Raw genomic sequence first — 144179 nt, forward strand, 5'->3', positions numbered from 1 at the left:
TTTATAACCCTTTCACAATTTTAATAGATGGAAACGCTGATTCCACCCCCCACCCCCCATGACCGAATAATGATAAGCTGTATTTCAACTAGGATGTTGCTGTAAACTTTTGTTCCCTTGATGCTCTTAGCAACATATCTAAAGTTTCAGATTTCAACAATATTCAAACCTCTATTCTATTTTCCGGTTAAGTAATAGAAACACTTGATTTATGCAAAATTATGAAACTCAGAATATTCAGCAATTTTATCACATTCCCAGGATGAAACACATTAATTCAGTGTAAACTATGTGATTCATGAATCATCTAAATAACTTTGCACTACACTATAAACATTTTGTAACATTTACTACAATTGTCTCTCCTAGATTCTTCTCTTTATAATATTTTTAAGCAGAGTTCCCCATTGAAACTCTTAACATTCAATATTGTTTGCAAAAAATTAAAAAGTCCCCATCAAAAAAAACCAGATTATAAACCAAAATCTGATTTATAAGATATATATCCTCACCAAGCCTAGTCCTTACTCTTAGTCATTTTGGTTGAAAATGACCAGTCACATCTAAGGCAAGCAATGCATGCTGAAAAACTCTCCCCAGCAGCAAGGACAGCCTCAATTTCCAACTCAGAATAGAGCTGGAAGCTACCTTGGAGGTCTTCTAGTGACTAGTCCAATCTTCTGCTCAAGAAGAGCCGAGGTGGCGCAGTGGTTAGAGTGCAGTACTGCAGCTACTTCAGCTGACTGCTAGTTCAGCAGATCAACGGATCAAATCTCACCAGCTCAAGGTTGATTCAGCCTTCCATCCTTCTGAGGTGGGTAAAATGAGGACCCAAATTGTTGGGGGCAATATGCTATTTAGTATACTGTCTTTGGTGTAAGCTGCCCAGAATCCTCGGAGAGTGGGCAGTATAGAAATATTAAATAATAATAATAGTAAAAAAATAAGGAGACCCTATACCTTTTCAGACAAGTGGCTGTCCAATTTCTTCTTTAAAAAATACCCTCCAGTGATAAAGCACCCACAACTTCTGAAGGCAATCTGTTCTTTTTATTTATTTATTTATTTATTTAATTTGTCAAACATGTACAAGATACCAGGTATAGGTATAAGCATACACATAAACAAAGGAAGTAAGTACAGATAAACGGGGACAGTAGGACAGGGAATGGTGCGCTTATGCATGCCCCCTTCTACTGGTTAATTGTTCTCACTGTTAGGAACTTTAACCTGAAATTAAGGAGAAACTTCCTAACAGTGAGAACAATAGAATTCTGTATTTGTTCCAGACAATTCCAATTAGGCTGGGAAAAGAATATTTTGAGAATTTAAATAAAATAGTGTTGAAATATCACTGGAGGTTTTTTTTTGTATTTTAATATTTGTACTTGATGTTTTTACTTGGCTGTTCACCGCCCTGAGTCCTCAGGGAGAAGGGCGGTATACAAATTCAAAATAAAATAAAAAAATAAATAAATAAGAAGAGACTGGCCGGCCAGTGTGTATCCAAACCAAGTGGTTAGTATATGGATCCACTGTGTCATGTCCATCCAGACATGTGAATAAATCATGATTATGTTTATTAAAGATAAACATGAGGTGTGAAAATAGCTCCCTCTCTATCCGGGGATAAAAGCAGGAGAGACACCCTCCTGGAAGACTAGGAACCACCCAAAGCAGCTGCTGGGGACCCCTATGGTGGCGGTCATTCCTTCTCCCAGCTAAGCTTTAATTTTCTACAGATGTCAACGGATCCTATTGCTGTGCAGAGCCGGTCACGTCCCTCCCAAGATATAAAGTCCATTCAATTCCAACGTCGCTCGTTCTCAGCATCGCAGACGGATGCTAAGGCTGAAGCGACACGGCTGGCTTCGCCGACCGAGGAGACGATTTCGCGAGACTTTGGAAATCTCGGGGCCAGGCCGGAGAGCGTTCCCGTTTCCTAGCGACCGTCGCGGGGCTCATGGCGCGCCGGCAAACTTACACGGGGAAGGAACGGCCATCGGAGCCGGATCGACGGTTTTCTATCATGGATCTCAAACAGCAGGCTGCGGAGTATTACCGGAGCAACGAAGTACCGCAGCGTTTGGAGGAAGTACTCAACACCATGTTCTACCAGCGTCCCGGGGATCTCTACGGTTATCTGGTAAGCGGCGCTTGGCCGGTTGGCGCGGATCAAAACGCGCAGGCGCACTAAATGGAGGCAATAGCACTAGCAGAGAGGGTTTTGGGAACTGGCCATATAATATAGGTAATCCCCCACTTACAACAATTCATTTAGTGACCATTCAAAGAGTTCAACGGCTCTGAAAACAGTGGCTTGGACCGTTTTTTACACTTAACGACCGTTGCAGCATCCCCATGGTCACATGATCAAAATTCAGATGCTGGGCAACTGTTTTGTATTTATGACGGCTGCAGTGTCCAGGGGTCATGTGATCCGCTTTTGACCTTCTGACAAACAAAGTCAATGGGGAATCTAGATTTACTTAACAACCTTACTTAACAAATGCAATGATTCACTTAACGGTGCAAGAAAAGTCGTTAAGTGGGGCAAACTGCACTTAACAAATTTTTCACTTAGCAACATAAATTTTGGGCTCAATTGCGGTTGTAACTCAAGGACTACCTGTAACTGAAATCTGTTTCTCAACCTCAGCAACTTTAAGAGGTAGGGACTTCAAACTCCCGGAATTCCCCAGATGGAATGCTGCTGGCTGGCTGGCTGGGATATTCTGGGAGTTTGAAGTCCATACCACTTAAACTTGCTGAGGTTGAGAAACACTGAACTAATGGATTAGCTAACAGCCTGGATTTTATTGGATTCTTAGTGCTTCCTGGAAATGAAATAACTCATTGGTTTGTTACACTTTTATGATTTAAAGCAGGCATATTCAACCCACGGCCCAGGGGCCACATGCAAGTTGGTAAAAAAGCAAGTTTTTTATTTATACATATTAATTATGTTATATATTTTACATGCATCCCAAGACAATTCCTCTTTACCCAACGTGGCTAAAGCAAGCCAAAAAGTTGGACACACATGATTTAATGTAGTAATACATTTATTACAATGTAAGCTCAAATGTAATAGTGTCAAGTAGAGACTCATCTTGATGTTCTCTATGTGAAGGCAGCCTAAAGTATAACAAATGTGAAGCCTTTAGCTTTCTTAATCTGGTGCCCTTTTTATGTCCTCGGACTGCTGTAGAAGATATAATAGTTTTGTTGCAATAGATAATAAGTGATTTACTTATAAATTGTTTCTAGAAAGTAAATACAATTGCTAATTTAACAAGACTGGCATCCAGTATTTGTTAACAATAGCGCATCTGAGTTCAGAAGTAGACAAACTGATAGGTTACCATAGACGGCCTTTGCAGAAGCATACTGGAATATAAATCAAGTTAATGATAGCTTTATAAATACAACATTCAGTTCTAAACATATTGTGCCATTCATAACAAACTGAGTATATGTCAAAATGACATGCATATTGTGATTTCATAATACAAATGCCACTGTTGCATAATATCCCAATATCTGCCACAATATGTAAGTTGTGATATTTGCATCATGATATGAATTTTGTCACTTCATACACATACCCCACTTTCTCAGGAATGCCTGTGCACAACAGCTTTAATTATAGTGAGTTCCTATTTTTTTTTAATAAAAGCTTAATTAAGCAGTTACTTGATAGGTTTGGAGTTGTAGAGTTTGGGAACTAGTTCTGTATCTTTTTAGTTTTCTTTAAAACATATATAATTTCAGTACTTTTATTTAAAGAATTTCCAGAATTCTGGCAATGAACAGTATTCTATCTTTTTTTTTAAACAAATTAATCTAGATTGCAAATGAAGGTCAACCTAGATTTTTCAACATTGCCAGTTTGGGATCCTCATTCTAGGTCTTCAGACTTGGGATAGGGTGAAGATCACATATTTTGTTTTGGGTTACAGCTCACCTCCTGTAATTTTATTTTTTTACTGTAACATCTTTCACTGTAGCATAATAAAGCATGATTATACATTGAACATCTTCATTCTTATTGCCAGAAAAAATCTGTCGACTGTTCTCTCCAAGCTAAGATATGAATTCTTTTTTTTTGTACACTTATCTATTATCCTTCATTCTCTCTCTTTTTCTCTGTGTATCTACGTGTATTCTCCCACAGTAACCAATATTGTTAAACTGAGAAAGGAAACCCATCTGAGAATAAACTGCTGCTCTGTGTGCATCATTAAGGAAGAAATATATTAGAATCATCTTTTATATAGTAATAAACTAATTTTGGATGGAACAATAACAAGCATAAAAACAAATAGCAAGTATTCACTCTAGACATCTAGATATTTTTCAATGACTGCTCTTACTTGAGCATGTTTATCTACATGCTGGAAAATGCTGCTTTGTTTCTGCATTTCACCAATGAAAACAAAATTATGATTGACATACCACAATTGTATACCAAAGAGCACTTTGGTATACCCATTTACACATTACTCAAGACTCTTTTATTATATTATAATGTCTACTACTGATTGAAAACTAAAGAGGATATCAGCTCTAGGTGCCATGATGATGAAGTATACTGCTACAGCCACAGGGTAAAAACTGCTTTGCAAACCATGCTATGAAGACTGCCTGATCCTACCATTGGTGTATTTCAGTCCACTAATGCTGAGCCTCAAGGTAACAAATGTTCTGCTATCTTGTTTTCTCTGGCCTTTTTTTTTTAAAAAAGAAACTTGTTTTCTAGAACTGAAAAGAGGAAAATTAGTCTATGGTAGCATATGTCAGAAGAGCCATCAGATCCACGATGTGGCCTGGATGCCCGTGTGTATCACCTCAACACTCCTATTTCCTTCCTTCCTTTCCAACTTCAAAAGAAGCAGAACCTGGAATCTAGCACATTGGTGATCATGATAAAACAATACTTAGCTTAAATATCTTCATCCAAGATTGTGGTTCTCTTCCGGACCCTGGACTTCCAATCCAAATGTTACCCTATGGTCTTTTTAGGAAGCTTTCTGGAGGCATGAAGTTATATAAAACACTGCCATGATAAGCTGTGCCTTGACATCTGTCAGGTAGTTTGTATCACCCAGGCACATCTTTTGAGTTTTTCCATGACCTCCAAAAAGAAAGGATTAAGAAGTAAAAAAAATCTCAGGTGTAAGTACCCTAAGTGAGCAAGCTTTTTTTCAATTTTGAGACGCTTTTCTGAAAAGACTTAGAGTTCATCCTTAAGTCTAATGAAAAAGAATTGGCAATTACTATAGTGGTGTTGAAATAAAAAAAAGAAATCAATAGAAGGAAAAGAGCCATTAGGTCCAAAAGAACTGAAGGTAAAGAAACAGCTAAAGAAACACCAATTGAAAGGAAAACGGACAGGAATAAAAAGGTGCAAGAAAAAGAAACCATATCCTAAAGAAAATATTGACAGTTAAAATCTGAAGCCAGTGTGTAATCTGCTGGGTGCCCAGATCAGCCTGGTTTCCTACATCATTAAACAGTTTGGCAGAAAAGAAAACAAGAAGAGTAACAGTTTGACTCTCGAGTGACATTAGGAGCCAATCACCATTAAAACAAATTCTTTGTCTCCTATCTTAAACAAAGCGAAAGTAAATCCTTTCTCCAGGCCTCCGTTCTTCCAGCTCTGCATATCTCCAGATTCTTTTCTCCTCTATTCCCTCTGCCTGCCACGTACTTCAGCTGCTCTTCCACCACAGTCCTGCACCAACCTTGCAAAGACCTTGCATTGCCAGACCACCTCCTGGTATTGCAAAGCACCTTTCTCTTCAATAATGACTTATTTTGTAATAACTTCTGGGTAGGCAAAGACTGCTCTGGCATCAGTATATTCCTACTCTCAGGCTTGGACACTATGTTCTATCTTCAGTGGTATGATGGCTTAGAGCAGGACAGAAGACAGAATGGCAGGAAAATAGATGTGGGAGACCTAAACTGGTAAGAATTGTGGTGACTTGGATTTGGACTCTTGATCGTAGAACCGCTATCTCAGTGGCTGGAAATAGGCTTACAAATGAGTTTTTTAATAGGGTTAGAAATGGTGGGGACAGGACGCTGCTTTAAAGTGATTCTGCTTCCTCCATGGCTAGTTATAATTGGTGTTGGTGATGAGGAGAGGTCCATTCAGACTTCTTTTATTCAGGGGCCTCAGGTTTCTGGTTTCCCCCTTGTTCCTTCTCCTTCTTAACAACTACATGAGGCCATTGGATAAGGTTATTTGATATTATGAATGAAGTATCATCAATATATTATAAATCTCCACTCCTGTTCCAGGAAGGTGATGCTGTTCAGGTGCCTATCCAGTGTCTGGAGCCTGGATGGGGAGCAAAGTGCTTTTAGTGTTTGTGTCTTCCAGTCAAAGGTGACTGCTGGCAACTGTCTGGACAAGACCTTGCATTTTTCTTGGCAAGATTTTGGAAGTAGTTTGCTATTGCCTGCTTTCTAGGACTGACAGAGTGACTGGCCTAAGGTCACACAGTTGTCTTTGGCCCTAAGATGGGTCTAGTTTCCCAGTTCCTAGCCTGGTGGCTTAACCACTTCACCAAACAGATTGTCTCACAAGTTGAATCGGTTTGGATTTCCCACTCTGGTGGGGCTTTGGTGACTTGTCATCCTTGATACTCAGTGGGATAATACACCATCAGACAGAGTTGGTGCACAATTTGGGGGTCCTCCTGGATTCGCAACTCCTGGTAAAGCAGGAGATAGCAGCAGCTGTGGTTGGAGGAGGGCTCCTCTGTTCAAGTTGTGATCTTTCCTAGACTGGGAGACCTTGCTCACTGACACTCACATTTTAGTTATCTTTTAGCTGGATTAATGCAGTGTGATCTACATTGGTCTGTCCTTGAAAACGATTTGGTTCAGTTCGTCCAACATGCAGCAGCTTGTTCTGGGTTCTTCATGTTTTGCCTTTGTTACACGGCTGATGTATGAGTTGCATTAGCTTCCAGGTGTCTTCTGGGTACAGTTCAAAGTGCTGGCTATTATCTTTAAAATTCTAAATTGCATGGGTCAAGGTCACTTGCAGGATCACCTTTGCTTGAGGGTATCGATCTGTCCTAACAAGTTCCATACCTTAAATGTTGCCATCTGGTAGGATCTCAGCTACATGCCTTTTCTGTGGCTGTACCCAAAAAATGTTCAGAATATGATGTTGTGATTACCTGATTGTTCATCACAAGGAATCAGTCTGAAGGAATTATCAGGTAGAAACAAGGTTACGCATACTAATCAAACACAGAAACTTAGCTTGAGTATTTTAGATAGGCTGGACTTCACAGCAGAATCTGTCACAAACTGATTGAAAAGAGTACAGACAATCTGCTTCAACTAGGGTTGAAGCAGATCATACACCATTCAAGATTTTTTTCTCCCCAGTCTATGGCTACAAGAATTAGTAACTAAATGAACCACCCAAGAACTTTAAGGTAAAAAACAAATTGTAATTGTATCTTTTAAAGCCTTTGAATCTAATTGCACTAATTACTGGTCTTCTAGGCAAACTTCTTCTCTGAATTATCAAAACCTCCAGTGATATGCAAATTAGATGCTAAAAGTGTGCTGGATGGAACTGGCCGACCAACATTAGAAGTTGAAGTCTTTTGCCGAGTTAGAGACTATGATAAGGTATGAGTTGTGTTGCAGTTAATTCTCTATTTGTTTATACAATTTCAAGGGTGACCAACTCCACCAGAACTCTATACAGCTTGTAATTAAATCATTAAAATGAAAATATATGTGAAAGAAAAGCAATACAACTGACTGGAAGACAGAATCAAAAAGCAAAGAGGCTCAGCCACCATCTTAGCCCAAATCATTCATTACAATGAACACTTCTGACCTAGCTTGATTATCAATTGGATGAGGAAACGATATAGCAGGTCAGATTATTACCTTCCTGTTCAGTATGATCCTGATCTTACTTCCACCTTACTCCTATCACCTTTGTATGATTGTTGTTTAAAAAAAATATACAGTTTAAATACATTCCTGTTGTATGTGATTTCTGTGCCTAAAGTTTTGATTTCCTGTAGTTCGATTAATTTAGTTGAAATTCTATTCTCTCATTTTGCAACTGGGAAAATGTCCTTTTATATTATTTTATAACGCCATCTAATATTGTGGAGAAATTATAAAAATTAGTCAAGTTTTCAAATTTTCATTTGAAAATATATTTCATTCATTACATATGCATTACATAGTTCATTAGTTAGAAGAATTAAGATTACTCTCTTTAATTTTTCTTTCGCTTCTTGAAAAATGGCATTACGTTTTGTTCAAGATATGTATTAGGGCAACATTATAAAATATATTCTCAGAGCATTGATGAATCAAAACTTCACATAAAAACTGTTGTTTGTGTTAAAAAGAACTACATTAAAACTATATAGAATAAGTACAAGTGAAATAAAATGCTTTGAATAAAATTTTACAAGAATTAAAATCTATGAATTACCTTGGATAAATACTTGAAGTGAGATAAGTTTATGATATTTGTCAGTGGAAGTCTCTGGAAAAAAACATACATCAATAATAAAAAAAGCTTTTAGTAGAAAGTAATTTCAATGTCATGTTTTCTATTTGAAATTTCAGTAATAAACATCTTTAAATATTGTTGCACAGATTATTTGTTCCAGCATGATCTCATGTCATGCTGAAATTCTTGAAAGTGCTTCAGCAGAAGCAATTGATGCAGATGAAAAGGAAAGATACGAATCTTTGAATACAGCAATTGAATGGATAAATGAATCACTGAATGAAATGCTCAGAGGCCTTCAACCTAGTGACCAACAAAAGATTGATGAGTTATTAGGGTAAGTGCCTCATATTTATTTTGTTTGCTAGGAAGTTTTTTTTTAAAATTTAAAATTCCATTATGTTGTAATTCAGCATTTGCACACAATACACTTGCGAACTTGAAGCAGTATTCTTTAATAGTTATTAGGACATGTTGTTACATAAGTCAGTGTTCACTAGTCAGTAAATCCTGCTATCATAAATGCTCATTATCTAAAAAGTTCCATCCACTAATAGCAATACTGAATGAATAAAATAAATCCGTGATATAGGTACCAAGAAGAAGGAGGGAGGATGGCAGCAATATGAGTGGCTAGATTTCAGGGGCTGCAGTAATACAAGAGAATACAATGCTCTCCATGGATTTGGGAATACAGCTCCCATTATCTGTCACTGGACGTGCTGATGGGGGCCCATGAGAAATATAGATCAAAACAGTCAGACTCTACCTGTATAAATTTTATTTTAAAAATTACATAAGTAAATGATAAATATGAAAATATATAAAGAAAAGTTAGAAAGAAATGAAAAAGATAACAGAAAAGTGTAAAAAGCAATTTAAGTAGAAAAGAAAAAGAAAAAATTGAACACACAACTTCCAATTTTCTCTACAGTAATTATAAACAATGGATGTTATCCATCCTCCCTCTTTCATTACAAGGTTCTGTCTCTTCTATGCATGCAGTGTGCTGCAGCCACCAAAAAAGCCAACACAATCCTAGGCTGCATTAAGAGAGGGATAGGACCAAGATCACATGAAGTATTAATACCATGTTATGATGCCTTTAATTAAAAGAAGGTCTAGGGCTGAGATGATAGTTGTGTTCCAATATTTGAGGGGCTGCCACAAAGAAGAGGATGTCTTTGCTATATTCCAAAGCACATGAAGGCAGGACAAGAAGTACATAGTAATTTTTTAAATCTACATTATTCTTAACTTTATTATACCATAAAAACCCAAAACCTCAGACTCTATCTAGTTGTTTCCTTCTCCAATTAATACTTTAAAAATGAATACAGTATAGGATGCTATATATTTACTATTCACAAACTGATTATAAAAACGCATACAGGCATAAATTCAGTTGTAGATAACTAAAAATATAGAATTATTCCTTTTTATATAGGAACTGAGATAAGGTTGCTATAGTTTTGTACTGGTTAATAGACAATGCGGCAATAAAGGTTACAATTATTTTTTTAGACTTTTCACAATATATTTAAATAATAGACTGATCATAACTTTTTTTTTGCATTTTATAGTACTACTGTAAGATTGACATAAAATACAGCTGTAACATATAGGTGACTAAACAATACAGCTTCCTGGAATGCAAATTTGATTTGTATCTATTGTTGCATATCTTTTCTTTAACTTTCCCCTTTATTTGTATGTGTAATACTAAGCTCAGTTTCCCTTCCATTTCAAATTTAAACAGATCAAGACTTTCCCTAATAATCACAGGTTTCCTTATAATAAATAAACCGGCTAAAATGAACATCAAAGATGTTGATTTGAGGAATTGTTCAATTACTAATGATCTTTAAATCAGTTCCCACATGGAATAATTTTAAATACTGAATTAACTAAATGTCTTCTCTCAATGATTTCTACCCTATATGTTCTTCCTCTTCCAAGAGGACAGTTGTGCCAGTCAAAAGCCAGCTGATGAAATCTCTGAAGTGGCATAAAACAATAATGTTCCCACTTTAATCATGTGGATGATAGATTGTCGTAGTTGGCATTGCAGTTGCAGAACTATATTTCTTTCCTACACTATCCTACACTTTTCCAGTAGCAGCACCGAAAGGAAACTACCGTATTTTTTGGAGTATAAGACGAACCTTAAAAGGGGGTGAAAACTTAGGTGCATCTTATACACCAAATGTAGCCCCGCCCACCCACTGGCCCCCACCATTTGGCCTCTGCCTCGCAGCAGTTATCTCCTTGCAAGCAAACAGCAAGAAAAAACAGCTCCTTTCAGCTTCAGCACAGCCTAATTAGCACAAGTTGATTGGATCGGCCTCCCGACTCTCAGCTGATTTGTTTTCAGCTGTTTTGCGTTCTGCTGCTTGCTGCAAAGAGGTAAATTTGCTGGAGGAGATTTTTTTTTCCCCTTGTGCTAATCAAGCTATTCTGAAAACGAAAATGAAAGTAAAGCAGGCTGTTTGCTGTTTGCTGCAATGAGGCAAAATTGCTCAGAGGCAGAGAGAGATTTCTTTTTCTTCTTTTCCTCACCAAAGGTGTGTCTTATACTTCAGTGTGTCTTATACTCCGAAAAATATGATAATAAGCTACCTGCATTTTAATGAAATGTACTTTAATGATATTATATCATTTTCACAACTCTACTTGAAACTTCCTCAAGGATGCAGTCCAGTGTGTGTTTGCTCAAAAGGGACACAGAATAGAGCAAAAGTTCAAGCAGCGTGAACAAGGAATGTAGGATGTTTTGCCCCAGACATCTGGAAGGTACCAGGTACTAATCATTAAAAAGACTACAATTTCAAAAGAAGATGATTTTCAATCCTGAAGCATATGATTATGGACACTGTGCTATGAGTGGTATCTCAAAGCACTGATACCTACCATCCAAATATTAGAGAATTCCAAGAAGAAGAAGGCAACCATATAAGTATGATGGTTTCAAATCATTTTCAGTTCTGAAGGTAAAAAACACTATTTGAAAAGAGATAAAATTATGCATTTTGTGCACCAATTCTAGACAATAATCTGGAAGAAACATTTTGGGCCAATTCTCAAGGCCTGTTTGATGTACATAAAGAATTTATGAATTTTGGTTCCTCCAATTGGTGTGTATAATCACAAGGATTAAGAAGCAACATCAGAGTAGGAAAGTTTTAACTTCCGAAAGGTGACAGACATGCAGTAAATGTGTACATACCCTGTTTTCCCTCAAATAAGACATCCCCTAATAATAAGCCCAATTGGGCTTTTGAGTGCATGGCAATAAGGCCAAGCACTTATTTCAGGGGTTCAAAAAAATTTAAGACAGGGTCTTATTTTCAGGGAAACACGGTACAAAGGTGTAAATATTTATAAAGCTAAAAATTGCAATATTTATCATTCACAACACTTTCCCATTAATTTTATTTTAATTGTTTATTTTAGCATTTTGCAGGATTTCTTGTTCCTAAGGAAAGGGAAATTCAAAACTAATAACAATACCTTGAGCAACAGACATTCAAATTCAGGCTCAAAATATATGTGGAGTATGTTTTTGTGTGTCAGAACCCTTCCAGCTTATGACATTGTAAGCTTTGTATTTGCAAAATATCAAACAATGATTAGTCATGCTATTTCCTTTTATTGCAGTGATTATTTTACAAGGAAATATGAACAAGACAAAGAAAAAAGAGAACCTGCAAAAGAAAAAGAAAGTCAGGAAATGATGGCCCCTGCTTCTCCAATGGCCATCGTACCTCCTGGAAAAAAGAAACCAAACAAAACAGGTTAGAAAATGAAATTAGAATAAATGAAATGGTCTTATACAATCATTCAGTTACTTCTGGTTCTTCATGACCTGCTGGACACTAATTTTCCTGGATTGTTCTCTCAGTAACTCATTTTTTAGTTCTTGAAAACTCCTGCTTGCATCATGAATGATGGTAACTAGCTACCTTGTCTTCTATAGGTCTATTTTTTGAGTCTCTTTAATTTTTCTAAGCATGAGGGGCTTTCCATGATTTTGTGTCCTCAATATTTAAGCTTTAGTTTCATTGTTAGTGTTATCTGCACATTGTAATTGGGGTAATGAGGGAATATCACACACCTGGCCATGGAACAGCTGAGAAGCCAATTGTCCCATTACCTTTGGTCCCTTAACAAGTGGGAGGCACATATGCAACTGCTGTAAGTCCTACACCGTTCACCTGAGTTGGATGTACATACCCTCAACTTAAAGCTGACAGTCTGCAGTTAAAGCACATTGTGTTTGTTTCATTCCAATTCCATTGTGGTGGTGTATAGAGCCAAAGATGTTAGAATTGTGTCGATGTCCCAATATTTCTGGACCTGACTGTATTTCATGACCACAGTCACCATCCTTATACATTCCCTGCAAAAGGAAACAGTTTAGGATCCAGTGGTTCAAAAATTGGCTTTACCTCCCTGTTTTGTGCCTTGTATATTTTGATATATTTTGTATATCAAATATATGTATTTTGACATATATTTTGACATATGTTTTGTGTCTTGTGTATTTTGACAACATAGGTTATGTAGACAGTAACACAGGGTCAATCAAAATGGAGTCAAATGTCTATACACCAATGCACAGAGTATGAGGAATAAACAGGTGAATTAGAAATTCAAGTAAATGGGGGCAGGTATGATATTCTTGCCATTATGGAAACTTGGTGGGCTGAAACCCACAAATGGAACATACAGCTAGAGGGATATAAATTATTTAGAAGAAATAGACCAAATAAAAGAGGAGGTGGAGTTGCACTATACGTAAGAAATAACTACATCTCTACACAAATAGAGCACAACAATGATGAAAATTATCTTGAATGCATTTGGGTCAATATTAAAGGGGGGGGGGAATGACATTGCCATAGGTCTATACTATAGGCTACTCAACCAAACAGAGGAAGTAGATGAACTTTTTGCTAGTCAGCTAACTAAGGTATGTAGGAAGCACATCACAATACTAATGGGGGATTTTAACTACCCTGACATCACCTGGGAGACAAACTCTGCACCAAGTGGAAGATCCAACAGGTTCCTAACAAACCTAGCAGACAACTTTGTTTCCCAAAAAGTAGATAAGGGAATAAGGGGATCAGTCATATTGGACTTAATTCTCACTAACAGAGATGAAATGATAGAAGGTGTTGAAGCTACAGGAACCTTGGGGGCAAGTGATCATGTAATATTGGAATTCAACATTATGCAAACACATGTAGTAGAACAAAGTCAAACTAGAGTCTTGGACTTTAAGAGAGCTAATTTCAATAAACTTAAAGAGAGCTTGGGAAGGATTCCATGGATGAGAATCCTCAAGGAGAAAACAACTCATAAAAGCCCAGTCTAGCACAATACCAATGAAGAAGAAAAATAATAGCTCTCAAAAGAAACCAGCATGGGTGCATAAAGAACTCTCTGACAAATTGAAAGACAAAAAGGACAAGTATAAAAAGTAGAAATAGGGGCAAAAAACTAAGGCAGAATATCAGCAGATAGCCCGAGCCTGTGAAGATGAAGTGAGGAAAGCTAAGGCTCACAATGAACAAAGGATTGCTACAAAAGTAAAAAAAATAACAAAAAAAGTTTCTTCCAACATGTTAAGAACAAGAAAAAAGCCAAGGAAACAATTGGTCCATTGCTGGGAGAAAGTGGCAAGAAGGTGACAAGCAACAGGGAGAAAGCAGAACTACTTAACTCATTTTTTGCATCTGTCTTTACACAAAAGGAGAAAACAGTCCAACCTATCAAAAACACCACCACAAAAAACAGATTAGGAACACAAGTTAAAATAGGGAAGAAAATGGTAAGTGAACATCTGTCTACTCTAGACGAGTTCAAATCACCAGGACCAGATGGATTACACCCCAAGGTTCTGAAGGAACTGGCAGACGAGATCTCAGAACTGCTGAACTATATCTTTCAAAGATCCTGGAGCACAGGGGAACTGCCAGAGGACTGGAAAAGAGCTGATATAGTTCCCATCTTCAAAAAAGGAACCAAATAGATCCAGCAAACTACAGACCAATCAGCTGGACCTCAATACCAGGGAAGATTCTGGAAAAGATAATCAAGCAATGAATCACCGAACACCTAGAAGCAAACAAAATAATAACCAAAAGCCAACATGGGTTTGTCAAAAACAGATAATGGCAGACTAATCTTATTGCATTCTTTGACAAAGTATCAAAATTAGTGGATCAGAGGAATACTGTCAATATAATTTACTTGGACTTCAGTAAAGCATTTGATAAAGTAGACCATAACTTACCACTAGATAAAGTAGAAAAATGTGGGTTAGACAGCATCACCACCAGATGGATTCGTAACTGGCTGACCAACCACACTCAACGTGTAGTCCTCAATGGAACTGAATCTAGATGGAGGGAAGTATGCAATAGGGTGCCCCAAGGCTCTGTTTTAGGCCCAGTACTCTTCAACATCTTCATCAATGACTTGGACAAGGGGATGGGTGGGGAACTCATCAAATTTGCAGATGACACCAAGCTGGCAGGAATAGCCAACACTCCAGAAGATAGGCTCAAGATACAGAAGGATCTTGACAGACTTGAACATTGGGCGCTATCTAACAAAATGAAATTCAACAGTGAAAAAAGTAAGGTTCTACATTTAGGCAAGAAAAACAAAATGCACAGGTACAGTATATGTGGTACCTTGCTCAATAGTAGTAACTGTGAGAGGAATCTTGGAGTCCTAGTGGACAACCGTTTAGATATGAGCCAGCAGTAAGCAGCAGCTGCCAAAAAAGTGAACATAGTTCTGGGCTGCATAAACAGAGGGATAAAATCAAGATCACATGAAGTGTTAATACCACTTTATAATGCCTTGGTAAGGCCACACTTGGAATACTGCATTCAGTTTTGGTTGCCACGATGTAAAAAAGATGTTGAGATTCTAGAAAGAGTGCAGAGAAGAGCAACAAAGATGATTAGGGGACTGGGGGCTAAAACATATGAAGAACAGTTGCAGGAACTTGGGTATGTCTAGTTTAATGAAAAGAAGGACTGTGTTCTGATATCTCAGTGCTCTGATATCTGCCACAAAGAAGAAGGAGTCAAACTATTCTCCAAAGCATCTGAGGGTAGAACAAGAAGCAATGGGTGGAAACTAATCAAGGAGAGAAGCAACTTAGAACTAAGGAGAAATTTCCTGAGAGTTAAAACAATTAATCAGTGGAATAACTTGCCTCCAGAAGTTGTGAATGCTCCAACAATGGACATTTTTAAGAAGATGTTGGATAATCATTTGTCTGAAGTGGTGTAGGGTTTCCTGCCTAAACAGGGGTTGGACTAGAAAACCTCCAAGGTCCCTTCCAACTCTGTTATTCTATTCTATTCTATTCTATTCTATTCTATTCTATTCTATTCTATTCTATTCTATTCTATTCTATTCTATTCTATTCTATTCTATTCTATTCTATATATTCTTAATTTACTGCAGACACCAGTGAATACCATATCTGAAGATGAGGAAATAATGTTAGTAAATACATATTTTAAAAAACTCTTTATAAATCTCTGAGGAAATATTTAGTTTTTAGACTCTTAATAGTCTCCATGAAAAAGAAAAGATATTTGAACATAACAAAAGTAGAACTTGGCATTTTATGGAATATTTAATTGATTGTTGAGAATCTATGGAGAATATGTCCTGTTCAGACTTGTTGCTTCATACCATGACAATTCATCTATAATTTTCATTAGATGAGCTTTTTGATCATAATCAGGATCAAATTTGTGGTGTGCTTCAAATTAATGTATCAAGTACAGTGTTCTCAGTGTTCTTGAGAATGTTTATGTTCTACTGCTTAAAGAAGTTGTTAAATGATTGGATCAAAAGTCAGATTTTCCATAGCATCCACACTGATAACTAGTGTCAGATTTTCAAACAATGCAGGCTTTTCTTTAACATTTGAGGACATAAATGTCACAGTGGGAAATGATGGTTGCTATGTTCTGTGCTACAAAATTCAGCTATTGTTAAGGTACCCAAATGGGAGCTATATAACTTTCCATATGTACCTTGGAGTCTGATTTTTTAAACATAAATATTATTTTGAAAATCTGTATGAAGTTAAAAAAATGAACATGATGAAAAAGTCAGTAAAGAGAAAATAACATAACATTTTTGTCTAAGAAATAAAATTTCAGCAAAGAGTTTGTAATATCTACCATTAAAACTTTCAGATGATATAAAATTAATGTTAGAAGGCTAAATGGATACATAGGAAAAGTTTAAAATGCACTTAGAATTATATTTCTTCAAATTCTTATTTTTGGATGAGAGTGCCTGTGATTCCAGTTAAATTGTAGATTAAGGAACCTGAAGGTTTCTTTCTTCATTTGTTTGACTTTCAAAGCTTTAATGCAAAAACTGTCATTTTTTTTATTGTGGTCTTGATAACATTAAGCAGAAACATTAAGCAGAAACTGACTACTTCCCTTTTCTCCCTATGTTTATAGGCAAAAAAATGTCTGTGATAGAAAAGCCAATAGTCCCAGCAGAACTCCCTGAACCTGTACTTATGGGCAGTTTGGCTATTGGATGTACATCACTTGCTATTGCAAAGAGTGCTGCAACTGTTCGTGACATACCTTTGTACTCATATATTGCTTTGCTGAAACATGATCAGGTACAATCTGTGCGGTTGCAGAATGCTCGGTTGAAATGGGAACAAGAGATATGACAGCCATATACACAAAACTAAGTCTCATGCTATGTATAGTGAAAGTACTTAATCAATTGTAGCACCCTAGACAATATGGCAGATGTAATTAGCTCCAGTTTGCTAATTTTTTTTCAGTTTGATGAATGCTGCATCTACATTTATGGTCAGCTGAAACTTCTTGCTTTTCAAAAAGTTAAGTGATGAAGCAGAATTTTCAGACTACCATGTTTCACTATAAAAGTAAAACATGGTGGCCTGATCAAGAAGATGATCACTATAAACAATGTATTGTAGGGAATACTTCCCTGTCCCTGTAATGACTTTCTTTATTATGGATAATTATTATGGTTATTATTATGGTAATTATTATGAGGTAATAATTATTTAATAATTATTATAAGAGGTAATAATAACTATGAGGTAATAATAATTTAATTATTATTACTTCATAATTATTACCTCATATAATAATTAATTAAATAAATATTATCACCTCATATAATTATCTCATATAATAATAATTACATGGGATTTACTGTCATCAGATATGATGATGCCACCAGTTTAATATAGAATATATATAGAAACAGAGCAAATTCATTCTGGATGCTGGCTGTTACCTACAGGCATTGATAGCAGTTGATCTTATCTGAGGTTCAAAAATTAAATAGTTAGACATGGTTATTATAGGGAGAGTGCCAAAATTGTTGGCAAATCAAAAAGCAATCTGGGAAGATGGCCTTGGTAAAAACAGTTTTGTGAATGAAAATAAAGTCTTCCTAACTTTCAAGCTCCCAGAATGAGCCTGAAAGCTAACGATAAATCTTTGGTCCCAGTGACTGACTCAGATTGCAACCTGCCAAACCTGTTTGTACTGTTGCTGGGACAACTACATGGTTATTCCTGTGTTTATCAAGAGTTGAGTTCAATTAAGGGAAATGTACATCACTTGGTGTTTCGTTAATTTTGATGTCTGTTATGAAGCAAAAATATAAAACAGCAACTACGATACCTGTTTGTGAATTTCTTGAAAACATTTGGTTGCTTTCTGTGTGTAACTGGGCCAAATGGGCAACTGGAGTGATTGAGCAGAATTTTCTTAACATTGTGTTCTAATGGTATTTAAGCCTTTTCATGACTGATGTGTGTGAACATGATAGAAGAGATAAGAGTAATATATATATCAGGTAGCCATTCCTATCTTCCATCTCTTGGTTTCAGGGCCAGAAGAGTATACTAATCAATTAACCCATTGGTCTTAATTTGATTCATGTATGAATAAACCCATTACAAAACCTAAGCTATAAACTATAATTAACAAGTTCTTCCTTAACCACAATTTAAAGTCTAGATTTGAACACCATATTTGGCCTAACTATATTTTGACTTAGTTTATTGTGCATGTCAGTTCTAAAAGTCAGTGGAATAAACAGGAATCATATTCTAATGTCTGTTTACTCTTGTTTCCTGATTCTGCTGTCAATATATAGGAATATTCCTACATCTGAGTGATATTGAATTGAGGCAAATCCTAATCCTAAACTTGCTTACTAATTTGTGCTGTCTATCCATGGCATACAGAGAATGCCAGAATGAAATAAGGGATTTTTGTATATTGATTTATTATTATATATTTTATTTTTCTGGTAGCTAAACTAGTCTTATTTGAACATTCCTGTCTAAAATTGGATATTTATGATCTTTCATGAAATTAAGTTTTGTCTTGCTAGTCAATCATAGATACAAACAGTACATATACATATGCAAATACAATCAACTTTCCTTTATGATCCAAATAATGTACAAGATAGTTTATAGTAAAACATAATATATGATTAAAGCAAACTAAGAGAGCCAGGCTTTTATTTTTAATATAACCAATGAAATGCTACATTCTTCCCCATTTAGAAGAAGCCAAAAGAACTGGTCATGCCACTGCCAATGATAACAGTTTTGAATTGTGGAAAATCATCACCTGGAAAACTGAATTTAATGAAAGAAGTGATGTTGATCCCTCCTGCCTGGTTAACAGTTAAACAAGTACAGTATGCTGTTGCTCTATGTTGAGAATGATAAATGTTGAAAATCACTCAACATTTTCATTGTATTCACCTTTCAGGATGGAAATGCTGTTTTATCTATATCATTGTTATTTATTAAAACTGTTGACTTGGAGCTAAATTCAAAATCTGTGTATGCGCAAGACATCTCAGAAAAATAACTGAAAATACTGTTATGTTGATAGACTATACAAAATATATATTCAGTAAATAAATATGCAGCATTTCATCTGCATGAAACATTGTAGTTATAGATATAGCTGTAGACATAAGTATAGATAGTTAAAGTAGCCCATCATTTTTCTGGCATTTATTTGAGAATTTCCAATGCCTCTTATAATGAAGGAAAGCAAGCAATAAAACATTAGAAAGATTTAACACAGTTTGCTGTAGAATAAAGAGGATTTTTCTTTTACCAAGTTTCACATTCCAAGATGATCAGTGTTAACCTGGTACAGCGGAAGCATTAGTTTAATGAAAAATTATTAAAAACGTAGTTACAATGGTTCTAAAATGGATTTGAGAAATAGCTTTGACAGATAACTCTTGATCTCCCAGATAACCTTTGAATAAGTTTAACGACAAGATATATGATGATACAGTCCTGCATTGTGGCTGAAACCACAAGTAAAAGAAATGTAATAGTAGGCTATGCAGAAAGTGAGACTACTTAGATATGGTTATCAGTTTTTAATTGGATAGACTATTAGTTAACAAATACATAATTTCTGCTAAAGGAAAACATCACTTAAGTACGTGTAAATGAAATTAACTCTATTGTCTTAGAAGTTACAGGCTGACACAATTGTTGATTAATTTTGTTCATTTCACAGTGTTATATAATAATAAGTAAACCTTTAATAAAACTGAAATGTAATCATATTGAGAGACATAAAATTAAATTAATCATCATTAAAGTATAATTAAATCTCTACATTCCGGTACTAAACATGGGTAAGAATTAGTTAAAATTAATGGCAAACGAGATTTTACAAAGCGCCTTCTCTGATTATCTTAAAGCATGAACCAGCTGATTCAGGAAGATAGTCCTCCTTGACATAATGTTTTATTATTATGCAGGCCCTAAGAAGATGTATGGATATTCAGAAACAGATGTTGAAATTGATAGAAAAAATGAATAAAGAAGTAAGTCAAAAATAATAACATTTATTTAGGACATTCAAGAATGAATGCTATTGAATAAATGAATAAATAAATAAAAAAATAATAAATAGATAAATAAATAAATAAACAACTTAAAAATAAATTAAAAAATAGCCCATTTGGAATTTGAATTTTGAGAAGGAGTGGGGATGGATGGGGGTGATCCTGACAGGACCATCATGGTTTCCCAGGGAGGAGGCAGTACATTCCAAAAAGAATCCCAAATTAAGAGATTGCACAGTCCTGAGTTGGATGGAGGAGAAAAGAAGAGGTTCAGGGTGATATCTCACGTGGCTATATCTGTTAGGTTAGAAGGTTATAGCTTTAGTCTGGAAGATTCTGTCTACTAGTTGTAAACTAATAGAGAATTGGACTCGACTGGATTTCACAGTATCATCTTTGGGCTTAGGTCTAACATGCCCACACTCATAGAAAGGAAAGAAATATCAGCAAGATGGCAAACCTCATAATCTGTAAAACAAATATAATTGCTCAGACAGGCGGCAAAAACAATCCACCAAAGAGCTACTGTTTGGGCGGGGAAACGGAAGCTCACCTGAGAAATGGGATGGAATGAAGAGATGTGGCTGATTGCACAAGAACCTTCTTTTCATTTAATTGCAAGTTGCTATTTTAAACTAATAGGTATTCATTATTTATAATGCTGAGTCAGATAATTGTTGGCAAGGTACAGTTTAATAATGCATTTCTACTTCAGATTAGTGTGGTATCACATACAGTTTATATTCATTTTACCTACATACAGGTAGTCCTTGACTTACAATAGTTCATTTAGTGACCGTTCAAAGTTACAATGGCACTGAAAAATGTGGCTCATGACCATTTTTCATAGTTATGGCCTTTGTAGCATCCCCATGGTCATGTGATCCAAATTAAGATGCTTGGCAACTGGTTCATATTTATGACCTTTGCTGGGTCCCAGGGTCATGTGATCACCTTTTGCAACGTTCTGAACAAGCAAAGCCAACGTGGAAGTCAAATTCATTTAACACTCTTGTTACTAACTTAACAATTGCAGTGATTCACTTAAACAACTATGCCAAGAAAACTTGTAAAATGGGGCAAATCTCCCTTAACAAATGTCTCACTTAATAGCAGAAATTTTGGGCTTGGTTGTGGTCGTAAGTCAAGGACTACCTGTATTTTGCCATGTTGACTCACGTGCTATAATGGTTGACAGTTTGTTACATTTTTCTGCATACTATGTTTTCCTAAACACTTTGTTCTTGAAAAATCCTTTGCAACAGTCTGGTTCTGCAATAGATGGCAAAAAAGCTGCTTCACGAGATGCAGAGAAAAAGATGCTGGTAAGGAGAAAAATAAAGTGGTCCTAAGGTTAAGCGTGATGAAAGATTAAGATTAAAGTTATAAGGGAAAAAGATTAGTAGCTATCCCTGACATACTGTATAATACAACTTATTTGCTGTAAGACTGCATCCTTGCAAATGATATGAACAAACTTAGTACTTGTTTTCATGTCCATCTGGTTATAGAAATTGGAAATAATAACTAGGAAGTTACCTGGTTGGTTTCTTGTAAGTAATGATAAATTATATATAGCTGAAATATTACCATAATATTACCATGGTTTGACCTATGAAATGACCATACATAGAAAGAGCCTTAAAGGAGTTTAAAACAATATCACCTATATAGTTTTGATGGAAAGGTTCAAGAAGGGCAGGCATTCAGAAGTTAGCAGACTATTTTTTGTAAGTTAATATTTGTTTTTTATATATTATTTATTCACAGCTTCCTGTTCCTAAAAAAATATCCCATTTAGGCTGTCTGGTAATGGGATACGACAGTCTGGAACAACCACTAACCTTGATCCAATCAGCATGCACACATCTTTCCTTGGAATTAGGAACAGATATATACTTGGGGATAAATTGTGCTGCTCATGAAGTAATGGACTATGTAAGTTTTATTTTCAATGTTTTCAATAATTTATCATTGGTTTTCCTCTTTTGGCGGAATGTGTTATAATAATGGAGGTGTTGGTATGAGATAAATGTGTAAAACAAATTGTTCATCTAAAATACTAGACTGTTGTAAAAGCTCAGTATATATAATTCCACAATTAGGCTTGACCTTAACTTGTTTTGTTTTTAAATGGATAGCTTCATATTTAATAGGTTTTGTCAATATTTTACACTCTAGAATAAAGGAAAATATGAAGTAATTGTTGGAACATATAAATCTGCTGATGAAATGGTGGATATGTATCTAGATCTGGTTAAGAAATTCCCTTCTATTTTAACATTAATAGATCCATTGAGAAAAGAGGTAAGTTCCTTTTACTTATACATAGATATATTTAAATTTGTATTACTTTTTTAAAACAGCATCTAAAAATGAAAGAAACATGTAGATGATGATGTTTTAACAATCATGCACTTTAAAGAAAAGAATAATACATCGATGAAGGAAATTACACTGAGGTTCTTTCTCCAACAGCATTATTGTGGTCCAGTAATACTGGACTAGTCTTGTTTAAATCCAGTTCAGTGACTTCAAGGGGGTTGTAATTAATTTCCATTGATTTAAAAAGAATTTAAATGACTCATTTATCTAGTTTAGTATTACTGTTTCCTAATTTATGTAAACTGGATTTAAGCATCTTTTTCTAATCATTTACCCATACAATTACAGTTGTTAAAAGGAGCTTTTTGAATCTTGGTTACCTGGTATTTTAGGACACATAAGAAGCCATAAGATATGTACGTATTGCTCTGCTCATATCTCACAATGATTCTGATCAATATTGTAAGACCTAATAACGTTACTCATAACTCTAGGATTTTTTACATCTCATTATTTCACAATGTGAAATATTTATTAATTTGATTTTATTTCACTTTTATTACTTTATTACTTATTAATATCATTATTAAGGTATTATTACTTTACAAGTAACTCGAGGTGGCAAACATACATAATACTTCCTCTTCCTATTTTTCCCATAACAGCCCTGTAAGATGGGTTGGGTTTAGACAGATTGATTGGCACAATATCTCCCAGCTGGCTTTCATGCCTAGGGTGGAACTAGAACTCAGTCTCCTGGTTTCTAGGTCACCACCTTAACTAACTTTGCTTCTGATCCATGCCTTTTAAACACAACACAATGTTTAGTTTTATATTTGATTAATGGTAAGCTTCTCTAACAAAATTATCTCTGATTCCTTCTTAATGTAAACTGCTGGAATCTAGAGAAAACTAACTTTGGAGAAAAAAAATGAAATTGTAGAGTAACTGTAATAGTACGTGGGAATGACCTTGGAAGATGGAGCAAAGAGATGCTGCCTAATGAATGGTCAAAAAAGAGAGAGCGTAGGCCACAACTGCTTAGTGGGACAGAGCAAGAGGTTCACAAGGGACTCTCTGTACATTCTAGGGTTGCAAAGGTGATTGCAGAAGAATTGAACTTTCACACTTGCAAGATTCTGTTAATGTAGCTTAACTATAAAGTGGAATTGGCTTTTCTGCTTGTGTTTCCTGTGTGGTATACCTGAGCTGACAATAATCATCAACAAAATATAAGCTTTTATAGGATACAAATAGTTTGTTGAAGAAACATTATTCTTAGCAATGAGTGTCAAAACAGAGACGCTGAAATGAGCTGATTACTTCCATAATATTATTTACAAAATATGGGGAAAATGTAAGAAATTTGGTTAAGGGAAATTTGCCAAATAACATACGTGTTTGTGTGTTTTGAGGGATGGAGCACAGAGGTATGAATGAGGGAGAAGTCGTTCTATATTTCAGAATGGGAAGATGAGGAAAAGGAGAATAAGAGAAGGATACTGCTGACTCCTCCTTCCATCCACACAATTATCAGTTTCTTGTAAATCTCAAAGTGAAAAGGCTTTTCCATCGCTGCTAAAGATCTTCCACTTAGAGAAAAATAATATATGTGTCTAAAGACCATTGTCTCTCTGTGTGTAGCAATTAATTCTATAGTCAGTGGCAACTGAACCATGTAAGTTACAAATATTAGTTTAAAAAGAACTACAGAGGACAGTGAGGAACTGATACGCTGTGCTCCTAAAATATTGCTAGTCTTAGTAGCTTGCCATAGCTTCATGTTCCATAGCAGTAAAGCATTTAGGATCACAGCTGGTATCAATTCTACTATGAAGTTATTTAGCAGTATACAGAAACACATGTACTGTACATATACATATACCTCCACACTCTACATATATCCTAGCTATTCTCCTTGCCTTACACGTATGTGTTTATACATACTTTTTCTTCTTTCATGTGTGTTTGTGTGTGCATCTTTGTGTTTGTGTGTGACTGTGTGTGGGGATAAGATGTTCTTCCTGTGTATAACAGGCAAGTGTGTGTGTGTGTGTGTGTGTATGTGTGGGGAATGCTATTAATATAGCTTTTGTAAAATTGCAGCACTTTTGCTCTTGCTGACTTGCAACTCTGGATTTCAGTTCTTCTGTTAGGGCTTTTAGATAAATTGAAAGATGGTTTTATTGTGTCCCTTCATTCACTCTAGTACTGAATTTACTGATGTTAAATGTTAAGTGTCTCATTAAAAAAAATTTTTTTTTGGGCAGTACTTTGCCTTCTTGTCTAGAGCTAATACTTGAAACAAATTCCATGTGCAACCACACTTGCCCAATAAAAACTATTCTATTCTGTTCTGTTCCATTCCATTCTGTTATATTGTATTCTTTTTGCTATCTTTACAGGATAGCCAACAGTGGATCCATCTGTGCAATGTTTTGGGTTCTAAATGTTATTTAATTGCAGAAGACTCATGTACGAATTTGACTAAACTTCTGGGTTCTAAAAAAAGCAATATGCCAAAATGCAGTGGCCTTGTCATAAAACATATCAATGAAGCTAAAATTTTGGACCTTATACAAATGACCCAGCGATTAGATGGTGAGGAAAGAACTCTATTTCGAAATTCAATAGTAGCTGTAAAACTATAGAGCTTTTTATGTTTAGTAAACTATTTAATAATTAAACATTCTTACTCATCAAAATTTGCTTTCATTATGGATTGACAGTATCGGGACTCATTTTAAAATACATAAGTTGAATGTTTAGATATAATTCAGCTTTAAGTGCTATAGAAAATTTTATGTATCTCTTTGTGTCACATATTTCTCATCATTCTTTATGGACCTCAAAATGTAACAGATTTAAAAATGTTAATATTCAGATTTTTATTTGTATCAGCTAGAATTGTTCGTTTAAAGAAAACAAAAATCTGTATTCAATAGGAAAAGATTCACTATGTTTATTTTAAATATACTTTTAATCTGATTATCTCTACTATAACAGTTGTGGGGACTGTTAAAAGCAAGTAATACTTTACAAATACAATACAAATACAAATACTTTAGCTTTTCTAGAGTTTTTCCACAATCCAATGCAGAATAAATAAATTTAAATAGATATAAACGTTCAACACTGCTTGGCTGTGGGCAGATGATTTTGTACACTATAAATAAGTCATAATAAAACAAAACTAGATTGCAATAAAATAAAAAAAAATGCTAAATAATAATTGTGTATTTCCAGGACAGCTGTATTAGTTTGCTACCGCAAAACTAATATAAATTTAATGTATTTAAGGAATTATCTATTTAATGAAACTGAAACTTTTCTGGACTAGAGTTTATTTTATTAGTCCATAAAATTTAAATTTATAATAAATTACTAACTCTGGAAGATGCCATAAGACTTTCCAGTAATTTTACAATTAAGACAATGATTTGCAAACTATAGATGTTTTATGAAATTAAAAGCCCTTGCATTCAATACAGGTTGGAGGCACCTTTCCATCTTAGGAAGTCCAGATGGAGAATCTTCTGATGATAGCCTTGCAGACCTGGTATGTATGAAAAATTCCTCAATTGCCCAAAGCTTTTTATCTTGAGTTGCTTCCTAGGAGAAATGTTATCTAGTGAAGAGACATATAACCTTTGAGGAAATTGGCTTTTTGAAGAAAGTTGCCTTTTAAAGCGAGGTAATCTTTGAACATTCAAGGGGAAAACAGCAGAGTAGGCAAGCGAAGCAAACAGAAAATATGTAGTGTCTCTTGCTGACATTTTTAAGGAAAAGTTGAGTAAATTATTCAAACATAGGGCAGTAACATTATTTCCTTGTCTTAATGGACTCCAGTTGATTTTTTTTGTATTAAAGTATAATTACATAGAGGATGTCACTTGAAATGATGACTTACTTAATGTGTCTATTTCCTTTCACCAGTCCTTCATTTATTTTCTTCTCACTCCTGCAATCTCCCAGGTCCCTCCTACTCCCCTTCCTTTCAATAATGTAATCATCTTGGATTCCTTTACATCTGCTTCAGCTTCCTATCTCTTCTCCTAACTTACTACACCAATGCTGACCCCTTTGTTTGAAATATCTGAACAATTTTCTCCTCAAAATTGGACTGCCTAGTAATATTCAGACTTTTAAATTGCAACACTGTTTTTTCCTCCCCTTGTTCTGTGTCCTCCTGATAGTTAGTTGATAACTTCTCCTTATGTGTAAGAAACAGATAAATTATCTACTAGAAGCCAGGTTTTAATTCATTATACTTATTAGATTTACTGTAATGTTGCAATTTAAGAGTTATCTGTATATGAGTTTAAGGATTAAACTGCAGCTCACAATTCAACTGAAATTTTTGCTGCTTTAAGAAACAAATATGCAAATCTTGTATTAATTTTTTTAAAAAGTCCTTTAATACAATTAAACCGTGAAAGGAAAAACCCAGTAAGAACAAAACACACACACATACGTGCAGTAGAGAGAAAAAGGAAGCAATAGATAAAAATATATGAAATATATATTTTTAAACAAAACATTGATCACACAGAATAATATTGGTACTGGCAGTTACAAATTCAGCTCTTTAATTATGAGCTTTCATGTAGGGTTGAAATATATATGGCTGTAATTAAAGCCTCAATTTAATCGCCAAATTAGGTTACTCAGAATAAACTATCAAAGTTTTCAGCTATGGGTTTTTTTTAAAAGAAATTTATTTGTCTTAGGCTGTTGGACTGGGAACCAAATTCATCAAACTGGGAGGTCTTTCCCGTGGAGAGAGGATAGTCAAGTACAATCGACTTCTTGCAATAGAGGAAGAACTAAACAAGAATGGGAGGCTTTGTAAGAACCTCTTTCTTACTTTGTTTTCAGTGCTTAATGAATAAGAACCCAGAGATTGGAGAAAGTGACTGAAATCACTCTGTAGGAGGGAAAGGGAATCAAAAGACTGTAAATAAGCAGTTGCAGAAAACAGGATGACATTTGCCATGAGTTATATTGTCCCGATGATGAGTTATCTATTTATCTGAATGTTAAAGTAAAATTTCTTGGAGGGAGTAGGCCATAACAGTTCAATGCATTTAATTGGCTGAAATCATCACCAAGGGAGAGCATTTTCTGAAAATTCTTAATCAATGAATATTCACATGTTGTGGAGGAAGTTTTAAAATGCGATTCATCGTTTTCCGTATAAAGATTCAAAGAATGAATTGAATTGCAATTACTATGAATTGCATGTACTATGAATTGCATGTACTATGAGCAGTACATGGATAGATAGTAAAAATGGGGATGTGACATAAGCTGCATAAAAAGGTTCGGCCCCTGCAAAATTCAATTAAAACCATTAGTTTGAATTGTTCTTAAACACATGCTGCTTCTTTGAAGCCTATTTTAATTGATCCACAACAATGGGTTAATGATAAAAATAAAGCCAGAACATAGAAAACTGCCTCAAGCCAGATATGGCAATTTGTCCGTAAAAAAACAAACTGCTAACTAGCTGTGGTTTGTAGGGAAACATTCTCCAATCTGGTATTGTTTAGATGCATTTGGACGACACATTTCAGTGTGACCAATAACAGGCTAGGTTAGGGTTCTGGGAGAAGCAGTCTCAATGCATTTGCTGGGTCCCATGTTGAAAAATCATCTCTGGAATCTCAGAGAAAAAGCTTCCAGAACCCTCATTTAGTCTGTTATTGGTCATACTGAAATGTGTAGTCCCCGAATGCATCTAGACCAGGGGTTCTCAACCTGGTCCCAGCATGCCAGAAACTGGGCCACACAAACAAGGAAAGCCCCATCTATGGAATGCAGGCAGTACGCAAAACCACATTCCCTTCGGTCCATGGAAAAGTCTCTCTCCACCGAACTGGTGCTCAAAAGGGGCCGCTGATCTAGATAACACCAGATTGCCCTATGAACCACAACCAGTTAGCAACTTGTTCTTCATAAGAGAAATTGCCAGGTCTGGCTTGAGCCAATTTTCTCTCTTCTGGCTTTATTTTTTTGTCATTAATCCATTGTTCTGTATCTATTAAAACAGGCTTTAAAGAAACAGCATGTGTTTTTGTAATTTTATTTCAAATATTTGGGGTTTTTTCTTCAAATGATTTTGCAACTTTTCCATAAAAGATCATTGGAATGATCAGTGCTTGTTTGCACTGTACAAACCTCTGGGTGTAATTGTTCCCTTTGCTTACTTTTTATACATGGCAGGATCCACAAAGGGACAGAACTCTTTTAACTTGCAAATACAAGTAAATAAGCAGACATTTCATTAAATTGTTCCCAAAATTAGAACATGTTTGTGTTTCCCATGTGTTAATATTGGAGACCTGTGCACATTTGTACTGTACTCTATATTCGTATTTTCCTCTTGTAAGAAATGAGCTGAAATTTACATTCCTTGATAAATGGAGCAGGAATGAATGCAGATATACGTGTCAGTATACCTTCCATTTACTATTGCAGTCTAGTTTAGATTACAGGATGGGCAGGAACAAAAGCAAAATTTTCTGTAATGTGGCATATACCTGATCAGAAGTAAAGGAAAAATGATTGATATTTAAAGTTATGCAAAAACACTTTCTCCCTTCAAACATGAGCATGCATTTAAAACACGGTGCAATTTTCTTTTTTACTATAGTTATTATGTGGCTGTGTATTCCGTTCCAGGTGAAAGAGATGAGTATGAATTTATTGACTTTACTGAAGAGGAGGAGGAAGAAGGAGAAGAGGAGGAAGAAGAAGAGGAAGAAGAATTTGACCACACTGATTCTCTTTCCGGGAGTAGACAAGCTGTAGTCTAGACATTAATGTTTCAGATTTTGCATTGGTTGATTCAAGCTGACCCTGGAATTCTTTTGGGAATGCATTGTGTCTTTCCCAAGACAGCATATGTGATAAAAATGTAAATTTATTTCTCTTATTGTCATTAAAAATATTTTATTTTGGGTTTTATTTTGTCTTCCTGTTGCAGTGTGCAGTGTCCAACACAATGACTGAGTATTTCCTCCTTTCAATTCTACTTGTTCCTATGTTTAGTTCTAAATTTTTGGTAAATTTTCTTTCAGTGGGAGAAACTAACAATATATATTATAGATGATTATAAAATCAATGATTCATTAAATTCCACTAATGCAAATATTTGTTTGAATAGTAACCAGTATTGATGCGGGGTTTATCATAAAATTCTTTATTCCAAATATGCATCATCCTAATAATTGACAATTTAAAAAACCCCAAAACATCTTTGGTTTGTTGTTATTTCAATTAACAAGTAACCATCTGAAAAATAAACTGAAAGTATTTTTATTAGACTATTAAAATTATATGAACAATTAAGATCAGGAATAATGTTTATGGGCCAGTACTATGATTACCAATTAGAGGTTTGCAGAATTAGTGTAGATTCCTAGTGCAATATAATGTAATTTATGGTAAATTTTTATGTGAAGAATGAAAACAACGGCAACATAATACTCCAGAAACAACAAATCACAATATTTGGGAAATAACCCGGGCATTTTTAATAAGCAGCATCAAAGAATAATTAATTTCATACTATAACAGTTTAAGAAGAAATGTGCCTTTTTAAAATGTTCGTATTTTCGATAATTCCAAAAATATAGAAATAATATCAAATTCAATATAATTAAACTAATATAAATGCATAATCAGGAAAAACATTTTTCCACTTTTACAAATTATTAATTCACCATTCAAATCATAGAATTCTTTATTGGTCAAGTGTGATTGGACACACAAGGAATTTGTCTCTGGTGCATAAGCTTTCAATGTACATATAAACAACAAAGTGACATGTCATAAATCATAGTTATAATTGTTAATCATAAGGTATAAACAACAAGTGATGCAACAACAAAAAAAGGAAAAGGAAAAGAAAGGAAACTTAAAGCTACCCCATTAATAATGCCATCCAATGAATTATGCATTTTTCCTGAAGAATGTATTCAGGAAAAAGCCCATCTGATTTTCATGGAATTTAATTCCAAATGGAAGTCTATACATAACTTTATGATTTACTTTTTAAGACAAGCATTAAACACGTACTGATCAAGTCAAACTAATAAATTAGATTCAATCTTAGTCCTCACTACTAATTGTGATTTCCTATCAGAAAGTTCATAACAGTGCACTCAAACCAATATTAAACTGCAAACTGCTGAGGTTTCATCACAATTGTCACCTATATTGGAAATGTATAGTTTAGAAACATGAGTAAACTGTAAATTTGTACTCAAGGTAGCCCATTGCATATTTATTGATGTTTCTTTTAAAAAATTAATGATGACCAAATGTAGTAAATCAGCTATTTTGTCTTTTTCCTGAATTCACTGCATTCTATATGGTGCCATATTTAATGCATCTCCTGAGCTAGAAGATTGACTGTTCTCAGAGAGCTTGCTGATGACCAGGTAAACATCATTTGGCCAATATTCCATAGCCTCCATATCATATCCTGAAATAGTACTATAAGTAGAAATTCATGTGGAGGTGTATTACTGATATATTTTAATATTATATTGTAGAAACAGAGCAAGGCACACATACATACACGCATATGCATATGCAAACATACAACACATATACAAAGCTACACAGGATGGTGTTATCTAACTATAAATTCAATCCCAAGTAACAGTATTTGGCCATGTACAAGGATTGAAATCAAACATCACTGTCCAAGCAAGCCATTTAAAATAGCATCTCATATTGCTGGGAAGTACTTGACAAAATCAACAAGACATAACCGGGAGTCTGTTTAGTCAAAAACAGTAACCACAAACACATAAGGAATAAATGCCATGTAATTTTCTCAAGTTATCTCAAAATTGCAAAACAAGTTTATTTACTGATTGCAAAAAATTGCTGAACACCACGGAGCATAGCATTCGTATAAAAACCCCTAGATTTTAGCCTCAGTTCAATACCAACCAAAAAGTACTAATGAATAGAGTCCGATATTAAATATGCATTTATAGCATTTTTTTTTCTGCAACTAGATATAAGGTTTAAAGCAGGGATACCCAATCCTGGCAGCTTTAAGACTTGTGGACTTTAAATCCCAGAGTTCCTCAACCAGCATGACTGGCTGGAGAATTCTGAGAGTTGAAGTCCACAGGTCTTAAAATTGCCAAGGTTGGACATTTCTGCTCTAGACTGTATAAAAGGTGGGAAAACAAATGTGCAAGAAACTGTATACCGTATTCCCTTCCTCATGCCATTTTCCCAGATGAGCAATCAGAGCCACTTTTTCTAATATGAGAAATATTTCAGCTACTCTGAAATGCCATATAAATTGCGTAGTTCTATGATTCCTGCTGCTTTTCTTAGAAGAGGCCTTCTCTGGTGAAAGTTAAGGATTGAGTAACTCAAAAACTAAGTCTAAATTCTTAACGGAAGTCTATTATAGAAGATGACTATCTTGTATATAAAAAGCTCTAAAGGTTTCCCAGTTTGATTAAGTGCCTCACCTCATCCCATTTATTCTTTCCCAGTGGGCTAATATAAAGCCTAATTCATAGTTATAAAACTATGATTCAAGATTTCATGCTGTCCTTCAACCCCCACATTCAGTTGCTGTCCCTTTGCTGCCATTTTCCTGTATCACATCCTGTTGTTTCCTATAGAAGACTCATATTTTGTTTTGTACTCACATACTTAATCTATTTTAGAGATACACAGTATTTGGATCTGAAATGCTTCCATTTCATTCTGCCTATAATATATAGCCTGAAATCCTATACCAGTTTAGAATGAGGATTCATTGAAGTCCGTACCTATTTCTGTAAACCAGTTAACTGGATATGTTAATTATTGTTATGTAAAAGATGCCATAATGTAAAAATTCAGGTAGAAAGTAGGCACTTCTTAGACATGGCATTTTCTTCTGTCTTTCATACAAGATAATGTCTCCTTTATTGGGCTCCCTGTTACAACATATTTATATATAAAGATCACAGAAATATGTTTCTTCTTCAAAGTACTGTTGTTCCTAAATGCCACAATGCATTTATTAAAATGCTTGCAATAATTCGGTGGGCTCTGGAACAGTCCTTTTTGCATGGCTTGGAAATCCAACAATTAGCATGCCTTCCCAGAAAAGACTTCATGTGGTTAAGTAGGGGATATTTAGGAAGAGCTTTAGATACAAAGGTTATAAGGGCCAGTTTCATCTAGTGCTTAAGGCACCAGGCTAGAACACCTGCTTCTAAGCAGGTAGCTGCTAAGGCACCTACTTAGGCATGAAAAACTGGCTGGGTCACCTTGGGTCAATCATTCTCTCTCAGCCCAACACACCTAATGAGATTTATGTTGTGGTGAAAATACGAGGAAGAAGAAGCGTTATGTATGTTCACTGCTTTATTTACAAAGTAATAAAGGTGGAATCATAATCATAATCTAATTTTAAAAAATCTAATATAAACCCTCTGCCCCAAACTGGTAAAAAAAAATAGGATTGTTTTCGAACTGACTACTCATCTACTACTATTGCTTTCAGAGGAAAAAGTTAATAATAATCACACTCCAAATTTAATAACTGTTGATAACTGTTGATGGCTTAGGACCTGGGTACTTGTGGGACCGCCTACTACCACCAATAGCCTCCCACCAGCCGGTACGCTCCCATAGAGAGGGGCTCCTCCGGGTGCCGTCAGCCAAACAATGCCGACTGGCGGCCCCCAGGGGGAGAGCCTTCTCTGTGGGGGCACCTACTATCTGGAACAAGCTCCCCCCAGAGATACGGAGGATCCCGGATCTGCGCACCTTCCGCTGCGCTTTAAAGACCTTACTATTTCACCAGGCGGGCCTGGCCTAATTTTCTCCCTCTTTTATAAAAGATTTTTAATTTTTAAATATCTTTTAGTATTTTATACATTCAATTTTAAATTGGTTTTAAAAGTTTGGGGTTTTAAATTTGTCAGGGCCAAAATTATTTAATTTGATTTTATCCTACTTTTACATTTTGTATGTATGTGTTTTATTGTTTGGCTGTGCACCGCCCTGAGTCCTTCGGGAATAGGGCGGTATAGAAATCAAATAAAATAAATAAATAAAATAAATAATAAAAACAAAATAGTCTGGATAGTGGATGTGGCAGTACTTGCAGACATGTAGAATAGAAGAGAAATAACTGGGAGAAGATAACAAAATAGAAATACCTGAAAATAAAACATCTGCAGCCCAAGAAAGCAATGGTAGTACCAACAGTAATGCTTTTTGGGTGCAATCTCAAAACAACTGGAACATCATTTGAACACCACTGGCATTAACAAAATCACCATCGGTTAAAAGGCAGCTTCACTCGGAACAGCTTACATCCTACAACAATATCTTTAACACCATCAAATAACAGCTCCCTATCCCAGGTCCTTGAGAAGGACTCGATACATAGGTAAAAATGCCAAATCCAATCTAAACATCTGGTGGGCTGTGCAACGAACAATAATAATTTAATATACTATGTTATTATATTTATAATAATAAAGACCTGATACTGATTCCACATTGTTGTGTATATAATAATATACCCTTAATATTATTAAACAATATCTTCTATTCCAGGTCCTTGGGAAGAATTCACTAGATGAACAAAAATGCCAAATCCACTCTAAACATCTGAATGACTGTGTGACCAACCATAACAATAAGATACAAATTCCAATGGCCATTATTTTCCTGGAAAACTGTGCCAGGCAGAGGGTATTTATTTTAACTTTTATGCAGTTAAAATATTGTTTACTCAAAAATTCCTTCAACTTCAGTAGAATCTATTACCATTACTATTCCAGATTACACAATTATCATTTTTACTTTGTAGTGGCAGGCCACAAGTTTTAATAAGATTTTAAAGAATGGCTCTGAAAAATTGTATCTTCCATTAACTAAAAAATGATTTCTGGCTGTCAGTCATATAAGAGCATGTCATGTATTTCTTAATTAAGGCTTGTTTTATTTATTTAAATTATATTAAATTAAATTAGCAGGCTTTTTGGTCAAACTATAAACAAAGTACTTATATAAAATAATATTATTCAAATAAATCTTAACATTTTGCATAATCTAGTAAGTGAACACCATATAATAATTTAGAAGAAAAAACAGGGGAAAGAGGTGTAAAGACTTTGGATTCGATATAAACACATTATGAGTAAAAAATATAGCCCTTTCCCATATTCATAAACAAAACAACTGACAATCATTGAAAACAGAGTTCCAGAAATAGTCAATGCCTTTCAGCACATCAATTAACAGAGAGAGCTGTCGCTCTCTTTTGTTTTCTCAGTACTAGTGTCTTTATGAAGCTGTTGACCCTTGTTTTCAGTTATCTTGCCTTGATCCATAACTTTAGGCATTTGTTCTTTGATTTTCTCTGGATTGAATAGTACCATGAATTCAGCTTGCTTGTCTGCGTCAACAATCTTGTTTTTAAATCCTGCATTGCTGGATGACCTAAAAGGCAAATTAAAAAAACAAAGGGAATACTACATGATTTTAAAAATATATAAACAACAATCAACCAGTTAGTTACAGTTTTAGCACGTGCTTGATATTCTACCACAGTTTATGAGCCTGACTTTCATACTGCACACCAGTAGTGGATTTCTACCCGTTCGCCTCGGTTCAGGTGAACCAGTTGTGGCAGCGGCGGGAGGCTCCGCCCATCCGCCCAGACATCATCACAGACGCTCTGCGCATGCGCAGAAAGGTTCTGTGCGTGTGCAGAAGCGCCACCCGCGAGTTCACAGTCCCAAACCAGTAGCGAAGGTAAGTGAAAACCACTACTGCCGCACACCCATAATAATTGCCTTCTCACACAATTTTGATCTAAGCTGAAAAACTGAACATAATGTCGGCACCATCTCAAACATTTATTAACACAGTATAAGAAATGATAGTTTACTGTGAGGATGCAAAATTACAACAAACTTCAACCATTCAATAGCTATCGCTACTTCCTGTAAATGAAATCAGTGAATACAACCAACCGTCTAAGATCATTTTTTCCTAGCACCTAACAAAGATAGTACTGCCTATGAATTTCCTCTTAGTAAAAGCCAAGTCGGTAAAATGCAAATATATAGTAAACCATCCATGAGTTGGCAGGAGTACTGGTTATAATGTTAACTTAAAAATAGCTGGACTAAAATTGGAAGTATTCGGTTAGTCTTTTTTTTTTCCCAGAAGAAACATCTCACTTTAAGTATCATCTTAAATAAAAAGATGGTTTAATGACAGTTGAACACTTTAGCATATTAAACACTGTCATTGACATGCCCTTCTATAATTGACATTCTTCTATTGACAGAATTAAGTAGTCACCATATCAGGGAGATGGCAGCATATAAATTTAATAAATAAATCAATGCATCAGGTGCAAATGTGTTTATTAACTTACTTTCTATAGTTTGAACATTATCTGCTTTGAAGTCATGGTTGTGAGTTTTAAATGGATTGATTGATTGATTTTAATTATTTATTACATTTATATGCCACTCACCTTGCTATCCAAAGTGACTCAGGAAGGCTTACAGTGGTATAAAAGGATCAAAACTAGCAACAATTTAATAAAGGGTGAAAACCAAGGTTACAAGTGGGTTTTTGTCTCTCTACTAGCCATCTCTAGCATAGCGCACTCCCATCGGGGCCCCAAGCCAAGCAGCAGAGTCAGGTTTTAAGACCCTTCCAGAAGGCAGAAGGATGGAGGCAGATTTCACCTCTCATGGCAAAGTATTTATTATCTATTATGCCTTGGAAGGTGGTCTGAGGATTCTTTCTTAAACAGAATACTGAACAGCCAAGTATGTTCTGGATTACAGACATCTATGCATTATTTACCAATTCCAATGGCAACATTCTAAATATTTTAAGAACCATTTAAAGACCAGCTAATTTGCAATTTTATTTTGAAGATCTAGGCAGAGATTATTACATGGCATAATGCAATAGTAAATGTGTAAGGATTTTTGGCATTGGTTCCACAAGCCAGGTAGAATAAAGTGATGTGTTTTTATTCACTTAGAACAATAAAATCTTGCAGTGTGTCATGCTAAGTGAAGTCCTGCTGATTTCCATGATGAATTCTGTATTACAGGAGCAAGTTTCTTCAATAAAAATGAGAATTTCATGAACAGCAAAAATGTTATTTCTCTTCAGTTAATATTCATGATTCACACTATACACCCTGCCATCTAACACTAGAGTGTGAGACTAATTAGTTCAGGAACTGGCCTCTGACAGGTCCAGTTAGCATTTCCAATCTGCAATTGTTCAGACCCAAATTGTGCAGAGCATTTAGCCTTGTTTTTTGTTTCTCCTGAAAGTGGAAAGAGAAATATGTTTAACGTTATAGTGAATGAAAGTTTGGAAATGACATGACGACAAGGCAGTTATTTTAGAAAATGCTACCTCCAAAATGCTGATTGCCACAACACTATCAAAATGGACAAAGCCATAAATGCCAAGGTCCTTTTTATTTCACTTTGGAGGTAACTATCTTTCAAATCTCAACAGCTGGACTATTTAACACAATCAAGTGAATCAGAGTCTAATTCTTCACTGGGCTCTCCATGGGAGGCCTGCATTAGTGGATGGCAGTCATCCAACAGCTGACACACAGCCAAAGTCTGTGAAGCCTCTGTCATTCAAAATAAAAATGGATAACGGAGCAATCATATTTATCACCTTCAAGGACAGGAAAACGGGAGATGAAAGTCTGTCAATAGAACACAGTTTAATGGCAAACTCCAGTGATTAATAAGTTGTTTGTTCCAGCACAAAATCAGAAATTGCCACTTAGGGTTTCTCCGTTCTTCTTCCTCACAAATACATATATTTTACGCAACTGCTGTTATTTATTGAGGTAATAATATTGTTAAAAATCATAAAATCTGTCCAAGGACTTCACTGCTGATTTATTATACTATATCTCGAACTGAAATTTGGCACAGTTATTGTTGTGCAAAACAGATTTCCAAATTCTATAACAGAGCAACAAAGCACAACTACCCTATGAAGCCTTGTTACAATGAATAGGATTTGAACAAGACTGGATCAGGGCGAGTTTCAGTCAGTTCTTAATTCTTTCCATAATAGTCTCAGTGGTGTTAAACTGCACTGTGCCGCTCCAGATTAACTCTTGGTCCAAATTAAATGATTGTTTTTATGTTAAAAAAGCTACTTCTTATAAGCTATTTTTATTGAAAAACCAGGGGAAGGGAAATGACAAATTCTCTTTCAATCTGCTGCCCTCTATTGCTATGAATTATCACACAAGCAGCTCTACCTACCATGTATTCACTCTTGTGATCACTAAAAGCCTGCTGCCTTTAATTTTACCTCTTTAACAGTTAACTAAGTACTATACTCCTTTTTGGCAATAGTAGAATTTGTGGTTCCCCTGCTTTTGTCTTGACTCTGGGAGTGTCAAAACAGGGATTTTTAGATTCCAGCAGGATAGAAGGTACTAGGGTACACAGATTCCCTCATGAAGATAGCACTGGAATTAAATCTTATTTCAGTCATCGCCAATACCCCAAATCCAACAGCATATTACTACCATAACTGTACATTCTGGGTTATTCAAATAATGACTAGACAGCCACAAATAAAAGACTCCTTTCTGCCATCCCAGGGATGCCATTTTTGTTCTAAGTAACTACATCTGCATATCATTGATGCATCACTTTATATAAATCACTGAGCAGCCATGTCAATCGTTCCTATCGTGCTAAGAACTGGATGACAATCCATCTCTAGTGCTAGAAAGGACATCGGCATCAAAATGCTTGTTTGATATTTTAGCTTGAGGGAATAGTCTTGTGAATTCTTATTCCAAATTCACTTGACCAAGAAAACGTAGAGGTATAACTCTGACTTGCCCAATTTTAAAGCATTTTTCTGCAGAAGCCATATGCATTCACTTATTTTGCAGTGCAAAGGGCAGGATTTTTTTTAAAGGAAGATTCTAAACTTCCAGTTCATCCTGTTGTATCTTTCTAATATGTTGTTAAGTCTAATGGTCCATGTGGAGACTACAGATGGAAAACCTTTGTAGTTGTGTCTCTTAGACTGGGCTGTTTCCTGCAGTGTCAGTAGATAATTCAGTAGTGCTAAGGTTACAGCTGAGGGAAGGAGAGAAAATCCTTTAATTGTATAAAATCATCAGATTAAGTCTTACTCTGTATGTAGTTTGCTCTGTTAACTGGAATTGTTTACTAAAAGAAAAAAGGAAGGAGAGAAATATACCCTTCTTCCATTTTTGAAAAATGCTGTGAACTGTCTTAATTTATTCCAATAGTTAATTGATTTAAAATAATCAATTAATTATTAATATTATTTATTGTGTCTAATTTTTCCCCAATAACAACACTGTGTGATAGGCTGGGCAGAGATAAGGTGCAGTCCAAAAGACCCACGGAGCTTTCGTGGCTGAGGATGGATTTCAGACATCAAATTCCTTTATTAAATATTTCAACTTAGTCTCCATTCACTCCTTTTTCATTTTTTTCCCCATCTTTCTGTCCCAAACCTCCTCCCCTGCAGATTGGAACCATAACTGAAATCAAGTTCAATAGCATGGCTATTTTCATGAATCAATGGAGCTATGATTACTTTTTTAAGAAGTTTGAGACACATTCCTAATTACACATTTGGTACATGAGTGAAATTTTAAGTGGGTTCCTTATTCTCTTCAAAGGGGAAGCACTTTAGAATATGCTTTAGAGAAATAAAAATGATCACAGTGTCCTTCAAAGCCACTAAAACGGTACAGAGCATTGGCAGGAAGAACGGATGATATGGCAAAAGATCTCTTCAATGCCTGTTGCTTACAAAGCAGCAGACCATTGTTGTCTCATAGTTCTATTAAGAAGGAAGACAACTTAATTACCAGATCTGGTAGACACCTGGGTTTGTAAACACGAACAATTCCTCCATGGTCTCTTTAGAGATTTCCACAAAGTAAGAATGTTTATTTCAATTCAAATCAGTGCTTATTTCAATTCAACACTGCAACACTTTTTCAATCCTTTATGTGACCCCACGCACTGTAGGGCAAAATCTGGTGGAATTTCAACACTCTGGTTTAGTTATCCTTTATGATTCTATCTTGCACCAATACACAGAGACACACCCTCTCTCTCCCAAAGGAACCAAATTGGCAAGGTAGTCATTCAGTCTTTCTTTTAAAACCCCAAACATTTCCACAGTTTCATGGTTTTTGGAACAAGTCTTACCTCTTGTCCTTTCTATTGGCAGCAAATAACTTATTACCATAGGAATAATAAAGAAGGATGTTTATCATCAGCCTTTCTGGAATAACAGCATGTTGCTATTTAATCCCATGCTCCAACACAGTAATCCTATCACTTTTATTGGATTTAAGTCTGCATAAGGGCAAAAGACTGCCATTAAATCTGACTAGTCCTTGCATTAGCTTTTGCTATACATTGCATATTTTAATCCAAATTGGAATTAATTGGAAAAGCCCTATATATTCTATGTTTCTACATGTTTTAGTAAATGCATACAAATAGACCACAGTTTACAATCACAATTGGGACTGAAATTTGCTATCCAATGTGGTCAGCAACATAATGTGACTCCCTTGCTTAGCAACAGCAATCCTGGAAGTCCCAGTTACTATCAAAATTCCAAATTCATCGGCAGGAAGTGGGAGGAATTCCAAGTAAGGAACATGGGAGCGCTATTGGGGATGGGGGAGGCCCCAGGAGACCTGGGACAGTATGTGTGCATTTTGGGAGGGATTGAAGTCTGGACCAATTTAGGGAGGCTGGGGAGAGCTTATCCTTGACTCAGGGATTACTTGGTATGCTGGGAGTCTGTAGAGATTCTCAGTCATCCAGTCATGGTTGTCTCAAAGGTGCTTTTTTTCCAAGAGGCAACTGGACTTTGTTTTTTCTTTTGAAGACGTTTTGCTCCTCACAAGATAGTGAGGAATGGAAGGATTTATATTTACTATCCTGCCAGAGCTGAAGAAGCTTCTTGGATGAGAAGCGAAACGTTTTCAAAAGAAAAAACAAGAAAGTTCAGTTGCCTCTTGGAAAAAAAGCATCTTTGGGATGCTGGGGTTATAGGGCTGCAAGAACTGCAACTATCCAAGTCTGATCCAGAAATCCAGTGGAAAACCACCACGTTCTGGGAAAGCACAGTCTTCCAAACTCAGATCTAGCCACCCTCATACCTTGCACTCCTAGGCCATGTTGCCCTGCACTCCACCATCCCATCTGACCTTAGCTGTCTTCTTCCTCCCACTGCCAATGAGATGTACCCAGTCTGGCTCTTTGGGAGGCAGTTGTTAGCCACATAAAGCCATCTTTCCCAGGTTTCATATGGCAACGGCCATGTCTGACCTGAAGAAGAAAGCTTTGAGTGGCCAGTAGCTATCTTGCAAACAGCCAGCCAGGCATGCTTGGTCAGCAGTGGGAGAAAGAAGACAGCAAAGGTTAGCTGGAGCATCAGGGTTGCAGAATTTAAAATAGGAGGCCAAAAGGATATACGTGTGTGTGTGGGGGGGGGAGTTGACATGCCTCTGTGGTCAGAAATGCAGATGGGCTGCCATGCGCCTGAATTTTGATCACATGATCGTGGGGGCACAGCAACATCCATAACTTTGAGAACCAGTCATACGTCCTTTCTTTCGGCACTACTGTGATTTCAGTCACAGTCCTAAATCAAGGACTATTTTTGTTGGTTGTTTGGTTTAAAGAGCAGCCGTTGTAATGTTGAATGGGACTCAGGCTCATGAGGTGGGGTACTTCTTTCCATCTGCCAACACCTCATCTTTCATGTAAAACAACCACACACACAAAAGGAATCATATAACATAAAAACCTCACTGGAGGGCAAAGCTTTGTTGAACAATCTGCTGCAAAGCCCGACTCAAGTTTTGTTAAAAAGGAAATTCTATCCTATTGTGGGAAAGGGCTTGCTTATTGCTCTTATACATTATAACATTTTGAAGTGCCACATATTTATTGCACATCGGCTATGCCAAAAGGAGACATCATAGTTTAATGGAACACCCCCGCCCATTTGTATAATGAATAGTTCACAAAAACAACCTCCTCTATTTAACCAACCACAAAACAGGTTAAAGTGATCATTTCTCTTTTTTTCTCATGTCCATTTTGTGAAACATCTCTGCCCTAAGCAGCTTGAACATTGAGTCAGCCACCTTGCTTCAGGGAACACCACTGACTTTCAGATGCAAACAGTAACAGGTCCTGAGGTGATTTGAAAACAGATAAAGCTTATATTTTAAAATGGAACTCCCTGATTTAAAGACAATGACCATGGGATTCTTAATTTTAAGCTACTTAATTTTAAATGTCATTATATTTAAACCAAATTATTATTAATACTAATACTTAATACATTAAAATAAAATTTATTTCATTAGTAATATTAATTAATATCACTAATATTTAAATTGTTTACTTAAAAAGTTAACATGCAATTTCTATAATGTTGCAGAGATACTTGCTAGTGCTTGCTTTAAATCAAATTGGCATAAATCCACAACTTGTTGCAAGTAAAGGAAATGTACTAATGACTCACCATTCCTTATCAACAATTACACTGCATGAGTTAAAAAGAATACTTTTCTTAGCCCTGTGACCTGAAATGCTTTCACTGGAAATGTAGGAACTTGGGAATTTTTTACATACAAAATAAATGTTGTCCCATTCAAGTGGAAATTATATATATATATGTATAAATATTCATTACATTAACATTAATTCTATAATCTTAAAATGATATTAAACATAATAATCATAATATTTGCTTCTTTCTCTTAACATATCTTCTTTATTTCTCTAATCTTTTTCTTTTGTTTCCCTGTTTCTAACTTCCATTTTTGTTATCTAACCATTGATAGAATAAGTCCCATGTCATATAATATTCAGTTTGTTCTTTCTCCCTAATTGCTAGCATTAGTCTATTCATTTCTGCACATTCTAATATTTTCCTGATCACATTCTTATCTGTGGGGATCTCTTTACTTTTCCAATTTTGTGCAAATACAATTCTAGCTACTCATTCCTGAACAGCATAGCCGATTGCCTTAGAAGTAGGGAACTGATGCAGCACATTCTCGTTTTATCCATCCAAAGGAGATTATGGATTTTTGGCGAGCTGCTTGCTTTGCTTCTTGTAAAAAGCATCACACTAAAGAGAGACTAAACTGACCCCTTACAGTTATTAAGAAAGAAAGTCTGCAAGAAACTTGCTTTACTCAAACCCCCCCCCCCATAATGAAATAATAGAGCCTATTAGGCGGACTTTGGAACTAGGCAGCTTAAGAGCAGAACATCCAGGTGTTATTTATTGTCCAAAGGAATAAGAGCTACAAGTTCTTATATAAAGAAATGCTCTCAATCCAAAATAGCAGTGCAACTTCACTAGATTCAAAGCTCGCATCCTTTCTGCCCTTTAAGAACCAATTTCTCCCTCTCCTTCCCTCTCTATCTCTTCCATGTCTCTTGTATCATGCATATTTAGATTATGATCCTAAAGGCCAGCCTTTCTTTTGTTCTTAATTTAAGTGGTTGGCTTTAGTACAGGAGTGAAGGAGGCAAGTAGTTCACAAAATAAAAAACAGCGAAAATCAGTTTGGATAGACATTACCTAATGGATCTTTTTGCCATACTAATTTCATTTTAATCAATCCTGAACAAATGTTCAGTGTTCAGATAATATGTCAGAAATCACTACAGGATCAGGTATATACTTAGGTGTTTATACAATACTTGAATATGATTAGGCAACCCCTACATTATTACATGTAATCTCAAAGGATATGGGTTATGACATTTTTTTTTTAATTTTTGGAAAGCAGATAAACCCCAAAGATTCTTTTTGGCTCTTGCTGAATAGGCAGTCTGTATGCTAAACAAAACATCATGTCTGCTTTTACTGCATCTAACAGCTATGATAGTCAACACAAGATCCTTTTCACAGTCAATTCACCACGCATTCTGGGAGACCTTGGGTCTACAATTATTTCATTTCCTCTCTTGCAAATGTAATTTCCACTTAGTTTCTTAGAATAAAAGGTGGACAAAAAAGGTAGCAGGGGTAGCAGAATATACTGATTAACATTATCCATTCAAAGAGGTGGAAATCTATAGATGAACAATGCTGTAGTTTATAGGAAACAAAAATCAACTCGGATCAGAACTAAATTGCCCTTTATATGGTTCAAAAGTGGTTAAAAATGCAACCATGTCAAATTGAAGAAATTTAATCAGAAAAGTAAAAAAAAAAAAAGTACAGGAAATTTTTTATCAGACAGTGGTGGAGATCAGGAAGGGAGATTTTCTTTTAACACCCAAATTCAGAAGCAAATAAAATAAAACCATAAAGGCAAGTGACAGAGGAAATTCTCCCTTTTCTTTTCTACAAATGATAAAAGCATTAGTATAGAATAAAGCAGTGTGCGTAAATAGAAGTGAATTGAATTTCCACTTCATTTGTTTAGGTTTACCCCTTTGAACTATGAGATGCAGGCCTTGGAGAATGGGTGTTCCTTTTTCCACTGATAGAGCAGGAAATCAGAGGTTTAATTAACCATTATTATAACATTTGTCTCACCTATTTTTTTTTTCTTTCAGTAATAAACTGCCTGACATCCTGGAAAAAGGACCAAATGAAAACCTGAGAAGAGTTTCTTAAAAGCTGTGAATTGTTATAAAACAAACTGACCCTCGACCGGATCTACCTGAAGTATGTATTTCTGAAGAGGGATTAACTCTTTGATGATAAATCAGCACTTTGAAAGAAAATGTACAGTCAGGTAATACTTTGTCCAACCATACTAGGGATTTATTCAGCTAAACAGATGGAGGCTTCAAAGTGTTGGATCCCCACAACTTCAACTAGCTCAACAGCCTGAATCCCACTGATTAAGAGTTGTTTCCACAGCTGCGCTTTGAGCTGAGAAAATATTCATCTTCTTGGCAAATGTATGCTGTGTTGCCACCAATAAGATAATATTGCTACTAAATGTCTAATTTCAATTAGAGTCCTTGCATTATTTGAGTTAAGCAACTAACATGGCTGGGGATCAGTATCCTGGTAGCTGAAGTTGCAGTTGTTCTTTCAAAGTTCTATGTCTTTCTTAATGTCAAAAATGAGGAATGTATCTCAAAGCTGAAAAGCTGGCACAAATAGAAGATTCAATGATGATTTGGGGTGATTCCAATGTCCCATTTCTGGGGTTGGAGACAGTTCAGGAATTCATGGCTGCCATGATGACCATGGCCATGTGCCAGATCATTACCAACCCAATCTAGATATCTGGTCACATACTGGATTTGGTCTTCATATTGGGGCAGATAAGTTTGGTTTGTCAAACTCTTGAGGTCTTGATACACCCATACCTGAAGCCCTTATAAATAGAAGAATACTGACACTGACATCCCCTAAACTCCACTAAAGATGTTACCTAGACTGGTAATGAAACATTTGGAAACCAACCGACAAGCTTGGAGAACGAACCTCACAAATAAAATAGTTCATAAACTCTGAAGTATGTAGCATTTGGAGACAACAACCAGTTATTACTTACTGAGTGACAACTGCAGAACTTGTGCTTTTGACCATTTTATGAGTCTCTTCGTCCAGCCCTGAAGATTTGGAACTGAAGTTTGCTGCTAAATATTTTTTAGTAAATTCCGATTCTGTTTCAATGGAACCCAAAACTGGCATAGATTTAGATTCAGATGTAGCCAAAGTTCCAGTTGGATCTGAAATGTATAAGAGTCCGGCATTTATGTTACATGTTATTCACATAGCTCAAATCTCTAAATATCTTTAAATAATGTTTATTTGGGCATAAAACTGTGGATCATTTATATCATTTCTTGTGTTCAGATCTCCTGATAATATATTCCCAGTTAAGCACTGGGAATTTATCCTTGGGAATAAGATAATTAATTGAACTACATAATTCACTATTTTTGCTACACTATATAATTCACTATTTTAGATACACTATATAAGTACTGTGAACAACGGAACATGCTTGTAATCAAACAGAACTTTCCCCCCAAAGTTAGAGTCTTGACCATAGAGTCTTAGAGACTAGTTAAGCAGGTTCTTTGAGGTTTACCTGCAGCCGTATCCTTTGACCCCCTTTGACCATTCCTACTCTTATCAATAGATACTGCTTTACAAGAGTAGCTAATGAAAATCAAACCAATGGGCCACAGAGGCCATGTTTTCTATAACATTTTATCAATCTGAACTACATATTCCAAGAAAAATTATCTGTTATTTCTATTAAAAAAAGTGTCACTATTTTTAAAAAGTTAATATTTGAAAGAAGTTTTGTTTGCTCTCTTGTATACCAATGTTCATCCAACAACATGCAGTTTTCACTTTCTCTCTTCATGCTTGCATTATTTGGATATGCATGATAATAGACCAGAAAAATGAGGGAGGAGACATGTTTGAATTTATACCTATAATCAGAAAAAAATCAAAAACTTATTTCCTGGCTACTTATTTTTTTATTTGCCATTTTTCAGGACAACGCCTTCCTAAAACGGCTTATAGAAAGAGCAAAAACCTATAGAATGCAACAGTTCTGCATAGCAATTTGCATAAAACAAAGTTGAAGATGGTGTGGAATGTGGTCACCAAGTTGCTGAATGGGACACCTGGCCCTGAAGATGATATCGTTTAACAATTGGCTACTAAACCTGGTTCAATATTTTGATTATGATACATAGTGGGACCAGGACATCAACAGATTGCCTATCCCATTAGATTTATAGTCTTGGTTGATTGCTGAGGTATTGCGGAAGATCCTGCTAAACATGCTGAGAAATTCTGAATGCTATTTGATGGCTTGTTATTCAGCAGCCCTTTTCTGGAGCAGTGCTCTTTTCTTCTTACTGAAATTTAAGAAGTGTTTTCTATATTACATTTAGGCAGCTGCTGAAAACTTAACCTCTCTCCAGGTTTCTCCATATTTTTCCTTTTTTCCCTCTACATTTTAATGAATATGTTCAGTTGAATATTGGTTTCACATTGCATTAATTACCATTCTATTATTTATTTTACTTTATAATTAAAAACTGCTTCAAGATGTTTCAGCATAAAGATTTACTAATTAAATAATGCAGGCATAGTAAAGATTCATGAGAAGGAATTTTACCTATCATTGAAAAGACCTTCTATCCAACTATAGACAGACTATGCCAAATTTTTAAAAAAAGGCTTTTGAAGAGTATCTCAATGGGAGACACATTTGTATAGCTGCAAGTAGCCCTTTAATTTACCAATCTCAAATGATTTCGGACTATGTTGTTTTAGAAATGTTCTTATCAAATGTCACAAATATATTGATGTTCTAGGCCATCTGACATCCCTGTGTTATTATTAATATGATATCCAACTGTTAATGTATCTGCTCATCTTATGAACCGAAAAAGTTCCTATTAGTTGAAAAAATCACAGCAGCTTTTATCTCAATGTCCAAAGGAGTAGAAGTTTACTTAATCCAATAGTTTACTAAGAAATACTGTGATATTAAGAGCGCAACTATTATGAGAACACGAATTACCGTATTTTTCGCACTATAAGATATACTGGACCATAGGACGTACATTAGCTTTAGAGGAAGAAAACAAGAAAAAAATTTTCTGCCTCTGCCTCCCAGCATCCAGCCAGTATTCATCTGGCTAGCATCCTTGCAGCAAACAGCATGGTCAGCTTCAGCACATTATCGCAGCTCCAGCAGGTGGCTCGTCAGGGCTCCGCTCCGTTGCACCCACCACTGGTCAACTGAGCTGAGCTGCTGCTGCCGCCGGGGAATGCTGGAGCCTTCACTGCTGATTGGTGGTTGGATTGGCCTCCCGGAATACTGCCGATTAGCTGTTCTATCGCCATCACTCTCTGCCATTTGGTGACTGCAATCGGCAGCGATTGGCAGCGGCAAACAGCAGTGGTGATTGGCAGCGATCCCCGCAGTCTAGAACAGCTGATCAGTGGTATTCCAGGAGGCTGATCCAACCCCTGATCATCTGCTCATCAGCGAAGGCTCCAGTGTTCCCCAGTGGTGGCAAGCGGCAGCAGTGGTGACAGGCAGCAGCGGTGACAGCCAGCAGCAGTGACAGCCGCACTAACCCCCCTTCCCACCACCACAATATTTGCTCTATAAGATGCAGAGATATTTTCACCAACTTTTTTGGGGGGGGGAGTGCATCTTATAGTGTGAAAAATATGGTCGCTGGAAATGTGATCAGAGCTCTGCCAAGTAATGAGAATTTGCATATTATAGTTTCGTAAGAAAAACATGATCACGGGACTCATTACGCACGGTCACTCATGTCCTTGTCACCTCCCACCTGGACTATTGCAACGTCTCTACATGGGGCTCCCCTTGAGGAGCACCCGGAGGCTCCAACTGGCGCAGAGTGCGGCCGCGCGGGTGGTAATGGGAGCGACATGGCGTTCCCATGTAACACCCCTCCTGCGCGAGCTGCACTGGCTCCCGGTGGTCTTCCGGGTGCGCTTCAAGGTTTTGGTTACCACCTTTAAAGCGCTCCATGGCTCAGGACCTGGGTACTTGCGGGACCGCCTACTACCACCAATAGCCTCCCACCAGCCGGTACGCTCCCATAGAGAGGGGCTCCTCCGAGTGCTGACAGCCAAACAATGCCGACTGGCGGCCCCCAGGGGGAGAGCCTTCTCTGTGGGGGCACCTACTATCTGGAACGAGCTCCCCCCGGAGATACGGAGGATCCCGGATCTGCGCACCTTCCGCCGCGCTCTAAAGACCTTATTATTTCACCAGGCAGGCCTGGCCTAATTTTCTCCCTCTTTTATAAAAGATTTTTAATTTTTAAATATCTTTTAGTATTTTATATATTCAAATTTTAAAATTGGTTTTAAATAGTTTGGGGTTTTAATTTGTCTGGGCCAAAACTATTTAATTTGATTTTAATTCTACTTTTAAATTTTGTATGTATGTGTTTTATTGTTTGGCTGTGCACCGCCCTGAGTCCTTCGGGAGTAGGGCGGTATAGAAATCAAATCAAATAAATAAATAAATAAATGATCAGTGGAGTACTATTGAAAATGTAACATAATCCAGTTTCAGATTCTGAAAACATTACTTACTGCTACTATCTTGATCAGTTGTCACTTTTCTGAGCCTCAGAATTCTTTCTAATTCTGTTTCATTACCGTATGTATCCAGGGATTTTAAACTTCTGGAACTTGCAGATGTACTCAAAGTCTCCTGCAATAAAATATGTCAGTGAAAAATGACCAGTATAAAAATCAAGATAACTTAATGGTAATTGTAAATAAACTCCATACCATCTGTTTCTAAGGTTTCTTTTAAAATTATAGACCAAGTTATGGTGGCAGTACAAAACAAAACATCTTACACATTCAGTATGCAGTCTGGATTATGCCTACATTCTCTTGAAAATGACTATGGAAAAAAAAATGAAAACACATAATTTTTAAACTTGGCACATCTTTAAAGATTTAAGCAAAACAGCATTTAATTCCCAATGTTTCCTCCAATTAAGTTAAATCTTGCATTTTGTTAGTTCTTTGAATTTAACAGAGCAGTCATATTATTAGCAAATCAGTCCTTGCTATTGTGCTCGGGCTACAGATCTAGTAGCAAAGCAAATAGCATAAGCTGTTTTACATCACGCTTGAAATGGAACAAATTAATATCACTTTGTTTACCACAATTATACAGAGGCCAACATAAAATGCATAATTAGCACAGTAACAATATACATATAAGTATTTTGCTTTATGTCCCCCGATCCTATTCTTCCCATCTCACTGTGCTAATGACTAGGCTTGTGAACGTATTAGAAGTTGGTTTTATAAAGTGCTCTATTTAGTTCCAGTACAGAAAAGATGTACCACTAGCAGATTAGATCTTATTATAGCTAGTACTAAGATCTTATTCAGTCTACAGGCTGAAGAATTTAGATGGAAAAGGGGTACCCACATTCCAGGGGTGGGTTTCAGCAGGTTCTGACCAGTTCTGGAGAGAACCAGTAGCAGAATTTTTGAGTAGCTCGGAGAACCGGTAGTAAAAATTCTGACTGGCCCTGCCCCCATCTATTCTCTGCCTCCCAAATCCCAGCTGATTGGGAAGAAATGGGCATTTTGCAGTAACCTTCCCCTGGAGTGGGGAGGGAATGGGGATTTTACAGTATCCTTCCCCTGCCACACCCACCAAGCCACGCCCACAGAACTGGTAGTATAAAATTTTGAAACCCACCACTGCCACATTCTTTCTGTAAAAGCCCCACAGAAACTGATGAAATTAAAAGAGTCACCCACAGATCTTATGATAGCTGTCTGCATCTTTTTTTTTAACATATGCCAAATATCACCAAAGTTTTGCCAGGAAAAAAAAAATCATAGTTGGCTTCCCTGCCTCTTTCCATCCCATTTCCACCCCTACCCTGGCAGATCCCAGTCCAATTTACCAGTATTCCTTTTAGTTCTTTCACTGCACTCTCGCTCGGTTTGGCCACCTCTGGCTGTAATTAAAAACAAAACATTCATCTAGATAATCTGATTTTGCGGATGATAAATAAAATATTCAAGAGTCAGAAATAAATAAGTAAACCACATCTACAGAAAGAAAAATAAAAGTAGGATTCCACAAGAAAGTATCTATTTTGAAGGATAAGGTTTTGGAATGTAGCAGTTATATCTTAAATGAATCTTAATAGAATAAAGTTGGGCAGGAAGGCAGGAAGAAGAAAAGCAGGCAGAAAGTTGGGCAGGGTTTTTTTTTTTATTGTGTGTTTGGAATATTTTTGATTTTTAAAAAAGAATGTTCTAATAGCTCATTCAAGTATGATTATATTTAATTGTAATAATACAGAATGAATTACAATGCTGGTGATTTTCATTCTCCCCTGAAACTTAACAAAATGAGCTTCTTTTCTTCAGAGTCAGCCTAAGAGCAGTTGAAGAGGCTCTGAGACAGGTGACTGACAGAATCCAATTCTTTTTTTTTTTTTAATATCATCTATAAGGTTTCGAGTTAAATAACCGAAGTCATTTTAAGCATACACATATTTTTGCTGTACTTATCTTAGTCTATATGCGCTAAGAGCTGATCCAGCTAACAGGATCAAAATATTGTATTCTGAGTACTAGAATCTTATTCAAATCTAAGGTTTCTTGTATCAGAAAAGGGAACCCCATGAATTGGCTGGTGGTTTCTTAATATTGATGACCCTATATCAATCTAAGCAATGACATAAAACCCTGTCATATTAAAATAGCAGATCAGAGCAGATAGGATATTCATAAAAAGAAAAATTCAATTATAAGAAGGTGATAGTCAATTTATGTAGAAAGTAACCCCACTCCCTCATTTATGTTTAATTTATGTTATATTATTATCTACCAACCTTTGCCCTAAAACGGTTGGTTTGATTAACAGGTCTAAGATGAACTCCTTTTTTAATTCTATCCATCATTTCTTCCACAGCTTGTCTCTTCAGATCCGTTACTTCTCCTGTTCCTGTTCCCAAAATAAAGTAAAAATATATTTAGCAAGTGTATCTACTTGCAGATAAGGTTGTGTCATGCATTGTTACAAGCTGAGGTCTTTGAATATACAGTAACTAGAAGTGACCACATATTTGTTCTTAGAGGACCCCTTAAATTTGAATTGAAACTTGAATGGTAAAATTAAAATAATTTGGTGCATTTGCAGGTTTTAAGATCAACAAAGACAAAGATGTTGGCAAAAAATATGAAGTCAACAGATCACATAAGTCTGAAGAATAAAATGGGTTTTGAAATTGAGAATAAGATAAAATATTCAGAATATTAGTATGACAAATATGAATTTTATGTTATTTCAAAATAATTGCATTAAGATCTGGAACAAAATTAAGAAGACGTGAAGATGGGGAAAACACAATTGCCATTGTCGGGGAGAATTACTGTGATTAAGATGAATGTCTTGTCTAGAACGTTAGTTTTATTTCCAACAATACCAGTTTTGACATCTGATGTACTGTACCACTTAAAACAGTGGCAGAAAGACATGTCTAAATTTGTGTTGCAGGGGGAGAAAAACATGAGTTAAATATAAGGTGTTACAAGATAGAGAAGAAAAGAGGACTGGGTTTACCTGATCTGAAATTATATTTTGCAATCTGCTGTTTGGTCTGGATGAAAGAAAAGATGTTGCTAAGAAACAGGAGGCTTTTAGAATCAGAAGGCCAAGATTTAAGATTTGGGTTGTATGGATATCTATTGTATGATAAAGTTAAGGTTAATGTAGATTTTAGAAATAATTTGTTTGATGTGTCATATTAAGAATATGGAATCTGAAAATACCTTTGGGACTCTCAGCACAGGAATTATTTTATAGAAGAAAAATGATTACTGAACATAAATAGTTGATTTACTCCGGTGTATTATAATTTTCTTGAGGAGAATATAGAATGAAAACAAGAGAAGAACAGGCAATAAAATGATGTTCCTATCAATGGTTTTTGTATATATAATTAGGAGTCGGTGTGAGCTTAAATGGACTCCAGAGGATGGTAGAGGACAGGAAGGCCTGGAGGAACGTTGTCCATTGGGTCGCAATGGGTCAGACACGACTTCACAACTAACAACAATGTATAATTATTCAAAATATTTAAAGTAGATAAAATAACTTGGTTTTAAACAAAGTAATATTGAATTTGAAACAAGAACTGTACAAATTATCACGTTATTGCTAAAAGGTATAAACTTTTTTTTAAAAAAATGAAGATTCTGAGCTCAGTTGAATATCAATCTTTAAAACCTTCTGAATCAGTGACATGGATTCAATTTTCCTCAGGGTTATTATCAATCTATATTTTTCTTTCCTACTTGGGAGTTTCCTCCTTTTGACCAGGCTCCAAGGAAGTAATAGTGATGGAAAGATTTGACTATATGTGTATCTATTTTGGGTTCTCTATTTGATGAAGTCTGTCTCTGAATATTTATTTCCCTTTTTTGCTACAAAGAGAAACAAGAATATCTTAATTTGTGCTACCTTTTCCCTTTATGTGATACTTCAGGAAGAAGTGGGAGTACAGAATGAGACTTTCTCAGTTTCAGCCATTTACCTCCTTATTTATCAGAAGATCAGCAAACTGGAGAAGATCAGAGTGTGTTTTATCTTGCTTTGTGTCAAGATAATTGAAGGGAATAGTAGTAGGAAAGTCATTATACCCCCTTCTGTATCTAAATCAAGCTTCCACAGGTTGTATAATTTTCTCTTATATTCTTATGCTCTTGTCCAAATGGAAGAAAGAAAGAAAGGAAGGAAGGAAGGAAGGAAGGAAGGAAGGAAGGAAGGAAGGGAAAAGAAAAGAAAAGAAAAGAAAAGAAAAGGAAAGGAAAGGAAAGAAAAGGAAAGAAAAGCTGTTCACAAACAATCCACTTGCCCTGAAAGGGACAGTAGGCAGTTGAATTTGCTCTGTTTTGATGGTACTGTGAAACCTAGTGGGAAGATACTACTGATCTGTGAGAGCAAGTAAGACACCAGTAAGCATCTTGGGCCTTGCAACTGTCCCATCAGAGAAGGAAAACATACAAGAATAGCTTCTTATCTTGTCTTATCTTCAGACCTCAGTCCTAATTGTTGAAGGAGGGAAAAGAAAAAAAAAGATATAAAAGAACCATGCTTTTTTTTGTTTATTAAAAAACAGAGCTCATCAATATCTCTGTTATTCTATGAATAGGCCTGTTAAGTCTGGGTAACAGTACCACTATCCTCTTTGAAGAAACAAGAGATGCTTTCGACCTTGGCTGCCTACCCAAAGAAGTGGTAACTTAAAAGGATATAAAAATTTAAATGCTCATTTGGAATCCTGGGAAAATAATTATATAATTTCTTAGGAAACAAGTGCTTGAATTTAATTAGTGAAAGGGAAGAATTTCATTCAATTAGGAATAGAAGTAAGAAAAATTATCGAAGTCTTTTGCTCCTGGCAACATTCAGTGTTTTCCAAAACAAAAGAATGGAAATCCTGAGCCAAGATTTCAGAGGACTACCAAGCTAAATAGTACAAAGATACAGAAATCTAACATAATCTCTCTCCTTCCCTCCTTTCGCTACTCTGTCGGTCCCTTTACCCATTCCTTCATCCTCTCCAGAATACACTATCTTCCATCCTCCCTCTGTCCACATGGTCTTTGTTAATTTAATCTTTAACACACTTTTTGTAGCCATCTTGTTTCTTAAAACTCTGCAGTTCTCCAATCAGAATGGAAGATGATATCTGTATCTATATTTGTATCTATATCTATATAAGGAAGGCTTGGGAAACTACATTAGCATGCTGAAGAGTAGGACAGATTGTTTTATACGGCAAACAATTTGATATGGGAAGACCAGACAGCTTGGCAGTCACACCTGGCCCCTAGGATTGCAAGTTGTTGCATTGTGGATCCCACAATAGGAATGCTTTTAATTGCAATTTTGTGGTCTGCCATAACACAATTGCACTAGAAAGAAAGATGTTCAGAATGTGATGCTGTGATTACCTGATTGTTCATCACAAGAAATCAGTCTGAAGGAATCAGCAGGTAGAAACAAAGTTACATATACTAATCAAACACAGAAACTCAGCCTGAGTATATTAGTAGGCTGTACTTCACAGCAGAATCTGCTCTCTTGGGATTTAGAAACGTTCTGTTTTACATTTTTGGGCCCACCACCACAATTATTCATAGAAACCCCCCCTCCCCCCGCTTGTTTGTACTGGCTTTCAGTGAATAGGAATGTTCTTAAAATTGGTTTATTTTATTTAAAGTGCCTAGAAGGCACAATATTGTGCTGTGACAAAAATGATTCATTTAAAATACACTATACCTGATTGTTGCTGAGAGGAGGTCTTTTCTTTTTTGGTCAAGTTGCTGTTTGGATGAGACTTCTTACGAATCATTGACATTAGCGACCTTTCAGAAAGAGAAGATGGAGACAATCACACAGCTTTCTTTTGAACATGACCCCAGTACTTAAAGAGCTTTTTGGACCTTAGCCCCCTTCAGTCCCACTGTCACAAGGACATAAATACTTCTGGGATTGGGGCCTGTTTCTATGACATGACTTTGTGAAAAGAACTGGCATTAACCCACAAACAGCTAGTGCTTTTATTAACAAGTGTTCAAACATTGCCAGGTTGAGACAGAAATGTCGCACCTCCTAAAAATACAGCTTGTGTATCATTTGTTTCGTTATTGCTGTTGTCAAGGCATAGTGAAAAACACTCAAGATGTGAATATTAAAAAGGTAACATGGCACTGTGACATGTGTGACAAAATAAAGCTTTTGCACAGAATAAAAAATTGAAGGGTTAGAATGTTAATGTGACACATTACTCTTGAGAGAACAATATTACCCAGCGGGGTACCTCTATAATGTCCCTCCTTTCTACAGTATGTGTTTGCTGGAACATGCCTACTGGTAAACAAACAAAATGAGAATGGAAAATAAAGCCCTCACAGTATCTATGCTTGCCATTCAATCTCCAAAGCATGATATTAGTTTTAAACAGGCACTGCCAAGTCAATATTTAATAAAATATGAGGTGTTTGTTGTCATTTCATTTCTTTTCTTTTTTTAAAGGCTTTTAAAAGGGAGAAAACATTGTTATTAAGTATGTGAACCAGGTTTCCTTGAGTATCATTCAAAATGTTAAAGAACAGGTAATGAATACATAAATCCAGAGATTTTGAAACATTCCCAGCTGCCTGCAACATTTAGAAGATAAGTAGAACTTTAGAACTGTCAGAATTCCTTCAAAGCATAAAACTTAATCTGTGTTACAGTGTCATGCTGTTTACATTGAAATAGAACAACATTTTTGTTTTCTACATTGAATAATTAGGACAGTTATATTTTAACTATTCCTTCAAGCTTTGATCCAATGACAATAATACAATACCCATTATATATATATATATACTGGATAAGATAATGGACATTTTGCCACCTATCTTATTTCGAAGCGACTCTGGGCAGCTTATAGCACTAAATCATAAAAGATAAATATTTCTAAAATAATAGAAATGGAAATTACAATAAAAAATAAGATTATAAAAGGGAGGGAGCAGCAGGATGTGCTAGGGATTGCCCATTAAGAATAATGCAGTCTGTAGCCATTATCACTTCCATCTAGAGAAATCCTTCCTACATATAAAACTTTCCTGAAGTGATTTAACTCATTTTTGATTTTTTTCCTATCTCCCTGTTTTTACTATTTTGTCAGTAGGTTTGCTTGTGTACTTACGAAACCTGACAGCATTTATGACTGACTTATCTGAAGCAAGAACACTGTTACTTCCACTTCATCAACCAAGTCCTGCCTATTTGTTAATATTAAATCAAATATAGCTGTTCCACTGCTATGTCCTGAGGAAGAAAGTTTTCAGCAAGTCAGGAATTTTCATACCAAAGAAAGTTTGTTTCCAAGCTTGGGTCAGGATAATTAGTTACCCATCACTACTACTGCATGCTTCTTTAAACAGGAATATAAAACATTCACATCTGCTTCTTGGTAGATTAGCCAATAGTTGGTGTTAAGTTGGGTGAATGAGGACGCAGCAAGCCAGGCAGTGAGTGACAACAGCCCTTTATTGTAGGGTGAGAACCCAGCGACTGACCAGGGGAAACAGCTCCCTTTATATACCTTGCAGCTGTGGTGGTCAGCCAATCAGCTGACGGTCAGTTAATTCAAACTGCCTGCCCAAAATATACATACATAACACTCCTCCCCTCCCAGAAGTCACTTGGGGTGGCATTAGCATACAAAGTCTCTCAGGTGACCAGGGCATGTCGAAGATGTCGGCTGTGTCGGCGGCCCAACGCTTCCATAACTGATCAATGTGTCGGCGCCAAATCCTCCCCTCTCCCATGTCTACTCTATAAGATTTGGGTCCGGTTACCTCCGTGATTGTCCCGGTTTCCCAGAGGGGCCCGTTCCCGTAATTTCTAGCTAACACTGGCGTTCCTAGTGTGAACTCCCTAAGCATTTTCTCTGCCCCTCTGAAGTTGTCCGGGGAATAACTGGGGTGTAGCCTGTCTAGGACTCCTTGGAGCTTTCTCCCCATTAGAAGTTCCACCGGGCTCCTGCCTGTGGCGGTGCATGGTGTGGCGTTTTGGGCCATTAAGAATTTGTCTATCCTTTCCTGCCAGTCCATGGGGCCTAGGCCTGAGATGGCTTCCTTAGCCGTTTTCACAAATCTCTCCACCAATCCATTGCTAGCCGGATGAAACGGGGCGGAGAGTACGTGTCTGATCCCCAACTCTGCTAGGTATCCCTCAAACTGCGTGGCCATGAACTGGAGCCCGTTATCTGAGACTAAGGTGTCCGGTAGACCATGGGTGGTGAACAACTGCCTTAGCTCCCTAATGACGGCGTTGGTGGTACTGGTTTTCATGAGTCTGATCTCCAACCACTTCGAGAAAGCGTCCACGATGACCATAAATATCTGCCCATGGAATGGGCCAGTGAAGTCTATGTGGATCCTGGGCGAGGGACCCTGGGGCCGTTCCCATTCCCTGACCAGTGCTGTGGGGGGGTCTGGCCTAGACTCCTGGCAGGGTTGGCACTTCCCCACCCACTCAGTGATATCTTTATCCATTAGGGGCCACCATACATAACTCCTAGCTAACCCCTTCATCCTCACAATCCCGGGGTGCCCCTCATGCAATAGCTTTAAAACTTTTTCCCTTAGGCACAAGGGAACAATAACCCGATCACCCCACAAAAGACAACCCCCTTGCATTGTCAGCTTGCCCTTTTTGTTAGCGAAGTGTTTGAATTCCCCGCCCTCAGTCTTTTCCGGCCACCCCCTCGTGACCCAACTCGTGACTTTCCTAATCACGTGGTCTCTGGTTGAAGCCCTCGCCACCTCTGCTGAAGTGATGGGCTCCGAGTCCAAGACGTCAATTAGCAGGACTGGAACTCCGTGTGTGGGGTACTCTATCCTGTCCAGTAACGGGCAACGGCTGAGGGCGTCGGCGTTGCCCATGCTCACCCCTGGTCGATGTTCCAGCCGATAGGAGTATGCTGCCAGGAAGATGGCCCAGCGTGTCATCCTGGGAGATAGGACTGCTGGGGTGGGTCGGTCCCCTGCGATGAGACCCAGAAGGGGGCAATGGTCTGTGATGAGTTCGAAGTCTCTGCCGAACAGGTATTCGTGGAACTTCTTGACTCCTGAGACAGCTGGCAGGGCCTCTTTGTCAAGTTGACTGTAGTTCCGTTCAGCGCTTGAAAGAGTCTGGGAGTAATAGGCGATGGGTGCCTCTAGACCATTCGATAGTCTATGGCTCAGGATGGCCCCCACGCCAAAGGGGGACGCGTCACAGACTAGCACTAGGGGAAGCGTAGAGTTGTACTGAATTAGAAAACTCTCGACCGACAGGAATTTCTTTACGGCCGCAAACGCGGTAGCCTCAGCCTTCCCCTAAACCCATTTGGACTTTTTGGCTGAAAGTCTGTGCAGGGGCTCCACTACTGTTGCCTTGTCCCTTAGAAAAATTGTGTAAAAGTTCAATAGTCCCAGGAACGCTTGTAGTTCCGCTTTGTCTTTGGCGGTGGGGGCCTCTCGGATTGCCCTAATCTTGCTCTCTGTGGGGTGTATGCCGATTCCGTCTATCCGGTACCCCAAGAATTCCACGGAAGGGACTGCGATCATGCACTTGTTGCGTTTGACCCAGAGTCCTGCACTCCTGAACTTCCCTAGGACTTGTCTCAGTCTCTCCCCTAGCTGCTGTTCGTCTTCTGCGGTGACGAGCATGTCATCAAAATACGGGACCACCCCAGGGATCCCCTGTAACAGATGCTCCATGGTGCTCTGGAACAGTCCTGGAGCTATGCTGACTCCGAATTGGAGTCTGGTACACTTGAAGGCACCTCTATGCGTTACTATAGTTTGTGCCTCTGCGGTAGCGGCATCTACCGGCAGTTGCTGGTACGCCTGCGCAAGATCAAGTTTAGCAAAGATCTTGCCTGGTCCTAGGGAATGCAGCAGATGATGTACGATCGGAACCGGGTAAGGGCTCTGTCGTACACTTATAGTCTGCGCAGATGCACACAGACCTGTCCGGCTTAACGGGGGTCACAATTGGGGTCTCCCAGCGGGCATGATCGACTGGCACTAACACCCCCTGCTTTATCAATTTGTCCAATTCCACATCGATCTTGGGCTTTAGGGTGAAGGGTACCCTCCTGGGTTTCAGCCGGATGGGGGCAATATTGGGGTTGAGATTGAATGATATAGGGGTCCCCACATACTTGCCGAGCCTCTCGTCGAACACGTCCTGGAACTCCTGCATCAGGTCATCCTTCAGGGTGCTTCGCACGTTGCGGACTCCGGTGAATCCCATGATCAGGGCTCTGAACCAGTCCATGCCCAGGCGGCTTGGGAGCTTTCCGCTGACCACGGTGAGGGGAAGCTTCTCCCGGAATTCCCCATACTCCACCTGGAACTCACCAATTCCTTCCACGGGGATGCGGTTCCCCTGGTAATCGCGCAGTCCCAGCCGCTGGTGCCGTAGTTGCCGTCTCTGGATGCTGGGGACGGCTTTCTTTAGCTTGTCCCAGGACATGATGGTAATTGGGGATCCGGTGTCAATCTCCATTACGCACCCATGCCCCTCAATGTCGACCGTCGTGTAGGTCTTCTCCCCGGGGGATATGCAGGTCCGGCCGATTCGGATGGTGCAGGCCTCAAGATTCTCAGATTTCGCGCTCTTCCTGTAGCCACCCTTTGGATTGGTTCTCGTCCGCTGCGCCGTCTCTGATTGGCTAACATTGCTCCGTGGCTTGTAATGGGGGTTCTGCTTCGTTCTGCAGACTCTGATAATGTGCCCCTTCCGCTTGCATTGCCGGCAAATGGCATCTCGGAACTTGCAGGTCTGGCACGGATGGGGTCCCCCACAACTTGCATAGGCATCTCGCTGGCCTCGCCGGTCCTGCTGGTACTGTTCGGTCCGGCAGACCTCCTCGTCCAACTCCAACTCTCTCCCTGTGCCTACGGTTTCCTGGTGAACCGGGGCTGACTTCTGTGCCGTTCTGCTCTGCGTCATCCCCTGTAGTCTCTCGGCTGCCTTGGATGAGGATTTGTGAGCTCTTGCCTCGTCCAGTGCGATGTGTAGTGTGAGATTTGTCTTTGCGAGCAACTTCCTCTGCAAAAGAATATCTCTCACTCCACAGATTAGTTGCTCTAGCAGCATTTCATTGAGGTCTCAGTACTCGCACTGGTTTGCGACCTTGCGCAGGGCAGCGACGTACTCGCTGATCGATTCTCCCTCATACTGCAGCCGTTGCCGGAAGTCAAACCGTTGGACGTACTTTGATGGCGTTGGGGCATAATGATCCTTCAGCAGCGTCTGAAGCGTCTGCCACGAGATGGTGTGGACCGAGTTCGGTTCCGACAGGGCCTCTGCCATATCGAACACCTTGGGTCCACAATGGCTCAGGAACAGGGCTTTCTTCCGTACATCGGGTAGCCCCTGTAGGTCGCTGGCCACCAGGAAGCATTCGAAGCGGGACATGTAGGATCTCCACTTCTCTTCCGTTGGGTTGAAAGGCACTGGCAGTACTTAGGCAGACATCGTCAGTAGATTCTCCAAGTACTCCGCTCGCTCGCCTGACTGGATTCGGGGTTGTAGCTCTCTCATCGGCTCATGGCTTCAGCTCTTTCCGTGACTTCTGGCCTCAAAATCCCACCTTCGTCCGCCAATGTTAAGTTGGGTGAATGAGGATACAGCAAGCCAGGCAGTGAGTGACAACAGCTCTTTGTTGTAGGGTGAGAACCCAGCTACTGACCAGGGGAAACAGCTCCCTTTATATACCTTGCAGCTGTGGTGGTCAGCCAATCAGCTGACGGTCAGTTAATTCAAACTGCCCGCCCAAAATCTACATACATAACAGTTAGCACTAACAGTAGCACTGCTTTCATTTGTCATTCACTTTTTTAACCTATATATTCTCTATAATGTTGCCAAATTCACTCACTTGAATTTTGTGCAGGTGTGGTTACTTTTAACATACAGAGGCATTCTTACTTATTTTCTATCAGCTTCTATCTCTCTTTTTCAACCATGGATATTATCCTATTTGATTTTCATTACACCCATGGTATTTCCCTTTTGAATGATGATCAGACAGCAACAGCTCCAGTGATATATGGAGCAACTAAATGATTCAAAATTGGGAGTGTTGCAAGGTTGTACACATTTATTTACCATATATGCAAAATATATTATGAAAAATGCTGCAATGGAAGAAATAGAAATAGAAATCAAAAGTTGTCAGAAGAAACATCAACAATAAGTTGATGATAGCATAGTGGGGCTGGAGGTGAGAAAAATGTAAGAAGCCTGTTACAGAATGCAACATAAAGAATGAATAACTTAATCTGCTGCTCAATCTTGGAGAAAAAAACCTAAAATTATATCAATGGGCAATACCTTCTGTGTCAAATGACAGAAGAGAAATTGAAACAATAAAAAGACTTTATCTTCTTGGGCTTAAGAATTCATAGATATAGTGACTGTAGCTAGGAAATAAAGTAATGTCTGCTATTTGGGAAAAAAGACTATGACAAATTTAGGCAAAATATTAAAGAACAGAGACTTTACACTGACAATAAAGCTACATATTGTCACGGCTATGTTTTCCCAGTTTTAACATGCCTGTGAAAGTTGAATTAACAGGAAAGCTGAACAAAGAAAAATGATGCCTCTGAATTGCTGTGTTGGAGAAAATTGTTGAGAATATCATGGACTGCAAGAAAAACCAGGAGACTACTCTTTGGAGACACTAATAATGAAATTACAACTTAATATTTCAAACACCTAATGCTAACACAAAAGTACTGAAGGAAGCACTGATGTTTGTAAAAATTAAAGGCAACTGAAAAAAGGCCAACAGAAGGCAAGGAGATTAAAAACTACCACGGAAGACATACGTATGAAATTACCAAAATTCAAAGAAGCAGTTACTGACAGACGAACCTGAGAAAATGATGTTCATTCAGTCACAAAGAATTGGAAAGTGACTGAATTATAGGGCTACCGAAGTCTGCTTTGCTTATCTTCAATATTCTACCCATTAGTGTTTATATACTGAATAAGAGGAATTCTGTGACCTAATATTTTTTACTGATTTTTCATTGAATGGTTGATTAGCTTCTATTTATAGTAACTCTCTCACTTCCTTCTAAAATACATGCCCTTTATCTGAGAGTCTTACTTCAGAGTTTTCATCTTTAACCACCCCAGGATTCAGTTTAAAGGCATCCTATCAAGTTCACCAGGCTTCAGCTGAACACATTTTCACCAGTCTTATAAGACACAACCTTATAAAGGAGCAATATATATTGACTGATCTTCCTTGCATGGGAAAATCCCTTTGACTCTTTTGTCCTGATCAGTGCAGCAATGAATTTTTCTGGTCACAAAGATTCCATTCTCATTGAAAGAATCAAATCCACAAAACCCCCAAATTTGCTAAGTTAATACCACTACTTTATGAAAATGAAGAGTTTGGGGGCATTGGAATGAAGCCACCACTTGAAAAGATAGGCTGTCTTTAACAGCCCAACCAAACTCAAAGTTTTTGTTCTGGAGAAAGAAGAAAGCCAAAAAGAGCATAGCCTTGGTCTCCAACTCTAAACAATTTTTCAAATTCCTTTTTTGGATTCACATTTCTTTTCTCAATCCTTGGAAGCACTAATGTTAAGGAGGTGTCCTTCACTGGAATACATATGGAATCTGTGTTTTTGGATGCCAGGCTGCAAAGTATTCAAGTGGATCTTTTCCCATAGAAATGTCTTTTACCATCAAGGCTGGATAATGGCCTGTTTCACTTCCTCAGAGATAGATGAAATGAGCATCTTTGATTTTCTTGGGTACCCATAGGCAGTGCTGGACAAGCTGCCCCATTGTCTCAATTTTAGATGTGGATTACTAGAAGAAAGCCTTGTTCTTCTTCTTAAGACCATTCAGCATTGTCCATAGCCTTTCCACTGACAGTGCTACAATTCTTTAAAATGAAGACTCCCCAAAGACTCAGAACTGCTCAGATGTTGGCCCAGGTCCCCTGAAGATGTTGCACAAGGGAGAAGATGGCCAAGGGGTCTTCAGAAAAATTCTGGAGGATTGGCAGCTATTTGCCACTTTATTTTGGCATAGTATGGATAGTATACAAGCTTCTTGTACAGAGGTGAATTCTGACACACCTACTTACTCTGTTATATCTGCTAACTAGAGCAAGGGTCCCCAACCCCCGGTCCATGGACTGGCACCTGTCTGTGGCATGCCAGAAACTGGGCCGTGCAAACAAGTGAAGCCCCACTTGTGGGATGCAGGCAGCATGCAAAACTATGTACCCTCCAATCTGCGGAAAAACCTCTCACCACGGAACCGGTCCCTGGTTGGGGGCCGCTGGGGGTATTTAACTGCAAGATTGTCTCTGTAGCCTAGTGAAGACCAGAAAAGGTCTTTTTAGAAAACGCCATGAAAAAACTTGTTATGTGAGGTTTCAGAAGCAACTATAACTATGTACTGTAGTACAGTCTAAATTGAAATACCATTAATATATATTCACTGAATGATATAAAATGCATCTTTTAAAAGTCCATGCTTTGCTATTTTTAATGTTATAATTTGCAATTGTATTATTGATTTGATTTCTGAAATGGCAGTCCTAGAAAAAGGCTCAGCTGATAGCCACTTGATCTGGGTACAGAAAAATTCAAAAGAAACTAAAAGTAAAAAGACAATACCAGCATTGGCCTTGGAATAATTAAAGGACAAGGTTTTGTGTGGAATAAAAAGACTCGAATATTAAGTACATGAAAGTCCAGATTGATTTAAGAATCAGAAAGATGCACATAAAAGAACTGTTAAATAATTAGTATCTATTAGTAGATGGCTGAAGTGATTTAAAAGCAAGGCCAAGACTGAACCGTGAAGGAAACTGATGGGAAAATAACTTGATTCTTTCACTTAAATCTATACATAGTGTTTATTCCAATAGAAGATAATGATGTTATCTAGTTGGGTAATGAAACGTCTGCAAGCAAACAACCAAGGTCAGAGAACACCAAGGACTCCATAGTATTTATTGAAAGCACATACTTATCAAGCTAGCATTGAAACACGTCAATTTCATTACCATAGCTGACATGGGAGAACATGTCAAATTTTCATTAACTATAATAGTAAGCTGTTACTTCAATAGGATGAGGTAACTTTGACTGTATTTTCACTGCAGAAGATGCACTGAATTGTATTTCTTCTGGGAATTTTTTTACCCTGTATTGGTACATAGTCTTTTGCCTCAAAATTGGTATTATCTTTTAAAAGAGCAGCTGTAGTAATAGCATGTGTTGCCTTTGCAAAGAAGCTGAAGAAATAGTAGACACCTGCTTAGCTGCTGCAAGAAGAATGCATAGGCTGATTATAAACAATGGCATGACAAAGCAGCAAAAACAATGCATTGGAAGACCTGCAAGAAATACCATTTGCCTTCAAGCAAGAACTGGCGGGATCATAAAATAGAGAAAATAATAGAAAATGAAGAAGCTAAAGTGCTCTGGGATTTTAGAATTCAAACTGATAGACACTTGCTGCATAACATGCCAGGCTTAACAACGGTTGATAAGAAAGACAAAAAAAAAAAATCTGGATAGTGGATATGGCAGTACCTGGAGGCAGGAGGGGAGAAGAGAAGGAACTGGAGAAGATAACAAAATACAAATACCTGCAAATAGAAATAGAATGACTGTGGAAAAAGAAAGCAAAGGTAGTATCAACAGTAATAGGTACTTGGATGCAACCCCAAAACAATTGGAGCACTACTTGAATACTATCGGCATTGACAAAATCACCATCAGTCCATTGAAAAAGGTGTCTTTACTTGTAACAGTTTACATCCTGCAATGATACTTCTAACACAGGAGTGTCAAATTCGTGTTGTCACATTGTGTTCACATGATGTATCATGACTTCTTTCCCCTTCGCTAAACCAAGGGTGGGCGTGGCCAGCGCATGATGCATTTAACCCATGGGCCGTGAGTTTGACACTCCTGTTCTAACACCATAAAACCTCCACATCTGCCTATTCTAGGTCCTTTGGAAAGACTCGATAGGTGTATAAAAATGCCAAATCCAGTTTGAACATCTAGCTGACTGCAACGAAAGTTTATAATGATATAGGTAATAATGCCACCCAAACTTTTAACTGATTATTACTTTAACTACAGTATTGCACTACAGTGTAATCAGTAGGGGCCGTGGGCAGAATCTCTCTTCCCCAATAACCACAGATTTGAATCAAGCCTGGAGAAGGAAGTGAACTAGCATAACACTGTGCTGCCCACCCCCCAATCTTCTGAGTTGATCCATAAGGACACCATGGTCAATGGTATCAAAATCTGCTGAGAGATCAAGTAAAGCAAGGATGGATGCATAACCACCATTCTGCTCTCACCATAGAGATCATCCAAAAGTACAACCAATGCCATTTCTATCCCATATCTTGGTCTGTATCCTGCCTGCAAAATGTCCGGATAACCCAGTTCATTCAACGTTCTCTGAAACTGTTTTGTAGCCATCTTCTTAAATTACCTTCCCCAAGAAGGGGAAGCTATAGACAAGGGAAGGTTGTACAACGGGGGACAGCAATAGCTTTTGGAGGAGCTACCAAGGCTTCCTTAAGAAGTAAAGGAACAACCCTGAGAATGCCAGCAATACTCTAGACATCTCTCTTGTTTTAATTGCCTTAGCTCTTCCATGAGCCATGGGAAGTAATAGCATCCATGAGAAAGGAAAGGTTATATAGGCGCAATTTGATCTAAAGCCTCTGTCATTCTCTTATTCCAAGCAGTGACCAAACTCCAGATGGACTGTGCAGCTGATCAGTAGGAACAACCAAAGCACCCTCTTAAATCCATATGGGTCCATCAACCACCCAGGGTAGAACGATCCAATTGATCCAGCCTCTTTGAAGTAGATAGTGGCACAATAGAATTCCATGGTAATCAGGACATGATCTGACTATGACACCAAAAGTCACATTACACATCACACTTACATTCCTATGATTCTTCTTACACTTCCAATTCAGAATAATAAACACTTAAGCCTAGGCAATGAGTTTAAAATGCAATGTGCATGGTACTTACTTTATTGGATTAGGAGGAGGAGGAAGTGGAGGTGGGAGGGGTGGAGGTGGAGGTGGTACTGGATTTTCTGACCGATGTACTCGTTTTTCAAGCTCATCAACTGTATAAAGAGAGAACTGAATCTTCACTTAAAAGTACTTATGTACATATAGGTATTTAAAAATGCTAAATAAAAAGGTAAAATAAAATCATTTTTTTGTAAAATAAAACCATTTACTAATTAGTGGGTTAATTGATGTTAAAAGTGGACTTTTTTTTTACCAAGCATCTCTAGAAATTAGAGTGCTAAATGTTTCCCATCATAGGCTTTTACCCAGTTCTGTATATATAGACACACTATGATCCTGGAACAGACACTGAAGAAAGGTGATGAGTGAAGCCTCTTCTTGCTTTAAAGCACTTTCAATCCAAAGCAATGCACTGACTTAAAATCTGGAGACCTCCATGTCATTTTTTACTATTGTATCACCTTCTGCTAAACTACACTGCTGAATTTGAAGATAATTCTAGAACACCTGATAGGATAATAAGACAGAAGCAACAGCTTTGATTCTTAAAATGACAAAGCTTAGTACTGATTTGATTTTGTGTACTCATATTTTATAACAGTCTGCTTCAATCTTAAATAACTCCTTAAATAGTACTTTTAAAAAAACCCTCCAAAGAATCATTACTAGTTTTTTTCTACCCAGTTTTTGATTTGCTCAACAATCACTATTTTTGGTGTTCAGATCATAACTGAATTGCGAAGTCATTATGAAATGCCATCATGCTGCAATACAGTCAGTACACACATTCAAGTAATTTATTTCAAATCCTGCAGTAGTGCCTGGGCGAGTCTCCTTAGAAATTTCCATAGGTTTTCCAGTAACCTTACTAGCCTGCGATTAATTTAACACACATCACTAGAGTTTTAGGACCTTGCACAAAGGCATTTGTATGTTTTTCTTTTGACATTTTCCATCCACATAATCCAGCTGCTTTAGGATAGTTAAACAGTACTTCCCCTGCTGGTAACTGTATTTTGAATTTATTAAGAAATGGCAATCTTAGATAAAGAGTAGTAAATTACAGTTTTTAGCACTTAATAGGTACGATGCTGTAAGCTGGTCAGGCACCATCCTGGTAAATAATTCTTTGGTAACAACTAAATCACAGTAGTTGACTCATACTGTATGTATTTTAAGTGGTTTTGTCAGTGCTTCTGCTGTCTTGTTTTAGCCTATAAACTGGACAAATAATAGCCAGCAAGTCAGACAGCTTCAACAGTTAGATAGTGAGGGGTAAATGTTTAGCCTGAAGTGCAGGGAATTAGCTACACAGTTCCCATGGATTTTAGCCATTAACACCCATGGGAGTTGCAAAGTTAATTTCTTCTGCATAGCCTTTGACAAAGCATTTATTTTTTTAAATGTCAATCATATGAAGGCTCATAAAACAACAGGGGGGAACAAAACCTTCACATCCATGCTTTCCAACTAACTGTGAAGTTCTAAATATTTTTTTTTAAAAAATATATATTCATAATTTCCAAGGACAAATATTATTTTATACTTTTTAAACCTCTTCATGGCTTTCACTTCTGAAGTGTTCCTAGTCAGGTACTACAGAAGTTTTCTTTTTCACTGGATGCTATAATAAATCACAATTATATGTCAAAACATATCCAATTCAAAACCAGGCAAATTTTACTTCCGTTCCACTAAAACTAAAGGAGTTGATCATATGTAATCGACGGTAAATATCATTGATTTCAATGGGAGCAAAATGCAATTAACTCAATCTGGTTAAATAACAGCAATGTACCAACATTTAGTGAAGAGTCTTGATGTTTTGGCTGCAAATGTAGCCTAACAACCACCATTACATTGAAGACTGCTTTTTAGGAAATAACAAGGTAAATTAATGCTATGGACAAATAGCTAAATTCTGTTAAGAATATGTTAATAATATTTAGAACATCATCAATATGATGTTTTAAATATCTAAAATTATTTATTTATTTAGCTTACCTAAATGCTTTAAGTTTTTAATTTGTTCTTCAGCACTCTGACACTTTTCCTCTAATTCTTTTTTTTCTTCTTCTAGAAGTTCTAGTTGTTGTTTAAGGGACTTGATTTCCTTGTGCAAAACTTCATTACATAATTGTTCTTCCAATTCTTTAATCTAATATTGACAAATATAAAATCACAATGAATATCTAACATATGAATGACAGGATTACCACTGAACTAAACGTTCCTCAAAACCCAATTATTTAATTTTTGACACAGAATTTAATCGTTTTAAATTTTATTGTGTAATAGTTAATATTAAGGGAATATCCTTGAAATCAGTGTGTCCATGTATGCCATTTATTCAAAATCATTTATATGATTTTTAATTTCATCAGTGAAATAGTCAAGATTATTTTGTCTTCCACCACTACATCTTGGTTCTCCCAAACATGGCCCAGATCTCAAAGTTCTCTAGGGATTTGTTGGCAAGGAACAAAACTTCAAGAGAGGAAGAAAAAGTCAAATTGCATGCAGTTTGGAAAGACAACCCAATATATTATTCTTTAAAAACATTATTTGATTTAAATAAAGCATTATAATTTGGAACTGTTTGGAAAGTACTAGCTAACATCTATTGTGCAGCTTTATGTAATAGTAAGTTTCCAGAGTGGTAAAGATTTAAGATGTAAACATCACTTGGAAAGATTTTTTTCTTATTAGTGAAAAGATCTGCCAGTTTACAGAAAGCCAATTTAATAAAAGAAAAGGATGAAGGCTCCACCTTAATGTACTTTGGGGAATATACTGTAGTTGCTTTTCAGAGAAAATAGTTCAGATGCTAGAATTCTTTTTTTTTCTCAAGAAATCTTGCTAAAGAGACTATGGGATATGATCAGAAAAGAATAGTTTTCCATTTTAAGCAGACACCAAGAGTCTGACATTTTAATTTGCTATGCATAGTGACTATAGGCAGCAAGTTCCTAGTTTTATATTAAAGCATGTTAATTTCCTTGAGTTGTTAAATGATTCATTTTTAGAATATAGTCCAAGTATATGACAATTTAAACTTGAATTGAGCATCTGAATAGGAGGTGGTTTTAAGCATCTGATGTACAGACTGACCAGGACACTAGTCCACCTGGCATGCTTCTTTATTTAGTAAAATCTGATTCGTCAGTTTAAGATAGTGTTCAAATTAAATAACCTCCCTTCTGAACCAAAAAATGGTTTTGCAAATACCTTAAACAGTATGGCTGCACTCTTGATAAGCGTATACCCTGGGATTATGTCCTGCCATATATACAGCATACTAGCTTTTAAAGCAAGAGGTTTACTCAGTTCATGGAAGGCCATGTTTACAGTAAGCAAGCTTGACTCATTTACATACATTATTGTGAGCAAGCTTAACTCATTTACATATTGTGAAGACCTGATGAAGAAATACTTGAATTCCAAAACAACATAAAATTTGATCCTTAACCTTAATTATGTATCTTTTTTTTTACCTATAACAAACACTCAGCTTTGTTAGTAACATTTTACCTGTGAAAGATGCGTTCAGCCTAATCCAACATATCAGCTGGAGATGTACTGCACTGAAACTAAAATAGTAAATGTCCAAGGTGGGAGCAGGCTTCTTACCTTCTGCTGGTGTTGCAATCTCTCTTCCTCCAGTGTTTGAGTCAGTTTGGCATTTTCATCTAGAGCTTTTGAAAGCTGCTCATCAGGGGTTGAGTTTTGTTGCAGCAACTGACTTTGCCGTTTCAACTTATTTTGTTCAATAAACATCTATCAAACACAACCACACAAAATGTCAATCAGATTATTTAATAAACTGCATTTACCTGAGCAGACTGCACAGAAACATCAGTTTCCTTTTAGAACAACCTAGAAGTCCAGATATGTCAGATATCAGAAGACCGCTTCTATAATTCATCGACTGCTTTGAAAATATCTCAAGTGACCAAATAAAATATGGAGTGGAGACAATCCCTAAAATAGCACAAGAATAGAAAATGCACTTAGTTTTCTTCCATTTGTTGCATTGAGTTGTCAGTGGGATATATTATATGGAAACACTGAAATACTAGGTGAAGGAATTAAAAAGTTTCAAAGAAGTAGACCTTCAATTATGCAAAGTACTTAACAAAATTCAGAACATGTAGAAATTATTCGATAAGTGTGTTAGGATATTGGATACCAAGGTACACAGAAAGGACTTCGGACAATCAAATATATGATTTGATTTCATCTTTCTCTGTAAGATAAATTGGGTTTCAGGGTGTAGGACTTCAAATTGTTTACATCCAAAAGATGTTGCCTGCATATTTAAGAAATCTTACAACAACAAAATGTTGGTTTCACTTAATGTAGTTTCATATATACCTTGTTAATGAACAATGTGTTAAGACAATATAAATTTATTATAAATTATCAGAAAGTAAAGCAATTATACTTAATCTGAGGGACCAGCTCATCCCGATGGAATTAGACTATCCCACCTATGCTGCAGAAGAGGCATGCTCTCTTTCTCTTCTTTGTGGTTAATGTTCTGACCTAAGCTTCCTGATACAGTAAAAGAGTCCCAAAAACCCTCTTTTTATTTCAACGGCTGTGAATTCTGCTCATTCAAAGCCTGTTCATTCTCAATCTGTTCATTCAGAGATGAGTCCCAAATAATTGTAGAGTCCAACAGAAGTCTGCTACAGTTCTTTGGGATAAGGTTGATAAACACCCACCTTTATCTCCCTTGACACGCTGCCAAGACCTAATTGGCAATTAACTTTGCAAGGCCACACGGAATACAGAATCAACACAGAGCTGCAGTCTTGAAACCGGCTAGCACGAACAACAGTTGCTTCCTGCAAAGGCCCATGTGCCTTTGCTCCTCCTTTATGTCTTATGGGAGGGGTCAATCATCTCCAAGCCCTACTCCCAAGTCGTCCCTTTTGTTTTAACTATTCTTGCCTTCTGGCAGTTCTGTACATGCGCACACTGGGAACAGGCTCCTCCTGTTCCTCTGCCTCACTGATGTCCGACTCTGGAGGCTCTGGAGTCTGCACATAACTCCCAGATGGCCCTGGCCCCATCTCTGCCTCCGACGCAGAGCCCTCGACCGAGCCTTCCCCAGACTTCAGGATTGGCCCATGTTTCTCCCTAGCCTCCTCACTGTCCGACAGGCCACCACGGACCACAACAGTTAAACAAATGTTATCTGAATTTTTAACTATATGATTCTTATTCACTGTTTAAGATTTTAATGTTTATATGGTATTTAATTATTTGACTGTAAGTCTCGTAGTCTTTAAGATAGACAGCATAGAAGTCAAATAAACAAACAAACAAAGATTATATATATGCTGTAAAACTATTATCTGCTATGTATTAAGATCTTTTGTTTTTTAACAGCTTCCCTGGTCTGAGAGGAGCAATTGCATATATAGTCCAATGCTTTACTCAACAAATAATTATTATTATTTCTAAATTGCTGAAAATTGATCCAGAAAATGGTTAAAGAAGAGACACATTTTAAAATTACTGCCTCAGAAATAAAATGCCCATTATTTATGGTCCCGTGTTGTTTATTTACCAGATAAAATAACAGTCACAGCAGGCTGGCTGATTCATACCATCCTTCAATATTATGTCATTAACAAAATCCAAAATCAGATACTTGTATATGTATTTATTTACTGGAAAAAAAAATCTATGCATTGCTTTGAAAAATGCTCCCTATTACTTTCCAATCTCCTGTTTCTAGATGGGGAAAGAGACAGAAGTGAGTAATAGATTTTGATTCCTATACTATTCTACCTAACAGATACTTCATTGTGGTCACACAGACCATACCAATTGCTTAGATTTGGGTGAACTCCAAGCGGAAGCACAGCCTGCTTTTCTGCTTGCACATTCTTAGAGGGCAATGTAACTGAAGCAAAACTAAATCTGATTTTAAATAGGGAGGGGGAGGGGAGGGGAGAGGATAGGAGAAGGGAGGAGAGGAGGGGAGAGGAGAGGTGACAGGAACTCTTTCAGGAACTCTTCAAAAAAAAAAATGCCTGGAGTTTCTACACAAAGCATTTAACCCACAAATCTATGCTCATTTTCTTCAGGATTTCCTGATATCAGCAATTTACCGTAATTATTTACTGAAGAGAGAGATTCTTGCTATGTAATGCAGATTCCTCTATCTAGCTGATCTTTCTTGATTCTGAAAAGCTAAACAAGGTCAGACTGGTTAGTACTAGTTAGTAGTTGAATGAAAGACCATCAGAAAATTATCCTATTTGAATTAGAATAGGTTACAGAATAAGTGAAACATATAACATATTACATCGGTTTCCCTGAAAATAGTTAAAAATATTAGAATGCTTTACTCCTGATATCTACCTTGGCCTTTTTCTCTGATAAGTTAAATTTCCCATTATGTTTGGCAGGTGATAGATTCAAATTTCTAAAGATAAACACACTCGTACCCTAAGCTTATTGATTCCTGCATATGACAGTTGAAACTATGGAATGTTATATTAATTATGGTTATACTGTGTAGCAGGTGTTTTTCATTTTTTTTCCAATATAGATTAGTCTACACATAAGAACCTTTCTGTAAGTGCAGGTTTTTCAGTCCATTTAGAAAGATATTACATATTAATGGACCAGCTATTATAAAGTAACTTAAAAACCATTAATGCATCTAAATGAAGAGTTATTGTGAAGCTTATTATTAATACAGTGCATTGATATGTCTGAATCAATAATATGCAATCTTATTATGAAAGGAGCAAAATTCCTATACAAGAAGGTCATGGCTGTCTGGATTATAAGCATTTTTCTTTACAATTACAAAAAGCAGATAACAGCATTTGAGCTTTCTGCATGTAAATGTTCACTGTAAGGATTTTAAACACAATGTCTGCCAAGTATTTACTAAGGAACCTATAATGAAAAGGGCACTGTAAGTAACCAAGTTAAAGATAGTCACTATAGTTTAAAACTAACTCTATTATTTACATCGTACATATGGAATCTTTCTTGTTACAGAGAAAAATTGAATTAAATGATAAGAAAGGAAGCAAATTCTTTCTATCTTCTCCTTTCTACTTCCAGTGTCAGATTTCATCCCTGTCCTTATTATTTTAGATAATACCCGTGATGGTGAGGTGGGCACACGTGCCATTGCCATCTGTTCTTCTGGTTTCCAGTGTGTGCATGCGTGCTGGCCAGCTGGTCTTTGCATGCGCCGGAGTGCTGGAAACCCGAAGAACAGCTGGACAGTGCGCATGCCGGAAACATGAACACGAGCTAGTCGGCATGCACATGTGCACCGGCCAGCTGGTCTTCAGGTTTCGGGCGCTCCAGCGCACACGCATATGTTCTGGTTTGGGCACTCAGTACCGAAAAGGTTTGCCATCACTGGACTATAAAATCATGTAGGACACATTTTTTTCCTACACATTAAAAAAAGTTACGATGCCAGGATATGCCATTGTATACAACCATCAACACATTTTGCGAACAGTGTTTTTTTCACAAATAGGATATTTTTTCTCTTCATCACTGTTAAAATGGAGTTCACATGGATGCCAGAATTTATTATTTCTAAGCCCCCCAAAACAAGCATGTTAAAAATAGATAGTTTTATCATAAATATAAAACAAAGTCAGTGAACTGTGGACACTCTCACAGGCTTGAATAATAATGTATTTCTGCTTCTGGGTGAGGATCAATTGAGGATTAGATGTCCCTTCTTTTTAAAAGTTCCAATAAAATTATATATTATTTTAAAAAGAACAATTCTGTATTTCAAAGGCTCTGGAACTCATTGCCTGTGTTGACACGCCAGGGAAGACAAATTATGAAATACAAAATGACACAAACTCTACCCTTTTTTGTATGTAACGGATGGAGCTTGAGTTTTGATGTCATAGCACATTTCACATTCTGAAAAAATCATGGCTTAGAATGAGAATTATTAACACCATGGTATGATTATCACTTAATGTTCCCAATATAATCATCATTCAGTCAAGTCCTTTGCATTATGAGGAGCTGAGGGAAGAGAAAATAAGGATAACTAGGATTTATGAGGAAAAAATAGAGATGGCTGTGGTGGAATGAAGAAATGGCTCTTTGTAATTTCTCTCTGGACAAGGAGAGGACTTGTGATTGTCAAAGTGCTCGTCATGAGGAGACCAAAAGACCAGCAGTTTGGAGGTCTGGGAGCTGAGAGTGTAGTTAACTTTTTGCTCAAACTATGGCCAGCGCCTTTGAAAAGGTTTGCAAACTTCCTTTTGTACCGACTTTCAGAAATGGCTTATTAACTGCTTTTCAGCTATTAGGAATCTTTGGATCAATAGGTTGTACAGCAATGGGTGAGTTTCCTTCAATCCTTAGTGAAAGAAGTTTTAAATAAAAGTTCAAGGACAATTGTTTTCTCTTGGAATAAACAGTAAAAGGGTAATTAGAAACTTGATTTTGGAAAGTTACAGATTAAGAGTCCATAAAGATTTTTTAAAATTATTTTGGAATTAATTATAAGAATTCTTCCATGGGAAAATACTTTTGTTTCGAATTCTCTTTAAAAAACACAACAGGATGAAACTTTGAGGTTGAACACTAGAGGGAACCAAGAGGAACTAAAAATTACAATTAAAGGAGAATATTTACACTTGATTCAATATTTACACTTGATGATAGAATGGAGCAAACTATATTATTAAAATATATTTTAGAACAATAGACCAAGAATTAATTTTAGGAATCTGCCATTCTATGACTGTGTTTAAAAGATGCTTCGGAAGAGAATAAGCATTATCAGGCAAGATTGAGACTGATTTGAAAGTGGATTTAAAAATAATAGGCTACATGAATGATATGGAAAGAGATGCTATATTGGACATACAAATAAAACCGCTGATGTCTTAATAATCAAAAGGGATATATAAATAAGAAAATCAAAAGTATGATCTGGATAATTTTTCTGTGGTGGATTTACAAAAGAGCTGTGAAGAATTTTATGAGAAGAGAAAGAAAAAACGAAAACAAATCAAGTTCTAGAACATAATGGACTAAAAATTAAGATTGTTCAAAGTAAAAGTAATTTTTTAAAAAAATTAAGGTTAAAATAGATATGTTGTTATCTCTAGTAACTTTAACAGACTTTTACTGATCAGGAGTGAACAAGGCTTCAAGGTTGTCTTAAACCTTCTATGAGACAACATCATAAACCATGATCACGGTATTAATGAATTGCTGCTTTTCCGTGATATGTTATGGTCAAAAGAGAACCCTGGTAGCGCAGTAGACTAAAGCACTGTTATTAACATCAACTGCCTGCAATTACTGCAAGTTCAAATCTCACCAGGCTCAAGGTTGACTCAGCCTTCCCTCTTTTCTAAGGTAGGTAAAATGAGGACCCAGATTGTGGGGTCAATAAGCTGACTTTGTATAAAATATACAAAAGTATGAAGGCTATTGCTTAATGCATTGTAAGCTGCCCTGAGTCTCCGGAGAAGGGCGGCATATAAATCAAATAAAAAAAAAAATAGTTCTTAATTTTATAAACAGATCTATTTTCCACTGGATATTTATTTTCCAAATAATTTACAGGAATAATGAAATACTGGAGGGTTTCTAAATGTTTAAATCAGCTGATGAATTATTTAAATTCAACCCACCCAGAAGCAAAACCTGATTATGTCAACATTGCTGATTTATTTCTTAATGATGTAATCCACAGAATAAATCCTCTTTGAAACTGATTCCACCTGAACACATTCCACCTGAATCATGAGAAAACAAAATCTTTCAACAGGATAAAACAGCCTTTCTAGGTCCTTAGAGAAACAAGAAGTACAAAAGGATGTACCCCATATCCATCTATCACAACATTAACGTTATAGATTATTAGAGTATCGTAAACTACTTCAAACTTTGTGGCACAATAAACACTGGTATTTCAATTTTTATATAAATTATTGTACATAATTAATGATCAAGTGAGGGGATATGGTGCTTATTTGCTTGCATACCAGTCTTTTTGAGAATGTACACTGATTAATGATAAAAAACCCCATCTCATGGAGAAGAAAAGAAGTTAATTTATGGGTAGGAGAGTTAATCTCAATGTAATACAGTATATGCCACATATGCAATTTTGGTATGAGCCCTGTCAGTCTAAAAGGAAGACTCATACACGGGCAGACAATACATTTGACATTAAAACATTGGCATTCATCACAAGAAGCTGGATATTGTACACTGGATAAAATATCTCCACCAAAAAGTCAGAGAAATATGGTCAAGGTCAAATATAGATAGAAACTCCCCAAGTAAGCATCAGAACAATAAACACCCATTTACTGCAGAACTGAAGAGTTTTCATCTGAAGAGAACTTCGCAGCATGTTTTTTATTATCTTATTATTAAATCCATCTTTACACTGTCACATAGCCTGTATAAAGTATCCATTTATAAAGCAGAGAACTAAAGAGAAAAGAGCTGGAATTGAAAAAAGCCATTGTTTCTTCAGAACATTTTAAAAAAAATGCTTGCTATGGTCCGTTCTCTGATCAGAAAAAGCTATTAACTTCCATACCTCTTGTGCAAAGTTTTCTGCCCTCTTCCGTAGGTTTTTTTCCAGCTCAAAGTTGTCTTGGAGTTCTTCATACTCGTCTACTGCTAGTACAGACACTATGTGAAATGAAAAGGAGGGGAAGAAGGAGGAAGGGCAGTTGTAGCAGTGGTGGTGAAACAAAACACAACCATGAAACATGCCATGAAACAAGATTATTTAAAGTGTAGCAATATGGCTGTAAGGAAGATATTTTCTTCTTTTCTACTACAGTGTTTGAAATGTTGTAATTAATTATATAAGTAATTAGACATATGAACTAAAGTGGAATGGGAGGTGTACTTGTCCTGCTAGAAGGAAGGAGGGACAATCGTTGACTGCCCGCAAACTGCTCCCTTCAAGGTTAGAAAGCGAGACTGAAAAATGATGTAGAAAAATGACTGTAGAAACAAGTTTCTTTAAGGTAAAGTGAAAAACACTTTACATTCCATGGCAAATTAGACAGAAGTTTGATGACTTGGTCCAGTGATGTCAGAGGCATCTAACAACAGATATTTATAACAATAAAAGAAGTGGCCATTTCTTGGCTCATCCACATAACCTCCTTCCTAAAATATCACAATGGTTTGTTTACAGTATCTGGAAGAAAGGATCTCACAACAAACTTTGATCTTGTGATCAAAGTTGTCACTATTGCCAGTGACAACTAATAGTGATCAACCTGTCACTGTTGCCAGGTCAAAAAAAACTACACAATGTATCCTAATGTTACATTGGAACTTGCCAGTTCAACCCAGTTGTGAGGCTGACTCAGCTAAAGATGGAAAGATTTATCCCACTCATATCAAATAGCTCATACTAGCTTCTCCATTCTGTATGGGAGCAGAGAGAAAGGGGGCTTCTCGACTGCATCTCTAGGTACTAGTCCTGCGTGAGAAGCATTCATGGCTCACTGCAAAGAAAAAGGCCTACTGCCACAAGGAATCTCATGACTAGGCTGACCCAGCATGATCAGAAAAGAGAAGGAGGGATAAATACAGGTGCATTGCACAGGTGATCATGCGGGAGGAAGAAGGAGAAAGTACTCGTAGGAAGAAGGCTCTGGAACCCAACCTTTCAATTCCCACAGACTCAACAAAGTGTTATCCACTATGTTGAAATGAAATATTTGTGAAAGATTAGGGCCCTGTATACATGATTGCCCAGGAGACTTACCTTTTATTTCTCTTTTTAATTGGAAGTATAAAGTCTCTTGGATTTATCATGAAGTAGTAATAGCAATAGCACTTAGACTTATATACCACTTTACAGCCCTCTCTAAGCAATTTAGAGTCAGCAACAATTTGGGTCCTCATTTTACCCACCTCGGAAGGATGGAAGGCTGAGTCAACCTTGAGCCTGGTGAGATTTGAATTGCTAAATTGCAGGCAGCTGGCAGTCAGCAAAAGTAGCTTGCAGTACTGCACTCTAACCACTGTGCCACTGCGGCTCATGTATGCAAAATAATGGCATATGCTATTGATTCTGAATACTTTGGCATTATAATTCTTCCAAAATCATTAAATGTTAACAATCTTATTTAAGCCTAGTGAGTTAATCTGTATACGGTTTTAGTTAAAGCATTAACTATCATTCAGTAACCTGAATACTAGTCATCATAGAATTCAGATTATATTTCCCACTTCAGTTATAAATAAGTATTGATCGGATTATTGAATGGGGAATAGAATATTTTATGATCCAACTGCCAAGGTTATAAATATATCAAGGTCTTCAAAGGAATCAAGTAGCAATTAGTAAACTAAGTCATCCTGATGTTTCTTGTTTTGATTCTTACATTTCTTGAGTAAGTTCTGATAGAGAGTAACGATTTGTCTGTCTTAGATTCTTACAGCTCCTATATGTGTGCATACTTCAGGGTCTAGAACATGACTGTTTCCTCAGTCTAACATGTGGCAGCAAATTCCATGCAGTCACAAGAAATGATAAAGATAAACCTATGTGATTATAGTATACATGGTATACGATCTAATATGGGTATTTGTTTTCTCAGGTTTTTGCGGGTGTTTGTATGTAGGTCTTTGGTTATTCGGGTCTTCTCCCACATAAAATTGGAAGTGTAATATGGGTATATAGAAACATTTGTAGTGCTAAAAAGTTTCTTCCAGGCAATCAGAGGAACTTTATAAATTGACATTATTATATTTTATACTGTCTTGCCACGCAAATAGCAGGGGTGAAATCCAACAGGTTCTAACAGGTTCTGGAGAACTGGTAGCAGAAATTTTGAGCAGTTCGGAGAACCAGTAGCGGAAATTTTGAATACCACCTCTGGCTGGCCCCAGAGTCGTGTGGGAATGGAGATTGTGCAATATCCCTCCCCTGGAGTGGGGTGGGAATGGAGATTTTGCAGTATCCTTCCCTGCCAGGCCCACCAAGCCACACCCCGCCTACCAAGCCACGCCCACAGAACCAGTAGTAAAAAAAATTGGATTTCACCACTGGCAAATAGTGCAATAATACAGTTCATTTTAGAAGTATACCTGAACAAATACACAAGGTAGCCAAGAGTTCCTCAGATACAGTTCTATCTAAATCAATTGTATTGTTGCCAAAGATTTATGAACAGGTATGGAGAAAAACGAACAATCTTGCCATTATTCCCAAATGCTAAATTCACAACTGGAAATCATTGGAATGTTAGAGGGGGTAAAAGCATATACGCTGGTCAGCAATGCAAATCCTTCTGGACCTTGGTTTCTATTGGTCATAGAAGAGTTCATTAAGACTATACTCTTTACATTTCTATCCCTATTCTTGCTTGCTTGTATAAAGGTACACCAGCCTTCATCGGTTTGATAATATCTTGTGATTACCCAATACAGATAGCCTTCAACTTACAACCACCATTTGGACTGGATTTTCAGTCACTAAGAGATGCTATTGTTAGCAAGCCATCACATGACCAGACTCGATTTTATGGATATTTTTACTGTGGTAGTTTTAAAAAAAAATCCTGTGGTAATTAAGAAAATCACACGGCCATTAAACAAGTTTGACTTTCCCAGCTGATATTGTTTGTCAGAACCCGGCTAGGAAGGTCACAAGTCACAACCATGTGACCGCAAGATGCTACAACTGGTCATAAAATGAGAGCTGGTTGCCAAGTGCCTGAATTGGTATAACATCACCCTGGGAGTGGTGTGACAGTCATAAATTCAGGGACATGTCATAAATCACTTTTATTAAGGCTACTGTAGTTTTGAACCATTCTTAAAGAAATTACTTTTTAGTTTAGCCATGTGTGCAAAATTATGCCAAGAAATTAGTTTACAGTTTGGTATGTTGCATCAATCTTGAAAATTGTGCTCCCATGTTTATAATAAATATGGCTAAGTGTATTGTGTGAACATACGCATTATTAAATTGAGTACTATACTGGTAAGATTGTTTGAGGATCGGTAGAATTGCAAAGAGAGGCAGTGCTTTCTGGAAAGTGATTATTACACCTCCAACCAAGAACAGCTTTTATCTCAAGGCATGTCCCTGCACCAATTTACTATACCAAGTTAACAATTTTAAACATATGAAAGTGCATCTTTCATTTTCATCTTTCAGTTTTCATTTTCTAGTTAAGATAAATTAGATCTGGTGAGAATTTGCCTGGATTTTCTGGCTGATTCTGATTAACCTCTTATACATTCTCTATAATTTAAGGATGATTGGTCAAGTTTTATAGTTACAATGCTTATTACAATATCCACAAGAATGTGGCAGTAACTTATTGTACTCTAATCCTTGTCTCAGACATAGATCTAGAAATTCTCATCAAGTGGATCAAAATCTGATAAGTGGTCATCTCTTAGCTTCTAAGATCAGATAACAGGTGTGTGGAAATTTACAATAAATACATCTAAATTTTATTAATTATTCACAGGTACACATATTGATAGAATTTCCATTAAAAGCCTAAGATATCTCTGGCTAGTAGAATCTGTAGATCTAGTAGATTCAGAGATCTGTCCCTGCTCTGGATCTCTGTTACGTCAGTTATCCATCTGTCCATCTGTCTACTCATCAATGCAACAACATTAGGTATTAAAGTATTACCATTAAGCGTTCTAGAGAAGCATACATACGTACTTCGATTACATTTTTCCAACAACTTGTGATGGTTGTGAACTTCCGATGCTAGGACTTCATTTTGTTCCTTTAGTTTATTTATCTGAAAAACAGATGAGCCAAATAATGAGATTATCAGAGAAACTTAAACACTAATAATGATGCTATGAACATTCAAGAAGTTTTCTTTAAATCTATCAAGCTTCCAATCCAATTATCAATTTTAAGTGAATAACAGCAACCAGGGAGTGTACCAATATTCTTCGTTATTTCACTGATGTATTAGTTTCTGTACCAAGTAGCAAACAACTGTTGGATTTCCAGCTAAAGAAGCAATCTGAAACAACCTTTCCCCATTTACTTCCTAACATCTTTGGTCAAGGTTATAGCCAAATGGTATTAAAACAGCTAGAATGCTTTAAATGCTACATTAAATGGAACCTGCCTTGAGAGGTAGCAATTAAATACTTTGCAGCTCATGCAGAGAAAACCCTTGCTTATGAAGAATTAAGATTTAGCTAGCAAGACAGCTTACAAAGGGACAGGATATTATTAAGATGTATAGTTTAAAATTCTTGCTCTAGCTTTGACTAGCATAATATCTACCATAAAAATCACAGCTTCCAATCTCAGCAACTGAGAATAATCTGTTCGCTTATATAGTGGATCACTTTTCATGAGATGGACGACTACATAAATTTGATTAATAAATAAATAACAAACAACCAGGTAGCAACACCCTGACCATGCATAGGTAGTCCTCAATTTATAAATGTTCATTTAACAATGTTTACAAAGTTTACAATGACCTTGGAAAAAGCATTTAAAACCTGTCCTCGCGCTTACAACCATCACATCATCCCTTCAGTCATATAATCACAATCCGAGCACTTGGCAACCAGCTTGCATTTACAGCCGATTGCAGTCTTTTGAAGTCATGTGACTGTAATTTCTAAACTTCTTAGATATTTTCTGACAAAAAACTGCCAATTAGGGAAGATGGATCCACTTAATAACCACATTAAAAATAGTCATAAAATCGCATCTGGTCACATGACGACTCACTTTGCAACCTCACTGACTTACAATGGAAAAATCTGTAGTTGTGGTCCTAAGTCGAAGGCTGCCTGTACAGTGGTTCTTAGCCCTCTAGCTAAAATACTTACTTCTGCTATTCCTTCTACAAATGTGCTCTTCAGGTTTTCCAGTTCGATGACAGCAGTCTTCTTCTCCTCTTGAAGTGAGATAATTTGATCTCGCAGATCTTCATTTTCAAGAACAGCAGTGGCCGTTCATTTTTCATTTTAAGACAAAAAGGAACAGGGTAAGTGTAGAAAAGCTGAAGAGCAAAGGCATTCACTGTTTTTTGAATTATTAAGCATGCAGAGGTTTCACGTGTCGGTGTTCTCACAAACAGTAATGGTTAACTAGCCCTTTAATCTGTGTTTGAGGAGTTTCATTGTGGAGATTTTCAACTCTGAAAGGGAAGATTCTCAACTCAGCTATACAAGTTATCTCTCAGTTTTAGAGAAAGCTTCTTTTTTAAGGAAGACACAAAAATTATTTGCTTATTCAGCCGTTCTATTGTAATAGCTGTCATCTCATTTTCTACTTTCCTATTTCATCATTCTAAATGATGGAGCCAAAAACCATAACTAGAAATCACTACCTAGAGAGATTAGCATTCAAAATTAAGGCACATAAAAATAAACAGCTGTGTGCCATTTAGCACTACAAAATAATATTAAAGTACTACATTTTAATGTAATTAAGATTTAAATACTCCCATTTCACGCAACCCTGAACAATATACAGTTAGGATAAAAGTATATAATCATTTCAGGAAAAAATTAAAAATCAATGTAACCCCCAAACCAGACAATTCAAACGAGCAGGGGGGAAAAACCAAAAGTAATTTTAAAATTATAACTTTAAAAAAAATGGACTAGTTTCAAAGTAATCAGTATAATCAGAATTATCAGAAACTGTTCATAAACATCAATTTTATAGCAGAAAAAAAAGCAAGAAAAGGAAGTGGGTGTGAGTTTTCGTAGAGTTCCTGAATAGCATGCTATAAACTGTATATTAATTTCTTCATTAAATACATTATTTGATTCAGTATCATAATTCCCATTTTATGGAAGGCTGGCCTGCAAAAGCAGTACAGAATCTGAAACTATGAGTCTATGGATGAGGTTTAGTTTAGGTCAGGAAACTGACTCAATTTAAGCCTACAACTTAACTGCAAAAGATTATGCTATGCTATTTAACCTAATTCCAATGGCTTAACCTCCCCCTCCTGAATTAAATAGTGACCCAGACACTTGTCAGTCAGTCCAAAACAATGCATCTGAACTTCTGCTGTCCTACTGGTAAGTCCTATTATGTTCTTGCTCTTCTGTTTACAGTAAGTTTAGTGCTGAACGGTTTGTTTTGATTTGTGAGCTTGTCACTTACTCTAAGCAAGCTGCTGTCCTCTTTCAACATAGGACTTCCACTAATTAGGGCTCTGCATCAGGAATGGGGAGGTTCCATCTTCAGAAATCTATTTAGTGTTCTAGTTTTTTTAGGTTGGTTTGTCTGACTCCTTACACCATGTGTTCCGGCAGAAGCTGGAGGCTTCATCCAAATATTGCACAAAAATGCACATTCCAACATTTTGATGAAACAAACTCTGTTAAGTATTTGCCTGAATGTCATGACACAATTACAAAGGGGGCACAGTTTCATCATTCCCCTAGTGATTCCCTGTGGATGTGCCTGAGTCCTACGCGTTATATCCCAAGGTAAATAATATGGAATCAAGAAACATGGGAAGGCATCACCATAGAAATCCACTCTTACAAGGGAGTGAGGTAAATTCTGTCATAAATTAGCAAGTAGCTTCTATATATCTGAACTGATCTGAACCAAGAACTGGAGCTAACTAATGGATAACGAGGCTACTGAAAAACAAAAGCCAACTTCAACATCTCTCATCATTTTTTTTTTTTGATGTTACAATGAGAAAAAGAAGTGCACTTGATAAGTGCCAGCTACAATGCATATAAATGGTATAATAAGATACATGTACAGTACACTTCTCACAGTGTAATAGCCTTATCTTTCTGGTGGCTTTCTGGTGGTGGAATTCACTTGCCATTATTCTTAGAGAGCAAAGCATCTGGCCATTCTAATGAGGGATTAGAGGGACTGAAATCCAACACATTTGGAAACTATTAGATTAGGGAAGGGTATCTATTACAATGAAACTGGATCTTCATGTTCACTTTTTGAAAATGAAAACCCACTCTAATCTTCAGAAAAGCACTCACCTTTTATTACCTGCTGGCACTCCATTGAGTCACAGGCTCCAGGGCTAACTTCTGTGTCCGGACAAGATTCTCCATCATCAATGTTAATTTCTTCAGTAATGATGTCTGGCCCCAGTTTTGCCATATACAACATGCTGATTCTTTTCAGCGTCTTGTTCTCTTTGCTCAGCTACAAAATGTCAATTACATATTCTGTTGCTATGAATTCCTTAAATTTTTTTTTTCTTTTGAAGGAAAAATAAACATGTCAGATGCCCGTAAAGTCGCCAATGGGTTTGGCTGAAGAGAACAAAATTAATGGATTTTTCATTAGCCACAATTAAATTAGGGAATTCCTTATCCTTCTAGCATGGCATGTTAATAATTGTGATCTATAAAACCTCTTTATTTAAGAAGGCTTTCATTTAGTATTTAATACAATTTATTTCCCTGACTTATTTTACTTTGTGGTTATATTTTAATGCTGTCTATACTGAGTGATGCATGAGCAGCAAAAGAGAAGAGGACGAAGGGTCATATAAATATAATAAGACTGGCATTTCTTGAGACATCAATTTCAATGTAATAGAGCAGATATCGGCAGTTTTTCAGGCTAAGGTTCTACCTGGTTATTGTGCTGCAACTGAGGACCAAGATTCCCCAATGTGGGTGAGGCTGTTAAAAAAATTAAATGTTATTTATTTAATTTAAATGTAAGCTTAATTAAATTACCATTAATTTCATATTAATTATATAACTTATGTATTTAATATTTTCTGCTATCGAATTAAAAATGATAATTCAAAACTTTTATAGAAATTTTGAGGGCTTCATTCAAGATTCAGAACCTCCATAATATATAAATCATAAATCATGGCTCCTGAGAAATGATTTGAACTAACTTGCAACGTTATAATATTTTATAACTTTACAGTTTAAGTTGCAAGAGAAATGGGTTCATAAGGTCAACCTTTTTTTTCCCCCTTTAGGATATCTTGTTAGCTGCTACTTCTAAGGATATGGGAAGGAAGGGCACGATATTGTTATAACTGGGAACTCTAGCCCCTCTCCAGAATTCAAGCATTTCTGAAGGTCCAGTAAGTACACAACAGCTCTTCCCTTCAGTAAAGAAACACACTGACTTTAATCATCCATGAATATACTGTGGCTTTCTAGAGGGAATTCATAGAGTTCTAAATTTTATACTCTAAGGGTTAAGCTCAGACGGAAACTTTTGAATGTAGGCCAGTGCTTTTAGTTATAATATTTAATTGAATCCAATGATACATGATCATCAAGTTTGTTTGGTGAGTTGTGCACTTTAATGGATTAAGTTACTGCTGCACATAGCAAGCCACTTTCTCATCCTTTTCCCGAGGTGGTGCAACAGGTAATTTAATATAAAGATTTTTGCTCTCTGCTTCAATATAAAAAAGGGGGTACAAAAATAAATTATAAAATCAAAAAGGAAGAAAAAGAAAAGGGACAAAGCCTTATAATGTATACAAACAACAGCTCAATTTCTAATTACCTTGGTGACTCAGAGTAATATTGATAAGGTTTTTTTCATCATGTCGTGTCAATAGAAACTCAGTTCATAAGAAGAAAGTATTCATATAAACAATTCAAGTTTGTAAATTTGGAATAACACTGCCTGTCTGATAAAAAAAAATAACCTTTTTTGCTCTGACTCATACTCAATAGCTAAAAGTATAAATAGTTCTTCATAAAGTAATAGATTTCAAACTCTGGGAATAACATTCAGAAACACAGTCATACTTTTAAACTATTAATTTTCCAAGCTATGTTAACAAGCATATGAAGTAAATGAGCCTAACGTATGATTGCTTTGCAGGGAGAAAAATATCCCAAAGAAAAATTAACTGACAGCTTCTCTTGCTTGTAAAATTGGAAGCACATCGGCCACAGCTCACTACAAAATGAAATATGTTGGTGAACATAAATGCCAACATTCTTTTTCAACAAGAACTATGCTGTTGTTGGATCTGAAACAAAAACATTTTTAAAATGCAGGTTAGAAATGCAGGCATCAAGTTTTTCAAACTAAGAGCAGGCCTTAAGATTAGATATTACCTCTGTGCCATTTGAAACCTTGCCAAATTCTTGCTTTAAATACAGTTTACAGTACTAATTAAAGCAGCTATAGATTTTATTTTTTAAAAAATAGTTTTTAAAAAACAAGGCAAGATGTAAAAGACAGAGTCGCAAAAAAGAATCCATTCTGGGAGGAGCACAATAAAACCTAGCAGACAACAGCAAAGCCAAATCATCATACTTACTTCTATACCCTCCAATCCCTTTGCATCTTTCATTTCTATCCTTGAATGTCCAGTTCCATTAATGAAAGGTTATTGTTTCAAGGTAGCTTTGATTATTCATAACTTGTACTATTTTATATACACACAGGCTCAAAATTAAATATGAAAAATTAAACAGTAGAAATTGGGAATGCTACATCCAAAATCTTGCATATCAGCATCTGATGCCATCAGAATGCAATGATTCCATTATACACTAATTTGCCTAACCTTTAAATCAGAGTAGCTGTGAGAGCAGAAGCTGCAAAAGGAACAACTGCACTTTATATAAGCATGTCTAATGATCTTGAAACTTGGTAGGAAGGTCAGTAATTGGAATGACATACAAAAATAATATCTCTGTCCCATTCCATGAATAATTTTGTATTATACAATGCAGAACTACGGCAGAAGCTTCTATTTCTAAGAAATAATCAAGGACCAAGAAAAGATCCTAAAGTAAAAATATTACTCTTCTCTTTTCAAAACTACATGAATTATCATAAACATTTTGAGGATGTAAGAAACATACTGCTTCAAGAGACCTATTGGATACTGGTGCAATTTATCAGAGTTGAAGTGGGGATTAGTTTCGATACAAAGAAAAGCTAGAGTTTGTTTATCTATTTTTAAAATTCTCACTCATCAGGACTAAAGCAGTAGATTGGTACATGCTGTTCGATTAGGTATTAATGTATTTATTTATCGATTTGACTGGTGCATGTTGGTGCATGCTGTCCAATAATGTATTAATATAGTTATTATTATTATTATTATACACACATACACACAACAGAGTGATCATTATTACACCAGCCAAATAGCATTGTGCCACTGTCTTATTTTACTATGTATCATTACATAAAAAGAATGGAAAGAAAAAATCTATGCATTCATGTTCATACTGATAAGTTCTCATTTTATAAATCCTTATATAGTATCATTATGCAAACAATCAAGTAAATACCTATTCAAAGTACACTATTAATGCATCTACATTTTAAAAAATACTACTGTGGAATTTCTGCTCTATCTGAAGTAGAGAAAATTCAAAAATGTACACACATACACACACACATGCACACACACACACACACACAGAGAGAGAGAGAGAGAGAGAGAGAGAGAGAGAGAGAGAGAGAGAGAGAGAGAGAGAGAGCGCAACACACGGAGTCATGGACCAGTCAACATTGCTAATGAAATTTGGTTCAAAATTGCTTCAATCTATTTTCTGATGATGAAGTGGTTGGTATGTGTTTTTCACAACTAAAAAAAAATACCAAAGAGATAAAAACATTCTTTAATAATAATAATGCACTTCTGATGAGATGGAATATAGAAAATTATATACTTGGCAAATTCATCAACCTAGATGCAATCAACAGAGCATTGCGGGTCACCTTTTGCTTGCTCCATAGTTTGCTTTCATAAACAATCACCTGAAATGTAATACTCTGCCTGACTTTTCCATTTGATTCAGACCCTGAAAAGCTCATTATTCTTTTATGTGACAGACACTCAGTATATTTCTAAACCTGTTTATCTGTTAACCCAGATGCATAAAATACATGTGGGAGGAAGGTGTCAAAGAATATAAATATGAATATATTTACGAAAATATTTATGAATATATATGCACATATTTGTAAAATAACACTTTTCTATTGTCCTTATATTTCTCTCCAATCCCCAAATATGAACATCATATTTCAGGGCTGCTTCATTCGAACATGTAACTCTTAACACATAATAAAACTATTCTCCATGAAGGGATTTTATTATGCACTAACTCTAAGAGTATAACCAACAACACTGAAAAGAAAAAGATACTGGATAGTTCTGTATGTACAATGGGACAATACTGACAATATTTTGTCCCACTGAGTAAATATGCCACACTATATATTTATTCAGAAGGAAATCCCACATAAAATTTAATAGGATTTCTGCCAAGTAATGCACAAGCGTTTACTGACTGTAACCCCAAAATAACTCTGGACAGAACTGTAGTCTCATTTTCTGAAGTAAATCTCATAGTTTCTCTAGTGCACAGCAGCCAAGAAGGTATTGGCAAGGCTGTTGTGTGAATCTGTCCTGACCAACCGATTACCCTAAGACTGTGACTTCTGAACAGAGAATGTAAAATATAAAATTGTTTCTTACCTTAGTAGCCAAAGCTTCTGCACTTTCACGACATGTCTTTTCAATCTCTAGGTGGTTTTGTATACAGCTGACTTCTTCAATAACCATATGAGAAACTAGAGAATTAGGGTAAAACCCATGATTCATATAGTTTAATATGAGTCAAACCTTCTCCATATATTGTTATTCAGAAAAACATCCTATGCTCATGAATATTTCTTGGACTGCCACATGTTTTAGAATGTATATAATTGCTTTTCATGTAGCACAGACACTACCATATGAAACATAATAAAATGATACATTTGGAAGATTATGAAACGGCATTCTTGATTCTCACTGAGGAAACCCTCCCCAGTGCTCTAGTCCTACAAAGATACACCTTGATGTCCCATTTCATGCATCTGATGAAGTGAGTTGTTGCTCATAAAAGCATATGTCTTTTGATAAAATTTGTTAGAATGTACCGATGCCATCAGGCTGTTTCTGATTTCTTTGTATTTATTTGTTTGCTTGTTTGTTTGCTTGCTTGCTTGCTTGCTTTTTTATTAGCTGGTATACTCTTTCTTGTCTCTCTATTATTTTTGAACATATTAACGAAGACATTTTTGGTTCTTTTTAACATTTTTCCCCAACTACATCTCACTCTGCTATTTGGCCTTTCTCCGTAGTGTAGTTGGGGAAGAATGTTAAAACTCTCTCTTTGGCTTTTATTTTCAAATTGTCACTAAGTGTTTTGGGCTGCCAGACTGACTTCTTTTTAAAAAATCTTTCAATTCCATATACAATATGGGGGGCGGGATCGCAAGTTTATTTTACACCAATGTACTTGTGGCAGAGAAACAGCAAATTGCCAAGATGTTAATCCAGATGTTGGTCTATTTTATTTCAAGATTTCTTCCACTGACTCATTTAGCTCCTGTTTTTCCTGTCTCATCATTCTCTACTGTTCCTTAATCTAGAAGTCTGACCAACCTCTATCAGGAAGAGGTCACTTAGGAGCAATTGAGTCAATGGCTAGAGCCATTTCTACAATTAAAGTTATCTCAATTGAAACACTGTGGAAAAGTGTTCTCCATTTCCTAGATGCCTCATTCTCTTAAGATTTAAATATTCTGAGCAGAATTTAGATCTGTCAAAAGATCTGTTTGGAATTTCTCCCCATTTAGATCTACTGGAATGCTTTATTAATCCTGTACACAATTAGGAGTGATTATATCCTATTGCTACCAACTTAAATGTAAAACATTTCAACAGGCAAACATCTAGTTACAGGTCAATCTTCCTGCCCCAAACTGTGACCCAGATTATACTATTTGAAAACTGTTCTGTTAGGAAGAAGTGTTCTTGCACCAAGGATGCAAAAATGCAGCTCAAATACCAATTGTAGCCTGCTAGCATCTCTTTTGGAACCTCAATGCATCACATAGCTTTTAAATGTGGGCAAGAGGAATGGAGAAAGGTTTAGTCTTCTGCAGACTAAATTTCACCCTTTACAACCACTGTATCATTTTCCCCCTGCCCAAATGTATCCTGATTCTGCCCAATTTTACAGTGCAGTCCTTATATTCTAGATCAGGGGTATCAAACTGGATTTCTTCAAGGGCCAGATCAGCATTGCAGTTCTCCTCTGTGGGCCGTCCTGGGGAGAGGGAGATCGGACGGATACCTCCTGCAGCATCCTGCCGGCCAAAACGGGGCACGGGGTGTTTTGGTTGCCAGAGGCACTGCAGGCCTTTGCTATTTCGAGGCCGGCCCCATGGGCCAGATTTAAGCACCCCGCAGGCCAGATCCAGCCCACAGGCCTTGAGTTTGACACCCCTGTTCTAGATCAAGCCTAAGGAAGTTCTTGGGCTATTGGAAGTTGCAATGCCTATGTGTTTGTTATGTTCAAAATCAAGTCCTTTACAGCTCCATAGGTATGGAGTAGTGCTGAAAACTGCGCCTTAAAAGCAACATGAGAACAATGATACGCTCCATAATTATTATTTATGCTTTGAGTTCTGTGAGCTTCTGGCACTGTACCATGACAGAGATGAAAGCAAACAGACTTAACCCAAGGAGATGCGTTGTGCTTCAGCTAGGCCTGGAGCATTGCCACATGGCAGTTGTGTCTTGGGTAGAAAAGGTAAAACCAAAACTAGCCAAGGAAATTCTCTATGCTGGGATTGTGTAATCAAAAAACACAGTGGCAAAAGATTTGGCACTAGCACCCATACTTTAAGAGGCTTATCTTCTATTAGGTCAGCCCAGGCCATCCATTTTTGCTGTGTGCCATGAGCCAAGAACAGGAATAAGCAATGCATGCCATGCAGAGATACTGTCAGCAAATGAGAAGAGTGTACACAACACGAAAAAAATGCCCCAAGTAGACTGTGCCACATATTGCAAGAAAAAAATAAGTTACCAGCCAACTTGTTTCAGACTGCAATCAAATACACAGTTACTTGGAAGTAAAATCTATTAAGTCATTGTAATTAACTTGTATGAGTTTAGTTGCATAGTGGCATAAAGGAAATTACTACCTCTGAACTGAAAGTATAAAGTGATAGCTTATGCTCAGAAAATAAACTGCTTTATTATGACTACTGTATTATACATATAAAATATGTACATGTAAAACATGCACTGGGGAAATGTGCAACAAAATCACAATTAGCTATTTCTGTATCACATACATGCAACATAAATATTATGAAAAACTCTATAAACAGAACAAGAAACTATTGTTCACATGACATACTGTTCTTACATATAAATCAATGACCAAAAAGAAGACAGTTGTTTTTATCCAAGAAGGCTTTATGGTTACTTCCCATAGTTAGCTGAGAATTTAAAAGAAAGTTCTGAGTGTGTATGCGTATGTGTATAGATATATCTATATCTATCTCCTAGAAATAACTCACGGTTCATTTAAGATTAGTTAACCTGCAATTATGATTAAATTTCCAAAGAGGAAAAAAAATCTTTAAAAATGAAATAGAAAGAAAAGGTGCTAGTTTCTAAGATGTCCCGAGTTCTTCTCAGGTTGATATTAAAATTCATAAAGCAACACTAAATGGCCAGAACACTCTCCAACCTCAACATTTTTTCAGGGGTAATAATAATATGCAGCAAATGCAGGCCAACCAAAAACCACTTAACTAATTAGTAGTTGCAGTCACCGAGAAAACATGAATCAACACTGTTATTACAAGTGGCACATTTGAGTGGCATCTAATTATGACTTGATGAGCGTGATACTTGCATTATCAACATTACTCCCGCATCCCATCAGGGACTAAAAGCCGCTGATGGCATTGACTGCAAGAAACTCCCACTCAATGGCACTGCAGCACCCAACAATCTCCTTGGCAGGGGCACCCTCACTAAATGGCACGTTAAGCGTAATTACTGGCCGACATTGTAAATAAACAGGATTGGAAGTGAAAATTGTACCAAGTGCATAAGACACAATCTGACACATTGGAAGTGGCAGCCTTAATTGAGAGTTTCTTTGACTGTTCAAGATCATTTCAACTGCATTTCTCGGAGGACAGTGATTATAACTGTGGAGACAGACGGCATAATGGTATCAGCACTGCTGACAGAGCAGTGAATTAAATTGTATCTGCTGTTGTGTGAAAGCCTTGATGAGAAGTACAGATCCTTAGTGGTCTTATCATTATCACACAATGGTCATGTTGTCATCAACCTTTCTGGCTCCAATTGAAAAGAAATGATTGTGTGGTGAAGCGTCCCCCTCCCTTACCACCACCTTCTATCTCTTGTGCTGAATAGAACCAATTTTCAGAGAGCTATGAAATCACGCTATAGGGCCTAAAATGCAGCTGCTTGGCATACAAACTGGGCCCCATTAAACAGGAATCAGGCACAATATGTGTTTATGCCGAGAGAACAAATAGAAGCTGAGCACAGGCCAAGTTTATTCACAGACACAAAGCCCATGTAGCTCTTCATCAATATAATTGCCTTCTATATTGTCATTTAAATAATGGGCTCCATTATTGCTGTAAAATCCTAATATTCCTGGCATTTATTGCCATGTTTACAAGACATGTCTTTTTTTTTTTTAAGGAAGGTAGGGGGGAAAAAAAGAATCAGGAAAAAAAGTGAAGAGGCAGATAAAAGAAACCTATGACATTTTACAAAAGCAAATACTACTTTTGAATTTTAAGTCTTAGCTACTTGACATTTTATGCCTGCTTTATGAATTGCCAATATCATAACAAATACAAATAGGCCATAAGGTATTTGTGTATTTTTATATGTGATACTCATTCCCTTTCTTTTCACAGGAATTTGGCTTATAATTAGAAAATATTTGCCGCTTAGGGTGATAGCCTAAGTTTAGGATCGTTTTGAAGGAGGCATTTCATAAATGGCCTATATATAAACTAGGGTAAACAAGAGCTGCATAAATTCCTTTGACAACTCTGCATTAGATGCAAGGTGCTTAGGCTTTTTTTTTTTTTTTAAATGATTATTAACCCAACAAAACACACTATACTGACAGAGAGGAAGCATAACAGGCTGTGATACTGTTGTCATCGTTCTCAAGAAGCTATTCACAAGAGCTTTTCCACTCCCATTAGCTGTGTTTTGTTACCCTCAGACCCCCACACTGGATCAATAGAAGTGTTGTCTCATAAGAGGAAAATCTGGGTGTTTCGCAAGATGGGTGAGTTGTTCACATGTTTATCCCTTGTGCCAGAGGAAGTCAGCATCATACCTATTTTAAATCTGGTGATGTCTGGTTTTTGTATCACCAGACTTAAAAGGGAACAGTGAAGCTCAGGAAGTCTGCAACCCTGGGCTTTCAATCCATAAGCAAACAGGGCTTTTTTGATAGGAGACATGGGTGGGATTTCTTCTCCTCTCTAACTGCATATCAAAAAGTATCAAAATAGGTGCAAAGGGTAAGCAAAGGACAAAGGTTTCTTTTCATCATAACCCCTTGAAAGAAAAATGTCATCCATTTTAAAAAAAAGGAGCTTTTAGTTTCTGCTAACAAGAAAAAAATGGTCTTTCTGGCTATTGGAGCAGAACTCTGGATGTTTTAAAAATAGGGAAGCCATTAAGCTGATAATGGATGCAAGAAAGCAAAAGTAAAAACAAATAAAATGCTTGTAATCCGTAATATATAAATTTTAATTAACTGTATGTATAATGTATATGCTAGGTATTTTAGAAATAAATCACTCCTTCTCAGGCAAAGAAATACTATCCAGACTAATGGAGTTTAAAGACGCATTACGTTAGATGAATTATGCCAATTGCGAGTCACGGGAGATTAGAAAGTTAGCAAAATGGAACTAACTCCTTGGCAAAAAAATGCCAAAGAAAATGCCAAATAAATGAACAGATCTTTAAGAAGATGAGCTGTGCCCTGTAAAAACATCAGACAGATTTTCGGTCAGTCTTAAACATTTTAGACAATGTATTAGTATATGGTTTGACTTTGCAGATACAAACAGATCTGACTTTAATGCAGAAATCCACTACCATCTTTCACAAGTGTACAAGAGGCAAATGTTTGTAGATAAAATCCACTGTGGGGAGAACAAATGTTCTGCAAACATTTACACGTGTACAGGAACTTTGGCTGGCTACATTCTTTTCTGTAGTAGTATTTATTTTTTTGTAGTCCTTTTTGAACTTATTTGCTTTGGATCAACTCCAGCTGGGTCAAATTGGGCTAGGACTCTTAAGCTTAACAAACAAGGATTTTGAACATTTTTGAAAACTGTGCTATCAGCTCCGCAGAAGGGACAATTATAAATCTGGAAGAAAGAAGGAATGTAACTAAAAGCATTTTAAGAAATGCTTTATTCATTTTTTTTTCTGCTATGAGAAAATAATTTGGAGTAGAATGGATCTTTCATCCTAGCTCAGTGGCCCTGGGATAGGCAGATGCCTATCTGGAAGTGGCACATATAGATGGCCAACTAGTAACAGAACAAGGTAAAGGAGCATCCCCAAACCTTTCGAGCACCAGGGACCAGTTCTGTAGAGAGAGGTTTTTCTGCAGAGCGGAGGGGACGTGGTTTCTCATTCTGCCTGTACCCTGCAGATGGAGCTTTGCTTGTTTGCATGGCCCGGTTTCTGGCATGTTGTGGCCCAGTGCCGGTCCATGGACCAGGGGTTGGGGACCCTGAGATAAAGGATACTACTTCTTATGCTGTCATCCCAGTGGACTTTGATGACTGCCTCCTCCAACATAAAACAATCTATACGTAACACATTGGTAATGGTCAGCATTCCTTCCTTCCCAATTATGGTATATTTAGGCAGGCATGATGACAATTTTGAAACAGGGTGTAACTACACAAACTGGAGATCTAAATCTAATAGCAGTAGTCCAACTTTATATATATATAAAAGCAAGTGATGGAAAATAAATACCCAAAATAGTCTATATGCAAAGGCCACCAATGGAAATTGGAAAAGCTTTTATTTGATTTTTATCTCGCTTTCATTATTTCATAAATAACTGAAAGCAGCAAACATATCTAATATTCCTGCTTCCTCCTATTTTCCATACACAACAACCCTTTGAGGTGAGAAAGAGAGCGACTGGCCAGTCTCACATAGCCAGCTTTCATGCCTAAGGTGGAGTCTAAAAGTCAGAGTCTCCTGCACATTATTAATTTTGGGTGCTGGGAGTAGATTTTAAAGTATATGAACTGCAAAAAAAAAAAAAAAAAAACCTAGAAAAATATTGCCACTTCTCATAAAATAACTCTGATCATTAAACATAAATAGTTGCAGCTCTGGAAAGACTAAACTGATTTTTGCTCATTTAAACCTTACCTTTATGCAGTTCTTGCAGCTGTTTGACCACTTCATCTCTTTCTTGCTTGAATTTGTCACACTGGAAAAAAATGTTTTCATATTAAAAAGGATTACTTTCTCACAATTGACAGTAAATAGACCAAAACAAGGAGTTCATTTAAAACTGCAAGAACAGCTTACAACTAAATGTGAAAGAAAAGTAGTGGGTGTTAGGGAAGAAGCTAGTATGGGGAGTGTAGGGAAGTTGTACACAGCCATTTCCAGGGTAGACAAAATTGTTACATTAACACCGATCACTGCCTTCCGAGGTCAACAAAGGAATAGTTTAACTATGCACAGATTTGAAAATGCAAGATGAAAAAACTTAAGATTTTAAATTCTGGAGTCCAGACTTATATATAGGCCTTGAACTGTATGTGCAGCAATAGGCAAATCTTGCAAATAGCTTCATTCTTGTCTATTCATGTAATTTTCTGTTGCATTAGCGAAGTCTTGAATAAGAGCTAAGATTCTAGCCATTTATGTATGCAAACTCCAACCACACATAGCTAAGAGTGAATTTTTCCATTTAAACTTAGCTCTATCCTATATCCCAAATTCTTTCACATTCAATATATATAGTTTGGATAATTTTCACGTGAAAACTAAGAGCAGCCTTTATTATGTCTTTATATTTACTTTTGTATTTTATCAACAGAGTTCACAGGAGTACTTCTAGTAGAGAGTTCCATTAAATGCAATACAGAGCTATTCCATCCTTTCTTTCTTTCTTTCTTTCTTTCTTTCTTTCTTTCTTTCTTTCTGTCTTTTTCTTTCTTTCTTTCTTTCTCTTTCTTTCTTCTATACAAAGAAAAGTAGGGAAACATGAGAGAGTAATAACTAGGATGCTATGTAATTCTATCAAGCAGACTGTCTGGATGTACCGACTGTAAAGCTCCGGTGATATAAAAATTGTACCTACAATCTCGTAAATAGTACAAGCTTATTCTTCCATTGTTGGGCTTAATTCTGTTGTTAAGGGGTGCATGGTTTTTTTCTGAAATAAGTGGATTTAAGCTTGTTTTTAAAGGGAGTCTTCCTTGGCTATCCTATTTTTCGCCATCTCAGATAACTTATAATAACTAACAGCTTTGTGTTGCACCCACTCTAACATGCAATCAAATGACTTTTGTTTAAGAACTGCTTCTGTTTTACCTACCACCACTAATAAAAAAAACCTAGTAATTGGCTCAGCAGTGTTTCTCAACTTTGGCATCTTTAAGATGTATGGACCAACTCCCAGCATTCATCAAGCTAAATGTGAACACGATCTTTATAAATTTATTATATAAGTGGAAAATCAACGATGCAGGACATTCACAATCATGATTTTCTTGGTGTATTTCTAAATATGAACAACCATAGTGAGAGGAACATGAATTGGATTGTAAATAGCAACAACACTTAGACTTATATACTGCTTTACAGTGCTTTACAGCCCTCTCTAGGCAGTTTATAGAGTCAGCATATTGCCCCCAACAATTTGGGTCCTCATTTTATCCACCTCGGAAGGATGGAAGGCTGAGTCAACCTTGAAAATAGTTATGGAGACATGGAGAGATTTGCCTCATGCTACTTTCTTTGGAATACCATGCCTTCGTAAACAAAGCACTTTCTGTGGCAGGGTGGATGAAATTATGAAAACAATAAATAGTTATCCTCCATTCACTAGGGTTGTCATTTCAGTTTGACTCAGCTGTCCTGACTTCTCTTCCTTTAACCCAGGAAAAAAAATCCTGGCCAAACATCTCCCATGTTCCACTGCACATACCTTTAAGCTGATAGCACCACCAATACCCCAAGACAACAATAACTTTATTTGATTGAAATTATAACTACGACTCTTCCAGTTCACTCTAAATTTAACTGAAATTCTAGGAACCTGCACCTTTCCTTTATAAAAATAAAACAGAATGAGATGCAATCTTGGAGAGCAGCTAGAATTAAAACATTTCATTCAGAACCCAACTAAGATTTATATGACAATGTAAATGCCTACCATTTTTGTTTAAAAAAAGACGCTTTGTATCTTAGAATTTAAATGAATGGTCAAGGCTATCAAATCTAAAGATGCCAGCTGCTGTACATCCTACATAATATTCTTTCTTCAATCTTAACTCACATGCACAAAAACATCTACACAAAGCCAAACATGTTTGAATATGTAGAAGTAAAAAAGATATCTTGTATATTCATGTCAGAGATTCAAATTAATAACCTGAAAGGCATGAATACATAGACAGTTTTTTGTAAATCAACAGGTTTTATTTACTTAATGGGAAAAGTCTGCTAAAAATGTACTCTCATATAGCATCCTCTTCCCATCAATAGAAATGGTTTCTATTAACAACAGAAGCTATCAAAAAGCATACACAGAAAGGGAGGAAGAATTACAAACCCTAGTATAAAATAGATATAATTATTTCTTGCTTATTCTCTTAATATGCAGCTTCACATAAAATGTAATCCACTTACCTCTTAAACCATAGCCCTCCTCTGCCTTTAGTCAAATTAAACCAACTCAAATCAATGTTTATTATTGAAATAGACCAGCATAAGGCATAGGAAAGGAATACAGTCAATAAAAGAAGACACAGAGGTATCAAAGATATAAAATAGTGTAGAGAATATAAAAAGTTATATTATGGACTGACTGTAAATTAAAGACCATAAGCTTCTAGGTTTTAAAGTACTCCATGGTGAACAACTAGGGGCATTGCCAAAAATAATCTATAAGGTTTGGCATTAACCATGAGGCAAATGTCATTCTACAATGAATGTTGAGTGCTCCTACACAGAATCAAAAAATACTGCATGTTGTAGCCCAATTTATTTCCAAAAGGAACAGGAAAATGCAAATTGCTGCCATGGCTCCTGGATGCTGTATAGTAGAATGAGGTTCATATGGTTGTAAACAAGCATTGGAGGAAGATGCATGGCTTCTATGCGCCTCATTGTTACAAGGGCATTTTTGTTCTGAGAAGGAACATTGGACTTACCTGAAGGTTCTTTCTCCTTGCGCTGCGTGCGAGTCCATTGAATGGGTTAATCCTCATGTGATTGGCCAAAGTAAGAATTTGTTTAAACACACCTCCTCTTCCTGTCTAGCCCCAGTTCTAAAACGAAGTCCGGATCTGAAGAAACAGAAACTTGAACGGAAAAGGAGTTAATAGTCCTAGACCCCCAACAAGGGAAGGTATGGACTCTCACACAGCGCAAGGGGAAAATGGGGAGGGGGGTAGGTGGTATGATGGTTTCTGCCTGCTTTTTGGATTTGTCAAATTGCTTGGTTAGGGCCAGATGCCTTCTCTTGGCATCCTTTTCTGCTGCAGAGGAAGAAGCAGCAGCGGTGGATGTGTTGGCCCTGGTAAGGTGCTTGACCTTAGATCTGCCCCGTGCTGAGAAGGAGAATTGGATCTCCTAGGTGGGGAATGACTGTGGTTGGCCATTTTGAAAGGCTTAGTGGCTGCAACAAGTAAAGCCAAAATAAATTCCAACTGGGTTAGAAAAATGTGCCACAAAGGCGTGGGACTGCCAAAACAGCTCCTGGAAGCCTGAAGTTGGAAATCAAATGGCACGGGGCTAGCAGAACAGTCCCGGAAGAAAACACCTCACACAGTGTGAAACCAAAATGGCGCTGAGCCGACAACACAGCCCTCAGGCGCCTCAAAATGGCAGCAAAGCAGCTCGGTGCAGGTAAAACAACTCCTCAGATGCCTTAAAACTACTGTGGGAATGGCGCAGAGCCGGCAGCACAGCTCTAGAAAGCGCCCAAACTATCCGCCACAAAATGGCGCAGAACTGGCAAAACAGCCCCTTTTGTGCCTGGAAACGAGCCCGAACAAAGCTGGAGCCAGCAAAACAGCTCCTGAATCAAAGGCAAAATGGGCTAAGCAAGGGAGAGCTGAGCTCTGACAACACGGAGCTATTCTCGATCCCCGCAGCGTGAAGCCGACAACACAGCTTCACACTCCCCAGACAATTTACAGTACGGCGATCTCCTCCGAACGGCAGGCTGTGAACTCCACGTGTCAATGAGGCAATGGCGGGGAAAGTCAATGCAAATCATCACCAGCAAAGCCGCTGCTCAGCTGAGCGGCGCTCAGCCAAGTGCGAATCCACAAACTGCCAGTAACTCAGCAGGCTTTCAGTCAGGGTTCAATTTTAGAAAAAATTGTTAAGCTTCCTCGAAACTGCAAAGTAGAGAGTCCAAAGAATGGAGCTAGAGAAAAAAAGAAAGTCTCTAAAGGCCGGACTGAGTAAGGAACTGGGGCTAGACAGGAAGAGGAGGTATGTTTAAACAAATTCTTATTCAGTCTCTGGCCAATCACATGAGGATTAACCCATTCAATGGACTCTCTAAGCAGCGCAAGGGAGAAAGGAGCCTTCTTGTATCATTCCCAAAGCACACTGAAAGAAGGATGTGACATCATGCCAAAGTAATGGTCCTTGGTGATCTCAAAAGGCAACTGGACTTTCTTAATTTTTTTCCTTGAAAATGTTTTGCTTACCCCTGAAGAACTGAAGAAGCTTCTTGAATGAAAAGTGAAATGTTTTCAAGGGAAAAAAAGAAACCAAGAAAGTCCAGTTGTTCTTTGAAAAGCATTTTTGGGACAATCATGACCTGAATGATTGAGAATCTCCATAGACTTTTGGCCCTTGGTGAGTTGAGAGTTCTAGTTGTTTTAGGTATGCCATAGAAAAGCAAATTACCTCAGATCTCAGAGAGAAATTTTAGGTCAGGCCATTGTTACATATGACTTATGCACAATATGGTAAAGAGTTTTGATTGTAACCAAGTAGGAGAAGAATGAATTTTAAGTCACAACTACCTGGCATCTACACGGATTGGAAATCATTGTTCATAGTTGGGGAGGGTGGGGGAGTAAAACCCAGGAGAAAGAGAAATAGTCCCAACCAACAGCTAAGCATGGCCAAAGTCCCTGTAGCCTTTATCATAGTGAGGCCTGTCCCCAGTTGCAGGGTGGCACTGGAGATACAGCTAGTGACTTGAAGGATTATTCTTAAGAATTTTGATTGTACAAACTCCAGGAAGGCAAAATTGGAAAAGGGACCCAAGTGAGTATCATGAAAAAGCTATGCTGCTGGCTTGGCTCCAAACAATTTGAGCCAATTTAAACCATTGTTAGCTTTCTTGCTGATGGCAGAGTAAACTATCTGAAACAGGAAAACTATTCACTCTTCTGATCATCTAAAATTCCATAAGTGAGTTTGGACCCTTTGAGCAACTATCATAATTTTGGTTTTCTAGTAGTTAGGTTCTAGCAGGTCTTCCTTGCAACATTGTCTTAGAGGTCTTAGTGCTGTTGAAGGCCAATAAGAGTCCTTGAGAATATCACTGTATTGTCTGCTACAGTCGGATGGAAAAGTGTACCCAGCAAGTTTTGGAGAGTGAAAGTCTTGAGTTGTTGAGTTGACCTACCATGGAGTTAATATAAACATTAGAATAGAATAACAGAGTTGGAAAGGACCTTGGAATCATAGTGCCAGTATGTAGCCTTATTTGGTACTCTTGCAGGTTTCATTAGTACTAGCAAGATGGCCCTGGAGGTTTCACCTTACATTGAGCAACATGCCTTCATGTAGCATTCGTATTAGGTATAACATGCATCAGATAATTGACATTGCCTACAGCTTCTCCCCCAGTTTGATGCATGCAACGGAATCCAATGCTGCTTTAAAATCTAAACGCAGCATTGGAGGGTCATACATTTTTCAATGAAGGGCCAAAGTACTACCTAGTCTTTAGCTCCCCTTTCTTTTCAACAATCCTTTGGTTGCAAAACACCCAGAGTATGGTTTTAATATGGCATATAAATGTTTCAAGTAAATAAATGATTAATATCCCCCAAAACAGAGCAATTCAGTTATTATATTTGTTCAAAGTTTGCGATAACTTCATTAAAAACTATAGAAAAATTCTTTTATTGGCATGTAGTGCTAAACTCTGCCAAAATGAAAATACAGAACTGTTACAAAAGAAATTTACATATTGATTCCGACATTGTAAAAAGCACCCTTTTAATTGATTTCTTGATAGTATGGACAGTTTCAACAGAAAATAGGAGGAAAACTTCCTATCCCTAATTAGGAGAATATTCCAGATGAAATACCCATAGCTTTTTCTTCAAAACAAAAGTTTGAACCTTCAGTGACAGAAAAAAGCCCATAGTACTTGTTTTGAAGAAGTCACATTTGCCGTTTAAAATTGTTCAAAGCTAAATTGAATAACATAAAAAAAAAACTGCAGAAAAAAAATCCAGTAATTTGAATGCATACGTAACTGGAAAGCATGAGATGTCTTACAAAAGGAACTGACAAATCGATTAGGAAATGAAACATTAAGAAAACATAAAATGCAGATATGCATAAAATAAACACAATAGAAAAGCTATCCATTATGTAAACTATGTAAGTGGTACATTGCAATGCTTAGGGAGAAGTACAAGCGGAAAACCTTGACGGAGGGGATAGTTCTGCCATCCTTAAAAAAGAAACGGTTCATCTTGCGAGAGAAAGAAGTTGGGATTGCTGCCTGCTCTTTGTAAGGCAATAAATAAAGTTAGGGTAGCTGGCAGACAAGCTGCTTCTCCCCCCCTTCTCCTCAGGCATTCATCCATTCCCTCAGAACTGCACTAATAGGGACATTCAAGCCTGGCTAATTGAGCCACACCCTGGTGTTTTCAAGGACATGCTGACCCAGGAGCAGCTTCACCCCACCCAGTCTTTTCAGCTTACAAAAGCAAATGCTGAGACAGAGGGAGAAAAGAAGGTGTGTATAGCAGGAAAGGTAAAAACAAAGGGCCTATTGAGGAAGAAGCAGAGGTGATGTCTGAAGAATAGCAACAGCAATAGACTTATATACCGCTTTACAGCCCTCTCTAAGCAGTTCACAGAGTCAGCATATTGCCCCCAGCGATACGGGTCTTCATTTTACTGACCTCGGAAGGATGGAAGGCAGAGTCAACCTTTAGCCGAGTAAGACTCAAACTGCTGGCAGTTGGCAGGCAGCAGAATTAGCCTGCAATACTGCATTCTAACCACTGTGCCACCATGGTACGCTCCCATAGAGAGGGGCTCCTCCGGGTGCCGTCGGCCAAACAATGTCAACTGGCGGCCCCCAGGGGGAGAGCCTTCTCTGTGGGGGCACCTACTATCTGGAAAGAGCTCCCCCCAGAGATACGGAAGATCCCGGATCTGCGCACCTTCCGCCGCGCTTTAAAGACCTTATTATTTCACCATTAGGCGGGCCTGGCCTAATTTTCTCCCTCTTTCATAAAAGATTTTTAATTTTTAAATATCTTTTAGTATTTTATACATTCAATTTTAAAATTGGTTTTAAATAGTTCAGGGTTTTAAATTTGTCGGAGCCAAAATTATTTAATTTGATTTTATTCTACTTTTAAATTTTGTATGGATGTGTTTTATTGTTTGGCTGTGCACTGCCCTGAGTCCTTCGGGAGTAGGGCGGTATAGAAATCGAATAAAATAAATAAATAAATAAATAAATAAATAAATAAATAAATAAATAAATAAATAAATAAATGGTAATAGCAGCTATTACAAGCAAGCAAGGGGATGTTTATTCAACTGCCGGGGCCACCAGCCATGGTGAGCAAGCATATCCCAGAGTCAGACGGATTCCAATTAGTTTGGAGCTTTGCCTGGAGCTTGGCAGCAGCTAGAAAAGAGCAAGCAAACTGAAAGCACCTCACCCCAATTCATGCAAGTGTTTGAATAAGGGCAAAGGCTGTACACAGGTAGTCGTCGACTTACAATAGTTCATTCAGTGACCATTCAAAATTACAACGGCACTGAAAAAAGTGATCTATGACCATTTTTCACAGTTACAACCTTTGAAGCATCCCCATGATCATGTGATCAAAATTCAGATTTTTGGCAACTGGTTCATGCTTATGATCATTACTGTGCCCCAAGGTCAGGGGATCCCCTTTTGCAACTTTTTGACAAACAGAGTCAATTCGGAAGCCAAGTTCACTTAACAACCAGATTACTAACATCAGCTGCAATAATTCACTTAATAACTGTGGCAAGAAAGGTCGTAAAATACAGCAAAACTCACTTAACAAATATCTCACTTAACAACAGAAATTTGGGACTCAACTGTGATAGTAAATCGAGGACTACCTGTATGTGTTACTTTAAAGACTTCGAGTCTTTTGTTTGACTGAGTATTAGCAGACTAAGTATTAAAGTACTAATTATTAAAGACACGTTTATGAGCCACATCAACTTGAAAACCTAGAAGGCTGGAACTGACCCAGAGCAGTAGGCCAACTGTTGGAGAATGAGTGTGTAGTAATGAAGTATTGTGTATAGATTTGTTATGCTGTGATATGTTCAATACTTAAGAGAGCAAAGAATCTTCATACAGCTCCTCCTTAAGAAGCCATCCCAGGCCTACCCATTTGGGGCAATTTTTACCTTCTCCAACTTCCCCTTTTTAGGGAAAATTGTTGAGAAGGTAGTTGTCGTGTCGCTTTAGAGGGCTTTGTATGAAGTGGATTGTTTGGACCAGTTGGATTTTAGGACAGAGTATGTGACTGAAATGGCATTACCACACTTGGAGATGACATCTGGAAGGATAAAAATAGTGTAATCATCTTTGCTCTTCTTGATTTTTTAGTTCTGTTCAATTCCATCAATAATAGTATCCTTCCGGACCAGCTCCAGGATTATGGAGTTGGGTGCATAATGTTATGTTGGTAGTCCTTCCTCCAAGGTCACTTCTAGTTAGTGTTTATAGGAGGGGACAGGTCTGATCTACAGGTCCTCTTAGGTGGGATGCCTCCTATGATACTCAGCTGTATCTCTACCCACAGTGTTGCTGTGGAAGTTCTTCTCAGAGCCTGGAGGCTATGGGAATCTGAATAGGGAAGAACAGGCTTGAACCTAGCTAGACATATTTGTTTTGATTTGTTAGGGTCTCCTGGATCTGGTGGTTTTCCTTCCTTCGTTCTGTATGAGGTCCCCCTCCAAGAAAATCTTTGTACAGTTTGGGTGTCCCTCTTGACTTGCAGGTCCAGTTCAAAGAGCAGATGGCAGCAAGGGTCAGGGAGCCTTTATACAACATTGTGTTGTTGACCAATTGCACTTGTTCTTGAATTGGGAGCTACTACACAGTCACTCATGTTTCATTTATATCCTGAACAGGTTACCGCAATGCATTCTAATTAAGCTTCCCTTGAAGAATATTCAGAAGTTTCAATTGATCCAGAATGCAGCGGCATAGACAATTATGAGTATGCCTCATTAAGCTTATGTAGATCTTTGTTCTCCTAGCTGCATTGCTACTCCCAATTTGCTTCTATGTGTAATTCAAGGGATTGGTTATTACCTGTAAAGCCTTATATGGCATGGGACATAACATTTGAGGGATCATCTTACTTCCATTATTTCTACCTATCCCATTGAATTGGGCAGGAAGGACACACACTGGTTCTCATAAATCAGGTATTGACATCCAGCTATGCCTAGGAAGTGTGTCTTTTCTGTAGTTGCACCTCTGTGTTAATTTGATACCTCTAATCTTGGACCTGCATTTTCTGCCCATAACTGTACCTCATATCAGGAATAAATGTTGATAGTCAGGATGGTATTGAAATACTGCAAATGGTCCTTGATATGAATATCATTTGATGGCAGAAAGAATCTCATCAACTTTAGATAAAATATTCAACAAGAAGATCCATAAAAATCAGTAGATAATAAACATTATGAAAATACCAAGTCATGTCAAAATGAGTACCAACCTCTTCTTTTGTTTTCTTATTTTCTTTTCTTAAATCTTCATATTCACCAATAGCTATAAAGACAAAGAGGAATAATAGCAATACATTTAGAAAAAATATATTTGTTTTTATAACTTCAGTTAAGATTTTACTATAGTGTTAGACCAGTGTATACACCCAAGATTCCTCACAATTTGTAAACAGAGTGGTAAAGGAGGATCCAAACAGCAATATAAAAATAAATGACAAGGAATTTAAAAATAAAATTATAAGTTTATTTTTTAAAGAGTCACTCATGTTGGATGTTATTTGTTGCTGTGTTCTCACAGTTGCCGGGCAAAATCTGACCAATGTGTGGGTAACAATGGTTCTATGGTCTGCTAGAAGAAAAGATATACACCAAACATCACCTCTGCTTGACAGTCCTTTTATGAGGGGTCTAATTACTCCTGACATAAGTCGCTATTAAAATTACAGTTTAGTTGAACTTGTCACACATTTTCTGCAGTATAGGAGTCCTGTAGTCAGAGGTATTCACTATCTTTCACTATCTACCTTTAGGATTGCTGAAGACAGTACATCAAACCTGGGGAGGATAAATTTGATATATATAATTTGTTAAGGAATGACAATAGCTGGCGTAGTACTGTGTTTCCCCTAAAATAAGACATCCCCTGATAATAAGCCCAATCGGGCTTTTGAGTGCATGGCAATAAGGCCAAGCACTTATTTCAGGGTTCAAAAAAATATATGATAGGGTCTTATTTTCGGGGAAACATGGTAGTACAGGACAGAATCTAAGACTTATATTGCCTTTGTACCATACTAATATCTTGCTGGAATTTTATAATCTGAGAATTCTCTTCTTTGGTACTTTTTTTTTTTTTTTTGCTTGACCATATCTATCCTTTTATGGTCTTACTGGAGAAACCATATGCAGCTAATTTCATTTTGATATATATCTTCCATATAAATTGAAAGTCACTATTGTTTATCAAAGGATTCATATAACATACCATAAAATAATGAAGTAGTGAGTTTGTGAAATGAAATAATAAGAATATTAGATGTAAGAACAAAATAAAACCAGAGCTACAACTAAGAAGTATTTCCTTCTAAGTTTAAATGAAAGCAGAGCAACAGTAACAACCTGGTTGATAATAGTTGGACACATCTGCAAGAACATAGTTCAACTGTTCAAAATATCAGCCCTTGAGATCACCAAACATCAATCATTTGGCTTAATCTCTTTGTAAATGGGGCAGTGGAGGACATTGTAAGAATAAAGTCCTTCACTTGACCAATAGCCAAAAACCTTGTTTGACAGAACACTTGCAAATCTTCTTTTAAAATATGCTGAGAACATGGTCAGTGAGCAAAGAGATGTACACACCCTTGTCAGTGAGACACTGGTAATATTTACTAGGTACTGAGAAAGTTTTCTATATTTTTATAGTGACAGTACTAAGATGAAAATTTGGATGATTGTATTACATGGCACCTTTATTGCCATCCCTTTCAAAAAGCAATCTCTAATATTTTCTCTGTTCCTTGAAGGGTCATTCCATGTCAAGTGGTCTCTTTTCAGAAAAGTGCCCCGCTCGACCATCACAGATTTTGATGAAATTTTGTGTGACAAAAATGCCTATATCTCCACAAGTATTGCATCAGCACACAAAACACTTTACCAATGTTCATTGGGGACGTGTGCATGTTTACACAAAATTTCATTGAAATCCATGATAGTCAAGCAGGGACCCCCAGACCATTTGACATGGAATAACCCAAAGTTAAGTTAAGTAGAGAATATATTTGTAGCACAGGCAACAAAATTTGGTCCATTAATTCCAAGCCATGAAATGGAGAAAATACAGTCTGTAAAAGTGGAATTCTTAAAGGCTTTCTAGTTTCTTAAAGTGCCCCAACAATGCAAGATGCATTCTCATACCAATGGAAAATAGCCCTATCTCCACCCTTAAGTAAATAGCAGGGAGCCCTGGGAAAACTCAAAAATCTTCCTTATGAATTTATTATTATTATTCCATTTGGGCAATTACCTTCTCATCCTACCACCAGAACTCAGCCCCATACATTATCTGGACTCTGGCCTTGCCCTGGAATATTTTAAATATAAGGGTCACAATCTTTAGAATCATTTAGAACTGAAAAACCTCCAAACAGTGCCCATTGTATCAGGGGCAGTTCAGGGGTCAAATGCTCCCGGTTCGGACCGTATCACCCAATCCGGTAGTGATGGAGGCGGGTGGTTCGAAGAACCGGTAGCAAAAATTCCTGGGCACCCCCATGCCTAGCTGAGCCGCACAATCATCAGAGGCTTTTTTTTTTTTACTTTTAAAAGCATTTTTTCTACAACCTCTTCGGCCGAAAAAATGCTTTTAAAAGTAAAAAAAAAAGCCTCTGATGATTGTGCAGCTCAGCTGGGATCGTCAAAGGCTTTTAAAAGCATTTTTTCTACAACCTCTTCAGAGCGAAGAGGTTGTAAAAAAATGCTTTCAAAAGGCTCTGACGATCCCAGCTGACTTGCCTGATCAGCAGAGGCTTTTTTTCTTTTAAATGCCTGACGATCAGGCAACTCAACTTGGATCATCAGAGGCATTTAAAAGAAAAAAAGCCTCTGCTGATCAGGCAACTCAGCTGGGATCGTCAGAGCTTTTTGAAAGCATTTTTTTACAACCTCTTCGCCGGAGAGGTTGTAGAAAAAATAGTTTTAAAAGTTAAAAAAAAAAATTGGCCACGCCCACCAAGTCACATTATCACCCCCCCACCAAGCCACGCCCACAGAACCAATAGTAACAAATTTTAGATTTCACTACTGGGGCAGTTGCTAAGACAGTATTTAAATGTGTTTTCCACGTAAGGGATTTATGAAAGGTAATATCTAGGCATTTAAAAGAAGAGCACTGCTCTATTTGTTGGGCGTAAATTTTCTATTTGCATTTAGTATTGTTCCTGCCAGATCTATTACTTTTGTTTTATTATAATTTATGCTCAATTTTTTCATTTCACAATAATCAGCTAAAATGGCCAATAATCTTGTAAAGCCAATTTCAGTATAGGAAATAAAGAGCCATGCCAATGGCATGCACTAACACTTAATTTTTCCATACATTAGGTGAAAGGAAGAAAAACTTTGTGATTTCATAGCCACTAGCAGTATTATTAATGTAAGAGTTAAATAAGAAGCAAACAAGAAAGAAACAGCCCTGTTTGCCTTTTCTGTCCAATAAAATAGGGCAGGGCTATCAAACTCACGGCCCACAGGCCAGATGTGTCACACGCTGGCTACGCCCATGCCTGGTTTAGCGAAGGGGAAAAAAGTTGTGATACATCACGTGATACCACCGTGTCAACACGAGTTTGACACCCCTGAAATAGGGTCTAACAAGGATCCTAGTGGGCCTAGTTTATGCTGCCTGGTATGAGCCGAGGTAGCGCAGTGGTTAGAGTGCAGTACTGCAGCTACTTCAGCTGACTGCTAGTTCAGCAGATCAGCGGATCAAATCTCACCGGCTCAAGGTTGACTCAGCCTTCCATCCTTCCGAGGTGGGTAAAATGAGGACCCAGATTGTTGGGGGCAATATGCTATTTAGTATACTGTCTTTGGTGTAACCCGCCCAGAGTCCTCGGAGAGTGGGCAGCATAGAAATATGACTAATAAAATAAATAAATAAAATATAGTTCAATTATTAGGTTTTAGTAGGGATTTATCAAGGTCTATCTTAACTAGTTTGTCCCACAGGTGAGAGCTATCAATTAAAGAAGGCAGAGGGAAAGTCAATCAAGGCAACATAGAATTGCTTTGTATGTTTGTTATATTTATGAATAAGGGTCTTCATGATACAGCGATTTAATTTACTATGCCCTTTCTGAAAACCTGCCTATTCTGGATAACTAATAAATAATTCTTTTTCCCAATCTTTTCATTTATTAAGAAGTAAACTTTAGAAGAAGAATAAAGTTTAGAAGTATCTAGCAGATTAATTGGATGGTCACAGGTAGTTTCCTACCCATTGTCCTTTTGAAGATTGGGTATGCTATATCCAATTTATTCCAGTGGGCAAGTACAACATTATCTATTTTTGAAAAAGTTTAGTCAGGAAGGGATCCCACATGGAATCATTCAACTTATACATCCCTGGAGATTTCATATCCTTTCTAGGAGTTATTCTCTTATGCTTAATTCAGTAGATGCTGTTGTTAGCTCAGTACATGGGCTGATGTAAAAATGGTAGAATATGCTATCCAATTTTATGCTGAAACACATGCATGAGATATACAACTGTGTATGAAAATACTATTAGCCACCAATTCCTCTTTTTAAAAAACTTAAACTGAGGTAAATTTCTTCCACTGAGTCCTAGGAAGAGACAATGATAATGATGCCATTCATTCATTCATTCATTCTTACATTTATTCATTCATAAGATTTATCAGTCTGTTAGATATCTATTATGACTCCATATCTAAGAGTTACCATCCTATTGCTTACTTGTAAACCTGCAAAATAACTATTCTAATTAAATTTAGCATTTAAACATTCAAAAGTCAATAAATGCATTTTCTCTGTAAATACAAATATTACCTTTTAAAATTTTGAATTCTTTTTTAAAAAAATAAAGTTAATGTATTTTTAAAAGCTAAATATTCAGCAGCAAGAATTGTACAGGCAGCCAATGAAGCTGCAAAATGACAACATAAATGGAAGACTAAGCAATGGACAACTATTTTGAAAAGTAGGATGGTAATATATATGGAACGATTATCATGGAAGGGAATAAATATAACAAGATAACAGACTGAGAAACTATTTGTCATGAAGTGACTCAGCAAATACAGTAAAGGAGGGAACATTGCACAAAAATAATATAGTTTAAATAGAGGAGTTGCCTCTAGAAAATTTCTGCCAAATTCTTAAATTGTTGAACTGAAAAGGGGGAAATAGCTCTGAAAGAGGAACCTACTTTCAGAATTGTGTGGGGGCTTTCAAATCATGGTCTTCCCCATTTCTTAGATATTTGTAATAAAAGCACAAAATGTAAACCTTAAGAAATACTTTGTTTGTATAATGGATTCTGAAACTTGTAAAGGATTGTGTGACCACTGGCAATGTTCAACTGCAAATCCCAAGTCCAACTAGAGATACTATAGAAGTCTTAATCAGATTCAGGAGACTATATATTATATAGGTATAAACAATCTCTGATAAATTCCTTGAAAACAGAATTATTGCTTATCCAGAAACATTGTACTGTAGTTCCAAAGGTCATATTAGGACTCTAAATGACTAAGGAGACACACAATTTAGGAACTTTTCTGAACTTGCAGCTTTTGCTGCAAAAGCAGATAAAAACTATGATGCCTTCACACAATCCTGGTTGATGTACCCCAGGAATGCCTTGGTGACAATAATTCATGCCCTTATCATTTTGGATTACAGTAATAAATTTACCTGGGGATGCCTTTGAAAATGAGTCAGAAGGTCCAATTCTGAAATGTAGTAGTCAGGTTACGGTAGATGACTGCTGCTATATATATATCTTTTTTCTTTTTTTTGGATCCACTGGTTGATACATGTCTGAATCTAATTGAAAGTGCTGGTTTTGGTTACAATGCCTGCTTCCCAAGTACCCTAGGTATCCTCTCTGTTGAACCTGCCTAATCCATGCATTCATGTAGCAAAGAATCATCACAAGAGGATGTAGATCCTAAAGTAGGTCTACCGTTTTGCAGTTTCCAAACTTCCAAATAACATCTACAGGTAACCAAAGACTGAGAAATGTTGTAACTGAGTGCATATGAATTCATGGGCCCCTAAAATACATTGAGGTATAATTACTGTATATGAAAAGAGTTTGTGGTGTTCAGGATAAGCATTTCCCATGTCCAATAGCATTTTTATACTGTGTTTCTGATTACTTTTCTCCTTCTTTTCTGATTCTGTCCTCCTGTTTTCAAAAGAGCTCCTAAAACTGACTTAGAAGACTATTAGTTATTTATATGCTCCAAATAATGTACAAATGGAATCCTTCAGATGACATATGAATTTTAGATGAACTGGTCAATGCAATTAGTGATGTATTTAGCTTCACTAAACTATATAAGGAAAATGCATAGCGTATATTGTATCTTCTGGTTTTTATTTTATTTCGTATAAGATCACTATGGCCCAATCTGTACTGAGAACACCATACATGAGGTTTTTTAACCTCAGTTTCCCCAGTTTCTCTGATAAAAAAAAAATGCCTCACCTTCTTCAAACTGCAGTGTTAGAATGGAGCCAAGAGGCATTAAGGATGTTGGTGGCTGGCTGCTGTACATCTCTCTCACAAGTTGTACTCTCACAAGTAAATGACTTCAAAACAACTAGCCCATATCTCTTGCTCTTTTTTCAAAAATATATGTAGAATCAAACTTGTTATGATGTTATGATTTGTCCTTGGGTATAAGATTTTTTATTTTGTTTTACAAATGGTAAACATGCACAGAAGGAATAGATTGGGACTACGGCAGTAGTGGGTTTCAATTTCAGCCGCTACCAGTTCGCTTGTGGGCGCATGCGACGCTTCTGCACATGCACAGAAGCTTCTGCACATGCCAGAAACATCCGGATGGGGGGCGGAGCCTGCCACTGCCGGTTCGTCTGACCTGGGGTGAACTGGTAGCAACCCAGCACTTGACTACGGTATGGGGAGTTTGGTCTTTTTTTTTTTTTTGGTTTGCATCTATTGCCTCAGTCTTAATTGTCCCCATCATCCATATATTATCTCCACTCTCTAATGTATGCTCTTTGCAGAACTTGAGAATTCTGCTCATTGAAAGAAAACAAAAATTTTACTTGTAAAGTATAAAATAAATGTCTATAAAGGATAAGCTTCTCAGCCTCTCTCTCTCTCTTCGATTTTGAATAAACTTTCTGTGTTATTGCAGCAAATAAAGAGACCGATTGTCAACTGAAGAAGCAGAAAAAACATTTCCAACAAAGTTATCATAGGAAAAAGTGTTTTAAACAAAGTTGTAGTAATAAATAAATTCTAACAATAATGTACTTTCTAGTTTCCTTCTTTTTCCCCTCATATTGATTAATAGCTAGATCAACCAAAACAGCAGACTTGCTACAAAGATTACTTTAGATTTTATATGAAAAAGAAACATAAGTCATTAAGGCAGGAGTGTCAAACTCAAGGCCTGCAGGCCGCTTCCTGCCCTTTGGGTGCTTAGATCTGGCCCATGGGGCCTCCCTGAAAACAGCAAAGATCTGGTCCACAGTGCCTCTACCAGCAAAAACGGAGCTTGGGAGGGCCGCGCATGGCCCTCCCAAGCTCCATTTTCGCTAGCAGATTGTTGCAGGAGGCAGGCCCAGCAGAAAACGGAGCTTGGGAGCCCGTTTTCGTTGGCAGAGCGCTCGGGCCACAAGTGCCCCCAACATGAGTGATGTCAAGCTGGCCACACCTACCTTGGCCATGTCCCCCCCTGGCCCTCCTGAGGTCAAACACAACCCTGATACGACCCTCAATGACCTGAACTGAAATATCATTTTATTACATCATCATAGAGATGGTAATAAGTCTTTCCAATTCAAATATGTGTGTTCTGTCCTGTAAGCCCATGAATCGTGTACCAGGGTTACATGATTAGGACCTTTCCTATCCAGCTATTAGGTAAGATGAGAGTAAGATGAGAATGATGTACCCAATGCATTCTTCTGAAACCCAATGTTCATACATCAAGCAAACTTTCAGGAAAGATATCTACTATTAACCATCCTGCATTATTTATGCAGTGTATTCTGATATATTTGAAGAGCACTCTATCGTATATTTCACATAAATATATGGAATGTATTACAGTGCAGTTTTGACAATAGTCATGTAAGATATTAAATTACCAAGTGATGAAAATTGTGTTTGACATCCATTAATTCTACTCAACCTTTTTATATACACACCATAAATATGGGCTTACAACTGAGATTGTGTCAAAATAGCAGACACATGGGGATATCATACACAGACACTGTGTGTCAGTCCTGCTATATAGACCAAACCAAGAAATCAATTGTACTCAGCGAAAACTACTTTTATTAATTGAACCATGCAAGTCTGACTTGCTTTATTCCACCCACCCACCCCCTGGGGTCAGGTGAATTTGGGAGGTATCTGCCTTAGTCTTTTACACATGTCTTCTTTTTGTTTTGTACTTAAGTCATGTTTTCCCTTTGTTGCTTTGGTGAAGGATATGGCTATCTCTATCAAGGTCAACACTCAACATTGCTCTTATGAATGTATGTCAGCACAATGTTGTCCACAACTACAGAAGTTGTGGCTTTTGTATACTGATGTCACAACACATTTTGTCCCTTATTCAAAAAGAATAGCAACATGTTAAAATAATGTTCATTTTAAAAATGTATAGTACGGACCAAGCTGGCCCTAGAACCACTGACCATCCTATACATGTATGAGTAAATAGATACATGTTGAGATACATCTGAAGAAGCCAGTACGAGAGACTACCATACTTCCCTTCCAAAAAAGTTCCCTAAATGAAGTGTTGCCGCTGGTAAGATGCTTCTCCTAGCTGCTTCTCCAATTTGCTTCTCCAAAGTAGCAAATGGGCTTTATCGTTTAATATTTATATCTTAAACTGGACTTGATATTTTACAAGTTGCAATGCAAGATAACTCTTAATGGATATGTTGGCTAGAGTGCAATAACCCTTTTTCTTTTTAAACTTGCACAGTTTTATGTATATTGTATTTTAATGGCTTCTCTTATTTTTATCCTTATTAAATTAAAAATATAATACATAATGTCTCAGAAATCAGGAATGTCCTTCAATTCTTGTTTGGGCCACACATTTTCCTATCTTTGAGCCACACATATTCAGGCTGAATGCTCACTAGGGGTAAAGCTGGATCAGTACAGGTAGCCGTTGAGCAGTTCATTTAGTGACCGTTCAAAGTTACAACAGCACGGAAAAAGTGACTTATGACCACTTTTCACATTTTCAACTGTTGCAGCGTCCCCATGGTCACATGATCAAAATTCAGATATTTGGAAACTGACTCATATTCATGCCAGTTGCAATGTCCCAGGATCATGTGATCACCTTTTGTCACCTTCTGAACAAGCAAAGTCAATGGGAAGCCAGATTCATTTAACAACTGTGTCACTAACTACAGGATTCACATAAAAACTGTGTCAAGAAAGGAAATAAAATGGGGCAAAATTCACTTAACAAACATCTCACTTAACAAGAGAAATGTTGGGTTCAATTGTGGTCACAAGCCGAGGACTCCCTATACCTTTAAGGAGCTTCTTGGAGAAGATATTTAACTGACTATAGAGTTTTTCTTCTACTTGAGTTTTTTCTTCTACTTAATTCATTACTTTATCACAATAAAAAGCTCCCATCTGGAAATCTTTCAAAGCACAACTTCTTGTATTAGATTATGCTTAGGTTATTAATAACTGGAAATATTATTTGATTACAGTTCTTGATGTAAAAATCCACCCAAGGGCAAAATCTGCATAGAAATTCCAAAGTTCCCAGAAATTTCACCAAAAAAGTTTGGTGAAGGTAGAGCATCTCAACTGACTCAGAATGCTGAATGGCGGCTGGAATGGGAAGCTAGCAGGCTGCAAAGCAAAGCACCCAATTAAACAGTGTCTCTATGCTTGATCAAATCAAAAATTCTTAAAAAGAAAATGATGGGTAGCTGCAGTCTAGTGTTCTTTCTTGTTTACTGATAAATTTTTATATTTGGCCACACCATTATAGTAATTATTTTGTGAGACTCTGTTCTGCAAATTTCAGGTTAAGGACCCCTGACATAGTTTGCAGCTTAGAAGAACAATTAGTTTGTCTGCAAAAGATCACAGTTCAGTTCAAGACATTGGAGGTTAATCTTTTCACAACTTTTAACAGAAAGAGAACAACTGTCTTCTCTCTTCTCCTATACTTATGCCTTTCCCCCTGCCCGAGTTTTGAAAAGGCACCCCTCTTTCAGCACTAACAAAACAGAAAAGTTTCATATCCAATCTTCTCAGCACTAAAAAGAGAAGCCCGCTGCACTATGGAAAAGAAATTGTCCCTTCCACCTGCAGATTTACATAGGATCAGCTGAGAATCTGGATGCTGGAAGGCTTCTTAAGAGACAGTGTAAAATCCCAGATAAAAAATTGTATGGGGTTCATGTCAGTGGTTGGTCTAAATTTAAGATTTTAGGCTAAAAACGGTTCCCATCATTGGTTTATTGGTCTATATTTGTTTGAATGGATTTTGTTAAAGTATTAAGTGCCATAATAAGACATAGCATCAAGTCAGAATAGGCTAACTGAAACTCACAGAGTTATTACTGCCTTGAAGAGTAGTCTAAAATGAATTTTAATTCTCACAAGACAGCAAGAAATCAGGGGGAAAATGCTGAAATTGTACTGGTGAATTTATCTCATTAATACTACTTTCTTTTCTAAGGAGAACATAGCTTCTCTCCATTCCTTTCCATTGCTATCCCCACAAACAATCTGAGGTAGAAGAAGAGATCAGCTGGTCTGCAGTCACACCATTTTGTCACTGAGTGAGCACTGCACACAGATGATCTCCCTTAAGCACCTGCCTGTTCCCTAAACTCACAAGTTAGGATGCTGTATTTTCACAGTTGTAGCCTAAAGCATGAAAAAAAGCTGGATTGCTCAAGCATTAAAAACTGCTAAGCGCTAAGTTATGATATAAATTTAATTTCCTACCCAGGAATGTATTATCTATTGAAGTGTTACATTTTGAAGCAAAGTCTTAAAACACATTCAGTTCTATTTTTGTTTTTAAGTAATTTCCCTGGACATTTTTTGTTCAGTTGTGAAGGGTTTTACAACTGAAAGAGGGAAGACTTATAAAGTGAGAAGGTGTTTCTAGATGCTATAGGATTTCATCCCAAACCCACCCAATGCATAGAATCTATTATTACTGCCAGGTCAGCCGGCACACATACACACACACAAAAATACTGATAAGTCTTGAGCAAGTAAATAAATTAAGACTCGGTTAAATCGTTCAGAAACGAAAGTGGGTGGACTGCAACATTTTCCTGCAGTGCGGGCCCACGGGGATAGACAGACAGAGAGAGAGAGAGAGAGAGAGCGCAAAGGAGAGGAATAAGAAATCTGGATCCAGCAGATCTCTGCGTAGGACCAGGCCGGTCATCGAACAGCTGTCTTGAGATGGGATCCACATGTCTGCTGCTTCCGAGGTGACACCCCACCCTGAAAGGCCGGTCACCAGAGTCACGGCTGCTTGGATTCTGACATTCGTTTCAGACGCTAAAGGCCGTTCCGGGGCGAAGGGACCCGTTTGCCTACAGAAGCCGCCTGGGCGTCGTTTTTCCCCGCTTTTCTGAGCCGCCCCGAAAAGGAGAGCAGAAGCGAAAGCGCGCCGCTCACAAGCCTGGCCGGTTTTTAAACTAAGCCCGGCTGCTTTGGAGGAGCCTTACCTTGTTCTTTCAGGCTGCTGAGGAGCTCCAGCTGCTTCTCTTCCTCGGAGCCGCTCATTTCGCCTCTCCGGCCCGCGGGGCGTCTTGCGGAGGGGCACCCGGAAACGCCACTTTCCCTCCGCCCCGATGGCGGCTAAGTGGCGCCACTCGCACCTGGATGCAAGCGGAGAGGGCGAGGTTTGAGGCGGGCGCTGGGAGAGATCCCCGAGCAGCCTCTTTGCCAGGCTACTGCACATGCCCGGCCTTCTCTTGGAGCATGTGCGAAAGCCAGATTTTCTTGCGCCGGAGGCAACGGGCTTTTTTCCTCCGCTCCTGGGCAGGCCTTTATGGTCCTGGCGCAGAGAAGCGGGAAGGAGGCAGCAGGTGGAGGGTGAGGCTACATTATTATAGAGCTTTAGGTTCAGCAGCGTTATATTACACCCGTGTTAGTAAATAGGGCAGGGAGTATGCTCTTTCGCTTCTTTTTTCCAGGTATATCCAGTCGTAGGGTACAGTTAGTCCTCAATGTATGACTACAATCAGTGGTGGGATTCAGCCAGTTCGCATCAGTTAACCGGTTGTTAACTTTCTGAGCAGTTTAGTGAACTGGTTGTTGGAAGAAATCATTAGGGCAGCGAAACGGTTATTAAATTATTTGAATCCCACCAATGACTACAATCGAGCTCAAAATTTCCGTTGTTAAGCTAGATATTTGTTCAGGGAGTTTTGGGACTCCCTTTTTCTTGCCACAGTTGTTAAGTGAATCACTGCAGTTGATGAAGTTAGTCATCTGGTTGTTAAGTTGACTATTGCTTGTGAGAAGGTTGCAAAAGGAGATCATGTGATCCCCAGGACACAGCAACAGTCCTATGTATGCCAAGCACATGATTATGTGGATGCTGCAAAAGTCATAACGGTGAAAAACGGGCCTAAATCACATTTTTCAGTGCCATTGTAACGTGAAAGGTCACTAAATGAACTGTTGTAAATCAAGAACTCCCTGTAGAAGAAAGTGCTTTGTGAACTCGAAAACTCCGATTGGATCAACTTTTCTATTCAGGGACATTTAGGTGATGGCTGGACAAATTACCTGGAAGGGTAATTTTATTTTTTATTTTTTTGGAAATATCATCCATTTTACAACAAGGACAAATGAAGGGGGGTTTTCATATTAAAACCAGAATATTTTCAAAGTCATTGAAACCAGGAGAATTTATTTCTAAAAATATTAGGCTTAGGACCCTCAAGGGTGACTTCCTTGTGAGAGTACAGCTCTGAATATACAGCTTATAAATACCAACTTCCCAACAAATGATTAACCACTCTTGTGGATGTACCTTTAAATATACAGTGTATATTCAGAAATACATTCACAAGAGTGGTTGGTCATTTGTTGGAATTTTGGTAATTAGAAGAATCCATCCTATTGATTGATAAAACCAAAGTTAAAGGCAGCATTTACTTTCCAGAGTTTCTCCTCTTTCCTATTAAACAGCACTGCTTGCACGCAATACAAAGTGTAGCTATTAACTATAAAGTCCTAAGTGGTGTAGGGGCTGGCTATATATGGGATCAATCACTTCCATGTTTTTTTGCCCAACTGGTATGCTCCAGCAGAGTGGATGTGCTCTGGGTCTCTTCAATTAGGTAGTGTTATCTTTTGGAAGACATAGAACATACATAAGAGTCTAAAAATAAATATTATTAAAAGCTAGATAGTTTATATTAAAACAAACAAAGTATATATAAAAATGAATCTAAAAGACTCTAAAAAGAAGGATAGGAGTACCAGGTGGGTGTATGAGGTTAGTATGTGGAAGATTATATCAGATTACAGAGCACTCTAGTGTGGCAAACTAGAGACTCATTAAGGGTAGTTTATGGCCCAGGACATCATACTATGAACTAAGTGTCAATGCAGAGAACCTGAAAGCAGCAGGGAAGTGTAGATTTGTCCTGTGACCCCTGTAATGGTAAAGTGAAGCTAGTATAAATGTCTCTGTAATGCAGGAACTGCTCTGCTGTTCATAAGGACATTGTCTTCCCAGGTAAGGAATCTTCCCATATTGGTCTTCAAGAACAGCCAAAGGGAGGCCAGGACATCAGGGCACACATAAAGAAGCTTGCATAATTGTGTTTTAAAAAGTTAGATTGTACCATCTCTGCTGCAACAAGGTAAACCCCTGTGTACTATACAGTAGCTATGTCATTACTTTTTGTGCAAATAGCCAAAAGCAGTTGGATTGTAATACCCATCTTTAGGAGGGGGGAATATAATACCCATCTCTGGAGCCATCCAGGAGGTATGGACCAGTTAAACAGAAAGATTACTGAGCCAAGAATTTTAGAACTGTTTTCATTTCTATTAAGAAAAAGAATAACAATGTCATCACCAGACAAGACCACTGGAATATATCTCTTAATCAGTTTAGGTGGCTAACATTTATTTTTATTAAGGTATTATACTTGTCTATTTTAAAAAAATTGAATACTAATGGAGCAAGGATGCAACCTTGCTTCACTCCTGGTTGTACTAATCAAATCTGTTATTTACCCTTGGAAACCATATCTAGCCCTCAAGTAACGTTTATATATTAGCTGTTGAATGTTTTTATCAATATTGGTAACCAGCAGATTTTTCCATAGCATCCGTCTAGATATTGAAAGACAGGCAAGATCTATAAAAGCTGCATATAGGGTGCTTTTAGATCCACAAAGGTATTTCTGTATTAAGAATTACAATATAATTGCCTTGTCTGTAGTTGATCTTCCTCCTCTAAATCCTGCTAGTTCGTCTGCTATAACATCATTGTCTTCTATGCAAACATAACATTTCTCAAGCAGATTTTTAGGCTCAATTTTATTAATTATATTTAAGAGGCTGATAGCAAGATCTTCCTTTTTTTTTTTATGAAGCACTCATTCATTGTGAGATATCTCCTTTGTTGCCTATCATGCTTCCAGATCCATCTTTTTTTTAAAAAGATTCATTTCATTTTTTAAAAAATAGCAAGCTAACATGATGCAAGGCATAGCACGAGTCTCTAGCAATATATTTATTTGTAATAATGATTTTGGGCTACTCAAAAATCCTACTAACATGATAAAGAGTGCCTTGCAGCTAAGTATGAATGATGAATGAATGTTTTATGACTGGCTTTTAGAACCGTATACATCTTCAAAGGATTTTTATTGCAAGAAACATTTGTGCAGAGTACTATTCAAAGATGCCCCTGTCCCATTTCTAAAAGCAAAGCATCTGCATTGGTTCACATCACAGTTTGTGTTGCTCTGATAGCCTTTTCTAGCTCTTACAATCATTGTAGGAGATGGAATGATATGAAGCCCCTCAATAGAACCTCACAGAGGCATGTCACCTAATCTGGATAAAGTATGTCTAACATCTACACCTTACTAATTGCCTCCCATGAAAGCCAGTTTAGGATTAGGCAGGCCTTCCATAAATGAGTCTTGAGCAAAACATACCCTCAAAATTCCAAATGTATCTCTGACCCTCAAAAGTTGTGAACTTCTGACCAAATTGATCACACATATTTAGTTTCTGATTTTAAAGCCAGTGCCTTTTTTGTCTACTTCTGAGTAGATATGCATAGAATTGCATTGTTAAATCACACGTATAGATATAGGACTAGAAATAACTGGTAGTCATAATGGCTGGATTTTCTATGACTCAAGGCCTATTTGCATTCTCTAACACTCTTTGATTCCTTTTATACTCTTTTCTGACCACAGTTACTGAAAATCAGCATTTTTTTGTCATTTTGAAGCACAAAAATGAAATTGTAGAGCCCTAAAAAATAGGCTTAATATGCTTTTTTAAAAATTCCCTTAAAATCTAGAGAGGAAACATATTTTCCAGAAGAATTAAACAACTCTTCCCTCTTCCCTGCTTACACCCATAGCTCACAGGGTCTGTAAAAATGTTAACTGCAGGCTCCTGCCACCAGGAGCATGTCCACTCCTGATTCTTATGCTAGCTAAGGAAGTCAGTATTCCTTTAATAAAAATAGTCTTAAAAACAAACTTCATATACATTTGTAACTGACAACATGTTTTGCTGCCTTATGTGCTTTATTGATCTCTAGTTCTGGAGACAAACTGGATTGATATGTTTACAACATGGTCTATTGGAGAATCAATATGTAGCAGTGTGGTGTCTATCGTACTTCATTCATGGGCATTCAAAGACACTGATTCAATCTATTCTACGGTAACTATACCTCTGATGGAGGTTTTATGATGTCTGGCCATGGCAGATAATGCTGATATTTCTCAGGAAGAGGTTGCACCCAGCTTTGGCTGGTGCCAGAATATTTCAGCCTTTAAGGTGGCTATGAAGTAACTAGTTACATACATTAATAATAATGAGTCAGTAGTAGTGTGGATTAAAGTAGATGGAAAGATATGGAAAATAACAGAATACTTGGGGCAAAAGCTTAGGGCCAAAGGAAAACTGCATTCCTCATTTAGAGAAGCACCACACATTGCATTTGTCTTGTGCACCTAAAATTTTGTGATATGTCTTTTCACCAGTTGAACAAAGTTGAGCAGAATTTCATCAGGGAAGATAATGAATATAATTATCCAGCAAAAGTGCTAGATCTTTGCAGAGCATACAGGTGGGTTATTTTCGCTTAGCTAGTTATATTTTCCTGCCCTTGGACCTCAGTGTTCTCCTCATCCCCATTGTAAAGCCATTATAAATGTATACTCTCACTTTTCTAATACATTAATGTATGAACTAATACTTTTAATACATGTATGTGGCTTTGCATCTAACCTGATTGTGCCAACAAAACTGGCCATTGCTGGGTGAGGGTGATTAGGTGTTGATTCTTTTGTTCTTCCACTAGCAGAAGAAGTGTGGTCAGCTCATGCATTTTTCATGATCTACAGTGATGAGGTCTGCTGCTGGGAGTGAAAGAAAGAACCATAACAAAATTATTCCAGATACTAGTTGACATGCACTTTAGGGCAGCATCTTCACTAATGACTCAAAGCATCTTCTATAGTCATCAAAATGTCACAAATCAGTACTAGGGAAAGGTCATAGATTGTAAAAAAATCAGCAGATGGAATAATGGAACTCTGCCGTCAAAAAGAAGGTAAGGTATCCCTACCCCCAAGTAATTATTCTTTTTTATATCATCTATATATTTTTTAAATTATTGTTATGATTACTTTGTTAAAAATACAAAATTATCCAAAATACAGTATATCCAAAAAAACCTGAAAATACTGAAAAATCACATAACTCTGGTGATATAAGTATATATGAAATGTTCACATAATATAGTGCAGATGTTCTAAATATGTAATAGCAGAATACTCTTACCTAGATATATTGACTATTTGGTGCTTAAAATGTTTTCAGTAGGAATTTCATTGCTCCTTCATACCTTGAAGCAAACTTGAAGGGATATGGAAATGTAAAGTAGCACAAATAATGTATATTTGTGCCTACAAGTACAAGTTAGATACTCTGTATGTGGGTGGGCGATGAGCACCATTGTTTGCAAACCATGCTGAGTGGCAGAAATTGCTAGGTGACTTTGGGCCAATCATTCTTTTTCAGTCCAACTACTTCCCAAAGTTGTTGTTCTGGGGAAAACTAGAAGGAAATCCTATGTAAGTCACCTTGACTTGGATGAAAAGCAAGATATAAATTTAATGCTTCTTAAATATATACCTGACTTTCTTGGTGGGAATTGAAAACACAAACCTAGCAGTAAGATAACTTCAACTCAGTGGTGAAATCTGAACTGGTTTATTACCGGTTCGCTGGCTGCGCGCTGCGTGCACATATAGTCGGGATTTTAAATTTAGGCCAAAGTTGTGTAATTCTTTTAACAAATTTTAAATTTTGTTTTGGGATGTTTTTATTTTGGCTGTGCACTGAGTCCAGTAGGAGAAGGGCGGTATACAAATTTAATAAAATAAAATAAATAAATAAATATGCACAGTGTGCACCATGTATCAAATGCAAGATGCACGCACAGGCACAGTGCCCACCAAAAGGAGGCATGGGGTAAGTATAACAGCGCGGGGGGTGATCAGCTGTGGTACGCGATCTTCAGAGCCTTTTTTTTACTTTTACTTTCCCAAATAGGTTGTAAAAAATGCTTTTAAAAGTAAAAAAAAAAAAAGGCTCTGACCATGCAGCACAGCTGTGATTGTCGGAGCCTTTTTTTTACTTCTTAAAAGCATTTTTTTTTTAGAATCTATTCGCTAAATAGGTTGTAAAAAAATGCTTTTAAAAGTAAAAAAAAGGCTCTTGACGATCACGCGGCACAGCTACTACCGGAGAATTTTTGACAGTAGTAAAAAATGCCTAAAAAGTTTTTTTTTTAAAAAGTTCCAATGATCAGCTGAGCGACATGCGATCTTCAAAAGTTTTTTTTTTTTTTTTTACTTTTTAAAGCATTTTTATCTACCGGTTCTGGAGAACTTGTAGTAAAAAAAATGCTAAACTTTTTTTTTTTACATTTTTTACTACTAGTTCGGCGAATCTGTAGCCTTTTTTACTACCGGTTCGGGTGAACTTGACCAAACCGGTAGCATTTCGCCCCTACTTCAACTAATACATGGCAAATTTAGCTCAAAAACAGTTGCAAAAGAAACATAGACTAAGGTTTCAGTTATGACGATATAACGTTTTCTATATCGAAGGACTTAAGGCTAAGGAAATGATCTTGGACCAGCTAGACTTCTTCTCCAAGATACGTTATTGGAAAAATTTAGAATCTGTTACATTCAACATGTAATGGACAGTTACATGAAAAAACCAAACAAAATCACATTTGACTTTTAAAAGAGCAGATTCTGTCATTTCCCCTCCTCCATGGTTTTAAAGTGGGACTAAATAAATTAATAGAGGATACAGCTGTCAATCGCTAGTAATAGTGATGGTTGTATAGCAAATTTTGAGTCATAGGCAGCATAGCTTAAGTACTGGTTGCTAGGGAACAACTGTGGAAGAGTGTTATGATCCCCATATTTGAATTTTCTCCTTTGGTTAACTATCCAGTTAAGTTGGATCTTGGAAATATAGTTGGTCATAAGCTGAATATAGGTCAGCCATAGGATATGACTGTTAACAAGACCAATGCAATTTTAGCAAGTCACAGGAAAAATAGATTAATTTAGAAAAACTTTTTCTAAATTAATCTCCTTCATTTACTGTGATTAGTTGAAGGGACCATATTTTTTTTAAAAAAAAATACACAAATTGGATCAGGCCAGTGGTGAAATGTAAAATTTGTTACTACCGGTTCTGTGGGTGTGGCTTGGTGGGAGGGGTAATGTGACTGGGTGGGTGTGGCCAACTTTTTTTTTTTTTTTACTTTTAAAAGCATTTTTTCTACAACCTTAAGAGGTTGCAGAAAAAAATGCTTTTAGAAGCCTCTGACGATCACGCAACTCAGCTGAGATCGCCAGAGGCTTTTAAAGTCATTTTTTTTCTACAACGTCTTTGGCTGAAGAGGTTGCAGAAAAAAATGCTTTTAAAAGCCTCTGACGATCCCAGCTGAGTTGCATGATCATCAGAGGCTTTTTTTTTTTACTTTTAAAAGCATTTTTTCGGCCAAAGAGGTTGCAGGAAAAAATGCTTTTAAAAGTTTTAAAAAACAGCCTCTGATGATCACGTGGCTCAGCTGGGCATGGGGGAGGGCAGAGATTTTTGCTACCGGTTCTCCGAACCACCCACCGCCATTGCTACCAGATCGGGTGATCCTATCCGAACTGGGACCATTTCACCCCTGGATCAGGCGCAAAAAAGACAGTGAAGGTAGAATGAACTGGAGACTGTTATAAAGAGACAGTGAGGGAATTGGGTAGTTTTAACAAAAAGAAAATAATTGATGTGTACAGTACTCTTCAACTGAACTACTCTTCGGTTTCCAAAAGTCACACAGAAGAAGGTAAAACTTGATCTTGTTCTATTTATGTTATTTTGAAACTTTTTCTCTATCACCTTAGAGTTTCAAGAGAGATTCCTGCTGAGAGAGCCTTTCAGTTCTATGTTTTTAATGATATCATGATCCTATATAATTAGTGCAGTACTGTTTTTAATCTTCCTGGTGGTTTTGATAAAAATCTAACCATCTTCGAATGGTGGACTTTGAATGGGGACTTTAAAGTCTTGAATGGGGAATTTGTGGTCCTTCAGAAAACATTGAACTCTCATCATCCTTGTCAGCATGGCCATTGGTTATGGGTAGGTAAAAGATAAAAGCTGAACAAAGCTAGAAGACCATATTGATGGAAGACCATATTGACCATATACGACCGGAACAATCTGGAACTGAACACATTCAAGACCATAGAAATGGTGGTAGACTTTAGGAGAAACCCTTCCATACTTCCACCTCTTACAATACTAGACAACACAATATCAACAGTAGAGACCTTCAAAGGTTCTACCATATTGCAAGATCTAAAATGGACATCAAATGTCCGTTTTTGATGATTTGATCTAACATCAAAAACGTCATCAAAACACAACAAAGAATGTTCTTTCTGCGCCAACTCAGAAAGCTCAAACTGCCCAAGAAGTTGATGATACAGTTTTACAGAGGAATTATTGAGTCTGCCATCTGCACCTCTATAACTGGTTTGGTTCTGCAACTGAACAAGACAGACACAGACTTCAGAGGATAATTAGAACTGCAGAAAAAACAATTGCTAGCAACCTGCCTTCCATTGAGGACCTGTATACTGCACGAGTCAAAAAGAGGGCTGTGAAAATATTTACAGACCCCTCACATCCTGGACATAAACTGTTTCAACTCCTACCCTCAAAACGACGCTATAGTGCAGTGATGGTTAGCCTTTTTGCCGTCGTGTGCCAAAAGGACGTTGTCTCACCTGAACGTTCCTTTTCTTGGCGATGCTGAGCAATTCTTGTCTGGGGATTTCCCTCGCTTCTTGCCAGGAACTGAGAGTGAGCTATGCCTTTAAATTTCCTTTTGGCCACTCCCCCTGGCTCCGTGCTCTCCAGTTTATTTCTTGAAGGATTATCGTAGGAAACACGACCTGGAGAAAACAACAAAAGAACCCTCTCCCCATCCCAGGCAGCCTGAGAGGAGGGACGAATTGCTCAGCATCGCCAAGAAAAGGAACGTTCAGGTGAGACAACGTCCTTTTTCCATGGCGATGCTTCGCAATTCTTGTCTGGGGATATGCCCAAGCACTCATCTACTGGGAGGGAGGCTGCCTGGGCCCCAGGGTCCCAGGGGAGTGGACAGACTGTAATACCCTGCGTCCAAAGGAGGCGTCAGCCGATGCAAAGGTATCGATCTTGTAATGCCGCACGAAGCGTGAAAGCGAAGTCCACGTGGCAGCCCGGCAAATGTCAAGGACTGACGCCTGAGTGGACCATGCCGCCGACGTTGCTGCACTGCGAGTGGAATGTGCATAAATACGTCCCGGAACTTGCCTGCCTTGAGAACTATAAGCTGAGGATATACAGGCCTTGATCCATCGAGCCACGGTTTGAGATGACACCTTCTGGCTTAATGTAGTCGGATGGAAAGACACCAACAACGCTTCCGACTTACAAAAGGCTTTAGTGCGGGCAATGTATCGACGTAGGGCACGCTGGACATCCAGGGTATGCCACTGGACCTCTAGGGAATGACTAGGTTTGGGACAAAAGTCAGGGAGGATGATTTCCTGCTGTCTGTGAAACACGGAGTTGATTTTGGGAACAAAGGAGGGGTCAAGTCTGAGCACCACCATATGGGGTTTAAAAACACATAGATCCTCACGAACGGAGAGAGCTGCGAGTTCTGATACTCTCCGAGCCGACGTGATAGCTAACAGGAAGGTCAGCTTCAGAGTCAAAAAGCGAAGGCTAACCGAGGCCAGGGGCTCGAAAGGGGCCACAGTAAGAGACTTCAAAACGAGTGTCAAGTCCCAGGTGGGGTATCTACGAATGGGCGGAGGCCGAAGATTCGTGGCCCCCCTTAAGAAACTTCTTATACGGGAGTCCAGGGTGAGTGAACCCGAATCCCCCGGACCCAGAACAGTTGCCAAGGCAGCCACTTGTCTTTTGAGAGTGGAAGGGGCTAGGCCTTTCTCGAGACCCGCTTGAAGGAAGTCTATGATCTCGGAAACAGAAGCAGACGTCGGGTCAACATGACGGGAGGCGCACCAGAGGCAAAAGGCCTTCCAGGAGGCATCGTAAATCCGAATAGTGGAAGGGCGTCTGGCTGCCTGAATAGTACGGATGGCATCGCCCGAAATGTTGTCCTTCCTCAGACGGACCCGCTCAAGCGCCACACGGCTAATTGTAGCCATTGGGGGTTTGGATGGAAAATGGCCCCTTGGCTGAGTGACACCCGGTCCGGAGGAATGCGCCAAGGCTTGTCTATGGAAAGGTCCACCAGGTCGGCGAACCAGGAACGCCGAGGCCAGTAAGGGGCGACCAATAGCAGATCCGCCTTCTCCAATAATAATTTGCGGATCACTCTCGGAACCAACGGGATGGGGGGGAAAGCATATAGAAGACCCTGAGGCCAGTGACACCTCAGGGCGTCGTGGGCCTCGGCTCCCCTGCAAGGGAACCGTGTGACAAACCTCGGCAACTGGGCGTTGTCCTGACGGGCGAAGAGATCTACGAGGGGGAGGCCGAACCGACGGGTCAGCTCCCGAAACAGGTCGGAGTCCAGTCGCCACTCCCACGGGTCTAGTTGCCGTCTGCTCAGCCAGTCTGCCGTGCCGTTCGCCGTTCCCGAAATGTGTTCCGCCCTCAGAGACAACAGATGAGTTTCCGCCCAGTCCAATAATGTTTCCGCCTCCCGCATGAGAAGAGATTGAGTGCCCCCCTCCCGATTTACATGGGCTTTTGCAGACATGTTGTCCGTGAGGACAAGAACATGATGATGGAGCAGAACCTTTTGAAAATGGAGCAGAGTCAGGCGCACCGCCCGCAATTCCAGAACGTTGATATTGTCCTGAGAATCTGACACCGTCCATATCCCTTGGACCACCTGAGAGTTGAGATGACCCCCCCAGCCGGAAAGGCTCGCGTCCGTGGTGACCACTAACCTGGAGACCACGTGGAAGTGGCAACCCTTGGACAGGGCCTCCGATGTCCACCAGTGGAGAGACACCCGTACGTAATTCGGGAGAGACACAGCAATGTTGGAAGAGCTCTGGCTCCGTCTCTGGAATGGCAGGAGGAGCCACTGGAGCGGCCTCGAGTGACGGCGAGCCCACGGGACCACGTCTAAACAGGAAATAAACTTGCCGAGCAAACGAGATAAGCTTATTAAAGACACTTGCCTCAATGACAGGGTATGCCGGACCAAGTCCTTGATGTTCCTCTGCCGATCCTCTGAAAGGAATACCTGAAGCAACTCCGAGTCGATTCGGGTTCCCAGGTGGACGATGGACCTGGTCGGGGTGAGATGACTCTTCTTGTGGTTTAAAGAAAACCCATGACGTTGCAGGATTCGACAGACCTTCTGTAGGTCCTGTTGTGCTTGGAGGGGGGAAGTTGACAAAATTAAAATATCGTCCAGATAACATAATATGCGGACAGGAATCAACCGAATAGTGGCCGCAATGGCAGCTAACAGTTTGGTGAACACCCTCGGAGCAGATGACAGACCGAAGGGCATCGCTCGGTATTGATAGTGACGGTTGATGAATGTGAAACGAAGGTACTTGCGGTGGCAAGGATGAATCGGTACATGCAAGTATGCCTCTTGTAAGTCGACTGAGGTCATCACGTCTCCCATCCGAATACACCCCAAGATGGACTTGAGGGACTGCATCTTGAATCTCTTGTACCGGATGAACTTGTTGAGGTGTTTGAGATTCAAGATGGCCCTCCACCCGCCTGAGGATTTTGGGACTAAGAAAAGGATAGAATAGACTCCTTTCCGTTCCTGAAGAGGGGGGACCTCCTCTATTGCCCCTATCTGAAGCAGATGTTGTATTTCTGCGGTGAGATTGTTCAGTTTGTCCCTGCGACGGGGCACTGGGGAGCGAACAAAATGATTTCTGGGGATGGTACGAAATTCGAGCCTCAGACCCACTCCCACCGTGCGATGGACCCAAGGATCGGAAGTGGAGGTCTCCCATTGGGACAGGAAGTGAAGGAGGCGGGCCCCAATGGGAAAGCGATCGGGAGAGTCATTTTCCCCTTCTACTAGGACGGGGACCTGAGCCCCTAAAGGGCCGCCTGGATGTTGACTGGAATCGTCCCCTGTCACCACCTCCCTGCCTGCCAGAGAAACGGTCAAAGCCCTGGGAGAATGGTCTATTATAGTAGGACCCCCTGGGTCCTGACTCCTGCCGAAAGGGCTGCCGCTGACTATAAGGGGTAAACCTACGTTCCTGTCGATTGAAAGTGACTGGTAACACTTTCCGTTTGTCTTTCCCCTCTATTAAAATAGGGTCTAATGCTGCCCCAAAGAGAGAGGAACCGTGATAAGGGGCAGAAGCTAGCCTCCATTTTGATTTCGCATCCGCCTTCCAAGGTTTAAGCCACAGCATTCTGCGTGACGTAACGGAGGAAGCCATCGCTCTAGCCGCAAACCTGGCAGCATCAAGGGATGCGTCGGCCGAGTACTCGGTTGCAGCCACTAATTTGTTAAGATCGTGGTTAAGCCTGGTATCGTCAGGGGGCAACCTCCCTTGCAACTGGCGGAGCCAGATCAAGGTGGCTCTGTTAAAGAACGACGCAGAGGTCGCAGCTTTCACCGCCCAAGCCGCGGCCTGGTGCGTCTTTCTGAAGAAAACCTCCGCTTTGCGCTCATCAGATTTTAAAACCTCCACCGCATCCGACGACAGAACGGCTGAGGAGGAGAGACTAACCACAGGAGGGTCTACCGAGGGGAGACTAAGGAGACTATCCAGAGATGGATCAGCACAGTAGAGTTTTTTATCGTGACCACTAGGGGCAGAGAGGACCCCTGGTGAATGCCACTGCTTCCTGATCACGTCCTTAAACAAGTCAGGACACGGAATATAGTCGTTATCCGGGACAGGGACAGCAAAAAGTTCACCATGAGGATGGGCTTCCGAGGGCCCCTGAAGGTTCGGGTTAACTATTGTGCCCATGTTGGTGGCCGCCTTAGCTTTCCTGAGTAATGTTTTAAACACGGCGGGCCGAAACAAGGTGGCGAAGGCCGGTCTCTCTGGCACTATGTCCTCATCCTCAGAAAATTCCGGCTCCAGCTGCTCTCCGTCCTGAGAGGAGGAATTGTCACCAAAAGCCTCTAAGGGAATCTGAGGCGTGGTTGGCCTAAGAGGAGGAGGAGGGGGAGGAGGAGGAGGGGGGGAGGAGGGGGGGAGGAGGAGGAAGTACTGGCACCTGAGGGCCAGAAAAACCAAATTGGCTTGGACCCCCTTGCTGAAGGCCCGAGGAGATTGCCCTGGCCAGGGCATCCGTAAAGACTGCTTGAAAATCCAGGTGGGGGGGCCAGCCAAAACTCTCCTGAGGCCGGAGGCCAGCAGCCGTGGGTGTGAAGGTTGCTGAGGGGCCCGGCCTATCATTCAACCCAGAGTCCTGAGAGGGCTGAGGGGACACGGCTTGCATTGTCTGAGAGGTCAAATCTGGACCTAGCTCTTGCTGTGATATGGTTGGTTCCTGAACCAACGCCCCTCTAAGTTCAGCTTGCTTCTGGGCCCTCGTAAATTGCTTTTCAAGAGCCTTGTGTCTCCTCTGTTCGTCCCTGTCTGCTGTGGAGAGATCACAGGCAGGTTGGCCGGCAGTGGAAGGTTGACTAATAGAGGAGGTTGTCTTAGCCCTCTTTTTTGAGGGCCTTTTCGGCCTAGGATCAATGGGAACCTGTTCAGGGTCCGACGAGAATTCCTGGTCAGCCATGAGGGTCAATCAGGTAGGTTAGGGGAAGACCAGGTGGTTCCAAAGAAGGCAAGCCTGAAAGGAAAAAAGGGGGGGAGAATCGAGGCTTAAGGCCCAGCTCCAGGCCCCAAACTACCAGGGAGCTAGATTTCCAATCCAAAATGGCCGCCAGCACCATTAAAGCGCCAAAAAATTTTGGCGCGAAGTCCAGATAACAAGGGGGAAGATACTCACACAGCCGTCTGCAAGTCAAGGCCCTCAAAGAAGCGCCAGGGACAAACTGACCCTGAAAGCGCAGCCTCGCCTTAAAGCGCCCGCCAAGGATGCAAAATTGTTTGGCGCGTATCCAAGCAGCTCCAAGTCCTCGCTGCCTCCAAGTGCTCGGTCGAGAAGAGGCAGATATCCAGCAAACACCAGCTGGCTGCAGGGCGCGAGAAACAGCAGTCCCTCAAGCGCCGCGAGGCAAGGATTAGGCAAAGTTTGTACCCGGGGCCCCGGGCAGGTACAATGCCACCGCCAACTACGGAGGGAGCGGAATGGCGGCGGTGAGGCAACCAGCGGACCAGCAGCCCCAACCGCTCGCCGGCGGCTCAACAGGCACAGCAATAAAGCTGTCAGAGTCTCCAGGAGGGGAAAACTCTGTTCGCTGCGATTCCAAGCCTGGGCAGTCAGCTAAGCAATTAGCGACGCCCACGGCTGCAGCCCCAGGCTCGCCGCGATCGCAGCAGCCTTCCTTCGTACCACGCTCCCTCACCTAAGCTAAATATACTATCTACACTATGTACAAGAAAAAATACAGTATTTACAGAATTTACAAGAAAAACTATCTAAATATAATACAAAAAGGGATCTCACTAATGAGAGAGAGCTACACTCACGTTCCTACACAAAGAACTGAGAGAAATAAACTGGAGAGCACGGAGCCAGGGGGAGTGGCCAAAAGGAAATTTAAAGGCATAGCTCACTCTCAGTTCCTGGCAAGAAGCGAGGGAAATCCCCAGACAAGAATTGCGAAGCATCGCCATGGAAAACCCGGGAGGAGTGCGGGGGTTGTGCACGTGTGTGCCCACACCCATAATTCAATTCCCTCTGTGCGCCGCCCCCTGTGCATCTGCACACAACACCCCCCCCTTGTGCTTCTCCCGCTTTTGGCACACAATGGCAAAAAGGTTACCGGTGAGCCCGGTAGGCCTGTTTTTTGCCCTCCCCAGGCTCCAGAGGCCTTCCCCATCTCCCTGGAGGCTCTCGGAGGCTGGAAACGGCCAGTTTTCCGACCTCAGGAAGGAAGGTCCAAAAGTCAGCTGGCATGCATGCTGGAGCTGATCTAGGGCAACGCTCACGTCCCCACAGATATGGCTCTGTGTGCCACTTGTGGCACGCGTGCCGTAGGTTCACCATCACAGCTATAGAGCACTGCACACCAGAACAACTAGACACAACAGTTTTTTCCCAAACGCCATCACTTAAACAAATATTTCCCTCAACATTGTCAAACTATTTATTAAGTCTGCACTACTATTAGTCTTCTCATCTTTCCTATCACCCATCTCCTTCCACTAATGACTGTATGACTGTAACTTTGTTGCTTGTATCCGTATGATTTATATTGACTGTTTCCTAATATGAATTGATTGCTTATTTGTACCCTATAAGTATCATTAAGTGTTATACCTTATGTTCCTTGATGAACGTATCTTTTACTGAGAGCATATGCACCAAGACAAATTCCTTCTATTCTATTCTATTCTATTCTATTCTATTCTATTCTATTCTATTCTATTCCTTACTCTTCCTCTGGATATTGCTTGAAGATCTACATGTTTACTTTTGCAGTTCAGGGAGTCATGTAAAATCACATGATAGAATCACATAATATAACATCTATACTTTTTTGTCACTGATAAAAAGGAAGATGGATTGAATATGCTACTCTACAAATTGTCTCTGTATAATATATCTCTTTCTTCAGTATTGTTCAGCACCAGGCACTGGATAGCTCCTAAGCTAATGCATTGTGTAAGGTTACCTAATAAGCTCTTTGAGGTAGATCAGGAAGCAGGCATCACAAGAAATACTAGAATTTTACTTAATTAATATAAACTACAACAGAATTGTGAAAGTATGACACTATGTCTCTTTCCTTCTCTCTTATACAAAATAGAAAATAATCACAACTTCCTTTATCCAATTTTCAAGGACCAAATTTCATATTTTCCTAAAAGTCACATATTTCCTTCATTGCCATCTCCATATTCCTGTACATCTAAGCTGTAAGAGTCATGAGTTCGATTCCCATTAGTGTGTTGATCTCCTAGAAATATCTGGGGCTACATATACCTGATGAGTTTCAAGTAAAATGCTTATGTACTCCAGATGGTCAATATAAATAAAAACACTACTATAGGTTACTCAAGGGTATAGAAACATGTTTCTCATTTTGTAAGGTCTGTTTTTTTCTCTCCAAACATCCAGACACTGATTCATTTGCAAAGGCCTGGAAAGTTCCAGCAGTGCAGAATTTCTTCTATATCTCTTTGTTTTAGTTGGTGTTATCTGTTAAGTTCCTATTGCTTTCTTCCTTTCCTATGGAAATTAGCTTTCAATGTGATGATTCTGCTGTAGCCATTTTATTTGAATTAATAAATCCATAGATATTGATCAAAACGAACACTCCTCAAAAATCTGCATAGTAATAAAATAGATTATTAGATTATATCTGTGGGTGTGGGTGTATTATCCATGCTATGGTTGCAACATGGCTTGACTTGCAACATCCTTTAGTTGAAAAATATCCAGAAGCTTCAACTGATGGAAAATGTGACAGCTAGGTTGCTAATTAGTGCCCAAAATTGCCATTTCAGAAATCCACTCCGGTTGCTAATTTCTTTCTAGGCATAATTTAAGGTGTTGATGTTAATTTTTAAAATTGTAAGTGGTTCATGGCCTATCTGAAGGATTGTTTCTGCTGTGACATACCTCTCTGAACATTATGATCTGCCCTAGAAAGAGGTTTTTGCAATATGTCTCCTTTTCAAGCAAAGTGTTAATTGAGTACATGACACAAAGACCTCTATTATTTAAAAATCTGGTTGCTTTATTATTTTAATAGACAAACTTTTGATATACTGTATATAATATTGTTTCTAACTTAAATGTATAAATGTGTGTTTGTATATACTGTGTACACACGGAGAGAGCCTCACACACACACACACACACACACACACACATAGTGACATTTTTAGCTTCTATCAGTGTTTTATGAATGGAAAAGCACAATACAAATTGCATCCATAAAGATATAAACCTGGTAAAACAACAAATCCATATAATATCAATACAGTTGGTTTATGATTTCTATGCTATTTACTAGGTTAATCCTGGTTTGCTCTTAAAGATTTTTAGCTTTTTTTAATGAAAATGCATTTTTCTTTTCTTATTTTCTATTATCTAAAAGCTGCCTTCTCCGAGCATTTAATGAGGTCATATGAAGGAAAGAAATACAAATATCTTTTTTATGGAACATGGTTGGTTCAGTCATATGAGGGGATTAAGTGCAAATAGGAAAACCGAGTCAACTGACCAAATCAATTTTCCGTATGAGAATTAGGTTTAGCTCGAAATAGCCATGCGACTACTTGGGGCTAAACTAACAGTTCTTAGTCAACCTTGTTTTCTGAACAGCCTATAGATCTGTTCTGTGATTAAGACAAAGTGTTAGGAAGTCACATAAAAGCCAGGCCTATGTAAGCTTTCTCCTCTGTGGATATGACACATCATACAATAAAAATGTAAGGTATAACATACTTTATGCAATAGGCAGAATTCCTGTATATGTATATAAGTGGTAGCAGGGCAAACAAGCCTTAATGCAGCATTTTATCACTATAAAATAGCAATAACCATTTTACACTATAATTAACATGAATACCTTTGAACAGATGCATATTTTCTATCGCATCAATCAAGATCAAATAATAGTTCCAGCATAACATAAAAATAAGAATAGTGTGGATATAAGTGTGTGCTAAAATGAACTAATCAAACACATTCATAATCAACGTCTATGATTAAAGTAGCAAAAATGCTTAATCTTTTTTTTTAATTGTAATGGTTTGATTAGAGGCATTATTTTTGTACATGACTTCTCAGTAGCCAGCTATTCCCACTGTTGTGTGTTTTGCCTGTCTATGCAAAGAAATTGTAACCTTAATTGGAGGATTAAATGGTAGAGGGAACCCAGAATATACACAGAATGAAATGTTTTAAAACATCTATTGAAAGCTCACATATGAACGATGGCTGTTTTCTCTTAGAATGCAAAATAAAAGTAAACATACAATTGATAGTATATGAATATGAACAGACCCATATTGATATTCTCTTAATAATAGACTATATTAATAAATATATTTTGTAATTAGCTGAAGGTAGCACGTGTGAGTATTTTCTTCCCTTCCCTCTGTTTGTTTTTCCTCACAGGTCCTTGATGATGTCTTAGACAATTTTGGGATACAGCTTTTTTCAGTTCCATTGGATAGTCTAACATAGAACTCTGTTCCAGTGATTATTAACTAATTAATTAGTTGCATTTGTATACTGTTAAACACTGTGTATTATAGTGGTTTATAGTATTATTACAAGCAAAAATAAAGTTCAATGTAGGGAAAAAACGATCTTAGAAAATAATACCAATTGTAATAAGTATCAGTGCCCACCTAATATTCACTGACATTTACTTTCAAAATCTCTACTGAATAGCTGAATGTGAAGTTAATTGGTACTATCTGATATCAGTCCTGGGGAAGCTGTTTCATAGAGAAACACCTATCTTTGGGCTCTCACCCATCTTATATCTGGGATGTTGGTGACATCCCAGAATCAATATACTCAATATTTTGATTTCACCTGGAAAAGGCAAGGACCAAGAAGCCAACTCATACTGGCTTTTTAAGGTTAAAACATACATTTTGAACTTCAGCTAAAAACCTACTGGAAGCCAATGCAGGATCCACAGTATAGATATTGTATGGCTATATCCCCTCTTCTCTATTGTCACACAACAAGTGCATTTTGCATCAGCTGCAATTTCAGAGGAGCCTTCAAATATAGCTCCATGTAGAATTTATTATGTTAGTTTAAACAGAAGGTGATGAAGATGTAAGTTAGCATTGTCAACTGCTGAAACTGGGCAAAGGCTCCACTGGTCATAAACTCTTATCTGCACATCCTGAAGGAATTATAAATCTAAAAGGGTACTCAAAACGTAGACCTGCTCTTTGAGGGGGAACTGCCACTTCATCCAAAGTTATCATCAGAGCAGGCAGAAAATCCACTTTGGACAAACTGTCACTCCATTTTGTTGAGATTCAACTTCAGGTTTTTTTCTTATTCAGCTTCCAAGCATTAGATCAAGTTTCTCAGAGTATACTAGTTGTGCCTTAGGTGTTGATTGAATGATTGGCTTGGATGTTTCAGTGCTGTATTCTGTATTTGTTATTTTAATAATTATGATTAATTTTACAAAGATAATGGACCATACATAAAAAGTAACGATACTGAAAAACAATAAAAGCCCTTTTAACACATTTAAACACTATTGAATGTTGCTGGCTTCATCAACTTTAGCAGGGTAAGAAACACATTTCACTGTAAAGTGCATTGATCTTTCAAAAATAGTTGGTCAGACAAGTGGGAAAGCTGGATTTAAATTCATTCACATTTATATTGATTGAACATTAAATATAATTAATTTGATTACTCTCCAGTCAAGTATTTAATCATTTTCCACTTTTGACATTATAAAGTTTGAGAACCATTTTGAATGGGCTGCACTCAAACTCTTTGAGTATGGTGGCGCATAGTTATTGAATAAGTCAATATTCAACTTATCTGATCCTGGTACTGCATGAAACCTATATTAGGAAAGCACCTGCAAGATTTTATTAGATTAACATTTCTCTACCTTGGCATATTTAAGATGTGTTGACTTCAACTCCCAGAATTCCCCAGCCAGCAATGAGAAACCCTGCTGGAAAGGAGATCAATATCTCCTTTTCCATCAGCTGGCCTGACGATAGAATATTTTGGGTGCTGCAGCCCATTTGCATTCAGGAAGCAGATTCAGGTCTGGACAGTGAGCTTCATAATAGAGGTCATGTATTATGCCACTGTCTTATTGGAGGACTGAATGGGCATTGGTTCAGTCACTGCGTGACAGTTGACTCTTTGGGATTTTGTACAATAGGGCTAATTGGGAGAAGATATATAGATGTAGAATTGCCATAATACATTTTAATTACTTTTGCCTAAGTACTGAATGGCATGGGAAATGTGTGCTGAATTGACCCTAATTCTATCATGCTCAATAACTGAGAATGAGGATTTTTATTCTTCCAAAAATTTCTCTTAACAGTTTTGATATAAGTTTGAAAGTTAGTAACAAGTTAGGCAAACCCTGAAATAACCGTATCCTAAAGCTTGAGTTTTAAAGGGTTAAAACTAGCATTTTAAAATTCATATGGAATCATTTGACAACCATAAAAATTCTGGTATATGGTGTGAGATGATGATATCAGTTAACTGGTTAGCAACCTATTTGCTGCATTTTGCATTTTTTGGCAGTGCTTCCAGAAGCTCCAAAGGGGATAAGACACATCTGGCATACTAAATGGAGCCATCGAGGCATGTCCTTATCACTATAAATTTCTGATGAAATAAAAGGGTTCAAGAAAATGGTAGCTATGAACAAACAGTAAATCTGCTCCACATTAGCTAGGACTTCATATTGGACTGTAACTATTAATTTTATTAGCTGATAATTTTAATAAATAGTAATAGCCTTCTACATCTATTTGGTATTTTTATTATACCGAATGACAGAAATCCAAGGTAATAACAGAACCACACAGAAACTCTTTATTTCAGTAACCTTGACAAAGTCACTCTAATTTCTGAACATCTCAGCAATAGATACACCAGTGTCCATGTTCAGCCTTTATTCCCAAACAAAGCTAACAAGTTATGCACCACATTTCCTAATGCTGCATTGGTTGAATTTTTCTTTCCTATGAATAAAAAGTGCAGAAGCAAACAGTTATGATCTGAGACAAAATTGATTAACATGAATTATTTAATCATTTTTTTTACAAACAGTACTAAAATATTTGGTCCTTAACTGTCTAGAACAAAGCCAGATGCTAGTATGGTTTAATGATACTGTAATTACTGTGGTTTGATGTTAAAGGAGTGTATCATACTTGGGCTCCCATTGTTCCTCTTTTGCACTCAATGGGAGGAAATCAGAAGCTTCTGTTTACAATTTAGAACAAATAAGATACTGATTCAATAAGCTATTTACAGATACAAGATAGGGTTTATTGGATTTGGATAAAACAAGTTTGTTAAATATATATGGACTCTTTCATGAACAATCATTTTGTAAAAATTCTCTTCAAGGTTATAAACATCAATTTCAATCCACATATAGTCCCATTGTTCCAGCTGCATTTTATAATCAAAAATTTAGCCTAATTTATCATATAGTCTTTCATTTTATCTTCTATTTCAAATTTTAATTAATAATTGGTAAAATTGCATGTTAAATGTAATTTTTAACAATTACATGTTAATTCTTTATACCTAATTCCATTACAGACTCAATCTTATTATGTTCAAAACCATATTTTTTCTCTACTTTAAAGCTTTATAATAACCGTAAATAAGAAAACTATTAGCAACTATCTCCTTTGCCATCAGTTCTTCTCTTTGATTTTATTTTGTATTCCCTTTGACAAATTCTAGTATCTCACAATAAATTAGCCATTTGTATTTGCTATTATTTCTTGTCTGTAAAATGCTTCTTGTGCTGAGAGCCCCAGAGGTGTCATTGAGCACAACCTACATATCTATCTATTCTGTATTCTTGATATGGGCACATTACATTATCATTTTAAAATGCACATTAACCTTGATTTTGTCATACTACAAATACCCATACTATCCAAAATTCAGACCATGGTCTTCTAACGCAAAAAAAACCCTTCTGTTTCTCAACTGTGCCCATTTTTTCATCCAAACCAAATAACAAGCTGCAAAATATAATTTCAAATTGTGTAAACCCAGTCCTCCCTTTTCCATTGCGTCCTGTAGCACCTTATATTTAACTTATGGGTTTTTTCCCCCTACCACACAAATTTAGATATTTCTTTCTGCCATTTTTAAGTGTTGCATCACTTATCAACATTGATATTATGTGGAACAAAAACACTATTGTAGAAAGGATATTTATTTTTATCAGAAATTCTCCCCAGCAACTATTGTAATTTCTGCCATCTTAACATATCTTTTTAACTTCACTCCATGTCTTCACATTTTGAAATAACATGCAATTCATATTTGTCATAGTGATACCCAGATATTTTACTTTCTTCTCAATCTTAACATTCATTGTATTCCTCAGTTTTGTTTGAACTAGTACTTTCATGTTTTTGTTAACATTACCTTATGTTTGTTCATCTAAAACCTGCTAATCACAAATTAGTTTAGTTTTCCCATTAGTGTTTCAATTCCCTTTAAATGATTTTCCAGAAACAACTCAAGTCACTTGCTTAATTTATAAGATTAATTTACAAATATGTTAACTTATAAGTTTCTTTTTTTAATCTTTATTCCCACAATTATCTCATGTCCTATCCCTATGTTCAGTATTTTAAGAACCAACATAAAAAGAGAGGAGCTAGTGAACATTCCTGCCTCATTTTTGTTTCACAAGGCTTTGTGAAATGAAAATTAGTTTCGTTTGTGCTTTCTTTGAAGTGTAAATAAATCTTCCCCATTTTGTAAAATCCTCTCCAAAGTTCATATCTTCCAAAACTTTGAACAGGAAAGCCCAATTCAAATTATCAAAGGCCTCCTCTGCATCTAAGAAAATCATTGTGGCATGTTTTTCATTATGTTGATCCAAATATTCTAACATTGTCCTTTTAATTAAAAAAAAATTCATATTGATCCTCACAAATAAATTCTTGCAAAATTATTTTCAGTCTATCAGCAATAATCATTGTGAACAATGATTATTCAATTATGTTATCAGTTTGTAGTCTCTCGTTAAAGTCAAATCCTGTTCCTATTTAGGTATTAGGGTGATATCTGCCTCTTTCCAGCTCTTTGACAACTTTCCTCCCTGAAGGAGTTTATTTTAAAGATTGTAAAAGTTCATCCTCAAAACATTTATAATAAGAACCTGATAATCCATCTGATCCAGGTATTTTTCCTGCTTTAATCTTTTTTTTATAGCTTCAGAAACTTCCCTTATTGTTATAGGTCCATTCATAATCTGTTTCTGATCCTCTGTAATCCTCAGTAAATTTTGCTCTTTAGGTATTCATCTATTTCTCCAGAGAGATGTCACTTGCTTCATAGAATAATATTGATGAGATGCTTTTTTTCCATGGCCATGTTATCTATTAATACCATATCACCATCTTGTATTTTCAATATTATTTTCTTTTCTTTTTCTTTTCTTAATTTATATGCCAACTGTTTCCCTGGTTTGTTTGTAAACTCAAAGGATTTTTTTCCCTTTGCATAACTCATTTTGGATTCCATAGATAACTGCTCCTAAAAGAGAGAGAGAAAAAATCATTATTTGAAAAAGTTAATTAAGACATAATTTGCCTACGAGACACTCATATTAGAAAAAAGGCAAAATATTTGATTTATAAAAATGTGGGTGAAGAATTCATTTTATCACGAACTAAAAAAGAAAATTGCTTTATATATAAACCCCCAACTTAAAGCAGAACTTGTATTGACTGATGACCCATGGTGTCCCTGGTCTTTGATTGTAATAAACTTGATTTGATTTGATGACCTATGGTAGATTTGTTGATTTTGATTTTGAGAATTTGTGCTCCAAATGAGAGTAAAGTATTGTTTTATAAGGGCCTTTGGGAGAGATTAATTGGCTTCTGTTGTAAAAATGGATACTTGATTGGGAATTAAAATGGAATGATTAACCACAACCGGTCAGAACTGATCAGGCCAGTCAAACCTTATTGCCTTCTTTGACAAAGTGACTAAATTAATGGATTGGGAAAATGCTCTGGACATAGTTTACTTAGACTCCAGTAAGGCATTTGAAAAAGTAGACTACAGCCTACTTCTTGGGAAGATAGAAAAAGTGGGATAGACAGCATCCAGATGGATTCACAACTGGTTGACCAACCTCACTCAACATGCAGCCCTCAATGGAATTGTTCCATCATCTACATGGAGGGAAGCATGCAGAGGGCTACCTTAAAGTTCTGTGTTAGGGCCATTACTCTTCAATATCTTCCTAAATAATTTAGAGGGAATAGAAGGGGAAACTCATCAAATTTGCAAATGACACCAAGCTGGAAAATTACCCAGACTTTAGAAAATAGACTCAGGATTCAGAATAATTTTGACAGACTTTAGCATTGGCCCTATCCAACAAAATGCAATTCAGTAGTGAGACAGTAAAGTGCTGCACCTAGGCAGAAAAGTCAAAGGCACAGCTATAGAATAGGTGGTACCTGGCTTAATAGTAGTAACCATAAGAGGGATTTAGGTGTCCTAGTGGGCCATCACTTAAGTATGAGCCAGCACTATGCTTCAGCTTCCAAAAAACCAATGCATCCTGGGTTCAATAGGGATAGTATCAAGATCATGAGAAGTGATAGTACTGCTCTGTGCTGTACTAAAGAGGCCACATTTGGAATGTTGAGTCCAGTTCTGGTTGCCATGATACAAAAAAGATGCTGAGGAACTAGAAGGAGTGCAGAGAAGAGCCAACAAAGATGATAAGGGGTTGGGAGTCTAAACCATATGATGAATGGCAAAGGGAACCAAGTATGTAGTCTAGCTTCCAATACTGGGTGTCACGGAGAAGAGGAATCTGATCTATTCTCCAAAGGACATGAGGGTAGGACAAAAAGTAATGGGTGGAAGATCATTAAAGAGAGATCCAACCTAGAAGAAAATTTTCTGAGAGTGAGAACAATTGATCAGTGAAACGGTTTGCCTCTAAAGTTGTGGGTGCTCCATCATTGGAGGTTTGTAAGAAGAGATTGGACAGCAACTTGTCTGAAATTATATAGGGTCTCCTGCTTGAGCAGGGGTTGGACTAGAAGACCTCCAAGGTCCCTTCCAACTCTGTTATTCTGTAAGACCTCATGAAGTTCATAAGATCTACTTAAGAATAAATGTAATTAGCATAAATATTGCATTTTGTGTGGAGAATGAAACTGAAGTTACTGTATATTGAAGTTGCTAATAAATCCAACCAGATAAATGCAGGGGCAGCATTGTATTGTTCAAGGATGCTGATAAAAGTATTGTTCACCAAAATGCCATAAATCAACAGTCATGCATCTAAAACCAAAAATTTGCCTTAATCATCCTCATATATCTGTGAGGAAGAATGTACAACTGGCTTTGTGAAGGGAGCAATGAACTTCTAAGGGAGCAATGTAGACTAATTCCTAAGAAAACGAAAAAGGTGTGAAAGAAACTCAAAATAATCCCCTCTTGATTGTGTTTGATAAGAGAAACCCTAACAAGCTTTTAGTTTATTCTACCCCAGAGTAATAAAAAGCATTCCTGCAATCCCTGTTCCTTCTGTTCCTTGACCTGGCCTACCTTTACCTTGAAGGGCTGACAAGCTAGTAAGCATGCTGCTCCATCACAGAGGCTTGATTACACAAAACTAATGATTCTGGATTTGACCCTCACCCCCTGAAAATGAGGGACAAGCCGCTGTTTCTCCCAGTATAAAAGGAGCTGATGTAGTTGGGCCAATTCCAGTGGAGATATGTTGCCGACATCCATCTAGGCCTTGACACAGGTGTCAAATTAAAGGAAATATGAATACATATGAATACTTGTCTGGACAGGAAGTAAGGGCAGAATTACTCATTTTTTTTATTTCAGACCCTTCTGATTATTCTATCTTATCTAAGCAGTGATTAACTGAGGTACATGGAATCTTGCATTTGTTGACATATTTATTGTCGTTTTCAAAGACAAATATGATTGCTAGGTTGCCAAATATGTTTTCTGAATTTTAAGAGTACCGAAATTACAAGACTGAACACAGCAACTGCATTCATTTAAATATATTCCATCCTTCATCTCAGTGAACAAAATTAATAGTTCTTTCAGTAGTTCTGAACAGTAGATTTAAGCAGCACAGCAGTTATAGCCTTCTCTATATTTTTGAAGGTTTTAAGGATTAAAATTGCAAGAGAAAGTAAACGTATTTTATTTGAAGCTTATCAAGCATATCCTTTCTTTTTGCCAATTTCTTATCAATGTCAGGGAGTCATAGGGCCTCTGGTGTTAATAAAGAATATGTGGGCACTCTGGTAAAATTAGATTTGCAAGCATCCCTTGCACTTGGTGGGTTGTGTCAAGGAGATGTTAAACAGAGAGCATTTCGACAACATATTCACTATGTAATGCCGCCAATATTACAAGCAGATTAGATTTACTTTCAAAGTCAAATAATTAAGAATGTCAACATTTGATAATATTGTTGCATATGAACCCTATGTATGACTCATGAAGTTGGTCCCCAAAATCTTTAATAATAGCCCAGAAATAGATTTTCTTGAGTTTCGCTCTAGGTGACAAAGTAAACATATCTGTGTCATTTTCTTGGTAGCAACTCTCCCAAGAAAACAGTAGTACTGGCTTGTTGTAGCTTTCTTCTGGACAGTTGTTTTGATTTTCCACTTGATATAATCATAATACAATCATGGAATTTCCTGGTGGTCCCCCATCCAAGTGTTAATTAGATCTGACCCTGCTTAGCTTTTTGTAGGGAGTCAGCCAGAAGATGGCTAGGATTGCACTGAGGCATTCTTCATTATGATTGACAAGGTAACACAATATAATATTTCTCCAAGCATTCTTCCTGCCTTTCAGCGTGGCTGTATTATTTCTTAAAATTAAGCAGAAAGGATTCTTAGTCCTTGTCAGCCATTTTCAGTATCTGACAAGCAAAATTGCAATATGTTTTTTTTTAATGAAGCAGCAAAGTGAACATTCAGTGTTCACTGAAAAAGCGTGCCTTTTTTGCAGTTAAGTTCTCATCTCCATTAATGGGTCAGTCAATACATGTGGTAGTGTAACACAATTATTATACCATTTTAAATTAGTATATTGGGATGGGTCATCTGGAAAAATGAAAAAGAATGTTATTTATATAAATGTTATATTAGTAATGGCAGTCGTTGTGCTTGGCTGGAGGTACACATTCCATTAGGCCCTGAGTGGCACCTTGATGACAGTCTCTTTAGACAGGCAATGACCAAATGGAGATCAGACTACTCCAGGGTCAGGGTTAAGTGAGGTCAGGAGTTTTCACTCCCAGGGTTCTTGCAATATGAATTTCAAGACTGAACATAATATTATAGCTATCACAACCTGTGTGCAGCTCTTTTGCAAACATTGAACAAAGAAGATTCACATGCAGTTGTTATGGAAAGCCATTTGTTATATCATATGCCTTAGGTGTTTTTTTACAGCTCAGTGGAACAAAACTTTTCTTTACTTATTACTAGTGCTAACTTAAATTCCTAGGATAATGCAGGAGACATGTACCGGCTGTGGGCCTTAAAACAGATGCTGTTAGGAAGGTTGGAAAGGACATGCATAAAATCTGATTCAACCTGAAAAATACAACTGAAGTTTCAAGAAACAGTCTTGAACAGATTAATTAATGTCCAGTTGCTTTG

At 37.7% G+C, this 144179-nt stretch overlaps 2 protein-coding genes and 1 long non-coding RNA gene across 7 annotated transcripts; 1 reads left to right on the forward strand and 2 right to left on the reverse strand.

Moving 5' to 3' along the window:
• Window positions 1-1902: 1902 nt before the first annotated feature.
• On the forward strand, window positions 1903-29752 carry ENO4 (enolase 4). 5 transcript variants are annotated; one of them, XM_034440222.3, is made up of 14 exons: window positions 1903-2146; window positions 7534-7662; window positions 8659-8849; window positions 12170-12306; window positions 17026-17195; window positions 19140-19271; window positions 20372-20437; window positions 21724-21783; window positions 22229-22396; window positions 22640-22765; window positions 25189-25384; window positions 26275-26342; window positions 27514-27631; window positions 29468-29752. In XM_034440222.3, the coding sequence occupies exons 1-14, from the start codon at window positions 1964-1966 to the stop codon at window positions 29599-29601; spliced, it is 1878 nt and encodes a 625-aa protein (XP_034296113.1). In that variant the 5' UTR covers window positions 1903-1963; the 3' UTR covers window positions 29602-29752. The 5 variants fall into 5 exon arrangements, with proteins under 5 accessions (XP_034296113.1, XP_034296114.1, XP_034296115.1 ...); XM_034440223.3 differs by having other exon boundaries at window positions 1908-2146; window positions 19143-19271; XM_034440224.3 differs by lacking the exon at window positions 21724-21783 and having other exon boundaries at window positions 1908-2146.
• Window positions 29753-34975: 5223 nt separating this feature from the next.
• On the reverse strand, window positions 34976-116817 carry SHTN1 (shootin 1). Its single transcript, XM_034440227.3, has 17 exons — window positions 116601-116817; window positions 105113-105165; window positions 95298-95358; window positions 88506-88600; window positions 84046-84214; window positions 81898-81995; window positions 80753-80834; window positions 76634-76728; window positions 69679-69825; window positions 68053-68206; window positions 66041-66140; window positions 54711-54796; window positions 51256-51368; window positions 50317-50370; window positions 48971-49091; window positions 45411-45588; window positions 34976-35269 (listed from the first exon to the last, which is right to left on the reverse strand). Exons 1-17 carry the CDS (start codon window positions 116656-116658, stop codon window positions 35065-35067), a joined length of 1869 nt encoding a protein of 622 aa, XP_034296118.2. The 5' UTR covers window positions 116659-116817; the 3' UTR covers window positions 34976-35064.
• A 20954-nt stretch (window positions 116818-137771) lies between these two features.
• LOC117678738 (uncharacterized) lies at window positions 137772-141176 on the reverse strand. Its single transcript, XR_004595102.3, has 2 exons — window positions 140976-141176; window positions 137772-140037 (listed from the first exon to the last, which is right to left on the reverse strand). It is a non-coding gene; the product is annotated as an uncharacterized LOC117678738 (long non-coding RNA).
• Window positions 141177-144179: the final 3003 nt, after the last annotated feature.

Source organism: Pantherophis guttatus, chromosome 6 (genome assembly GCF_059756535.1).
Source record: "Pantherophis guttatus breed Tessera chromosome 6, ASM5975653v1, whole genome shotgun sequence".
Taxonomy (NCBI): Eukaryota; Metazoa; Chordata; class Lepidosauria; order Squamata; family Colubridae; genus Pantherophis; species Pantherophis guttatus.

What these genes read in the sequence shown, in the direction of transcription:
- ENO4 (XM_034440222.3), top strand. Translation starts at nt 1,964, where the DNA reads ATGGCGCGCCGGCAAACTTACACGGGGAAGGAACGGCCATCGGAGCCG. An exon ending in GGGATCTCTACGGTTATCTG is followed by an intron (nt 2,147 to 7,533) that starts GTAAGCGGCGCT and finishes CTGGTCTTCTAG; the next exon opens with GCAAACTTCTTCTCTGAATT. An exon ending in AAACAAGAATGGGAGGCTTT is followed by an intron (nt 27,632 to 29,467) that starts GTAAGAACCTCT and finishes ATTCCGTTCCAG; the next exon opens with GTGAAAGAGATGAGTATGAA.
- SHTN1 (XM_034440227.3), bottom strand. Translation starts at nt 116,658, where the DNA reads ATGAGCGGCTCCGAGGAAGAGAAGCAGCTGGAGCTCCTCAGCAGCCTG. An exon ending in GTGCCAGCAGGTAATAAAAG is followed by an intron (nt 81,996 to 84,045) that starts GTGAGTGCTTTT and finishes TTGAAAATGAAG; the next exon opens with ATCTGCGAGATCAAATTATC. An exon ending in GATTGCAACACCAGCAGAAG is followed by an intron (nt 68,207 to 69,678) that starts GTAAGAAGCCTG and finishes TGTCAATATTAG; the next exon opens with ATTAAAGAATTGGAAGAACA.